Genomic DNA, 127,551 nt, shown 5'->3' with positions numbered 1-127,551 from the left:
TGGGTAGATGACCGTAGCTCATATGTTGCCAGGTTACTTTGGCAGTGTTGTGCCCATGCCCTCCCAAGTGGTGAGACAACCGTATGGCTGCTCCCCACTCTGTTTTCCCAGCAGAGGTGGCAGCGCTCAGTTATCACTGAGACTCAGTTTCTGAGCAGGTGGATTGGCCTTCCTGGCTCATCCTTCTCCATACTGGCACAGTTGCTGGGCGTGTTGCATCCGAGATGTTCCCAAGCTGCCTTCCTCTTCTCTTTGCAGACTCAAGATATATGCATATATTTAAATTTTTGATGTAAATGCGGAAATTCATTCAAATGAAAAGGGAACCTCAGCCTGGACAGGGGCTTTCCAGTATCCCTCAGTTACCAACTACGCATCAACCTTTCCCTTCCCCAAACTAAAAGAACAAATAACAAGAGGTCTCCAGGGAACTATGGCATTCCTAGCTGCCATAGGGATGTCTTGAAAGGGGAAGATGAGTCAGATCCACCCCCGCCAAAAATAAAAGGGAGGGCAGGGGGACACAATCCACAGGCATAGGATAGCAGTAGCATTTTGCCTCTATCTCAAAATCCTGTCCACATGCTGGCCCCTAGGTGCTCCCCCAGGCTGTAGGTGCTGCAGTGGTGCCTGCCTTCCTTTGAGAAGGTTCCGGAGACACAACCTTTGTCCCTGCCATGGGGATGGCAGCAAAGGAAAGGTGCTTCCTTTGGGCGAGGGGAGGCTTGTTTAGGAATGCTTTGGTGTTTTTAGTCTATCCTAGCTAATGCTTCTGGGGTTGCTGGGTTTAAAAGCATTCATGGTATTCATTTATGTTTTGAGAAATATCACTTTGGCTGTTCCTACCCTTTGACAACTATGTTGAGCTCCTTAATGAGGAAAGGAGCGGATAGTCACCTCAAAACTGTGGCCAGCTAGAGATCCATGCAAGCTGGGATAGACTAAGGACCTTGTCCTGGCATCTTCTCTTTTCTACTGCACAGGATCATCATCCCCGATGATCCTATTAATGGCACAAGTGACTGTGTGGTGGCGTTGGTTGTTCAGAACCCAGAGGATGAGGATGGGTGAAGCAAATGCACATCCTCACCTTGACAGCCACATTCCCCAGGTACTTGCTCTGGAGATCACGTGTGCCCTGATGAGATGAGTGTGCCCTGCTCCATGTTAGCTAACTGCGATAGGCCAGGTCTTCCTCCAAACTGCTCTTTCTGGCCTGGGATGCTAAAATATAACCCTAAAGGGGCTGTACTGAAAGAGTGGCATGGTCATCCTTTTGGTGCTGACGATGCATGAGCTGATGGTGCCTCTTTCTGTGAGTTTTCTGTGAGATGGGGCTGTTGGAAGGAGCACACATGCAGGGTCAGTGCTGCCTCTGCCATTACACGCTACCTCTACGTGTCTAAAGGAAAGCTGCCAGGTAGGGCAGGTGGCCCTGACCTCTGCTTGTGCTTATTCAGTACAAACCATGCTCAGAGCCCTCCTCGCCACCCCTGGACAGCCTGTGACTGCTGTCCCTGGTGCCAGCAGCAGTCTCCTTCCAAAGAAGGGAGAAGTGGTGGCTTCATCCTTCCTCAAGCAGCGCATCGCTTCCCAATGAGCTAAATGGGAAGCATGTGGGGAAAATACTGTGTGAGATACCCTGTCAAATCTTGTTGACATCCTTTAGAGGCAGTTTGCAGGAGCAAAAGTGGGGGGGGGGGGAATAGATTGAGATTTGCTTTCAGAGTCCTGCTCCATGAGTGCCAGTTGGAAAGGAGCCACACAGTCCCTGAGTGAGTTGGTCTCGGCCAGGCACCACAACGTGCTCTGTCCTCCTGGCCGTGCCATGCCTGGCATTATCTTCCTCCTTGCTCAAGCAATGCAGTGCTCCTAAGGAATCAAGCTCTTCTCATCTGCGCCATCCCTGAGCCCAGGAACAGAACCTACTGCTTCAAACCAACACCAGAGGAGGAAAAATATGGCTGAGGGGGTGAAAAAACTAAGGAGAGCTCATAGTGAGCCTTTAGTTTTCCATGTAGGATGGACAGGGGAGTAAAGGGTCTGGGGTCACAGTGGATAAGGGAGAACTGTGATGCCTTGGGGATCTGCACAGGGACTCTGCTTCTCCATGCTTTGGCTTGAAGAAAAGCAGGGACTGAGGAAGGGATGAGCTTCAGGGCAGGGGATGTGTGTGACCAGCAAAGACCCAAAGTTTCTGGTGGGATTGAGGGACAGGGTGAGAAAGGACAAGTCAAGCACAGAGGGGAGAAGCAATCCTCAGGTTAACACAGAGAGGCTATCCCTGATCTGCAGCTCCTTTTGGCAGGTCCTACAAGGCTGCAGAGAGGAGGAGTATGTTAGGAAAACACAAGCTTTTCCTTCTGTTTCCTTCAGCCGAAAGCTCATGCTCTGCCCTGAAACCAAGAGGCTTAACCATCCTCCTCTGCAAGGGAGCACTCAGCTGCACCCCTTTCTTTTTTCAATCTCCAGTTCCCAATTATGAACCTGTTTATAGATTATGGGATTTTTTTTATGGGATAACTTGTTTTCCCCTTCTGAGGAACAATCCAGAATGTGATGCAATTTCTGGCAGTATTTGACATCCTCCATCTTTCCAACCACAAAGGGTTGGAGGTGGAAGAGGCTGCAGCACTTTTTGCTCCTCTGGGATATCACAAGTGATGCAACTGCTGCCCCAGTTATTCACTTTCTCCAGCACATTTATTTCTGCTTGCATGCTGAGAGCGTGGCATTCTCTGCACATCCATTCTCTGTGGCTTTTGGAGCCATTGAATTTGTGATTCCTTGGAAGAGGAAGATTTCACTTCCCCCATGACCTCTGTGGGCTGTCCACTTACTGGACACAATTTACAGAGAATGCAGAAGTGGCTGGTGTTTGTTTCCCTTATCTTTCTAGGGATTATCTGTCTGTAGCTCTAAAGATGCCACATGTGAAAATGGAAATCCCCTCAGCCCCAGAAAACACAGTTGATTTCACTGGAATTTGGTAGAAATTCTCTGGAAAGCAGCAAATTGGGGAGGAGGTAGAGAGGATAAATTGTGGTGCCTCCATGTGTGGGCCAGCATTTGAGCTCCTGCGAGCAGCAGCATCACTGTGCTGAGGAAGAGCCTGTACACAGCCACCATGCTCAGTGCACAGCCTGCCCTGGTGCTCCTGCTGCTCTTCACCCTCTCCCCACACTGCACAGAAGGTGAGACCCTTTGCTTGCTGCCAGCAGGCTGCTCCTTCTGGTTCCTACTATGGGTTGGGGGAACAAGGACCCAGAAAACCCACAGAGGTTTGTGTTATCAAGGCCAGGCCAGAAACCTGACTGGGGAACGGGGATGGTGCTGCTGCCACGAGGAGCAACCCCACGGGTCTCCTGGTTGGCCCAGGGCTGAAGGTCCTTGGAAGGTCAGGCAGGAAGGAGAGAGCAGACTGCACCAGGGGGCCTCAGTGGAGCTGCCTCCAGGACGGGGGGCACCTGCTGTCTGCCTGTTGCGGTTGCTCCTCTGGCCCCCAAGGTGAGATGCCATGAGGCTCCTTAAAGCAGAGGTGGCAAAATTTGCAGTGTTTTGGACACAGTTTTGGAAAGGTCTTACAGATTGCTTTGTCCAACCAATGTTCACGGTCTCTCTTACTTCCGCAGCTACTCGCACACCTGTAGAATGCTGCTTTAATTACACACAACGTGTTCTCCGACTTGCTAACCTGAAGAATTTCTATGAGACCCCCAAGGAATGTTTCTATCCAGCAATTGTGTAAGTCCTGGTAACTTCTCTCCTACTATGCTGTTTCTGATCCCCTCTAATGACAGGGACATAGTTGCATCTGGGGGACCAGGACAGATCTGTGTGGCCTCCTCTGAAGCTGGCAGTTGGGGAGCTGTCCTCAACCCACAAGCAGGGGAGGATGTTGCTGCTCCCTTCTATAGAACACAGAGCTCTCCAGGGGATGGAGGCCTTGGACGAGGAGTTGAGCAACTCATGAAGGCACTAAATGCCCTGGGCAGCCAGCAGGGCCAAGGGGGAGGGAAAGGAAGTGCAGGCCACTCACGAGTGGGCCAGCTCACGAGTGGGATTGTAGCTGCTCTTCCTCACCAAGCTTTCCCCTTAATCTTGGCAGGTTTGAGACAAAGAATGGGAACCAGATCTGTGCAGACCCAAAGCAGTCCTGGGTGGCAAAAAGAGTTGCGCAACTTCAAAAGAAGATCCATCCTGCACCATCATCTATGCCAGAAAACCTACTTCAGGCTACCCCTCCTTCTGGCGGAAAGATTTAGACCCCATCTCCTGGAACAGGACTGTTGCAAGTGCGTGATGCTGACAGATGGCACTGGCCCACCAGAGACTTGCCCCACATCACTCAGCCAGCCCTCAGCTCGGAGGGTGCCTGTGTTGTGCCAGAACCCACCCATGAAGCAAGGAAATAAAGGTTTACTTCACACAGCACCAGAGTACCAATTTCTTTCTTTTCCCAGTGGCTGCTCTGCCACCCTCCAGCCAGGGGCACAGAGCCTGCTGTGCTGGATGCTGAGGGGCGGTGGGACAGGGGCTGTCCCCACAGCCCTCCAAAGCCCTTGCACGTCTTGCTGCACCTGGGGCCAGGCCATGCACAGGCAAGGAGAGCGGATGGGAAGCCGGAGTCTCCCTCAGCTCCTCCCAAGCAGCTGAGTGTATCAAGTTCTCCCTGGCTAATAGCCTCAGTGGGTCTCGGAGTGTTTTCAGGTAAGTCCTGTGCATTAACTGCAATTATTTGACTGCGATCAGGATTCATTAGCTACAGGAAACATGGGGTGGGTGTTTGTAAACGGTAAGAGGGAGGTCGGAGTTTGGCAGTTGAGGTTATGAGGGAGAGGGAATGCCTTCATGCCCCATGGTGCCTTCATGGCAGAGACAACACCGTCCAGGGCTGCAGCATGGCCATGACCCACCATGCAGCTGAGGGACCAGAGGGCTCACTAGTCCCACCAGAGCAGACCAAGACATCCCTGTGGTGTACCAAAGACAACCTCAGCTTGAACTAGTGTTTCAAACTCATCACTGTTCAGCAGCCTTGGCAGCAGGCTGCTTCCTTCATCCTTGTGCCCTCTTCTGACAGCACCATAGAGCTCACCCTAGTCGTAAAGGAACAGTTTGAACCGGCAGTGTAAGCCACCTCACAGGTCTGTCAAGGGGAAGACATGCAGGGTCACTAGCCAAGCAAGGGCTCTCCCATTTAATCCCCACTGTGGCGTCAAGTGAAGACAGCAGAGGACTGTCAGCACCCACGTAAACTGTCTGCAGTGCTTGTGGCTATGGCAGCTTCAGAGTTGCAAGTGGAGGTCTTCTTGTCATTGCCTAGCCATTTAATCAGAAAAACCCGGGAGCTTCCAATGAGCAAGTGACTCAGCTGGTGGCTGGGGAGCCCGGGTGTGTCCTCAGGGTCAGGAAGAACAACAGCGAGGGGCTGGTGGAAGCAGCAAGCAGGACAGGCCCAGGGATGCCATGTGCTCGCCTTTTCATTGGAGCCCACTGCCCTGCGGCAGCCCTGACTCTTGCTGTTTTGCTGCTGACTAGCTGGCATAAGAATCCTACCAGTCAGGGTCTACCCGATTGCACCCGCATGCCTTTCACATTGGTGCGGGAGACGGCAATAGCCTTCTACCAGGTCAGAGGCAAAGGAGAGCACGCAGACTTTGGCTGCAGCTCCACTGTCTTTCTTTCTGTATGAAACGCTGAAGCAACCATGAGATTTTATGACAACTGCCTCCTTGCCACAGACAGCACTGGAAAACTGCTGCAAGCTCTTCCTGCAGTGTCGATCACTTCACATGCTACACCTAGTTTTCTGGACCCCTATGAAAGGACAACTCGGGTGATCTTTGTGGACCTTCCTGGCAGCAGGAAGTTGAGGGTATTTTTCTGCTTCCATAGAGCTTTCTGTGGGGCTTCTTGGGCCACAGAGAAATGCTACTGCTTGAAGTTCTCTTCCCCCAGTGCAGGCGCACGCACAAGCACTCAGATACACTAAATGCTCCTGCAGACCCGCCGTGCGCTTCAGAAGGTGGAACCGAGCTGCTTGTGAGGACCAGATGGAGAGCAGTGATCTGCGACGGTGCAGCCGTGCATAGACCACCCCTGCCATGGACCCGCAGTGAAGAAGGCCTGCTAAACCGGGACATTATTTGCAAGAGCGCGTGAAGATTCCGCCCTCTTGAAACACCGGGCCGCTCAGCGGGCACCCCGCGCTGCCGCCCCTAAGATGGCGCCGAGGCTGCGCGGGGGTTGGGGGGTGGGAACAAAAACCGCCACCCCGGCGGCCGCCCCGTTTCCATGGCAGCGCCCCCGGTGCGGCCCTCTGGTTGGCCGGCGAGAGGAGGAGGGGCGGGGCCATCTTGGTGCGTGTTTCAGCCAATCGGAGCCCACCGTGCGAATCCCTTTTAAAGCGGCTGCCACTGCCGCTCCCAGGTCCTGCTCAGAGCCTCGGGCGGGAGGCGGCTGGTCGAGGTTGGGTCGTGGTGTCCTAAATCCGCGGCCCCCTTTGTTCCAAAACCTGCATTTCGGAGCGGCTTCGAGAGTCCCCACTTGTCATGTCCCTTCAGTGCTTTGGCCATTGCAGTTGCTCTTTGCGTCCTGCCTCAAGAGCATCCCAAAGGATGCATGCCTGGAGGAGGGCTTCATGCCTGCAGAGGTCTGCAGAGAGCTGGGAGAGCAACTAAGAAATCAGATAGGAATAGATGAAGTATTTATATGTTGCACGCACCATCTCACGAGATTTATTTTTTCTATTTGGTCGCAGTGAATTGGTACTGCTGAACTCTGGGTCATTGCACTCCTGAGTGAGTGTAGATGAGGAGCTTGGCCTCTTGCTAAGCAGAGTCTCACAGCCTCCTGCCAGCCAGCCAGGGAGCGCTTCAGGATGTGGCCAGGTTGCTACACGAGGTGAGCACTGGTGCGTCTCAGTTTCCCGCAGGTCTTCGTGCTGAGATCTCTGCAGTGTCTGAGCTGGGTCCCTGCTGTGTCAGGCTCTTTCTGTAGCGTGGATAGGATTGTAACATGCTCAAGGGCTGGTGGATTTCTCCTAGGGTGCAAAAGGTTTTGGAGAAGACCATGTCCTCCAAAACAAAGGCAAGGGCCACACATGCCCAAAGGCCCCCTGCCTTGGAGGTGTCCTCCAGCTCCTCAGCAGGCACCCTGTCCCCAGTGTGCTCAAAGCATTGCACCCTTGGCCTTGTCTAACAAAGGCCTCAGATTTTTGAGATGAGTCCAATACTTTTTGCATCGTGACCACTCTTTGCTTTGGCGCAGAGGAAAAAAGTTGGTCCAGCCCCCCAGGGAAGGGACAGGGAGTGAGGCCATCCCTGTGTAGCCTCAGGGCAGGCAGCACCTGCCCAGGCTGGAGAAGGGAAGGAGGGGAGTCACGGTGGGAATGTTGGGATCAGCATCACCCTTTGGCTGAGCCAGGGCCACCAGATCAGCCTGTCAGGCTCCTCCCTCCAGGCATCTTCTCTGGGGAGGAGAAATTTGGTGAAGAAGTCAGCTTTGCCCACAACAACCTCATCTACCATCAACAACACCTCCATTTGGTTTGACTGTGATAAAAATCCCTGCTCTGCCAGGATCAAGGGACCAGCTTGGGCAGACGCTGCACAGCATCCTGCATGGGCAGCATCCAGCGATGCTGAATTGTAGCTGTGCGATGGCACCAGGGCTCTTCTCAGCGACCAGTGACAAGACCCAACAACTGCTTTGAAATCAAGAGCTTATTTTATTGGACCGATGAACTTTGCTTTCCAGCGGCTCCAATCCGATCAGTGCATGCTACACCGAGCTCAGCCTGAGCTCCGTCTCACACATTAGTCGCTATTCATTTCTTGCCAGCAAGAAAACAAAGAGATAATAAATAGAAAGCTCATCTGCACAGGGAGGCCTGTGGGACTTCGTTCAAGTGGGTGCACGTGTGGGGCAGGCCTGTGCCTGGCCCCAGCCCGTGCCCACATCCAGTCCCGGGGAGGGTGGCGGGGAGGCCTGCGGATGCAGAGCTGTCCCCCGGACAGGGGATGGCCCTGGGGCCGCACATGCTGCTGTGCTGGGGGCAGGGCCCCCGTGCCAGGAGTGCTTAGGCAGGGGTAGGGCGGGGATATAGCAATCTCTGTAGAATTACATTAAAATAGACTATTTAAAAAAAATATTTCTAGTAGTTAAAAAATGCGTGGTTGCTCACCTTCCCCCCGCTATCCCCCAGCCAGCAGTGGACTGGTGGCCAGCTGGGCCTTTGGAGATGTCCAGGTAGCCCTTCACCCCTGGGCTCGCAGGGCAAGCCCACCCTGGTGTGGGGTAGGAAGGACATGGGGAGCACCGGCATTTGCCAGCTGCACAGACCTCATTTCTAGCTGGAGGAAATGGGTCTAGCTCCAGACCTCTAGCTGGAGGAAATGGGGCTCTTTGCTGGGCATTGGTGGCTGTCACAACAACACACAGAAGGTGACAGCTCCCCCGTGGCTGTGATGGGTGCCCTGGGGATGCTCTGTCCCCCTTAACTCCTGCTCAGTGCCCAGCTGCATGGAGCCGCTGGAGCTGCCCAAGGTGGGTGCTAGTGGGAGGTGGCACCGAGCTGGCAGGTTGGGGACTGCAGGAAGGGGTGGCAAAGCAGGTGGAGCAGGGCCACACGGGAGGGGTAGCATTGCCAGCCCCAGCCCCTCGGCCTCTGCTCAGGGGGCAAAGGAATGAAGCAGGGTGGAAACAACATGACGGCTCTCAGCCCTGTGCCCGCTGGCGCCCCCAGCAATGGGGCAGTTCCGTCACTGAGGGCCTCACCTGAGCCCGCCGCTAAATCACATGGCAGCAGTTGAACTGCCCCAGGGACAGGAGGCTCTCCTTGGAGCTGGGCCGGATTTTGAAGGCCAGGGCTTTCTCACACAGTGGGAACTGCAAGATCCTGTCTCTGAGGCTGGTGCTTTTGTTTTTGCCCGGGTCCAGCTTTATCACGTTCTCCGTGCCTGCCTCGGTGCCACCAACGCCACGGATGGAGCTCTCCGTCACCAGCTTGGCTTGGCTGCAAGGTCTGGTGGGCGCCTCAGGCCCTTGAGACTTGTCTGCAGGCCCCTGTGAGCCCAGGAGCGCAGTGGAGGTTGTCTCTGCCCCTTGGGCCTGAGGGACCCCAGCACCAGAGTTCTCACAGCTCTCAGGTGACAGCACAGCCCCCATTTCCTTGGGGGCCTCTGCCCGAGCAGCCCTGCGCTCAGCATCTTCCGTCTTCACGGTGGGCTCAGCTTTGCCTGCTGCTCCATCACCCCGCATCTCCAGGGAGAACCTGCCAGCCCTGAGCTCTCCATGTCCTTCCCTCATCCCACCCTTCCCCTCCCAGACAGCGCATCCGCGAGCACCTGTCACGGGCTGGCACGTGCCCCAGCCCCCTGCCTCGCGCCACGGAGCTGCTTCGGCCCCAGAGCCCAGTGCGTCCCCGTGGCACGACAGCCGGCAGGCCCTGGAGCGCAGAAAGTCTCGCATCTGCTCCTGGTTCAGCGAGCTACTTTTCCTTTCAGTCACGCTGGGCTTCCTTTCCTCCTCCTCGTCCTCCTCCTCTTCCTCACAGATCTGCTGCAGGGCTGGGGCGCTCTTGGTAATCGTTGTCTCGATGATGGGGGCCTTCAGCAGCACTCGAGTATGCTGCCTGCTGCCATGGCTGGTGTCTCCATCGTTGCCACAGAGGTGCAGGGAGGGTGGCTGGGGGCTGGGACCCGCAGAGAGTGGCACCTCTGCGAAAGCGGAGAGGTCACTGCTTGTGCCCATGGGGCTGAAGGTGTCCGACAGGTTGGTCCTGCGAGATGGGAGGAATGGAAGAGTCGGAGCCCAGCCTGCAGCACGGGCTATGGCCCGACTCAGGGGAACAGCAACGCCTGTAGTGTGGGCAGGGCTGTGGGGCCAGCAGGGACCCTGCGTGGGGGCATGGACACCTTAGTGTCCAATGGGGACCGTTTTCTCCACCCTGCACCTGCAGAACGTGTTCAGTCTGGGCTGGGGGCAATGTCCCACTGGCCTCCGGGAGTGCAGGGCCCCGTGCGAGTTTGGCAGGGGCACTGGCCATGGGGATCTGGAGCAGTGGAGCTCACCCGCTCTGGACCTGCTTGGCCAAGTTGTAGACGAGGCTCAGGCGGCCGCCCTGCTTCTCCCTCAGCATCCTCTCCGCCAGCAGGAAGTAGGTAGCCGTGATGTGGTTGTAGCGGTCGGCCTCGAGAGCCCTGGGGGACGTGGCAGGGAGGGGAGGGCAGGGAGAGACAAGCCCAGCAGCCCCGTCAGCGCCTGAGCACTGCGGCAGCCAAGAAGCGTGTGGAGGCGCCAGCCCCGCAGCCCAGGAGCTCTTCTAGAGGGAGTCCTGGCTCCATATCCCCTCTGCTCCCTCCCGCCTGCCACGCACAGGGCCACCCGCCGCCACTCACTCCTGGATGGTGTCCCGGTCCGCAATGTTCCCGCACGTCATGGCCTGGATGATGATGTCGTGCTCCTCCCGGGACACCCGCTTGTGCGACGTGAGGGGCAGCAGCGAGCGGCTCGCGGGGGACGGGTCCACCCCTTGCAGCCACGCGTGGCTCTCAATCTGCTCCAGGGAGGCACGTTGCTTGGGGTCCCGCTGCAGCATCCTCGAGATGAGGCTGCCAGGAGAAGGCAGGATGGGTCAAATGCGGAGTGTGTGCACAGGGACACCAGCCCCAAACCCACTGCAGCTGTGGTCCGAGGCCGGATACCACTCACTCCCCCAGAGCTGCCGCTGGAGCACAGCGTAGTGCCCCCCCAGCCTCCAAATATCCCCCCCTCTTCCTGGATGGGGCACCCCACCATGAGGGCAGTGAGTCAGGCAGCACCCCTGGGTGCTGGGGCCAGAAGGCCCAACACATGGGTGCCAGGGGTAGGGTGGCATGGGGTGGGAGAGGTGCGTACTCAGAGCACTGCGCTGACACGTGTGACGGGACAGTGTAGCGACAGTCCATGATCATGGTGAGCGTCTCACTGTCGTTGGCCTCCTGGAAGGGTGGGTGGCCGCACACCAGCATATAGAGGATGACGCCCAAGCTCCAGATGTCTGCAAGAGGAAGAAAAGGCTGCAGCTCAGCAAGCCCTTTGAGAAGATCAGTGCAGCCATTGCAGGAACTGCACTCGCAAGGGTGCCAGCCCACAGTGAAGACACAGCAGACACAGGACCACAGCTCCACCAAGGTAGGGGAAGGACCTCTCTTACACCCTAGTCTGAGCCAGCCTCAAGGCACTTCACAAAAGAGGCTGTGTTGTCCTCATCTCATGGGCAAGGACATGGAGACCAGACCTGAGGCACTGCCCCACACTCTATCCACCTCCTTCTCATTGACCCTGCAGTGACTCAGACCAACTCAGCTGTGGCCTTTACTGCTCTCAAACAGATCCATCACCAGCATCTTGGCATGCACTGATGATGCTCAGGGCTGTGACTGTGCCACAGGGACACCACAGGGATTGCACAGATGGGAACGTGGATTGGGTCACCCCCGAGCACTTCGGCCGTGCTCAGGGTCTTCATGCAAGAACACTCTTTGGAAAGGCTCCCGCTGGAGCTGGGCCTGGCAGCAGAATAGAGCGCACAGGCACTTCCCCTGGAGCTGCCACTGCTTGTGGCCAAGACGGTCACTCCAGGTCTGTTTCATAGAACCACACACAGGCGGCCAGCTCAGCTCCCCAGCAGAAGCGTTAAACGGCTTGGGTTGCTTCACACACAGCCACACAAGTGCCCCCACTTTTCTTTGATGTGCTATGAGACGTCCAAGTAGCTCTGCTTCATACCCGTTGCCCAGCTCCCCTAACAGCCCCACACCAGGAGGGCACAGCACAGCACAGCATCCCCATGATCACCAAAGAGGGTCCAAGGAATGTGGCGGGGAAGCTAAAGCCTCACAGATACTCGCTAAGGCATGAGGACCCATCGTTTTGCTAGTCAGCTTGCGAGACCTCAAACCACACGCTCGGCTCAACTTGGACCCAGGAGCTGGGATCTGAGGGGAAAGGACCCCTGGGGCAAGAAGCACCCTAGGAAGTCCAGAAAGCAAAGCAAAGGAGGCAGGACTTGTGCTCCAGGGTGGCTGAGCAGGCTTGCCAGCAGCCTAGTGCAAAAAGTCCTGGTCCCCTTGGGGTCTGCAACCCACGAGCGGCCCTTGGAGAGGAGCAGCCTCCACACTCCCTCCCCTGCTCACTATAAATAACTCAGCATGTGACAGGCGCTTCCTGCACTGGCAGCCGCTCTTGAGATCCCTTTGCTCACAAAGAGGCCCGTGAGCTTCAAGGAAACACTGCCAGGAAACAGCCCGGCACAGGGGGACACAGGGCAAGGAGCAACACCCAGGCCCAGCCAAAGAGGAAGAGAGCAGCAGGACAGGGCACAGCCCACGGGAGCCTCAGCAGGATGGTGGCCACAGGAAAAGTCCTTCCGGCTGTGACAATGGGAGGCCGGGGAGCAGCGGATGCTCTCACACCCTTCTCCCGCACAGGCTGGGCTTGCAAGGCAGCACGTCCGCCGTGCAGGGCCAGCCGGGCCCGCAGCCCTCGTGTGTCCCCGCAGCCACAGCCCCCTGCAAAGGCAGCGCTGCACCTGCAGCCTTTAGGTGCGCAGCTTTGGTCTGGCTCCGCGGGATAAACCCCGCTGCGTGGACATTGTCCCACATGCGACCAGCGCCCTGCAGCGCAGCTGCCACCCACCCTGCGGGGACAGGGGCTGAATCAGGACAGACAGCAGCTGCGGCGCCCAGCAGGAGCACTCAGCCGCACGTGCCTCCCTTGTGACCAGAATATATGAATGCAGGATATATCTATATATACGCGTCTGTGTGCATCTCACACAAAGCTCCCTCCTCTCTTCCCTCCCCATTAACAGTACTTCTCCCTGCTCTCTCTTCTCAGGGGAGCTTCCCTCCAGCACCACACAAGGGAGGAGGGACAGCAACTGCCTCTGCATGGGATGCGGTTCTGCACCCACACCCAAGATGTTTTGACATCACTTTGCAGTTTCATCTCCACCCAGGGCAGCTCCCAGGCTGGCTCTGTTCAGATATCAAAGGGACCCGCTTGGGAAGGCTGCCTGGAGGATGAGAGCCCATCCACTCTCCCCCCTCGCAGCCCTTTAATCCTCGCTGCTCCAATTTTGCACAGAGCTGTTTGGCTCATTTTCTTTTTAATGCCTTCTAGAAATCTCTTCGGACATGGTTATCTTTAATCCATTTTGTGCGGGGTACATTTGCCATGCCAGCTCTGCATGGCCAGCCTGGCCAGAGGCAGCCTTGCAACCGGGCACCTACATCCGACCTCCAAACCTGGCGAGACCAGGCAGTGACAGCCCAGGAATCCTGCCCCTTTCTCCGCCTGGCCTGCTCGCTTGGCCTGTCTTAACAGCCTCCTGCCTGCACAAATGTTTTGCTCTTGCTTCTTCTCCAGCCCAAGGCATCTTCCTGCTCATTCACAGTGCACTGGCCCTTATGGCCACCTCACAACCAGTGCTGAACTTCAGAAAAAAAAAAAAAAGAAAAGAAAAGAAAAGAAAAAGAAAAGAAAAGAAAAGAAAAGAAAAGAAAAGAAAAGAAAAGAAAAGAAAAGAAAAGAAAAGAAAAGAAAAGAAAAGAAAAGAAAAGAAAAGAAAAGAGAATCTTGAAGACAGACAGGCCCAGAGACTTTCATTAAGACTTTTAGCTTCTTAAGTAGCTGCACTGTATAAATTTGCATCTGCATCCGTTTTCCTCACTCTGTTTGCGTTTGCAGAGCGACGAGCTTATGCTTTTACCTTCTCTTTTAAGCCACAGCAGTTTCCAGCTAAGGAGTCTTCTTTCAGAAGGCCGAAACTGAACTTTTTCCTTAAGGACTCCCAATGTTTTGCCTTTTTTTTTTTTTTCCTCCCTTCTAAATCCTCATGCCCCAAATTCCACCAGAGCTGGCCCTGATCCTGTCAGGCCCAGCCTTGCCTCCCACGTCCCAGCTGTCGCAGCACGGCCTCAGGGCACCCTGTCGCTGCCTGCTCGGCTCCCCATGGCCCTGCAGCATGAGGTCTCCCCCCGGACGGGTCTCCTCAGGGCCTCCAGACCCCGCGGCCCCGCTCGTGTCGTGGCAGGAGAGCCGGGTGGGCTGGGAGAGGAGCTGCACCCCAGCCCGAGCACTGCACCGCAGAGGGAGAAGCCCAGCAGGCCCAGCCACGGAGGGGAAACGCTTCCTGAGTGGGGCTGGACTGCAGGGAACTTTCCAAGCTCCTCAGAGCAGCACCCCAAGCAGCTTCCATTTCACCTTCCATTTCACTACTACACCTCAAAACCAAACCGAACCAGCTTGGTTCAAAACCACCCGAATTGAGTGTTTTTTTTTCCATCAGCCATTTTCTGGAGCTACTTCTCCTGACTGACACCCCAGTAGAGCCCATTTGGAGGACGGCACAGCAGACTCATGGCCTTTTCCCTACCAAGAGCAGTTGCTCTGCTCTCTGAGAAGAGGATGGTCCAAGCAGGAAGATTTGCCCCGGGGAACTTCCTACTCCAGTGTCAAGGTCAAGGATGTGTAGCTTCAGGATCCCTGACACATGCTTCATCTCAGCAAGGTTAGTGGTGCCACCAGAACTGGATGTCTGGATACTCCTAGCTGCTGTTTGTCACCAGGCCATAGCAGCTGATGTAACCAAGAGGGAACCTGAGGCTGCAAGCGACGCGGACACCAGACTGGCCAAGCCAGACTCCCACAAAAGCAGAGGACGGCCACATGCAAGCAAGCAAGCGCATCCAGGTGTCCCGGCCCATCTGCCGGCACAGGAACAAACACACCGGTGAAGGGACATCTCCGGGGTGAACGCCCATGCTGCGCACAACCAGCCTTACCAACAGCTGGCGCGTCGTACTCGTCTCCAAGCAGGATCTCGGGTGCCGAGTATGCCAGAGAGCCACAGCTAGTGGTGAGCATCTTGCCAGGCTGGAACCGGTTGCTGAAGCCAAAGTCCGTGAGTTTGACCACCCCTTGCTCCTGGAAGAAGACCACGTTCTCAGGCTTGAGGTCCCGGTGCACCACGTGCAGCTTGTGGCAGTAGGAGATGGCATGGACGATCTGCGCGAAGTAGTGCTTGGCACGTCCCTCGGCCAGGCCGCCCTCGTGCCTCATGATGTGGTCAAACATGTCCCCGCCGTCGCCCAGCTCCAGGATGAGGTAGAGCTTGGAGTGGGTGTCGATGACCTCGTAGAGGCGCACCACGTTGGGGTGCTGCACCAGCTTCATGCAGCGCACCTCCTGCAGAAGCTGTCCCGCCGCCTCGCCTGCCAGCTTGCTCTTGTCGATCACCTTCACGGCCACGCGCTGGCCCGTGAAGACGTGGCGGGCCAGCTTCACCACGGCGAAGTGGCCCTTGCCCAGCGTGCGCTCCAGGTCGTACAGCCCGGCGATCTTGCCCTCGCTGCAGGCCTGGGCCCCAGCCATGGTGCCGCTGGCGTTGGGCACCAGGATGCTGCAAGACAGGAGGGCCACGGGGTGAGGAAGGGGCGTCATGGAGACCATACCATAAACACCAGCCTCCCAGCGCCCCGGGGCCCTGCATGCTGTGACCCCCCAGCACCAGAGACACAGGGCACTAGAGACTCCAGAGTCCTGGGGCATGAGGGCCACCTGCAATGCCACCACCCCAACACCCCTGAGCCCCCAGCACCCCATCACCACCACCCCAGATACCTTGGGGGGCAGCATTCAGCACCCTGGGCACCCAACCAGATACCCTGAGCACCCAACACTTGGGCACCCAGTACTCCAGATACCATGGATACCCCAGGCACCAGCACCCCAGCACCCTGGCCACCCTGCACCCGGGCATCCAACACCACAGCACCCTGGACCCGGGCACCCAACACCACAGCATCCTGCTCACCCAGCACCCTGGGCACCCTGCACCCAACACCACAGCATCCTGCTCACCCAGCACCCTGGGCACCCTGCACCCAACACCACAGCACCCTGCACCCGGGCACCCAACACCACAGCATCCTGCTCACCCGGCACCCTGGGCACCCAGCATCCTGCTCACCCGGCACCCAACACCACAGCATCCTGCTCACCCTGCTCCCTGGGCACCCAGCACCCGGGCACCCAGCACCACAGCATCCTGCTCACCCAGCACCCTGGACACCCTGCACCCAACACCGCAGCATCCTGCTCACCCTGCACCCCAGATACTCTGCTCACCCAGCACCCTGGGCACCCTGCACCCCCGATACCCCGAACACCCAAACCCTGGGCAGCAGCGCCCTGGGCGCCCCGCGCCCGGTGCCCGCCCGGGCAGCGCGCGCGCCCGCACTCACCGGCCCCGCGCAGCTCCGGGGCCGACGGCGCTGCGGCGCGCGCGCCCCGCCCGCCCGGTGACGTCAGAGGGGCTGCGGGCACGCGCCTTAAAGGGGCCGTAGCAGCACGGGCGGGGCCAGGCGAGGCGAGGGGTTGTGCAGCGCCCAGCGCCCGTGGCCTCGTGCCCCCTCGCCCCGGAGGGGGCTGCAGATGAAGCGATATGGGCAGGAGAACCCCGCTATGGACAAAGCAACGCGGAAAAGCGAGTGCGAAGCTGCTCGCAGGTCACCAGCGAGTGCCCCGTGCACAAGCGGGGCTGTCCCCAGCAGACGCGGTGGGGACACGGCAGTGGGGCAGCTCGGCCCTCCCAGCCGCCCCCAGGCTCAGGCCCTCTCGTGTTCCCACCAGCCTGCGGCTCCCGCAGCAACGGGGCGGCTGACGCCAACCCCAATCAGCGGAGCCACGGCCCGGCTCATTAGTCCTGTTTGGAGCTTGCGGGGCGGCGGGCGCAGAGCTTCTGGGAAGGCATTAGCGGCAGCGAGGCGGGAGGCCTGCGCTGAGAGCTTTTTAATCTGCGGCAGCAGCGGCCGCTTTGCGCGCGGGCGCATGGCCCGCAAGGGCCTCAATGAGGCGGCCGCCCACTCGCCGGGCGGCTTCCAGGAAGAGGCGACGTGCGGCCGGGCCGCTCGTTCCCCCAGCGCGTCCAGCCTCGTGCGGCCGAGGTGGAGGGGGTGGCCAGGGCTGCCCCCGCAACGGGACCTGGCTCTTCCTGGAAGCGAGCAGGTGGCCGGCTCGTTTAGCTCGTTAGTGGCCCGCACGGAGCGCACGCCGCTGCCGCAGCTTGGGGAGCTCATGGCGCGGCCGCCCCCGCCGGCTTGTGCCCATGGCACCGAGCGTGGCCTAATGAGCAGGGGCCGCTCCAGGGGCTGCCGTGAGCTGCCCGTGGGCTCCCGTGCAGCCCCTTCTCTTTGGGGCAGTGGGGAGCCAGGAAGCCCGAGCTGCCCCAGGTGGAATGGCCCTGTGTGTCGAGGAGCCTGGGCATGGGGACAAGGCGCTCGGCGCCTCCAACAGGAACTGGAGTGGGGATGGAGGGGGTAGTTTGCACAGGGGGACCCAGCTGGGTGCCAGCCATGAAGATCTCCCCATTCAGGTGCTGCCATGCCATAGAAGTTGGCCATGGGGGCCTGCAATGCACAGAGCCTCTTCCAGCAGCGACGTGGATCTGGAGGAGAATGGGGCACAGCAGATGGGGGTCCCAGCAGGTGGGATGGGACATCGGTGGCGCATGCTGACACTTGTCCCTGCGGCTGCGCTGCTCCTGAAGGGTTTTGGAGTGGCAATGAAGCGCCTGACAGCAGCAACAAGCTCAAGGTGCAGGATGTGGCTGCGAGAGCCAGGCATGCGGCTGAAGGTAACAGTGCAGCCCGTTCTCCTGCCTTTCCCACGGTGGAGTCGAGCCCTTGGTATGGACAGGAATCCCTCCGAGAACTGGGCTCTGAGAAGCTGTGGGCTTTCAAGGGAGTGGATGCGTGAGAGATGCAGGAGCACAGGGCTTCTGAAGACTGTAAACAGACTCTGAACTCCATCTGGATTCATGCCAGGAGCTACTCATATGTAATTTTGCCTTTGAAAGCCCTGCATCTTGGTAGAGGAGTCCGTAGCTTTGGTATTTCTTTAGCTGGGAACTGAGAGACTGCGGTCTAGATGTCATTGAGATATGGCTGGAAAGCGAAGGGCCGTGGAGGGAAGATGGGGCAGCTATGGAGCAGCAGGGAGCTGCAACGAGCTCAGAGGTTTCTGGGATGGTGGAATTGGGCTGGGTACAGCAGGAGGTCTGCCTGGCATCGCGCCTCCTCCCAGCCATGGGCACCATGAACGATCATGTGGGAGAATGAGGGAGGAAACCCGGTTTTAAAGATCCCCATAAAAACCCACTTGGGGAAAAGTCCCTGCCCTTGGAGGAGGAGAGAGCAGGGAATCTGACCCAGCTGCACCATCGCGGGGCCAGCATGGATGGAGGTGGCACCTTCCCCCAGGATCAGTGTCTGTGCAGCGTCTCACCAAGGACAGCTCTGTCTGGACCCTGCACGAGGAGCCCGGCACTGGCACCCCCAGAGCAAATGGAGGGTTTGGGGTGACAGAGGAGCCATGCAGGGTGCAGAGAGGCACCGCGCACGCGTCCCCGCTCCTGCTCATTGCCTCGCTGGCCGTCTCTCCGTGCAGACAAAGCCTGGTTTTCAGAGAAGCCCACCTACCTGGTAGTTAGCAGAGTCACGTGGCTGCAGCACTTAATTAATAGAAAACCAATATAAACTCCAGTCAACATGTTGGGAGGACGTCTGGGCAGAGACAGCGTTGCCGCCTTCCCAGGGAGCCCGGCGGAGCGGTAAGTCCTGGTTGCATCCGAAGAGCTCCGGGCTTTCCATGAGGGCAGCGGCCACTCGGGTGAGCAGGGCCGGGCGTTCAGGGCACCCGAAGGCAGAGAGGTCCCCTTGGGGCAGAGGAGTTTTCTCACTACAAAGGACTGGGTGGCTTGCGGGGACTGGGGAGGTAAGGAGTAGCTGGCATCGCTCTGGGGGCCGAGCAGCTTTTCAGCTATGCCCCAAAAAGGGCACTGGGCTCTGCCCCATGTGGTCCTCCTCCCAAATTAACTCTCTCCTGCCTTCTCTGCAGTATTTTAACTCCACGTTTTTCCTTTCGGAGGAGGGGTATGTGTTTGGATTAAATCTCCCAAGAAATCCCAATATTCTCTTTGAACTGTGTCTTTTCTCCTCTCTGATGTATCTTATCCCTACAAAGATTAGGGAGTTAGGAAGGATCTCACAGCCACAGACTTTCCACTTGCTTCCCCACTGCAAAGTACTTCTCACCATCTCATAGCAGCCTTAGCATCTACAGTGAAAATCAAAAGTCCCCAAAACAACGGAGCCCTGTGCCCAGCAGTGGAGCCACCACTGCAGAAGTCATCGGGAGCCGAAAATCTGAATGACTTGCCCATGACTTAGGAAGGGAAAGTAAGCCCTGCACTAAGACTGGGTGAAAGCACTGGGCTGATTCAGAGACTTGGGGAGCAGGCCAGGACTGACCCCCACGGTGATCCCCCTGTGCAGGTTGTCCCAGCACCATGCTGAACGTGCTGCTGCTGTGCTACGGGTTGCTGCAAGGAATCCAGGCCATCCTCACCTCGGACCTCGGCCGCAGCCACGTGCAGGAGATGAGCGCTGGGCTGGATGGGGCTGACAGAGCCCGCTACTCCAGCCTGCTGCGTAAAGTCAAGGAGGTGTCTGAGGAGCCGATGGGTGAGTCCTGGCCACCCACTTGCTGCAGTCCCCAGTCCCTGGGTTAACTGCAGCCTCTCCTATCCCTTCTGGTGAGATTCCCTCTATCCTTCCCTCCCAAGGACTCCAAGGCCTGCCTGGAGTCAGCACTTTTCCTCAAGTATCCCTGCACACATGGAGACTCCTCTGCCCTGCAACAGGTCCTTTCGTTCGTGAGCTGGGACCTGCAGAAAGCTCCATACAGTCCCCATCCCATCATGTTTCACAGGAAAGGGATGGAAGCCATTCTCTGTCCAGAAATATGACCAAATCACAACTTGGGCTGGCTTTTCCCCTCTAAGGTGCAGCACTATTAAGTTATACCTTTAACCATTCATTCTCTGTGCCCAAGCTCCCCTGGACCATGGAGAGCTGAGCCCGAGGAAGACACCCTCAGCCAGCAGCCTGCACGCGCTGCACACCTTGTCCAGCCTCTCTGTATTTAACAGGAGCTCTTCCCAGGCTTGAGTTTGATCAGATGGCCCTGGAAGTCCAGGAAGCTGATGGAAACCTTGAGCAGAAAGGTGGTGTGCTGGAACCACAGGTAATGCCCTATAAACTTTTTCTTAAAACCTCCAAAGATCAGGACTGCTCCATGCTGTGTCAGGCTTCTCTGCATCTGGGGCCAGGACTGGTTTGGAAAAACCACCAAACCTGATGGGTGCTTGAGAAGGGAGATTACATTTGTGGTCTGCTGAGGAGTATGTGAATGCTGAGGGTCTGGAAAGTTGGAAGGAAAGGGGCCTAGAAAGCCCATTCCTACCAGGAACGCTGCTGCAGGGACTAGGCAGAAGAGCTGCCTGGAAGGGAGGAAAGTTTAGAAGCCAGGGAAGTATTCTCCATCTAATTTCCTCTGAAACTATGAACTGAACCTTCTTCACCAGACATTTCAGTAATGACAGATGGGCATGAGATATATTCTTTCTAAATTTCTCCAGGCGAATCAGTCAAAATTGGAGAGGACTCTGAGGAGTATGAAATGAACATTTCCAGCCCAGGGGGATGGGAGTAGTGTATTCACTATTAATAACTGTCAAGTATTTGCAGGAAAACCTTGACCTCCTCCTTTAATTGGAGGGTCCAAATGACCCATTCCTACTATAAAACCAGACTGGAATTGTCCCTTTGGGTTCTGCCCAAGAGAGCAGATAGACACACCAAGTTCTCTCTCTCTTGCATCTGTGCACAAGGCAGATAACCCAGGCTCCTCTGCAGGGGACAGCTCTCAGCTGTGCCCGCAGCAGCCACCGACCTCTCCAGCTCTGTCACCTCCACAGCTTCAGGGACACTGCCGCGCTGAGCCCCAAGTGTGGGTTGAGGGTGTGAAGTCAGGTGTTCATGGGTCCTGGCAAACCTCATTTGTTTTGACATGGAGGTTCCTTGGACACATGAGGCTGTACGGACTGGACCTCGGTGCCCCCTTGGAGCTTTCTGTAGTTGGCCACACTAAGGAAGCAGGACTGAGGCAGAGCCAGGGCGGAATATCCTTCCATGCACAGTCATGGAATGAGCCAGCGGGCATCCCCGTGCTCTTCCAAGCAGCTCTTTATTGCCGGTCCTGCTTCCCACCATTAAATCCCTTTTCCCAACTCCTTTCCATGCCAGGCGCTCTCCACCGCGCTGCAAGCACCGGGCCGAGAGGAGCGCTCCCCGCGCCGCTGCGTCCGCCTCCTGGAGTCCTGCCTTGGCCACCAGGTCCCCTGCTGCGACCCCTGCGCCACCTGCTACTGCCGCTTCTTCAACGCCTTCTGCTACTGCCGGAAAATCAGCACCACCTTCCCGTGCGGCAAGAACTAGCGCCGGGCCCAGCGGATGCCACGCTCGTCGCTGCGCCGCGACGCCGCGGGGGCCTCTCGCTCCGCAGCTCTAATAAAGCAGCCGTTAGCAAAACCCATGGCCCCTTTGGACTGGTTGTACCTGCTGGGCTCGCATGGAGGGAGTGCCAGTTGCCAGTGGGATCCCAGGAGCAGGTGGGAATTCACGGAATGGTTGGGGTTGGAAGCGACCTCTAGGGATCACCTACTCCAACCCCGCTGCTCCAGCAGGGGCACCCAGAGCACGTGGCACAGGGCGGCATCCAGGCGGGTTTGGAAGATCTGTGGAGAAGGAGGCTCCACAGCTCTGTGGGCAGCCTGTGCCAGGGCTCCATCGCCCTAATCCGGACCCTTGTGTGGCCGTGGCCGCCGGCGCAGCACGGGCACCGCTCGCAGGGGCGCCCCGGGCGTTCACGGCGAGCGGGGCTCGGGCAGGGGCCTCCCGGCGCCCGCCAGGGGGCAGCGGCCGCCGCGGCAGCCCCGAGCCGGTCACGTGAGCGGCGGGGCGGTCACGTGAGGCGCCGCCGCCGAGCGGGGAGTCGGGCGCCGCCGCCGCCATGTCGAGCTTCCCGGAGCTGCACTTCAACGTGGACAACGGCTACCTGGAGGGGCTGGTGCGCGGCTTCAAGGCGGGCGTGCTGCGCCAGGGCGACTACGTGAACCTCGTGCAGTGCGAGAGCCTCGAGGGTGAGCGCGGCGGCCGCCGCCGGCCGGGCCCTGCGCACGGCGGGAGCCGCGCTCGGCCGGGCCCGGCCGCCTGCGGGGACGGAGAGCGGGAGGCAGCGGCGCTGGGGGCGGACTGGGCGGAAGGGCTGGTGCTCCGGAGCCGGGTGGGAGTGCGGGGGTTCCTGTGGGGGTCGGACACCCCCCGCGGCATCCCCAGGATTTGGCAGCTCCGCCGGGAGGTCTCGCGCGGTGCCAGCCCCGCAGTAACGGCAGGAGGTGCTTGGGGTCTGCAGGCTGAGCCCCGGTGTGAGCAATCCTGCTTTGGATGACCAAGGCACCTCGGGACGTAGCTGCTGTCCAGGGGGTCCTGCCAGTGGAGATACCCACCCCAGGGCTTGGTAAATTCAGCAGAGAGTGTTCTTCACCTGTAGTCTCGTGCTCTCTGGGATAATTCTGGCCTCTCATTACCTCCTGTGTGCCAAGCTCTGATAATTTTGTTCTGTGAGGCTTGTCAGTTAAAATCATAATTCCCTCCCCCCCCTTTTTTTCTTCAACCAGTAAAGTCAAGTTCAGGGAAGATTTCACCTCCCTTAACTGCTCTCTGGACCCTTAAGCCATCCCCTGTGTGCCAGCATCATCCCAGAACTGATCAAAATGGGTTTCTATTGAAATGGACTAGAAACTCACGCCTAGAGAGGTCAATGGGACGAAAATTACTGGGATTATTGCATATTAGGCACATAAAAATACCAGTTTAAACATCAGCTTTGTCTTGACGATTGTTACCAAGTGAATCAAATTCATACGGACTATTTAGAGGGATCCCGAATGCAAGTTATGTTTAGATACCGTGTCAGCTGTTAAATAACAGCTGTCGAAGCTGAATACTTATTTGAACTGTACCTGCAATTAGTTAGCTATGTAAAAGAAGATACAATATATCTTTGGGGCTTTTGATTATAGGTGAAAACTTATGCGCAGTTAGGCTGAATTCAGATGACTGCAGAACCTGTCATATTTCAATGCACTTTGCTGTCTTCCTCTATTTTGCTCTCTGTCCGTCTTTTCTTTCTTTCTGTATTTGAATTTAAAGTCAATTTCTTTCTTTTCTTTTTCTTCTTATTATTTCCGTGTTGTGGACAGAGCTTTTAGAGATAGTTGTTTACTATTTCTACAGGAAATGTAGGCATTTGTAATAGGAGTGAAATAATGTATTGAAGACCACTGTAGGAAATGGGAATTCCTGCTGCCACTCAGACTCTTCTATCCAAGTCCATTTAGGGGAACAGCCTCCTGGGACTTGCTGCAATTGCTACCTTAAAAATACCCTACCAGCATGTTTTTTCTTTAGGACAGAATCTTATTTTCAGCAGACTTCTCCACTGCTCTTTGCTTTGTTCTTAGCACGAAGTGCAGGATCTGAAGGAGGGTGGAGGGAGCATCTATGCTCTCAACATGCCTGGAACTGTCACTTCCTTATCATCATCTCCGGAGATTGCTTCCTCTTTGGAGTCATTCTGTTTTTACAGTTTCCCCTTTTTCACCTTTCTTTATCTTCCCAACCAAGTTGCACAAATTTAGTTCTCTCTGGGAGTGGTGGTTTGCTGTGCTGGGAAGGAGCTGATTTGGACTTCCCATAGATTGTCTTGCTGTTAACGGTTACACCCCTGCCGGCTCTGGTGGCTGCTGAGCTCCAAGTCAAGCTCCTTCCAGAACCTGAAGGTTGTTCCAAGTTCGTCCTTGTTGTGGATCCTTGTGAGCTTTGCCTTCTCCATCCCTGGGCAGGGAGCTCTCACAGAGGCTTTTCCTTCAAAGGAGCGTTGCTCTCGAGCCCTCGTGAAGAAGTGTGGTCAGATCATCTTCCTCTGTTTGTGCAGCTCCAGTTTTTCTATCTCGGGGCCTGTTTTCTGTGTTCAATAGACTTTAAACCCATGCTTTCCCTGCCAGGTGCTTGTCTGCACTAAATCTAGAGAGTGGCCAGCCAACTGACAGCCAGAAGGAGGAGTTGGGCACAAAACACTTCAGCTTGAGCTGGCAGCGTGATGCTGCCAGAGGGGTGGTTATGGCTTTTCACGTGGTGCTTGTCTGATCACAGGCGAGCTGATTCCCACTCCTGCTTCCTGTTTAATCAGTTTACTGCTGTCCCGGGGAGCCAACCAGCTCAGTGCGATTGGACAGGTTCCTAAGTTGCCTTGAAGAAAGGCTGGAGCTCGTGACCAGGAGTGAAGGGAGGACACAGGAGATGATTTGGCTTCATCTTTCTCTTGAAGCCCTGTGCAGGGCTGTTTGCTCCCTTCTCTCAGCTCTAAAAGACATCAGACTTTAGTTGCATCTGAGCCAGTTCCTGAGTGCTCTAGTGCTGGTGGCGCTTGGTAATTGCTGAGCCCTCTCTTTTGTGGTTAATTCTCCATTCCGACGCAAGGTGTCAGGGAAGGTTTCTTGGTTCCTTCTTCTGCCTCAGCTGGGTAAACCAGGTCTGTTTCTGGGTTGAATCTCTCCGAATAATCAGTTTTATGAGTTGCCCAGATTTTCCACAGTCCTAATGAGACAGAGCTCTCTCCAGCTCTTAAAAGCTTTTGCAACTTCCTGTAGGTTCATCATCAACTCCTATAGATTCAACAACTTTACAAGAATAAAAATTTAAGACAGTTGGATGCCGATGTATCTTTAAGAAGTGAGGTTGAATCGATTATTGGAATATGTAGGCTATAGGCAAGATTTATTGTTGGTTTTGCTATATGGGCACATAGAGGCCACGTTCAACTTGCTGTGCATGAGGACCCCAATGTCTGTCTTTGCAGAGCTGTCCAGTTAGTCAACCCCACTATGTGCTGGTATGTGATACTGTTCCTTCGCAGGTGAAAGACTGTGCTTCCATTTGCTGAACTTCAGGAGGTTCTTCACCCATTTCTCCAGCCTGTCAAGGTCCCTCCAAACAGCAGATGATCATCAGATGTATCATTCCTCCTTGTTTTGTACCATCTGCCAGCCTGCTGCAAATTCCATCATGTCATCTAGGTCATTAGTGAAGCCTTAATGAAGGATTGATGCCTGAGGGGGTCATCACTAATGACAGGGCTTCCGTGAGGACGTGGTGCTGGTGGCCACAACCTTAATGTTTATACAGCCTACACTTCTTCAGCTTGGCTGTGAGGATGTTATGGGAGACAGTGTCAATAAGTTTACTAAGATCAAGCTAAATACCATGTGCTGTTCTGCCCTCATCCACCAGTTTTCTCATCATGGAAGGCTATCAAGTCAGTTAAATATGACTTTTTTTTTTTCTTTGTCTTTATGCTGACTGTTCCCAATCACCTTCCTGTCCTTTAGATATTTGGAAAAAAGTATTCAGGTTCATTTCCCTATCACCTTTCCAGGGTTTGAGGTAGGGCTGACCAACCTGTAATTCCTCGGATCCTACTTCTTGTACTCCTTGAAAATAGGAGTGACATTTGCTCCTTCCAGTCCTCAGGAACCTCTCTTGATCTCCGTGACCTTTCAAACATGGTCGAGAGTGGCTTGGGTATCAGCCAGCTTCCCTCAGTGCTCGTGGGTGGACCCTGTCAGGCCCATGGGCTTGTAGGCATCCAGGTTATTGAAGAAAACCTTAACCTGATCTTCCTCCATCAAGGGTAAGTTGTCCTTTGCTCCAGACTTCCCCTCTGGTCTCTACCAGGAAAGACTGAGGTGAAGAAGACCTGAGTTTCTTGTGTCCTTTGTCACCAGGGCCCGTGCCATGTTTAGCAGTGGGCCTCCATTTTTTCCTGGCCTTCCTTTTGCTGTTTATGTCCTTGCAGAAGCCTTTTCTGTTGCTGCCCAGAAAGGGAGAAGTGCTTTTTGTCTGCTCAGCTAAAAGTGGATTGTTAAAGACTTGCTTAGATGGTTCCTTAGGGTAAAGACGTTAATTTCTGCACCCTCCTCCTCTTCCTTCTTCCTCCATATGGAAGAGAGATGATGAAATACATTGAAACATAGGCTGCCTGATACACAAAGCAAAGTTTTTTTTCAAGTGGACTATTGGCTTCTTGTGTGAAACAAAGAACAACAAGGACAGCAAGACCTGGCCGTGCCAAGTGAGAAGCCTTGGGAGAGGTAAGTTGAAAGGCTTAGGCTGAAAATATGGGCAAGCACTTGGGCCTGAGGAAATCTTGGATTTGAAACAGAGAAGGTGAAGAGCTATAGGAGACAATAATGATTAAGGGGAATGGCCACAGAAGTATCCAAATATGCTGTAGTCTGCAGGAAGGTGGCACATCCTTGATATATGTGGAGGTTTGTGCAAGCACAGAAGTGCCTGCTGAACAGACAAAGTAGTAATAAACCGAATAGTAGAAGCTGGAGTATTGTGAAGAGATATACAGGCAGTGTAGCTGGTAATGTAATCCCTTGCTCTCTTGCTTTGCTACCTTGGGCCTGGGAGATGGCTGACACAATAACCTATTTTAATTTTATGTAAGGAGTGATACCTCCTGAGCACCGGGGACGAGATGCTGGCATTGCAGCGCAGAGCCACATGAAGACATCAGTTCATCCCAAAGATGGGAAAGCTCATGCCATGCCTGTGCATGCAAAGGCGAAGTAGTGCCTGCTTGGAAGGTGCTCGAAGCTTTAACTTGATCTAAAACTCTGACATATAGTCAAGGGAAGATGCTAAAGAAGGAAAGTGCAGAAGTTTGAGCTTATGAGGCCATGGATGACTCTTAAGTGTCTTAAGAGATGATGAAGAGTGTTTTAAGATGCTTCTTAAATGTAATGCTCATGGGACAGGCTTTTGTGACTGAAAGTTGTCTGTAAGGCTGAGCAATGGTTTGATTTCTTTAATGACAAAGCAAACTTATACGAATGATTAAATTATTGCTGTGGACTTGTGAAGTTTCTCAGGGAAAGGAATGTGTTCTGCTCAGTGACATGTCCAGTTGTGGTAGTTACAGAGCAGTTTGAATTCAGCTTCAGTTGCATTTAAGCCAGTTGTAGAGCCAACTTCATAAAAACTGGAATGCTTGAAAGAGCTGAAAAAAAAGGTTACTGTAAGTGCAGCCTTGAGGTGTCTGACCTACTATTTGACCCCTCAGAGGAGGGGAAAAAAATGAATTAAAATATAGCTCTGAAAAGATGTGTTCTTGCAAGAGGCAATTTTCTGGGAGTTGTGACCTGTTCATAACTCCTTGTGTTTTATGGGGAGGAGAGGGAATAAAAGTATTGCTGTGATTCAAGAAGATCCCCTTTGCCAAATGCTGGCTCAGTCTCTTCAACTGTGTGACCCATTTGAAAAAAGCCCAAAAGGGCAAACGTATATCTCCAAGCAATTGCTGGCTGTGGCAGAAACGTTGGGGCCAGTACATTTTTGTGGGTCACCACCTGGAGAAGTCCCTCAGGAGCGGCTCGCATCAACCTCTCGCTTCCAACAGGCAGAGCAGACAGAGGAGAGGTGCTGCAGAAGACCTAGGAGCCAGTGTCTTGTCCACCTGCAATGGGCGAGGTGTCTGGCAACCACTGCTGAGGGTTGGCTCCCCTTTGGCTTGAACTTGTGGTAGGGACAGAGATCTTGAACTTCCTGGACAGCTCGAGGTTTGCTCCGCAGTGGGTCTGCTTGTTAGTCACAGCACTACTGGGGCAGTAAACCACAGGATTAGTCAGTCCTTAATGGAGAAGTTGGACGTGCAAATAGTTCTACTAACAACTCCTGAAGCTTTCTGGATGGAAAGAGGCTCTCCAGGTTTGGTGATTAGCCCAGTGGCTGGGGGAGGATAGACTTGCATAAAGCACTGATACTCTGTGGGGTGCATTGAGTCTGGGTTTATAAATCTTTTCTGATTTCTTGGAAAGTATATTCCGTTTTTTTGGATGCTAAGATATGTAGAGCAATCTAATTCCTGAAGTTTGTGGCTGGTTTTCCCTGTAAAATTTAATTCTGAGTATTATATGAGCACGTTCCTGAAACCAGTTACAACATGATGTTGTGCTGGCTCTTGTGCTGCAGAGAGGGGAGCTGACTCCCTTCCCGAGCGGGGCAAAAGACTGTGGTCAAGCAGGTCATGGGAATTGCTCAGAGCTGTGGAGGGAGAGGCCACAAGGCACAGCTTGCTGTTGGATAGCTCTCATCAGACTATATTTACTGCTTCTCTTGCCTCTTGAAGTGGTTGGTGCAGCAAATCCTACTTATTTGAGTAGCTTGGTTGCTGGCACCGGATCTCTAGCTTGATATGATTGGATAGCAGGGCAGCTTTTTGCAGTCTCAAAAATAAGAGCTGAGTTGTAGGCACTGATGACACCAAAAGGAACTGGAAGTTTCATCATGACAGGCTCTGAGATGAGGGGAGCAGGCCAGGAGGGACTTACAGGGAAGGTCACTAGACTTTCAAACAGGTCCTCAGTAAGGGAGAAAACTGGATCATTTTGGAATGTCAGATCTACTGGATCAGGTATCACATCCACTGGATTCCTCACTTATTTCCTGTCTCGTGGCATGTTGCCTTTTGCCAAGGTGAAGTTCTCAAAGGCAGAGTGAGGTTTTTGGGTTTGCCCAAAGGTGGCTGGGTTGAGCCAGCTCTGCTTTGGGCTTCCCAAAGCAAGTGTTGCTCCTGTGGCAGCTGCGCTGGGTTTGGTTCCTGCACCCAGTGCCTATGGGCTTCTTCCAGCAAGTGCTGCACTCATCTTTGCCAGCCCCAAAGTGCTCCCTGGGCCTGGCCTCTTCCCTTGCTCTTCTACCATATGCTTTGGGCAGCTAATTTTTGGTCCCTCAGAGGATGCTGCCTTTCTCTTGGTAATCCACTGCATCGAGATCCTGAGGACAGGACACCTTGAGAAGGTTGGCGCTTTCCCTTCTCATTCTTGTTTCCTCTTCAGTCCAAGAGAATATGGACTGGAAGCAGTGGCTAGATCCTGCGCTGATGATAACTGGAGTTAAGCACAAGACTTTGGACGCAGTTGCCCACGTGGAGTCTGCCCTGTGACCTGCTCTCAGAGCCACGTTCAAGGAGCTGGCTGGTGCAGTGCTGCGTGCCGTGGAGGTGTACATGCCATTCGGAAAGGCAGAGCTGTCAAATGACTTCTTTAAAATGCTTTGCTGCTCTCTCCTGTTGAGTTGAATTTGAAGAAATAAATGGAAAGCTTTGGGATTTTCCCTACTGAATAACTGACAAGATATAGAGTAGCTGCTGCTTCTGGGATCCTATGTAGTTGCAAAACAGACTTAGAGCAGGGTAGGTCTGTACAAAACTGTGCAATAATAGAGAACTGAAAGTGGAAGCGATGTGGCTGTAGCTACCTTAGTCCCCTGTTCCTTATGTTGCAGCCTTTATAGGCACATGACTCTCATTGGGACTCCTTCTCTAATATTCAGTGAGCAACTGTTGAGTTTTGCTTCATACCTTCTCTGGGGACGTCCTGAATTTTGGCATGCTGCAGTTTTGGGGCGATATATTTTGTCATGTGGCTCATGGTGAAAACTTTCACCCAAGTAGCACAGGTTGCATGATTCTATCTTGAAAGTGTGAGCGTAAGTTCATAGTATTTTGGTAGAATAAAGCTTAGTTGCCTTGCTAAGCAGTCTGGGGAGTAGAGATCTAGGCTAAATTCCTGCTTGGCTTCAGCCATGCTGCTTGGCTTTGGGCAAGAAGCTTTCCTTGCTGCATCCTGGATCCCCTGCTAAAAGTATGTACAGTGCAAACTCATCTGGGAACTCAGGACAGAGGATGCTGTCCAACCTGCACCTCTAGCTGGCTGTAGTGTCAAAATATCAAGGTTTTGGAGCCATGCTGATTCCTTGCTCTGACCTTAGTGGTGTTTATGTCCTTGCCATGATGGTAGAATGTGCACAGTTCAACAAGATGGAAAGATGGCCTCTCTGTTCTGCATCAGATAAATCATGGAGAAGCTTCTTGTTTGGGTTTTTTTGTGTGTTTTTTTGTTGTTGTTTGGTTTTTGTGGCCTTAAATCCCTAGCAGAACGTTTGCCTAAGTGGCCCTTTGAGGTGAAGCTGAAGGCAGATGAACACTGTGTACTACTGCAACCCGTAATGCTTTAGGAGTTAGGATTATATGACGCTTGGTTCTGAATTCAGTTTTTCCATAGAGACACTTAATGCTTTTGGCTGAAATAGAGTTTTTTATCCTGATATTGCTCAGCATGTTATGGTTGCTTGTTTGCCAGGATCACAGCTTGGTTGGGTGTCGTATCTACAGCAAGTGTAACAGGGGAAACAAAGACTGCTTGAAACTGGAGGAGGGAAAGGCTTCTGAGTATGTTCTTCCATCCTGGCCAGGAGCTGGGTTCAATCTTCCCTTTCACCATCTCTATCTCTCCATTTTCCCTTTAAGATGGGGCAGGGCTGGCGTTATGAAATATCTGATCTTTTCCTGCATTTTTTGGATTGTGACAAAACCAATTGCACCCATAACTGTGATGTAAAGCACGGTGTCTGCCTAGCTGACCTTTCAGAGAATGAATGCCTAGAGAAATGTAGAGCTCCAGCATCCTCAGGTGTGCTCAAGAAAAACAAACCTGTAGAACTGGCTTGTGCTTTCTTTTCTAGACTTGAAACTGCACCTGCAGAGCACAGACTATGGGAATTTCCTGGCCAATGAAGCCTCCCCCCTCACCGTGTCTGTCATAGATGACAAGCTGAAAGAGAAGATGGTGGTGGAGTTCCGTCACATGAGGAACCATGCGTACGAGCCACTAGCAAGTTTTCTGGACTTTATCACGTGAGTACCAGCTGCTCATAAGTGGCATTAGAAACCTACTGTTCTTGCAAACTTTTAGATGACCTATCTGTACTCAGCCCTGGAGCTACTTTTTCTTTAACTTGATGAATGAATGAAACTGTTCATGACCCTAGCTGAAGATCCCAAACTCTTCACAGTGTCACTGGACTATCAAAGGCTGCTGTTGGCAGGATATGTGAGCTCCAGTGCAGCGGTGATCCTGCCAGCCCACCTCACTGGTTGAGCCAGCGTTCTTCTAAACCCCACCATAAACTGGTTCATGGAGCCGAGCTAGCCAAAAAAATTGAACAACTACCCCTTTTCAGGGTTAGTCTTGGGCAGATTTCGTTTCCTTAGCAGATTTAGTGGGATGTAACGAATATTGCCACCACTAGAGCAAGACAAGGCGTAGAATGTGCAGGCAGTGAAGACAGGGCTGCGGCCACTGCAGCTTGTCTCTGTCAGTGTGTGAAAACGCACAGAGCTCTTGAACTTATCATGAAGAGGCACGTTCAACTCATGTAAGTCTTGAAATAGCACGGTGTTCTTGCAAGCATCTTCTCCCAGAGCTTTCATACAACCTGTACCTCCCTCTTCTGCTTCCCTCTCTTCAGTGCTCGCTTTAATCGGTAATGATAATGAAATGGATTTGCTGGCCTCGGAAGTATCAGTTGCACTCGTCTGCTTCTGAAATGTGGAAGCAAAACTGTATTCTTTTCCTCTGGATCCAGCCTGCTCCTGGAAGGTCGTCTTTGGCTTGCAAACTCCATAACCAGTGGCCTTCTCAAATCAGTAAGGATATATACTATGGAGAAAAGTAATCTTCGGGGTGTGTTTAATTCGATGTGATTTCAATTTGCATCTCAGGGAGGAAGGCTTCACTCTATTCTCAGGTAGCATAGTTCATACTACCTTCCTCTACAACATTTACTTATTTGATACAGTGAGTTTGGGCCCATGACAGGCACCCTTGCAACTGATATTTATTCTTGCACTTGTGGTCAACACTGTATGTGTTACCTTTCCAACCACCAGATGATTCTTGAATGATATGGGCTGTTGTGGAAAGGCTGTTCATGGCTCAAAAATTTAAAATTTGGCCTCTCCGTGACATCATCTGCGCATGCTAATATTGATTAAAAATCTGTCTCTACCACTATCCTGCCTGCTCTGTTTTCATGTATTTCTGAACACCACCTCTATCTCATTGCTTTAGTCTAGTGTCTCATACCTGTAATTTTTGAGGTCATTTTACTAAGGTTTTCCTATTTTTAAGACAGAGTTTTTTCCCCTCCCCCATACCTGTCACTAAAACCCATTGAATTTCCATATCTAGATTTAGTAGTTGACTTTCTGCAAGACCTCATCATGCTTCTCTTGCAGATGAATTTTCAACGAATAAAGTAGTTGTGTTAGTTGTTGGAAGCCCTCGAGAGCAATTTCTTCTACTCTCTCAAATGTAATTATTTTAAGTTAACTTTCCATACACTTCTTGGACTATCTTGTGTTCACTGTAGAGACAACAATAATGTTAGAGACTGTCCATACTGGGTAGTCTGACTGTCTCGATGCTTTTCACATATTGCCATTCAGGTTGTGAAAATGTCTAGTCTCTGTGGTCAATTGTTGCTATTAATGGTCTCTCCATTTAGCTTCTGTGCTACCTTTTTGAAGGCAATACCCTAGGCATGACCCATTAATATCTTGCAGACTAAAAACATTCTGGTTTTCCTTTTTAGTCTTTTGAAAACTAATGCATGAAAAAGATGAACTAGAAGCTCTTGCAATCTGCCTGCCCTTGATGACACACTGCATGTTTTGCTAGGAGGGTTGCAGATGTTAGTGAAAATCCAGTCACCTATTAGACCAGTCCAGGTGACCTTTACCAGTATTTTGGACAGCTTAAATTGTACAGAAAACCTTAATTGTCCATGCTTGGGTGAGGTGAGAGGCCAGTTCTCATCAGCTGTTTGAATGGCTTAACTTCAAAGCTTGCTTTGTGCTCAGCTTCATTTAGCTTTGTTATTGTTGGGTTTTTTTTGCTTGATTTTGAAGAAGCCTCCATTTAAAATAAATATCCACGATTCTCTGCTGATATCTTTGTCTCTTCTCCTGTGTAGTCTTTTCATTATATTGTTCCTGTTCAGTACAGGATATTTGTTCCTGGAGTTGTCTTCACTCTCATTTCTTTTTTTTTTTTTTTTCCCCCAAAGGACTTGTTTTGGTGCCATTGCCTGCAGTGCTTGGGCTAGAGGAAGGTAGTAGCTGCAGAAAAGCAGTGCTCCTAGATGAAGTTGGTAGCACAGTCCTCTCACAAAGCCTTTTGTGTGAGAAATCTGAGCGCTCAGTTGGATTTCATCATAATTTTGTTCAAGGTTGCTACTGTCAAGGAGACAGGCCCTCCTGTGTGTCCAGTTTCAGCTGATCCTAGATTTAGCTATGATGCACAGGTTTCCTAATGCTGCGGTGCACGTGCTCATGGTTTCTACATGGCCCATCTGATGCCTTTTGATAATTACTTGGGTTCTGGCTAACTTTTGACCTATCTGAGCAAGATACTTGTCTTGTAAAAGCAGGGCTAAACTGGTATTCGTGGTAAATCAGTGTACCTTGTTAAGCCTGGATTTGCAGCCAGGGTTTAATTTGCTTAAAACCTAGTTCTGCTGCCTGCTATCAGTTTCTGTTGATGACCATATAGTGGTTACTCCATTTGCTTTGCCCAAGTTAGGTGTCATCCTATAATCCCTGTCTTGGACAAACTGACAGATGGGACCTGTCTTGTCCCATCTGTCAGTTTGAAGTTACTCCTTGCTTTTTGTTAAGGGTTCCTGTGTAAAGGATCACTTCTCACTTGGCTATTTTTAAATGTGGGAGACTGCCCCAAGCTGCAGTGGTCATGGGGCAATATGGTGAAATCCAGGGAAGATGCATGATTCTTGTTTTTGAAGTATTGCTCAAGAGTGCAGCAAAGATCTGCTGTTGTTCATGCAGTTTTTATCTGCATTTGTTGATTCTGTGCTTAAATATTTAACTTCAAAGGATGACTTTTTACATTAGTCTCTATTACGGTTAAAGTATTTAATAGTCAAAATGCGTCTTTGACTCATGCTAAATAATAGGCAGTTGGAGAACAGACTGCTGGAAATCAGAAATTGCTGCCTCAGGTTGATAACAAAATCCTTTACTTCGTTTTTTCCAAAAATCCTCTCTCCTCACCCCTAGTGTTTAGGATGACTCGCTCTTTCAGGGAGATGAGCATCATCACTTTAATAATCCCGAACAGCAATTTTTTTATTATTATTATTTATTTTCTGGGCAGCAAAGCTGGATCACAACCGTGGTAGTCCTGCTACCAGTCATGTAGTATAGTCTTCTTCTGAACAGATCAAAGACTGTGTGGCTTGAGAGTCATGTGGTCTCCATCTGCTTTGCTCTTGCTGAGACTACTCTTTGGTTTCCTGGAAAGTGTGCTTGAAGTAGCTCGCTCTTCAGGGAACTGCAGGAAAACCCTCACCTCAGGACATCTCTAGCCTAACTTTCTGCTCAGAGCACAGCTAACTTTAAAGCTAGAAGTTGTTCAAAACCCACCTGTGCCACGTGCTCTAGGTGTCCTTGCTTAGGCAGAGGGGTTGGACTAGATGATTTCTAGAGGTCCCTTCCAACCTTAACCATTCCGTGAGTCTGTGAGTCTTCTGCACTTGCAGAAGTTTCATAGTGTGTTGTACTGCTGCCAGGACGAGGCTTCCCCTTCACGTCCCAAGTAACTAGCATGGTGAGCAGCTCATTTCAGAGGCTGGAAGCGTGAGCTTGTGCCAGTATCTTTCACTTGATGGTGCTGGACAATCTCACACAAGAGGCCTATTAAATGCTTGGAAAACACCTTGTTGAAAGTGGCCAAGCTGTGGATGGCTAGTACCATGAGGTGGATCAAGCATAAGTCAGGATCCATACTTCATTAATTGGACTCTGTAGAGCTTTAGAGATGATCCACATGTGATTTATGCTCTCTAGAGCTACCTTTTTTTTGTGGGGGTGCTCAGACTTCCACCTCAAGTCATGTTGCTGAGAAGATCTAGGGAAAGGTTTGATCTTGGGGCTGACTATTGGGCTCATGTTTTATTGCTCCACAGCCAGCTTGCCAAAAGCTGTGCAGCTGATCCCTGTGTGGAATTGTGCTATGTGGTTTCTCCTGCCTCTTCCAAGTGGTCCATGCACTAAGTGAGGACATGGGAAAGAGAAGCAGCAGTTCTGCTGTGACAGTGAGATGCCACCAAAGGCCTCCATCTCAGATTGTGCGAGGGGGAGAGGCCTAGGGGAGAGCCTTGGAGCGCAAATAGGGAGCATGTTCTTCATGGGCTCTTCACTGCTGTGCTTTGAGGACGCCAGAGATGTGCCACACAGCTGCCTGGGACTTGCCAGAAGGTGGCACTCCAGGCCTGTGTCTTCCTGTTCCTGGCACACACGGGGCCCTATACAGGACTGTGCAGGTGGGCAGGAATTAACCTGCCTGCAGAGCAGAGGGAAAAGAGCAGCATTTAAAAGGACACCAAAAAACAAACAAACAACAACAACAAAACAAAACCAGCAAAGTAGCTATGTGATGTCTTCAAAGTGAGGCCTTCATTCCACGAGGCCCTTGCTGTCATTGATGCCCATCTATCCTGTTGCACTTTCCCTCCTGGCACCATGTTCTTTCCCAGCTCCAGTCTTGTCCAGGATCTTTCTCCTCATAAGCATTGCTAGTAACAAAATATTTAGGATTTTGGCTGATTTCCCTTTGGTTTTCTCAGGTGGTGGCTGTGGTAGCCTCCTATATCACTGCAACGGGAAAGAGCTCAGCTTGAGGCGCTCCTGGAGGCGTCATAGGAGGAACCACAGCTCTATAAAACACCTGTGAGCTCCGTGTCAGGCCGTTTTGCTGCACAGATGGCTTTGGCGGATGCCTGCTCGTGCTTCCCCACGTTTTTATGCCGCTGCTAATAGCCCTGACTGATAGGCACATGTTGGCTGTCAACATCTCTGCTCCAACACAAATAACTGACTGTTTGGCTGAGGGAAAGCACAGACATGCTGTAGGGCAGCAGCAAACAGGTATTAAGTGTTCTTGAAACGGCAGAACCCACTTCCTGAACTCAACAAGCATGTATTGACTTATGGGATGGAAGTGGTTTTTAGGTTCTTCTCTATGATCTGCTGGCCTGCCCTTCTGTAAACGCTTTGTTCTTTGTCTTAGCCTGACACAATGCCACGGTCTGTCTCTTTTTCTTTACAGTGTCCCTGTCTATGCTTCAATGGGAATCTTTATTTGTAGTTCATAGGATCATGCCTGACTCCAGTCAGCTGTAGTCTGATCGGATTGTCTTCTTTCGGGAGTATTTTTCCAGGGGGAAGAAAACAAAATCTTTGTGACCTGGCTTCAGCACCAAACGTGGATTAATGGCAGCCTAACCCGATCCCTCAGGCAGTTGTTTGGCCCCATGAGCCATCGCAGCAGGCGGATGGGCAGAGATGCCTGGTCTTGGGTCCAGACTGGGTGGCTTGTTGCTAACTCTGCTCAAGCAGCTTTCAAGGAGTCTGCTGTCACAGTGAGGCCTGGGGTCGGCCTGGGTCAGTGGTGCAGCACGTCAAACCCACCTCTCAAGCCCCTGAGCAGAGGATAGTCTAGATTATTATTTGCCTTTGCCTCACTGGTCTGCTATATCTCTAGAACAGGGTTCTGGTTGCCCTGAGGATGAAGCTGGGAATTTGGCTTTTGGGGCTTTGTGCTTTTTGTGCCTTAGCTGGCACTGCCTTTTCCCTGACCTATTCCTGCTCTGCCTCTCCCTTGTGCTGCCTCGATCTGGTTTCTGCTGCATGGCTTTGAGTTCAAACCAAATCTTACAACAGCGGTTTTTCTATAACCGAATTATTTCAATTGCTGCTTGAGCTCAAGAGCAGTGCTCTTCTGTGGAGTAGGAAGTTGCCTGTCATCTATTTTAGATGTGCTGGAGTGTGCATCCTGGCATACTGCATGTGGTTATAGCATATAACTACATCCTTTTGAAGTGCTCTCTTACAGAAGAAATAACTCCAGCTTTATAGAGGTTTGCAGCTTATTTGGGCAAGTGCAGCAATCCAAAGAGTTTTTTCCCAGTGCCACTGTGGTTAAAATTGTGCTGTGTTATTTTCAATTAGCTGTTGAATCCTTGGCTGTTGGGGCGGGAGGGATCAGGGAGCAAAAATGACACAGGCGCTGGGGATCCTGCAGTAAACACTTTATGAGCCTTTTCTGGCAGAGATGCCTTTGGCAGGGAAAGGCAGGTTTTTGTCGAGCCGTTTCCCTGTTTGAAGGGAGCGTAAAGTTGAACTGATAAGCCAAGGTCTTAGAGGGATTATACAACACTCAAAATAAGAGCACAGGTAGCTTATGGTGTGAAAATGTTTGAGGGCTCATGTCCTCTGGGTGGTAGCGCTAGAGAGGCAGCTGCTCTCGTGCCTCCCTGAAGGATTCAGAACTCATTTGCTTGATCACTTGTTCTGGGTCCTTTCATGACCTGAAGGAAACTGATTTATCTGTCACTGTCTTGATGAAGAAGGGCATGCTCCTCTGTGAAAGGAGGTGGGTAATGCTCTGTTGCATTGAGGGGGATCCTCCTCTCCCAAGCCTCTCTAACCCAGCAAATATTTCCTTTGGCCAGCTGCCTCTAGCTGGAACAGCCTGACGGTGCTCACATTGACTGAGCCTCCTCTTCACTTGGAAGCTCTAAGTATGGTACTAGCAAGCCTGGTGAGTCACACTAATGATTAAAAGACCTAGAAAAATGTTATGAGTGATAGCAAAGATGCAAAAGTCCTTTCTCGCAATAGCAGTGTGTGGACTTAACTCTCTTTTCGGGCTGCTCTTAAAGCTGCATCTCCGCGTTGATTTGCAGCTTGCAGGGACAGTTTGTGGACTTTGCTCGCATCCTGTCTCGCCGTCTTCCTGGCATGGGCTGAACAGCAGGTCTGTAGGAGATAGGAAATAGGGAGGGAAGATGGATTTATGTTGGATTATGATGGCTGCAGCTTTTTTTACAAGGCCACCAACGTATGCTGCCCTAAGTTGGGTTAACGCCTGACGCAGTGCACCTGTCCCATAATAATAATATATTTTCTTCCCCTGAGTGAAGCTGTGCCCAAGGTCTTCTGGTGCTGGATATTAGCAGCTTCATTTTTCTTCTACCTCTCTTAGTCTCACTCATTGCTTTAGATTGGCAGTTTCAGCCCAGAGGAGGCCTGGTAGATCAAGACATTGCTTTTGGACATCTCTTGAGGATTTATGCTCCATGGATCCGTCTCTTCCAGAAATAGTCCACGTGCAAGTTTCAAGTCTAACAAATGCTTGTGAAGAAGTACTGCAGTGCTTAGAAGCCTAGCAAAAACCTGTATCCGCTTGGCATGTTTTAAGGCATGACGGTGCAGCCTTTCATCTTATGTCCTTTTTATACTCTTAATTGATTTTTGTATTATCTCCTTAATGCTAGTGATTTATAAGCAAGGAAGGTGACAAAGTAGTTTATGCAGATTGGGCTTTTGTGACTGGTTTGCATGAATATGACACAATCATAGAATCATAGAATGCTTAAGGTTGGGAGGGACCTCTAGAGGTCATCTAGTCCAACCCCCCTGCACACGCAGGGTCACCTAGAGCACGTGGCACAGGACTGCGTCCAAGCAGGTTTGTAGATCTCCAGAGAAGGAGACTCCACAACCTCTCTGGGCAGCCTGTTCCAGTGCTCTGTCACCCTCACTGTTAAGAAATTTTTCCTTAAGTTCCTGTGGAACTTTCGATGCTTCAGTTTCCGTCGTTTGCTCTAGTTCTGTCAGTGGTCACCACTGAAAAGAGGCCACCCCATCCTCCTCACTGCCTCCCTTGAGGTACTTCTAGACACTGCTCAGGTCCCCTCTCAGCCTTCTCTTCTCCAGGCTGAACAGGCCCAGCTCCCTCAGCCTCTCCTCATAGGGCAGATGTTCCAGGCCCCTCCTCATCCTCGTAGCCCTGCGCTGGACTCTCTCCAGCAGCTCCACATCCCTCTTGTACTATGAAGCCCAGAACTGGACACAATACTCCAGATGTGGGATCTACAGTTCTGGCAGATATTTAAAATGTAATTAGTGCTAAAGTGTGCTCAGCCTTGCTTACTAGCCTCTTATTTCTGAGACCGAGCCTTGGAGCAGCAAGTGTTAGGTGACTGGAGACTCTTGCATGAGGCTGTAGATGCCCAGATCCCTCCCGGGGGTTTAAAGAGACTTTTGTGTCGAGAATGCATCATCCTCTTCATAAAGCCTCAAAGTTAGAGTGCTTCATCTAGCATTTTTTTCCCCTCATTAGCTTTCAACACAGCTAATGCTAAGCTGAATGAGTGCTCATCTGTTTCTGGATCATGATCCCAAGAGACCTAGACTTGCTAAAAGATGATAAAAATCGCGCAGAGATGCAGCTAAATATAGCTGAGTGCCGAGAGCATTCTTGGCTGCTGGGATTTGAAAAGCTGCTGCAGCCTTGGGAGTACTGCAAAGCTGTAACTTACTCCTGCGAAATACTGTCACTGATTTTTAGCAGGGCACTCGCTTCCTGGCTCATTGCCCTTAGTTTGTGGTGGCAGCCGTAAAATTTCAGCTTTCTCCTTGTTGGATTCATGAAATCGCCACTCACGAGTGACTTTTATTGATGCAACTCTGGGAAAATACAGAGTAGAAAAATAGGAAGGGAGTTTGTGTGTTTTGGGCAGGGTGTCACGTGCGTTACTTCTGCTGCTCGCGATCCCTGGGCTGCCTGACTTTAAGCTGCAGACAGTGGGGGAGCTGCTCACGGCCAGGGGCTACTGCTCTGACTTGTTCTAGGCCAAGCTGAAAAACGGACTCCAGGATTTACTCAGTTACGTCCGGTTACTCGAAGAAGCCTCTGTGAGGGCTTCTGGGTATGAAACTTTGCTTTCCTTTTCAATCCAGGACAGTTGTGACATTATTTACTTTTAATCTCAAAACCACCCTCTAGATGGAAGTTCCTGTCTGCTGGCTCCATTGTTAGTATCAATCACTGCTCTTCTGTATTTCACAATCTGTGTTGCCTTCTCCAGTGGCGACTTAAATTAGGAGTTCAAAAAGGTTCAACAAATGACTTTGTAAGCTAACACCTTTGCTCCCTTTTGCAGGAACCCGTGGACCATAAGGGATGATCCTGCACACTAAGGCAAAACCCAGGAAAACCGTAGTATGAAAAGCTTCTAATCATTTATGAGACTCTCACCCATACCTTTACAATCCTCAGTCCCCAAGTATCTGATGTGGGTGAGCTGCAAGAGGGGAGCACTAAATGCTCAAGTGTCTCTAGTCTGTTCAGCTCCATCGTAACTTCAAGCTCTACAGTTTACACTGAGATTACAGCACTGCTCTGATCTTGCTGGCACCTTGCTTTTTTATCCCTAAATAACACGCGCTTCTGGAGTAACGTGATCAGCCGTTCAGTGCAGGCGCCTAGTGACCTTTGCTTTGCGAGCAGTAGCCTTGCCTTGAAGTCTCGTGCTGGTTTTGGAGAAGTCAGAGTTGCCTGAGCAAAACCTTGACCCATTCTAGGCGCTTCAGAGACACAGTTATGTAACAAGTGTTCACAGTGCACAGTGAGTAACACGCTATAACGGTGCCCTGACCATGCTGACACACAACACTGTGGATTTGGTATTTTGATAACTCTGATTTGGTTCATTCGCTCAAAATTGCAGGTCCCGTGGATCCTAGTCCCTAGTGCAAGGCAGGAAACCTGCCCGCAGTTGGGAGGCTCATGGGTTATAGCTCGAATGTCTCCTTTCAAACAGCAGGTCTGCAGCTCGGGGCACAAGGAGAAGCCAAAACCCCTGAAGCACAGCCCCGTTCTCCCCTCCTGCACCCTCTGCAGGTCTGCGCTTTCTGTTATCAGCCCCGCCAATCTCTGTGTTTCGCTGTTGACATGGAGGGCTGTCCTCATGACCCTTCCTAGAGCAGCTGTTTAACTACAGCTTGGCAGGGCTTTCAGAGGATTCCTGAGAAACGCAGGTCATGCAATGTTCTGTCATTAGTCATGCTTTGTGACCACTTGCAGTATTGTTTACAGTTTCTTCAGTATCCTGGAGCAGAAAGCAATAAAAAGCCGACCTATCTGCTGTAGGACAATGACTCTTTATGATTAGATTAGTAAGTGGGGGAAGGAGAAGCCCCGAGTGTCTTGGGGTGGCTGTGCAGGGCTCTGCCCAAGGGCTTGCGAGCCAAGTTGTAAAGCATCCACGTGATGAACTTTCATGTATTTTACGAGCTCCCCTTGTTTAAACAACAACAAAAAAACAATAGCCCAGTGAATACTGGGAGAGCAATCTTTTTTTTTTTTTTTCCTTGAATATTTTGTTCATCAGTGGCTGTGCCTAAATAATCCCCAAAGGAAGAAAACTAATTCTCCAGGTACCTGTGTCCTGCTTTTGTGCTTCCTCCTTGGTTCTAACATCCATGGACAGCTATCCCCAGGGTTGGTTTCTTGGGCCTGGTTTTCCTGTATCTTCTCCAAACATGCATAGAGAGGCCATTTGAGACCAAACCAAATCTGATAGTGAGAATGATCTTTCTAATCTACTGCTGCTGGAACGATCTACCTCTTCTTTTTGCCTTCGCTATGTTTTGTTCTAGCCTGATCTTGCTCTCATGTTCTGTGAAGGTTGTCCAAGGTAGGTTGTGTTGAACTGAATGCTACATGGGCTTGAGGTGTGCCAGAGAGTGGCCCACGTTTTCTTGGACTCCAGGAAACCAGAAGGCAACATCTGTCTCCTATGGAGGTAGAGTTGACTTCAGAGCTTCTGTTTCTTTGTGCCTGTCCAGAAAGTGCCTGCAAAGCCTGCTGTCATCTTTGACTGCATTGAGACAGGTTTTTGCTGTGAATAAAGTTTCTACACTTGATGCTTTCCTGTATTTATTAAGAAATTCTGCTCTAGTCTTGTTATTGATGCTTACAAGTATCAACTAAAATAGTGTGTCTGTGTATGTGAGTTTCTGGAAAGGAACACGCCTCACTTCAGCGGGTGAACGGAAGAACGAGGCAGGGTGTAACTATATACATGATACCGATTCTGGCTGAACACCCAGTCTTTTCATAATCTTCTACCTGTATCAGCAGTTAGCAGCTCAAATCAGGAGTGTATGGTCTGGCTCAAGAGTTTTGCTGTAACTTTCTAGGAAACCAAGTTGGGGGCTTGAGATCGGTTGCCACCTTTTAACTACAACCCTACTGCCGCAGGTCTGACTGTAGCTTATATGGAGCCTACGGGTGCTGCCGCCTCCTCCAAATTCCTGCTGTGTGATCCAGTGCTCCCAGTGAGCTACCCAGCTATCTTATGTGTTGGTCTCTTTGCCATGCCAAGTGTACTGCAGTAAGACCTCCAACCAGCTCCTCCTGTGAGAGTCTGGTCCCTTACTAGCTGCACGGAGAGCTGGCGAAGGATCAAATGCTTTGGGAGCTCAGACACATGGCAGGGTGTAAAGGTCTCCTCGAGAAGGAATCGAAACATGCTGAAAACTTTTGAGGCCGTGGAGAATCTAATGGGAGAAGGAGGATGACAAAGGTTGTTATATTAAATAAGTGACTGGATGCATCTGGGAAAACTGCTGCCATCCACATAAACCTCATCCTTTGGGCATGGGAGGAAGTGGCGACACAGCCAGGACCTCTGGTATGGTTTTAGTCCAGCAGTGTCAGTGAAGGCAGATGCATTCTTTTGGGGAGCTGGCAAAGAAAAGGAAGTATTGCTCTCTCTGAAAGTGAGGAGATGCTTTTCTAGTTGCCCTGGCACTGGAAGTCCAGTCTTGTAGTCATAATTGACTAATCTCTTGGTAAAAATTAACTAAGCCATAGCTGTCTCCTCCAGGAAAGGGAAGTGGTTGGTAAGATGCGTGTGTCTATTTTTCATTTCTTTTTCTTTCTTTCTTTCTTTCTTTTTTTAATTGGAATTAAATAGAGTTTGCATTTGAGCGAGTGAATGAGCCCAGTCATGCTGCAGCTCTCCTGCCATAAAGGCTTGCAGCACAGTCACAGGGGCAATGTCAGTGAGGAATATCCCTCTGTTTTGCACATGGTAGCTGCTTATCTTGCAGACATGAGTCTTAACTAGTCTCACTAGGTAAAGTACTCTTTCAAAAGTTGGTGCTGGCCTTGATAGAGGCCTTGGCGTTCGGTGCGTAACCTCTATGTTCCCTGAAGTCCTCTGAGGATGAGGAAACCAAAATGAGTTAAGGGGAATAAATGGAATAGGGAGAGTCATGCCCTGAACTCTGCCAGTGGAAGTCCTCTGGGATATCCTTGCTGGGAGCAGCAGTCTGAAAGCAGGAGCTTCCCAGATATAAAGCAGATCAGACGTGGTCTGCTGTCCCCAAACCTAACTATGACTTTCAAGCTGAGCTGGACTGGAAGTGCAAGAAAGAGATCAAAGTGCATCCAGCAAGCCAGGAGCTCGGCTTCTCTGAAGACCTCTGAACAGCTTCACGTATCATTTCAGTTCCTCTTGAGAGGATTGACTTGTAAAGGCTCTTTGCAGATTGACATCTCCTGGAACACCTTTGCAAAATCCATCCTAAGCTGGGACTAGGAGAGAGCTGTGCCAACAGACTGTGAAATGACCACGTTCCTTTCTTTGTAGACTAAATCTTAGAATTCTGAGTATGGTCTGCTCCTTCTTTGTGACCTCGCTCGGGCAAGACTCCTGTTGACGTATGGTCTTTCCTAAGAAGCTCTTGTCACTGAACAAAACTATGTGCATCTGAGGGCAGACGGCAGCACTCGGAAGTGATCTCCTTTGTGCTTGTCCTGGCACACCCTGCTGAGTGAATCTGAGGCTGCAGAAGCTTGTGTTTACCAAGAGCAGCTGCTTGCTGCGAAGGACTTGCCTTCACTTCTTATAAACAGGCCCTTCTTGCTGTCCTGGAGACCGCAACCATCTCCATGGTGAGAGCTGCACAAACAGTAGGAAGGATAATGACCCTGTGGATTAAAGGGGGAAAGGAGGTTTCCTGGTACCACGAAACTTGTCCTGATTGCCATCATTCAAGATTGAATGCTGCTAGAAATGTGGGTTACAAACACAGAAAGCTCTCCACAAAAATGATGGTGCCAGGAAGTGCCTTACCCACCTGGACCATGTGGAGGAATAAAAGGTAACACCCATTTGAGCAACTAAGGAGTGAATTTGGCCATGGGAGGCCCAGCCTGACCTCACTGGACTTTGATGCTCTGCCTAACGCCAGGCCTGATCCTGTCTGCTCTCCAATAGCTCTTGTCAAGGCATCTTCAAACCTTTTTCTCCATCTGCCAGCTAAATAATCCGCTAGGTCTGACTGTAGAGCGAGGGCGACTTGCAAAACCACAAACATCCTGCACTTTCAGCATCTCTCCCCTTCCCTATGCTAACGAGGGACACTTGCAGAAGTCTGTTCCTCTGCCAAAAATATCTCATCTTGCTTCATATTTTTCAGGTTCCCAGATCTGTCACTTGACTCGTGATTAAGCCCATGCCGAAGGTGTCTACTTGTTGGGGACACTGTTGCTCTCAGGTCCTCGTTTTTACGTGACACCAGGAAATCTTGCTGCATCTACATGGACAAGGCTACCAGCTGTCACATCCGCAGTCTTCAGGCAAATCTGTGGCTTGATTGCTCAAGCACCAAGGGCCATTTCCTGATTTCTTGCATTAATCTTCACTATCCACTTAGGTGTTGTTCTAATGCTGCATCTGCTCCAAACACCCTCTCCCATGGTAGGCTAATTAATACTGTAGATTTGTTCCTTTTGCTAAAGAAAAGCTAATAAGTCTCTTTAAAAATTAATTTAACATATTTGAATGCTGTAGATGTGCAGGTGAGGGGTTTTACAGGAGCTCAGTTGTATCCAGCAGTTCTGTTGACTGAAAACATGGTATGCACACATGACTTCCGTCAGCAGTTCAGTTCCTTACCTTGTCCTTTTCCTCTGCTCTGCTTTTTGCCTCTTGTCTTTCTCTCTGCAACGGGTGCTTCAGGCAGATTTGAAATCTCGTGAGAAGCCCTTTAGCCATCACTGCAGCGCAGAGGACTGTAAAAAACTGCTAATCCTATATCGTGTCAGCAGAGAACTTCGTAAGGAACTTTGTAATTTGGCCTAGTGCCAAAGCATATTGCTTTTTACTGGTAAAGATGTGAAAAAAGCTTGCATGTGATTGCATCAGGATGTGAGTAAAATTCATGTCAGCTGCCAAAGCTGCTAGCTCTTTGGAAGAGTACGGGGTTGCAGCCACGTGACCTTTTCTCCATAGGTAGACAAGGTAGACCAATGCTGTTCTGATCAACAAATCTCTGGTTCCCTCTTGTTGTGGTCCTACGAAGCACCCTTTTGCTCACCTAGCTTTTTTCTCTTTTTTTTTTGGTATTAACCCATCTGTGACAGGCTTTCTCTTGTACTTCTCCAGGTACAGCTATATGATCGACAACGTCATTCTGCTGATCACTGGGACTCTGCATCAGCGTTCAATTTCTGAGCTGGTGCCCAAGTGCCATCCTCTGGGGAGCTTTGAGCAGATGGAAGCCGTGAATATTGCACAGACGCCCGCGGAGCTGTACAATGCAATCCTGGTGGACACCCCTCTGGGTGAGCAGAGCCTTTCAAATTGTCTCTTAGCTGAGCGTGAAGCAGATGTCCATGTTCCTGCATGGTCTAACTAGATCCAAGCTGCACTGCTGGAGCGCTGTGGTGGCTGAGCTTGGAATCAGGCTTAGGGCTGTCCTGTGTCTATTCTTCTTGTCTGCAGGGACAGCTGTCTCTCTACAGGCTTCAACAAATGGCAAATCCAGTGCACTGGCAGTGGGCAATTCCCTGCTGGAGAATTTGGTCTGTGTGAACCAAGCCTTGACCCATCATGGCAGTGCAGGTATAGTTAGACCTGATACACAGGCCGATTTGCTGGCTCTTCTGGGAATCATGACTTGAAACTAATGCCGAAGAAGAAAGTCAGAGAGATCTTAGAGAATGAGATCTCTAAAAAAAGTCTCGTGGGACACATAGCATTTATGTTCCTAGTGAAGTGCTCTAAGGTCCTCCACTGGAATTAAGTTACTTCTAGCGTGTCCACTTGGGAACAATTTCTTGTAAGTAATATTTGTGGATAACTATGGAGCTCTGCATGTGCCCAGCCTTGTTTCGAGACTAATAAAACCAGCTCTAGACCAAGAAAAGCACTTAAAAACATAAACTCTAAAAGCTCTATGTATGCCAGAATCCCACACATAGGCAGATTGGTTTTGCAGAGGTGTAACTGAGTCACAAGCTGTTGGAGGATTGCGCTAATGAGTCCCCAACTAAGCCACTGTCTTAGGGCTACATATCTTTTCCAGGAGGCACGTGATGCTTTAAAATAATTATCTTACAAGCATCTGGTTAGGCAGATGTTTTCTTTAAGGATAAAAGGTGCGGTAAGTGGTTCTGGAGTAATACAGAAAACTTTTTGCAGTAGCAAGAGAGGTGGTCACAGGAGACCTTCTAGGTTAGCATCTTCAGGCAAAAATAACTAGGTGTGACTGAGTCAGTGATTAATCATTCTTTTGGAGTTACTAGAAAGAACAAAGCACTTTAAATCATCGTACTGTGACGGCGACAATTGTTTTTGGAACTGAAAGCACTCTTTGCACGTGGCCTCTCTAGCAGTGGGGCAAGTGAAATAGTTGGCGTGAAAAAATGACTCGCCAGGTAAAGCCCAACAAAGGTGAGGAAACAAGTCAGAAGAGATCTGGCTACCACTGAAGGTCTAAGTTGCATCTGCAGCAGGTCTCTGTGCATGAGCCATGAGTGAAGCTGTGATGAGGTTGCTAAATGGGGCAGCAGAGCAGGAGAGCCAAGACTTTGCATGCAACCCAAATGGAGCCCATTGTAGGGGTGATGTGTGCAAAGACCATCCTTATAAATAAGCTGGAACCTTTCTTCTTGGGGATTGAGACAGAACCAAGTATTTCCAAGACAGTATTAGCCCCTGGAGACCTTAAATCTTCAGGTTGGGTATGCAATGAAAACATTTGAGGTGATTTTGAAGAACTTGTCTGGTGCTGGTGAAGTTGAGGGTTTCTGCCATTTGCCTTCATGCCCTTGTACAAGAGCGAGCTTTGCCAACTTCTGTCCTGGCTAATCCGTGTTCGTCTTCCAGACCTTTGCCCTGGCCATGCCCTTGAGACCGTGTGCCATCTACCGTGGCATTCTTCAGCGTGGGTCTGTGGGGAGTAGCTGTGTTGCCTAAACAAGCAAGTGCGCCAGCTGACGTTGTTTAACTTGTGCTCCTTCCAGTGACCGCACACATAGAAACAGCAGCTCTGTCTCGTAGGAGCACTTGAGTAGCTACGTGGCTTGGTAGGAACGCCTAAGCCCAAATGGCCCTCCTAAGTTAGCTGAGCTAACTGCTAGCCTAAATTGGGATATTGGAGGGCCGGGAACTGAAATAGCTGTGTTCTCATTCCTCTGCTACTCTGAAGTAGCCACTGCTCAACTAACCAGCAAGTCTTACAGTGAAAGCCAGTGCTGGCACCTTCCATTTTTGCTCCTGCCTGCTGTAGTGAGCGTCTTGCTTTGGCTACGTGGCATTGGTCTCTGATGCTCCTGCAAAGAAACCCCCACGGGGCTGTTCAAGACTGGGGGTCCCCAGTGCAGCTGCCTTGGGGAGCTCGTGCACACCAGCGGTGTGAACCTGTGGGCTGCCTGTTTCTGTCAAGCAGAGCACGCGTCAACTGCCAGGTATGAGCATTCGTTTCCCACAGCTGGTGCGTACGTAAGTTGAGGAAGATCACATTTCTCTATATAGCAAATTCAGCAAAACTAGTTGCTGAGTGGGAGTAGAAAAGGTCAGAAAAGTTCTACGAACGGGTTTTACTGTGTTCTCACTAAGATGTGAATGGAAATAGCCTTGTATCTTGCTAGGTGTACGGATGCAATCAATTGGCCCACACCTTGCAGCAACCTCTTGATGAACTACTTACACAAAAGTACTGATGTTGCTGGTGCTCTGTTAGGACTGAAACCCATTTGTATTCCTTAGGTGGCAACAATTTCTCAAGGTCTTTCTCAAAGATAGTCTGGCAAAATGTGTAGGGATGAGGTTCCTACCAAAATAAAGTGGTAAATCCTGTCTGCTGCAGCTCCACCTTCAACTAGAGAAATGAAAAGCTTTGGAAGAAGTGGAGAGGCAGAGCTACCTGGGGGGAAATTCTCCTGGAATTCACAGGTGGAGCATCACAGGCTGTAGGAGCTGTGGTTTCTCCGTGTCTTCTTGATCCAACCGAGGTTGGAAGAGGAGGGAGAAGCACAGAGCCAGCTTCCTCAGCACTTTTTAGCTGCTGTCTTGCAGCTGGATGCTTGGGTGCCGCTACTGCGCTGTAGCAGGCAGCTCGGAAGCTGTGTTGTCACCTCCAGATGTCTGCATCTGGGAACGGTTTTGGCTTCTTCTACATAGGCTGTTCTGGCACTGCCGCTTGAGGATTTTTTTTTTTTTTTTGCTAAAAATGACTTGTTAACCAAGCTGTAGGACTAAGGGGTGAAGAAGGACTTCCAAGTGAGAGCCTGAAAATGACTGTGGCCTGGGGAAGCCATAGTGGAGCCTGAGGTTTGGAGTCATGGCAGTCTGGTGGCTGCTGAAGATACAGGCTGGGCTGAGGAGAAGCCAGCTCAGCACACAGGCTGCTTCTGCCCGGGGCTGCTGGCAGCTCTGGTACTGCTCCCACTGGAAGGTGATGGGCAAGGGCCTGGTTAGGGCAACACTAACTCTCTGTGGCTCTCTTTCAGCTGCCTTCTTCCAAGATTGCATATCTGAACAGGACCTTGATGAAATGAACATTGAGATCATTCGAAACACGCTGTATAAGGTAAATGAGCCTTTCTTGGGTGGAGCAGGGAAAGAGCTGTTAACTTCTCTGTTGGGCATTTATTCCTACTTGTCATAGGTCATCTCCCAGTGCTTCCAGGAGCCCCAGCTTAGGCTGACTTTTCTCAGGCCAAGGCAAGAGGATATTTTCCTCTTAGATTAAATGAAAAATAAATGTACTTTCTCTCTGTTTTCTGCCCTGGAATGGTGATGGTATAAATGTGACTAAGAACTAGTTGTGTCCACTGGAAAATAAAACTAGTGCCAGAGGTCTGCTCGCCCAGGGCTGCAGAGTGAGGGCATCAGAGCTAGCTTAGCGGTTTTACTGGGGGCTGTCACGAGTCTGCACGGGAGGCTTTGCCAAATGTCTTGGCTTTGAATAAACTTCCTCGGGCACTCGCCAGGAGGTTGTTCCTTAACCACACAGTTTAGACTTGGAGTTCTTGCACTCAAAGTGCTAAAGCAGTCAAGTTTAAGGTCAAACTGAAGGACTCTCACGAGCCTGATTCTCTGTCTTGGACTCTTTTGGAAAAGTCTCCAATAGTCTTCTCGAGCCGTTAGCATCAGTGGTTGGTCTCTACCAGATGCTCTTGGTAGAGAAATGTCAAGAGAGTTGCAGCTAGGCTAGAAGAGACCTGCAGGCTGAGGACAGTGTTGGCACAGGGGTGTGGAGGTCTTTCCTTGCCTGGAGTCTGTATGGAAGCAGTTTTCTCCTTGGCAGGCACTGTCTTGTTCCAGCTGGCAATGCAAAAGCCTGTGTTTATGTGCAGGCTGTGGCTATCGCTTCATCTTGACTCTCTGGACCGAGGGTGGGATGCAGATCGTATCTGCCACCCTTGTTTGGACTGGTTGCAGCCAGCCAGTGGTCGGTGTGTGGCCTTTGCTTCCAAAGGTAGCCGTGGTCCATTTGGAGAGGTGGAAAAGGAGCCAGGCTTGAGGGGAAGGCAGGGGGGGAAGAGCTACTGTACAACCTTTGCAGTTGTACCCAGCTGCACGTGGCCCCTGGCACATACTGATCTCTTGCTCCAAACGGAGTGGCAAGGCTGCCTGCATAACTACAGCCACCCTTGCAGGCTGCAGACCTCTATTGAGAGGGTGCAGCTGCTGAGCAAGCACTGGGTGGGTGCTGTATAGTTGTGTCCCTCATGCCTAGATATCCTTTCCCATGTCCTTTTTGAGGCAGATATTCCTCTACTGCACTCAGGATAGATTCCTGCCTTGGAGAATAGCTATCAAACTGTGGAGAAGGGAGGTAAGTGCTACCTCCCAGACCCTGGTGGTATTTTTTGGAAAAATGGGTCCACAGACCTCCCCTAGATCTGAATGTGAATAACAAATGAGACTAGCAGGAGGCATGGAGTGATCTTTTTCACTAGATTCATTAGATATCTGTTGTTGGCTGCTGTGGGAGACAAGGTGATGAACTGGAGGGACTCAGTGTGGTTGTTGTTACCGTCCATGAATTTCCCCAGTGGTGTTGATAGTTGGATCCTCTTTCAGTGCTGGAGATTTGAAATTGCCTGGTTTTGATTTTAAGCCGTTCAGGTTGCACGTGAACTCTGAGAAGGGCAAAGTTAATGACCTGAATCTCTTACCCAAGTTCCCTTTTCTGTGGATTTCAAGCAAAGTTCATTATCCATGTCCGCGTTCATTATCCATTACCCATGAAAGCTCTACAGACTGATGCTCTGTGCTTACCTGCACTGAAGCAGCAGTAAGGAGAAATTTTCCACCTCCTGGAGGTAATGCTCCTTTTATGCGTAGTGCTCACCTAGCAGAGGCCATTTGCACTGTGTAGTAGTAAATATTTACAAAACACAATAATCTGGGTGCTCCCCTGGCACAGAGGCTAGGAGTTTCCATGTGTTCCTGGTCCACTTTTAGTCCTGGAGTTGTTGTGGCAAGGCAGAGATTTGTGAAGTCTCAGTGTCCTTTTTTTTTTTTTTTTCTTCTCTTTTATGTGGTTCTGATAGCAAGTGTGGGTCTGGGGAGATGTATCACATGGTGGCTTCTTCTGAGAACATTTTTGCTGAGCAGCACTCCAGGCCTCATGCTCTGCAATCTTGTCTCCTTTTGGGAGTTACAGGTGTCTTCCCGGTGGAAGATGGTGTCTCCACGTAAGATCACATTTCCAGGTGGCAACGTAGCTGTGTCTAGCCCTTATATGTTTTATACAGTTCTCCAACTGGGGTAGAGAGCAAGCAGCTGCAGGGTAGAAAAGAGAATTACAGAGAAGAACTAGTTCGTTTTGCAGACATCTTTCCTAAACACTCAACTCAACTTAACCAAGCAGCACTTAGTGAGCTGAAGTCCTGTAGCTAAGCTTGTGTGGCTTGGCATGCCGCAGCAGGGTCAGGAAACCATGTAAGACTATGGTAAGTCTAGAGTTAGACCACTCAAAGGAGCAAAACAGGCATCCATTAGCTTTAACCATGGTATCTGGGGATCTTGCCTGCAATAGGCTTGCCCAGTCGCATGACCAGCCTGTCTCCATCTCTGGGGGAAACGCTGTCCCGGGTGTGTGATGTGTTTAAAAACTCTCTGTCAGCACTCCTGCTTGCCTGAGTGGCCTAGGGGCGGTAAGTGCAACAATATACAAGCGTTCCCCTGCCCTTTCTCTTCCAGGCGTACCTGGAGTCCTTCTACAAGTTCTGCAAGGCGCTGGGGGGTACCACGGCAGATGCTATGTGCCCAATCTTGGAGGTAGGTCTGGGATCCCTTGTACAGGCTGTGTTGCAGTGACGTTCATTGCTCTGGGCCAGTCTGTCAGTAGGAAGGATGCCCAAGATGTTCTTCAGTAGCCACATGCATTTTCCCAGTCTGTTCAAAAGGAGATCTTGTCTGCTCTGCCTGAGCATGACCTTGTGTGCCATGGTGGCCCAGGCCTGGTCCTGCTAGCTGCTTACAAGTCAGTTGCCTTTGCGTGCTCATCCTCTCACATGGATGAGGAGACATGGCAAGTCTCCATGGTAGGGCCAGCTGTGGGCATGCAGGGCTCAGGGGCAGCAGCCAAAGGAGACGTAATGTTTTTTGACCCAGACAGGGTGCTGCTCGGTGACCTGCCTTGTGCCTGAGGTGGGAACTTCTTCCCCTGGCTAGAGCCCAGGCATCAGCTACTGATCATTCTGGGGGCCTATGCAGGTAGCTTTCTTTGCTGAGCACAGGATAGCTGTATGCTTCCTAGATGATGAGCCTGACTTGCTCACACTGCCTTCTGATTTCTCTCTGCTCAGAGCAGTGTCAGTAACTGCCAGCTTCTGGCAGAGTCACTGCTTCTCAAGGTGAAATGCTCTTCTCTTGCAGTTCGAAGCTGATCGGAGGGCCTTCATTATCACCATTAACTCATTTGGTACTGAGCTCTCCAAGGAAGACCGAGCAAAGCTCTTCCCTCACTGTGGCAAGCTCTACCCCGAGGGCCTGGCTCAGCTGGCCAGAGCAGATGACTATGAACAAGTCAAAAATGTTGCCGACTACTACCCTGTGAGTATCTCAGGTTGAGGGCCAGGAGCACTGGTACAAGAAGCTGCTCCAAATTGGATATCCTAGGGACTTATGGGGGAATTTGTGGACTGACAAACAGGGTGAAGGGTGCCAATTGTCAACTGACAAATACTATTACCACTGTGCCATGTTTGGCCAAAATGGAGGTGGTCTTGCCTGGCCTCTGATTGCCTGGGGTGCTGTTGGCTTGCCAGTCACCACTGTATTGGCAATAGTGAGGACCCTGTCCTAGTCTCCCCATTCCAGGGTGGTGGCCCTGCACTCACCCCATGCCCATGAGATAGCAGTGTGGCCCAGGAATGCTGCCAGTACTGGAAGGTTTGGGGATTTGGGTACATCCTTCTTATGATGTCTTCCTGCAGGAGTACAAGCTGCTATTTGAAGGTGCTGGCAGCAACCCTGGAGACAAGACCCTTGAAGACAGGTTCTTTGAACATGAGGTGAGTGAACACCTGAAGCACTTCATGGCACACGTCTGCCTGTGCTGTCTGCAAGGCTCCAGAGCATGAGTGCTGTGGTTGCACAGAAGTCAACCACAAGGAAGGAAGAGCCCTCTGCTCCAGTGAGCCCTCCTGATGACTGTGACCCCAAGTCAGGTGCTCAAACCATGTTGTCTTCCCCAAGCAGTTTAGAGCAGTGCAAGAGGCAGATTTGGGCTGTTGATGGGTGTTTGCTCCGTAGAGAGCAAAAACAGAGAGTCATTACTTGGGAAAGGAGACAGAGGGAGGATCATCACAGCACAGCGGGGTATAAGTGCTTCTCCTTTGAACATCAGAGCCTGTCCTGTCTGAGCCATGTGCTGTAGGTTAGAGCTAGTGCAGAGAGTTAGCTGTGCCTGAGACCTCTAGGGAAGTCATGGAGCTTCCAAACTGCTCCACACTTGGGTTGTCTGTCTCCTGTAAGAGGAGAGTTTAGCAGAAGTACCCAAGTGATGTTTCTTCCTCCCGGCTTTTCCCAGGTGAAGTTGAACAAGCTTGCTTTCCTCAACCAGTTCCATTTTGGAGTCTTCTATGCCTTTGTGAAGCTGAAGGAGCAAGAGTGCCGCAACATTGTGTGGATTGCAGAGTGCATCGCTCAGCGGCACAGGACCAAGATAGACAACTACATTCCTATCTTCTAACCCTTCCTTGTTCTCCTATGACCCGCCTGCCCCTGGAGTCCAGAGTGACCCTTGTCCATCTTCTACATGCTCCCTGAGTTATCCCTTGCCCAGACTCCAGGGATGTCTCATCTGTAGAACTGGCTCCGATGGGAAACTGTACAGTTACTAGTTAAATTATTCACAAGCTGAAGCTGTTTGAGTTGTGTGTGCTGTGAGCGGTCCAGAGGGCCCAGTGGCTCAGGCTTGGCCCTGTGCGGCTGTGTGTCAGGAGGGTCCCCGTTGTGTAGCTAGTAGTACCTGTGTCTGCTGTACGCGCTTACGCTCGCAGAGCAAGCACCAGCCAGCGGCTGCTGCCTCCACGTGGTTCCCCCTGCAGAAGGACACCCTGGCTCTGCGATGCCCATGTGTCCTCTCTATCAGCACTCTGAGAACGCCTCCTGGTCAGTGTTGTCCCCGTGAGGCTTGGTTTGAGTGTGCATTATAGTATAGCCAGTGCTGCTGTGTAATCCCTGCAACCCCCCTAGCATCCCCTGGCTGGAACTGGGACAGCTCCTAAGGGAAGGCAAGAGGCAGAGCAGAGCAGTGAGCTCCTTCCCTCTCCATCTGCACTAGTGTGGAGCCCGGTAGGCCCTCAGAAGCAGCACTAGTTTTCCTCCTGGCCTGGAGCTTGGAGAAGATGCACAGCCTGTCTAAGCTCCTTCCCCCTCCATGTGCCCCTGGCTTGGAGCTAGCCTGGAGTCCCCAGTGTCCTGCATGACGCCCACGCAGGAAGTGGGGCTACTTCTGGCCCGTGGTGGTTGCTGCGTTATGATGGAGTGTCTGCACTGACTTAGGGACGGTGTCTAGGCTGGGGCAGTCTCCCCACCCGACCTGGGGCGTCCAGCTGCCACCTTCCCTTAGCAGCACGGGCAAGCCTGGCTGTTCTGCACATCAGCCCTTGGACTCTGGCTCCACTTGGTCACTGTGGTCAGTACAGAAGCGGTCTTGGCAGAGGGGTCTCCTGTCCTGCACAGGCCCTGCCCCTTCATGGCCTGTATTTAGGAGGTGGGAGCCAAGCCAGAGACACGGTGTGGCAGCCCAGCTCCCTGCCTGACAAGTGACATGGCTGGTTCCCACTTGTGCTCGAGGTTATTTGGTCCTGCTGGGAGATGCCCGGTGTCAGTGTGGCAGCGAAGAAGCTTTGCTGATGGGGAAACGTGTGTGCTCTGCACTGTGACGGGCAAGGGATGAGGGGTAAGAGCAGCCCTGTCCCAGCCCGTGCTGTGTTTGTTATCCTGGCCATCCTCCCATCCTTTTTGCACCAATAAATATCTGCTGCCTGCACTGTGCTCTCCCTGCTTACTTGACTCTTAGGTCTATTTGAGCAGGTGCCTGGTGCAGCCCCGGGGCTGGGGTTGGAGGCATCAGCTGGGGCTTGCTCGTGGTCACTCTGGCTCCACCACTTCTGGGTAATTCTGGGCATGCACTATGTCCTTCAGGCAGCCTTCAGCTACACTGGCAAGGGCATCATCTCCCTGGTTAGGTGTGGGTTGCAGCTACTGTTCTTATTACCCAGAGTATGTGGATGTTTGTAGAGGATCCCGGCATGACCCCTGCCTGTTCCTGCTCTTGCCAGGGCTAGACAAGGCAGAGCTGTTGTTGCCAGCACAGCTCAAGCAGCACGCAGTGCCCAGGACTAGGTCTGTGGGTGCCCTTGGATGCAGGTAGGTGCTTGAGAGGAGATGCAGCCCTTGCTGCCCCTGCTTGCCTAAGAGGCTGCATGAGAGCGAACCATACAGCTCCGGAGCTTGGGGCTGAGTGGCAGATTCCCACTAATATCCCCTTGACTAGATATCCATCTTCTGGTACTGCTTGTGGCATGTAGGATCCTGCTATTCCACGCGAGGCTGTTACTGCTCAGTGCAAAGCTCAGCTCACTGCATGGCCAGGGACCAGCTCTGTTCTCCTGCCTCTATGGCAGGGCCTCCCTGAGCGAGTACCCCGTCACTGTGCCACTAAAGGCAACTGCAAGACCACGTGGCATATTAAGAATAGATTTATTTTTAGAGTGATAATCACATAGTCCATTTGATGAAGAGCTCTGCAGCCCGGCCTGGCCCCCTGCTGTCCCAGGGAGCACGTGGAGTGTATAATGAGCTGCGCCGAGGCCAGCGCAGGGGCTGGCACGGCACCAGGCAGAGGGTCAGGGGCTTGACTCAGCCGAGGGACAACGGAGATGAGCGCCCGCAGCTCCAGCAGGGGCAAGGAAAATGTCACGTAGCTGCGAAACACCTGAGGTCCATCACAGCGCTCGTGCCAAAGCCCGAAGCATCGGGCAGGAGGGGCTCTGTTGCAGGATGCGCGATTCGGAAACACAAAAAATACAAAAACGACGCTTCTAGAAAATGCTGATTCTCACACATAGAAAATAGATCTGCCTGATTTTGGGAAGCAATTTGGTTTTGTATCTAGTGCTGATCAGTCCTGGGTGTGCCGGGGCTGTGTGCACGCTCGGGGACTAGCTACCGTGGTGCTAAGAGGAGAAGGTTCTTTCCTGCCCCGCAGTTGCACACAGGCCGCAGTCAGGCCTTCTTCATGTTGTTGTGGCGGTCTTGCCGCAGCGCTCGGGGCAGCTTGGGGTTGATGAAGAATCCTTTGAGGAACAAGTCTAGGACAAAGTAGGGCAGGTAGCGGTGTATAAAATACATGAGCCCGAGGCCCTGCCCCGGGTAGTAGCGCACAGCTGGGTTGGCAGCGAGGAGCCCATCCGTGATGCTGTCCACCACTGCACTGAGGTCCTCCACCGCCACCTTCATGAACTGGATGAACTGCCGGTTGATCTCCTCCACGTAGTCCTCGCCGTAGGCCTGCAGCAGCTCCTGGGGCAGGCTGGCCACCAGCTGCTCCTTGCGCAGGTTCCAGAACGCTGGATCACACGTTGTCCCTGCAGGGTCGGAGAGGCGCTGGTGAGCTCCGGCAGCCCTCGCTCCTGCCCTATGCCCACCAGCACTTGCCCAACAGTGCTTCTTGCCCTGTCCCAATGGGTCCTATGTCTGTCCTGCCTGGGTTTAGCCAGCTGCTGTGGTTGAGGAGCTCGTGGCAAGGCCTGATGGACCTTCTGCCCCACACACCACTCTGCGAGCGGGGCTGACCCTCTTACCTGTTCGGTAGTAGCCGGGCAGGATGAGGCTGACTTTGATGCCCCAGGGCTGCAGCTCGCTGCGGAAGGTATCCATGAGCAGGCTGAGTGCTGCCTTGGATGCACCGTAGGCCGCCAGGCAGGGAAAGGGCAGGTCCCCTTGGAGGAGAGAAAGTGCAAGAGAGTGGGGTGGCAAGCGGCTCTGAACACGGCCAGGCCGGCTGTGTCATCCCTGCCCTCAGCTCCTGGTAGCAGCCTGGTGGGATGCAGCAATGGCTGCCTCAAGATCCCCAGCTCGTGTGGGATGGGGAAGAGGCTGAAGCACTCAGAGCTGTGCCCTAGTGTGAGGGCCTCGTGCAAGGATGCTCAGCACGCATCCCTGCCATGTGTCCTGAGTGCTGTCTACCAAGCAGAGGGCTAGCGTGTCCATGTGGGGAACTTGGTGGGCACCCGAGACGGTGGTGATGGGTGACAGGGGTCTGGCCCCGCACCTACGTGGGCTTCATGCTGGGGCCAGAGCTACTCACCTGCAGGGCTGCTCACGGTGACGATGCGGCCGCCGGCAGAGCGGAGCAGGGGCAGCAGCACCTTGGTGAGCTCCAGGGAGCCAAAGAAGTTCACCTCCATGCAGGTGCGGAACTTGCCCAGTGGCGAGAGCTCAGCATCCGCGATGGTGTCGTTGAAGCCCGCATTGTTCACCAGGCCCCAGAGCCCTGTGGGGAGGGAAGGCTTAAAGCGACAACGCCAGCGGGAACCCAGGGCTCCCAGCTGCTGCCCCTGCCCGTGGTGGCACTTCCAGGGGGGCTATGAGGTACCTGGAGGAGGTTGTAGGCAAGGGGACCTGCAACCCGTGGAGCAGGGCTGGAGGCCGGGTCCAGCCATGCCAGATGTGGCCTCTCGGGGCCAGGCCGGGTCCCCGTGCTCCTACCTGTGCTGTTGGTATGAGCCTGGATGTGCTTCAGGACACGCTGGATGTCTTCTGGCTTGGTCAGGTCCATCTGCAGCAGTGTGAGCCTCTGTGAGCAGCTCTTCTGCAGCTCCTGGGCCCCGGCGCTTTGCAGGTCCAGCACGCTGGCAAACACCCGGAATCCCAGTGCATCCAAGTGCCGCGCGGTCGCCTGGCCAAAGCCAGAGTCACAGCCTGCGGGGGTCGAGAGGAGCCCTGCAATGGTCAGGGTGGCTGCCCTGGCCTCCATGGCTCCTAGTCCAAGAATCCCCCAGCCCTCGGGCTTTCTATCTACCTTCCTGGGGATTATGCCAAAGGGACCTCCCTGCCTTATCCCCCTGGAGAAGCCTGGCTGCCTCGGATCCCCTGAGCCCACCAGGGTGAGCCAAGCAGCCATGCCAGGCTCGCTGCCTTGGGCCTCCCGCTTGCGCAGGCCCTCCTCCTGTCTCCTGCCTCCCAGGAGGATGTGACCTTGGCCTAGGGTGTTCGCAGGTCACCTCACCACTGTTTTCTACCTCCCACCGCAGGAAGAAAACACATTATCTGCAGCCGCATCAGCCGGAGCCCGGCTCCGATGCGAGCTGCAGATAAGGCTGCGCAGGGCAGACTACGGCGCTGCAGGCGCAGCTGCGCCCCGGGCCCTGCTCTGCCGGGTGATTCGAGACGGGGCTCGTCGAGGCGCGGAGGCTTCGCGGGTTACCCCCGTCCCAGCCTGTGAGGCCTCTGCCAGCCAGCCCGTGGCATGGGTTCCATGGAGAGCTGCGGGCAGTGAATGTGAATGCGACAAGAGGTGCCCATGGTGCTGCCACCTGAAATACTGCATTCCCTGTCTCAAACAGCCCCCAATTTCTGGTGGAGCTCCTCCGGTGCAGGTATTTTGGGGGTTGATGTTACCCTGTCCCTAATCCCCGGCAAGAGGCTGGGAGCTCGCCCGGTGGTGGCAGAGCCACGCAGGTGGCCACGAGCTCGAGCTCACTGGAGCCGGGAGCCCAGCCCCGGGATCGTGGCCCCGGGCAAGAGAGGGAGGGCTGAGAACAAACAAAGGCGGCAAAGTACAGCGTGTTCCTGGGGCTGATGGCAGCGCTGATAGTGCTGAGGGGGGAGCCCGCGCCACCCGGCTTGCTTAACCATTAACCGGGGAGCTCTGCGGGCAACCCAGAAACAAGCAGCTCTGCAAGGCCCAATGCATCCTCTTGCCCAGCCCTGGCGGTGGCCCTGGCACTCGCCAGGGCTCTCTGAAACACCCTGTGTCCTGCAATGGGACCGCTCGAGGGGGTCTTCTCCAGCATTCCCCCGCCACCACCGGCAGTCATGGTGCACATACAGGCCTCCTGCATAGTAGGGCAAAAGCAATGACTTTAATTCTGCTTGATAACAGGGGGAGGGATCCAGCATCCAGAGCCGTGTCACCCACGGTGGGCAGCACCCAGTGCCAGGCCAGGCATGGCCACCTTGGGTCTGGGAGCACCCCAGAGCGGCTCTGGCTTCCCCCGGCATCCCTGCAGCGAGCCCTTCTGACCTGGCCGCCGGTGACCTAACGTGACAGAAACGCAGCACTGAGGGCACCTGGGGTGGCTTCAGAGGGAGGGGGGCCCGGAGGGCAGGTGCCAGCCTCGCTTCTCACTGGAGCGGGCTGTGGCTGGGAACAGGGCGCTGCCCGCTCCGGCGCTTCGGGAGCCAGATAAGCTGTGCTCTGCGCGCTGCCTGTGCCCCGGTCCTGGGCTCTCCTTCGCCTTATTGCTGCGTCATAAACCCATAAAGACCCTGGAGAGGCGCCAGGGTGATAACGTGCCCCGGAGATGGCCGCAGAGGTGCTTAGTTGGCAGGAAGCGGCTGTTAGCACAGGTGCCCACTGAAACCCCACGGGGCACCCTTGGATGCCACAGGCTGGACTCCCAGCTTTGAGCTGGGGCCCTTCTCCATCCTGGGAAACCCATGTTTGGAGACTCATCTCCCAGCAGGATCCAGCATGCGGCAAGCCAGAGGCCATGGATACAAGTGCCTGCTGCGGGCACCCACTGGGTGCATCTGATGGCCCCCATCATCCTTCCTCTCAGCATGGCCACGGCCACAACGGGTGAGATGGGGACACGAGCTGGGCAGTCGCTGGCCCAGCTTAACCTTGGCCAGAGCAGCTCTGCGGGTGCCTCAAGGGGATGCCCGTGCCATCTCCCAGCGGGACAATCCGCACACCCCACACTCACCGCCCCGGAGGAGCGGGAACACGCCGTGCTGCCAGCGCACGGAGAGATAAGGTGCTCTGCGCATTTCCCAACAGGGCAGCGGAGGAAAAAGTGGCAATAAAGATAAGGTTTAAAAATAAAAGTGCACTTGGCCGTTGCCCCTGGGGCACTGCACTCCACATCCTGCTCCTGCCACCTTTGCCATCTCAGTGGACCAGGAGCATCGCTGAGGGAGGGTGCAGCACTGGTCCTGAAAAGCTGGCGCCAGCTTCCTGAGGCAAAGGGGGTAGGAGGCAACTGTCACCTCATGGTGACACAGTCCCAACCCTCCAAACATGCGGGGGCTGGTGCAGGAGGACACATCTGGAGCCAGCTTGGGTTTTTGGCCATGCCCAGCATTTGGGGAGCTGAAGATGCTCTGCTGTATCCGGCCACTGGCTGGGCTAGACCTCCTCGGGATGGACTGCTGACCCACATGGAAAAGCAGCTAGAGGTGATTTTTGCTATGGAGGCTGGGGGCAGCCAGAGGGTTTGTTTCCGAAGTTTTAATTTATTCACTAAAAAGGAAAAAAAAAGAAAAATCCTCTCCTGGAGGCTGGCGGGAGGCCCAGGGCGGGCGCGCTGGCGGGACGAGGGCGGCGATGCGCCCGTGTTATTTAAGGTCTTTGCCGCTGTTTGGCAGAGGAGGTTCCCAGCTGATGCTGAGCTGGCAGCGCCGCACGGAGCCGGGAGGAGAGACACGGGAGAAGAACCACAGCGTGAGAAAAGGCAAAGGCAGCCCAGGCTGTGGGAGGAAAGGAAGTCGAGGGGCCCGTGGGACCAGCCCCAGGAGCTTCCCGAATGCCCGTTCCGCTGGCACCGGCACTGCTGCGCTGGCTGCGCGTTAGCGCACCCAGCGAGTGCCCAGCTGCTGCCAAGGGCCACCCTTCCGCCCTGTTCTTCACGGGATGCTTGGAAACAGATGGTTTTATCCGAAGCTGGAGCCTGCGCTTTTTTTTTTGTTTTTTTTTGTTGTTGTTTTTGGTTTTTTTGCCATTCTCAGCTGACTTTTTCTTTGGGGAGCACTGCGAAGGCAGACGGACAAAGTCTGCTTCTATCAAAGCTAGAAGAGGGTCCCCAAGTAGTGCAAAAGCCTTTGGGTGGCAGTGAGCACAGGTCCCCACGTGTACCAGGGACACCATGACGGGCTACACTGGCGAGGAAGGGCAGGAGGAAGGCTGCACCCATCCATCTGGCTTGCAGGGGCATCACAAGGAGCCTCTCCAGCAGTGTGTTAGGACATCGCCAAGAAGAGGGATGTGATGGGGAGCCGGGATTCAAAATCCAGAGCTCAACTGTGGGCTGCCCACAGAGACTCTGCTCCACAGCCCGCGCAGAGGTGGTGGGGACCTGCCAGCCTCACTGCAAACAGGCACAACCCTATGGATGGGTTCTCCATTCTCTGAGCTCCATGGCCAGGCTCTGCAGCAATTCCCAGGGGCTTTCCGGAAGGTTTGGCCCATGTCTTGGAGCATGTTTGGGCATGGGAGAAATTGAGCCTGTCGCAGACCAGTGGGAAGGGTGACTGAGCCCAGCTAGATCCGGGCACCCTTGGAGGACTCAGCTTTGTCCCACTGGTGACATGAGTTGTCAGGTCTCACCCTGGCAGGATGCAGAGTCATCCTAGGCTGAACTGTGTGCAGTGCTCAGGCATATCCCTCTGCTCCTCCCAACAGCGATCCTGGTTTGCACTCAAACCCACCTCGGAGCCAGGCACGACGCCAGGGAAAAGCAAGGAGCAGCCGCAACACTGGTCAACCCAGAGGAGCAAAAAACTCATCTTGGCGAAGAGGCAGCTGTGGTTGAGGAGCTGGCTCAGAGCCTGGCTGGTGTCTGGGACTCGGTCACTGCACACCCTAGGGACGCGCCCAGGCCCTGTCCCCCTGTGGCCACCACTGGTGCCACGGAAGCCATGGAGGGAGCAGCTCTCCAGCCTAGCACTGCCTCTCAGACAGTGGCTTTTAGGATGGAGGCTTTTATTGGAATTTGCACATTAGCACCAGGGAAAATGAAGCTTCCCTTGCCTTGAAAGTTGGTCGCGGGTGGCAGCTGGACCTCACGCTGTGTCTCATCCCAGCCGCATGTCCTTCTGGGCTTGTTTCACAGGGTGAGCCCAGGCGGCAGAGGCACCATAGTCATTTGGAGCAGCACCATCTTCCCTCCCCAGCTCTGCAGTGATCTGCTCCATTGAGCCAGGCACCCTCAAAACACCCTGCCCTAGATCTGCTGCGGCTGCGTGAGGCGGGGCAGCAAATCCCAATGTTGTGCCAAGACATCAGACCCAACAGCCTCTGCCAGGTTCCATCTATCACACACAGATTCTGGGGGGCTGCACACCTCACCAGCCTTACCAAGCTAGAGTAACCTTCCCAGGCAGTGTGCTCCCCAACACCCTGGGACCCTACAAGTCCACCCAACCCTTGCACCAGAGCCTGGTGAAGCTTTCTCATGTGCCAGTGGGCTTCCTGGAAGGTTTCCACTCACAGAAGACCTCCTTGCTCCATGGTGCCAACCACAGTAGGCCCACTTTTCTGCCCTTGCCAGCACCTCAAGCTTGTAGCAGACTTATCAGCACACATACTCAGAATAGGGATCTTCTCACTCAAACACTGTCCCAGCAGATGCAGGGGAGCTTTCCTGGGAGTTGAAGGATGCCTCATCCCGGGGAAACTCCTTTCAGATATGATGGTATCTGAGGAGGAAGCTGCAAGGGCTTGTTGAGCGCATGGAGCAGGTACAGAGCTGCTCAGCAGTAACATTTGATGGAGGGGGCCTGGCAGAGAGAACAGGGAATGCAACGGCATAGTGAGGGATGAAGGAATGAGGGATGCTCCGGATGAGAAAGCCCAAAGGCAAGACAGCCCCTTCAAACTGATAACAGGGAGGTAGCACTAGGTGAGATGTGAAGAGTGTGGCCAAGAGCCTGGCTGTGCATGCCACAGCTGGAGCTGCAGAGAAAGCTCTGCCTTGAAGGCTCACTGGCCTATGTCCACACTGAGACCTGCCAGGGCTGTCCAGGCCTGAGAAAGAGCTGTGATGTCTCCTGCACCCCTGCCGGAAGGAGAAGAGGAAGATGCACCTTTCTGAGCTGCTCCTGGCAATCCTGAATGGGCTGTGCAGCACTCCAAAGGTGTTGAGAAAGCATCAGAGATCAATGGCCTGGCTAATGCAGAGAGAGTCTGCAGCGTCAGGCGGGGGTACATGTGGCATTTGCAGCCTATGTTGACAGAGCAGCGAGGGGAATGGAGCAGAAAAGAGGTCTGAGATGGGAGCCCCAGACAGAGGTGAGGCGTCCTGGAAGGACGCGAGCAGCTGGGTCGAGCACACCTGGACATCCTCCATCCTCCTGGCTCCCACACCATCCTTTCTAGAGGAGACTCTGCTGATCCCCACTGCATATCCACTGTGGCCATGGAGAAGGCCACGTTCATGGGGAACATCACTACTCCACTCTCTATTTGTCCCACAGCCTCGATTTACCCTTGACATGGGAGAGGAGCCGCATGGAGCCAGGCGCACCCACCCCATGGAGGCAACGCAAGGGCCCCGAGAAGCCGCTCGGTGGCGGGCACAGGGCCACGCACCGGGCGCGACAGACGGGCCGCGCTGAGGACACCCTGCGGGCAGAGGGTCTCCCGCGGCGGGGCCCAGCCCGGCGAGGAGGAAGCCGTGAACAAAAGGCCGTGTGTCTGGGACAGGGCCCAGCAGCCAACACCTCCTGGATGCCATGCAAGCTTGGAAAGAGGCACGATAAACAGGTGATGTCAGACTGCAACGAGAGAGAACAAATTCTTGGCAAGGCCACGAAGAGGGAGGAGACCGGAGGAGCACCTGTGCCGACAGCAGCTGAACCGCCGCAGCCACCCACCAGCCCAGAGGCTTGGCCAGGTCAGCATCTCTGCAGGCCAGAGCTGGCAGTGCACCCTTGGCATGTGCGGCTCTGTGGCCAGGCACAGGGCATCTCAGCAGATGCTACCAGGCACCTCGTGGGAGACCAGGAGTGCCAGGAGCCCGCCGGGGCCATGGCGCGCCTGAGCTGCTGGCTGGTGGCCAGTGGCATCAGCTGCGGGAAGCAGGCAGAACTTAGCTCCTGGTTAAAGGCTGGTTCCCCTTGCAGCAGAAGAGAAGGAAGGAAAGTGATGGAGAGATGGGGCCTCCAGGCCAGGAAGCTGCCACAAAACAGAGACAGGGTGGCCTTCCACGTCCCAGGGGTTTCCCCTAAGCCCTGGATTGCAAACAGCTGCTGCCAGCTGAATTGGGGCATGCAGCGCTTGCCCTGTGCCAGGAGGGCAGCCTGGCCCTGCCAGCAAGACTGGGCACGAGCAGCTCCCAGCGGTTCTGGAGGCTCCCGTGAGCAACAGGAAATCACAGCCCGGTCCTTGGCTTGCTCAGTAGCATGCAGCATAGGCAGCCACAAGGACTTTCACCCATCTCTCCGCTTGGTATTCCCCTAACACCCAACACACTAGAGGATGGCACCAGCATGGCAGGAGCTGACCAGAGCTCCAGCCTGTCTCAGGGTGCCTGTCCTCAGCGCATGCTTTCAGAAAGCAAAAATCAAACTAAACTGGGTGAGAAGCCTTCAGAGGTGAACCAAATCATGAGGGGCTGAAAACAGGCAAGCACAAAATGACCAGGTGAGCATTCTTGCTGCTCCACAGCCCTTGCCTTGCAACCCTTCCTTGGGCAGGATCTTGGCCAGGACTGGTATCCTCCATCCCTAGGAACCCCCAGCTGCCACGAGCCAAGGATGTAGACCTCTGCATGGGTAGCTCATGGCCTGTGAGGTCAACAGCCAGATCCCCTTGCAGCCTGGGATGAAGTGCCACACATGCCCCCAAGACCTTTCCCCCCAGGAGAGCAGAGCAGGTCCCCATGGCACTCAGAGCCCCGTCGAGGCCAGGGCACAGGTCTCAGCCGTCCACATCTCTCCTGCAGCCCTTGAAATCGTCCAACATAGTTCCTTTTATTACACTTTCTTATTTTAAGAGAGAACCCTTTGAAATCGGACCCTGGTTCCAGTCTGCCCTCATCTCAGCCCCAAAGAGGTCAAGCAGCCTCTTCCAAATGATGTGTCTGCACGAAGCAGCCGTCGGTACAACCGGTCCTGCTAGAAACAGGCAGCTGTTTGTCAGCAGACTGCTCGCCCTCTTCCCCAGGGTTCACCGAGAGCTCGCGCAGCCTTTTCCAAGAGGCTGCGGGTACCTTCAATGAGGGCTGCGTGAACTTCCCCTCCTGGCCTAGGGATGCACCAGCCAGGCATCTCAGGGCATGTGCAACCCTGTGGCCAAAGCTTTCCTAAGTGCTGGAGGAAAGACACCTTGGGGCTCTTTGGTGTCCTAAACTCCTTGAGAAGGTGCCCATGTCCTCCTTGAGCAGGAGGGTCACAGGGCTGCAGCTGGGTTCCTCTGCAGGTCCCCACGCTGCCCCAAACCTGCAGCCATGGGCAGCAGCACAGAAGACACATGGCCCTGCTGGCAGGAGCAGCGGGCAGAGCCCACTGGGGCCAGATGGTTTGAATTATGGAGGATTAGCCAGGCCTTTATGAAGCATTATGTGCCGTAACCTCCAAATGGAGAGCGATGTTTCACTTAGCGCACCAAAGAGAAGGGGGAAATGTGATTTTCTGCCTTGGTAACCCAAAGCAGCAATGCCATCCTCCTGCATTGCACAGAAGATACAGAGAAGCCCTTGAGGGTTGTGCCTATTTGTGACCAGGACTGCTGAATTAAAGCCGATTTTTCAGAAGCAGATGCAGGCTCTGATGCACCAGAATTTATGGACCCAGCATCACAAGAACAAGCCTGAGGTCAATCACAGCAGTTTTTCTTGTCACCATCACTTAGAGCCACTGAGCCACCCAGATGCCTCTTCTGTCCCCAAAATCAACTGTACAGGCTGTTTCCATGGGTAAAACTCCACACTAGCCAGGTGCAAATAAGGGCTAACAAAGCAGCAAGACAAATACAAGGCCCAGTTACATTGCAAGTGGCTCTAGTATAACAGGGACAGAAGTGACCCCATCCACCTCCCCATGCAGGAAGACATGAGCAGTATTTCACAGCAAGAGAAAGATGCTGGAGGAGAGGATTCTCCACAAGAGCTTGAAGCAGTTTGCAGTTGATCTTAGTGCCCTGAACCATGCTTTGGGGACGGTGGTTTAACAGCTGGACCATCTCAGACTGAACTCAGCCTAATATTGTATCCATGGGATCATCAGATGCACTGGAGTTTTCTTCAGATGTAGGAATAGGAGCATCCCAGGAGATGCCTAAGGAGGACCTTAGCAAGGCAGCAAGCGGTCGCAGGCAATCAGTGAGGACAAGGGACTGGTGAGGCATAAACCACCAAGCCCGTTCCCATGAGCAAGTCCCCGAAACACACTAAGCCCAAGCCATCACACCAAACACTTCTGCAGAAGCCTGAGCGGGGTGAAGTGCTACGAGCCATTGCTGTGGCCAGGCCTCTGCGCACTACCGCTGCACCCAGGCTGGAGGGAGGTTCAAAAACAACTGCTGAACCCAGTGCCACGGAGGAAGTGACTGTCCTCCGAGCAAGACTTGCTGTGAGGTTTCGGGGTTTCGCAGAAAAAGCAGGCAGGGAATTTCTTAGAATCAGCAGCTCCCCACCTCCCCCTGCAAGAGGTGAGCATGAGCTGTCTTGGGCTGAAGGGGAGCAGGCAGCTTCCAAGAGGGGAAATCATCTCCTAGACACATACCACAGCTTAAGGATTTGAACTCCTTCCTCCAGGTTTCCCACACTCTGCTGTTGGCAGCAATGATGTACCAGGTAGGGACAAACTAGGTTTAGAAATCCAGAACAGCGTGGCTGTAAACCATCCATCTCACTTAGGACAGGATGTGAACTCCAAGCTCCGTCTGGGAGAAGATCACAGTGCAAATATAGCCTGGGAAATTGTACGATTTGTACCTTTCGTTGAAGCTAACTGAAAATTTATGTCCCCCCCAAAGAGGAAGCTGTAAAGAAAAACTTCAGAGATAACTGGGTGAAAAATCGCCTTAAAACAGAACATGACAAAGCAGGAGAGCAGAGCCTACAAGATAGCAGCAAGACTCGTCCTTTGGGAGGGACGCCCACCAGCCCAGGGACAGCCAGGCTGACAAGTGATGGAGATAGATAGCTGCAAGCTCGCCCCTAGCCCGGGAAGCACGCAGGGAAGATCAGAGCCTGTGCACGGGCAGGCACCAGCGAGCAGATCAAAGCCACCACTAACCTGGCTCGACATCCTGCAGGGTCTGTGTACACTTGAACTTTTTGAGGCTGTAAGTGTGTGAAGAGTGAGATGCTGAGAGTCAGGCTGGAAATTAAGACAGCTACAATTGCAAAGTAGAACTAATGGTGCTACCAGGGAATAAGGTGAAGGCTGGAGCAGTAGCTAAGATCTTGATGCTGCGCCTGCAGCAGTCATGGCTGGGCAAGGTGCCAGGCAGAGGCCACAGGTCCTGCTCAGAGACCATCCCTGGGCTGAAAACTGCCTCCCTCCCAGGGGTTTCCATCCACTTGCTTAGGATAAGCTAATGTTGGCATAAGTAGGCTCCAGTGTGCCCCCTGAAGTGCAAGGAAAGTCACCACAGGAAGGCTGCAAATGCCAGGTTAGAAGGTTTGTACCTGCTTGGGAGTCTAGGAACCCTAAAGGGGAGCAGCCACTGGACCACAGTGTCTTTGGAAAGAGTTGTGAAAAGTAGACGTGTTGTACGACATTCACATGAGACTAAAGTCTAACCACTAGCACAGAAGAGGGAACAGACACCACAGGTCTGCTCGAGAGTATTTCAAGTAGAAACTAAGAGTTTTTTCCCCATAGGGAAAAATCAGCAGCAGAACAGATGGAAGAAGGCTTGAAAAAGGAGATCAGGTATCCAAAACCTCCACAGAAGCCATGGAGGGCAGGCACCTCTCCCACTGGAGCCAAGGAACTCAGGTCACCAGTCTGTTTCTCTTCGATCTCCACAAGCTGCCTGAGCAGTACCCACTACCCGGTTCCACAGGATCATCATCACCAGAAGAAGATAAGCTAAAACACAGACTATGAAACTGAAAACTCTTCTTTAGGATTACAGCCTCATGGACAAGAGGTTCTGAGACAGCACTATTTGTGACAAAAAAAAAAAAAAAAAGAACCAAACAAGAGAGAGTCAATAAAGCTCATGATCAGCAACGCTCCAGGGAAGAAGTAAGGAGAAGTGTTGTGTTGCACATGAAGACACATACAGGCTGGGACAGAAGAGGAGAGATTGGAAGCTGCTATAAAAAAAATGGATATATCCCAGCAAACAGGGAAGTAAGAAACACTGAGGCATGCACTTAGCAAACCTCAAAAAAAAAAAAACCAGCCCCAACCTCCATCTCTAGCAACACCAAGCACAAGTCCAAAATGCCCATTCTTTTTCCACTTTGCAAGCTTCATGCCAGTATCTCAGATCCAAGATTCCAGGATGGACTTTGAGAGGTGCAAAGCAGGAGCACCCTTCAGCCTTTCTTCCCATAGGAGACACTGCTGAACTATCAACTGAGCAAGCCAGAAAAGCAGAGGCCACCCAGCCAGCCTCCAGCCAAACAGCTTTTGGACCAGCACTGACAGCGGGATACCTGTAGAAGGCAATTGGCTTGATCTACAGGCATGGTCAAAATACTCCCAGCCCAATGAAATGAGAGATAAGCCTGACTGTGCAAGCCTACCAATTCCATGCTGCCATCAGTAAGGCAGCTTGGCTTTTCTGGAGTTAGATCATTGCTTAAGAAGAGCTCAGCCCAACACAGGGCAATGCTACATAAGCCTGCATTAAAGATGCGCTGCTCTTTGGACTAGAGGACAGCAGCTGCCTACACATCTTCACTTCTGGGTACTCATCAATATCCCACCTTCTCATTTCTGCAGAGGATGGCCTCCACATCCCTGCATGATCCTACACCCTGATCAAGCCAACCTGGGTTTCTCACCACCTACATTCTCCTATGGCGTGCAACACTCATGCACTTTTCCTCCTAATTAGCTGTACTCACCACTTTTGGTTAAAGGCATTAGAAAAACAACACCAAGTCTGCGGGTCGGAGGGCTTCAAGAGTGCTTATTAATAGATCAGTGAGAAAGAGCTGTCTGCGGTGAGCAGGGTGAGATAGGTATTTTTGAAGAAACTTATCAAGGGGAAGAATCCAAAAACCTTGGAGGACTACTGGCAAAATGAAGCAAGAGCTTCACCCCCGCAAAAAGAGAAGCAGAGAAGGCTTTTTGCCCTGCTCTGAAAGACAGACAGCAGAATAACTAGATACTTCATCCACCTGGAGAGGTAAGGTTCTTCTTCATCTGCAAATGAGTGATTGTACAGCAGGACCTGAGTCTCACTGCTTGGTTTCAGTGTCCCTGCCCCCAACACACAGCTTGGAGGAATAGCTCTGCTGTTAATTTTTAATAGGTGCTGAAAGAATCACAGAAGCTCCAGAGAAGTCATTTCTTCCTGCATTCAGATAGAAGAACTTCAGTTCTTGAAGACTTGTTAGCTCCACAACTCTAGAAACAGCTACCAAAGGGAAGCATCCTATAGAAAACTACTACAACATGAAGCTTTAGAGTTATCAGAGTATTCACTTCACAGCTAAACTATTGCAACTATATACATGTATATATATTTTAAATCAGCACAGCTTCTGCATGTTCAGTTTGCATTATCAGAGCAGTTCAGACTATTTGCACTTTAAAGGAATTGGAGCTACCAAGGCAATCAAAACAAGCTGTTGGGACCAACGGCATAACCGAGCAGGAGTTCACAGGCAGGGTATTAGCCAGGGGCCATGGAGCAACCGATGCCTGGGACAATCCTCTTTAACCCAGTTATCTCCATGACAATGCCGAGGGCAACCAGAGGCTGAGAGGGGCTCAGGGTCTAATTGGACACATGTTCAATCAGTGCTCCAACACAGAGCCAGGACGCCGCCAGCCTGGTTGCTGCCTCAGCACCTATGCAGCTCCCATCTTGGAGAAGGTAGGCACCAGGTAGCACTCAGTCCCCCATGTTAACTCACCCACACTTGTGGGCAACCACAGGGTAGCACCATTCCAGGACATGGAAAGTTGCATGTGTTTGGGAGACCCATTCAAGCAGTCCTAGCTAATCATGCACGTGCATTACTGAACAGCACTGAGATCTTGGTTCCTCACATCTCTTGATCACCCAGCACAGATACCCGCAGCAGGAAAGGGAGCCTGAGATAGCATCAGAAGTTGGATCCTGCCAAGTCCAGATAGGAAGCAAGGCTGGTGTTTTAACAAGGAAAGCGATTTACCTTCACAGCAGAACAAGAGTCCTGATATCAGGACTGAATCACTCCCACAGCTCTGCTGCAGCCACCAGATGCTGCAACATCTGCCAAGTCCATGGGAAGTGTTTGCGCTCTGCGCTCCTGTTGCAAGAGCTCAGCTAACCTTGAAAGCCATCTTAAGCTCTGACCCATTTCAGGCCGTTAATGGAGCGTGCAACAAGAGAGTCTCACCAGGAAAGCCAGGTTTCCTTTGTAGGAGGAGGGAAAGAAAGGGTACAGACGAACAGCAGCTTTGGATCTGAATCGGTCTGACCTACTCACTGCTTTTGTTCTCCAAAATGGTTTGTTTGGGGACAGAGCAGCCTGTCTCCTGTCTCTGTAGCCCAGTCTTCCCCAAGGAGAATCAGGGAAGGCGCAAGGGACCCAAATTGCTACTCCTAACCAAGAGCCCTGTGGCTTTGCATAGCTTAGAGCTGCATTATCTCAAGTGCATCCTTTGCAAGTGGCAGAGTTTCAGTGCTTCAGCTTTCCATCCAAGCTGAAAGGAAGAGTGCAAAAGCTGATGCTCAGCTCCAGCAAAACACCGTAAGCATGCAAGGCCTGTGGGCTATTTTTCATTCAGCCCTTTCCATGAATCTCCCTTAAGTGAGGCAATAGCTCATGTCTGAAAAAAACCACAGGCAATAAAACACTGTAGAGCTATACATGACAGGAAGATTCACAACTGCTTCAGCTGCCTCCTCTTTTTGCACAGCTGAACCCCAGGGAGCTTCTGACAAGTCTCTTCTCCATCCACAGCAAAAGCCCAAAGTCCCAAAAGTGTTTGGTACTCCCACGGAATCACTGAGCTTGACAGGCATTCACTAAAGCCAGAAGAGACCAAGAGACCTTCAAGGTTGATGGCTAAAGTAACCCAGGTCGTAGAGGCCTCTTCATTTCTTGGAACCTAGTATACAGTGCTGGGGCCAAAGCAGACCTTGCAGAAAAGACCATCAGTCTGGAGCAGGAGATGCCAAGAAACAGACGTTCATCACCCTCTGCTCCAAGCTCGCTTGCAATTACTCATTTAAGAGGCATGAGCAGTGGCTTTGCACAGGCAAAAAGTTACAGAAGCTGGAGCACTTTTGGTGTAGATGTCCAAGAGAAAAGAGCTAAGGATACAACCAGTAACTGCTTTCCACTCCCATGGCACAGAACTACACAGAGGCAGCCTAAAGAAACTCAATAGCGCCCTCCTAGTCATGCAGTTGGATTTGGGAAGAGGTGGCCCAAGCACACACAAGTGCATCTCACATGCCATTGACCTTGGGTGCCCATCACCCGGCGAGCAGTCCCAGGGCCACAAGGCAGCTTGGGTCTTCTAGCACAGGGCTGGAGCTGGAGCAGCTAGACCCTTCTCGCCTTCTCATGCTGTCCCATTCCCCCCTGGAGCTCATCCCCTGCTCATCTACACCACACAGGAGAGTGCTCTTGGCCAGCCACCTCCTTCCCTCTGCATCCTCAGTGCAAATAGCAATCAATGACTCTTCCTCAGAAGATGGGATTAATACTCTCCTTGCGGCATATTCCGGAGCCACAATTCCAGTGAGGACATGCAAGAACCTGAGCCACAACCATGGACAAAGAAACCCACCAGCAGCACAGCACAGACCAGTAGCCACAGAGGCCACGGGATGGGCCCCAGGCTCGCAGCAGTGGTCACATCCCTACGCTCCAGCCCTAGGCAGAAGCAGCTGCAGGCCTGTCCCTACTCGCTGCTCCAGTCTGGTTCCAGCCCACGGCGTGACACCTGAAATGCAAACATACAGCAGAGAGGAAACTAGAAAGTTGTGGTGTTTCCCACCCAGAGCACAAGACTTTCTAGCCCTCAAACCTCCTGGAGGGTCTGTAGGCCACATCTCTCAACTGTCTATTGGGAGGCAAAGCAGTTTTCCCTTCAAAAGTTCTAAAAAGTTCCCTGACCATGGGTGCCTAGATCAGATCAAGGGCGCTGCAGGGAAAGCTCGGTCCAAGGTTTTCCTTTCCAGATGGCTGGAAGAGCTGTGGTGAAGTTTGGTCTCGGAGTTGCACCCACGCAGTCACATCCCGGTGCTCTGGGCAAGCGCTCTTAGACCTGCACAGCTCCTCGGCACGGGACTGAGCCAGCCGGCCAGCAGCAGTCAGAAGCAGCTCAGAGCTGGGACCCATGCTGTTTCACAGGCTGGCATTAATGGATGAGAAGGGATTAGGAAGAGGCTTTGCAGCACTTCTGGGTTAAGTACAGAGCACAGATTAGCTACCATCCCCCTGCAGGGTCTAGTGTAACCCCCAGCACGATCAGAGCCCATACACCCCCACCGATGTCCCCTCTGTTCCTGCCACAGGGCAACCATGGCCATTCCCAGGCTAATGGTGCAGAGACGAGTAACTGAACATGTTCAAGTTGAGAGCGGCCTGTGCTTTTCATACTGTCAGAGGCACCTGTTCGAGGCGCTGAATAAGAAAACTCTGACCCGCATCGCGAGCTGCGACTTGAACCTGTAAAACCACAAAGAATTTACTGCTAAAAAGCAAACAGCGGAGCTGCAGGGGTGTCATTTCCATGCACCAAGGCAAGAACACCTTGTCCCAGCCACTGACTCACTAATTATACAGGCAGTGGCATGGGCACAGGGCTAGTGCGACCTGGTCTGCCACACACCAGGTATGCCCGGGCATCAGTGAGACAGCGACACGTTCCCAGGTGTACGGCTGCCCTCCACACCTTCCACAGCGAGGAGTCCTCCCGAGCAGCCCTGCCCTGCTGCTACTTTGACCTTCACTGGGCTGAATCACCCATTCATTCCCCGATCCTCCATGCTTCCTCCTCTGGAGAGGCTCCACCGGAGGAGCAGCTCCACCTCCCACCAGGCCTTCAACCTGCACGTGAGCTTGGACTCTCTTGGAGGAGCTCTCCCCACTGTAAGATGATCTTTCCTAGAAAGCACCTGTTTCCCCTGCTCCACCTGCCAGCTCTCGCTTCAAGCATAGACTTGGAGCTCTCCAAAGCCGGTCCAGACCTTCCCACTGGGTGACAGGCAGTGCATCCTCAGGCTCCCGTAGAGCAGATCCACTTCTGCATCTGTGCAGAAGCTCCAGGGAGCTGGCAAATTGCCTCCTCAGCACAGCAGTGTGAATGGGAGCCCCGACCTGGGCACTTTGCGGCTCCTTTGGTGCCTGCTGCCACGGGTGCAGAGTACCTGCAGGCACTGAATTCAGACAGCCTTCCCACCCTGAAAAGGCACCTCCAGCATCACCACTGAGAGAAAGGAGAGGGTGATGAGCTTGTAGAGCCTGAAAAAATTCAGCCACAAGCCAAAAAAAGGAAGTGGCCTCACTTGCTCCCAGAGCATCCCTGCACAAGTGAGGCTCAGCCCTGGGGGAGCTGGTGCTTCCCATTGCCTCCAGGCCAGAGGAGGCTGTGAGCCTCCTCTGAACAAGCCCAGCACTGGAGGAGAGACCAGAGCACCTCCCAAGCTGGCCAGAGGGCTCCCAAACCAGAAGACCAGAGCTGCTGCACAGTAGCCACTCATCCCACCCAGCAGGCTGGCTTCCAGAGGAAGTCATTCACGCCGTTGCACTGAGATGGGCAGGCACAGCTCGAGGCAAAGAACTGCTCCTAGGGACCACGCAGCATCCCCGAGTCCTGCTTATTTGGGGACAGGGTGGACAGGTGTAGCTTGGCCCTTCCTCGCGGTCCCGAGCTACCGAGACCTCTCAGGCATCCATCCTCCGGCGGGCGCGGGAGGAGCGAGCGGGGGCTGCAGGGGGGGCGTGCGGGGCACTCACCTGTGACGAGGACGGCTCTGCCCGCCACCGGGAGCAGGCGGCGCGGCGGAGCCCGCCGCAGCAGCAGGCAGGCGGCGGCGGCGGCGAGCGCGAGCCCCAGGGGCAGCGGGAGGCAGGCGCGGCACAGGCTCTGCAGCGCGGCCAGCAGCGCCACGGGCAGCACGAGCGCCCGGCCCAGCACCACGTCGCGGCGCGCGGCGCGCAGCGCGAGGCTGCCGGCCAGCGCCGCCCACAGCGAGCCGTACGCCCAGCGCTCCATGAGGCGGCCCGGACCCGCGCCGGGACCCGGGACCCGCACCCCGACCCGCAACGCGCCGCGGGGCCGCCCCGCGTGCGGCCCGCGCCGCCGCGCCCCGCTTATAAACGCGCCGGCGGGAGGAGCGAGGCGGAGTCGCTGCCGCCGCGCTGCCAATGGGAGAAGTTTTCCCGGCTCCGGGGCACGGCCTGGACCGACCCTGCCTGGCCCGGCCCGGTTCCGCTTGGCCCGGTTCAGCCCGGATTGACTCGGCTTGGTTCAGCCCGGCTCGACTCGGCCCCGATCAACTCGGATAGGTTCAGTTCAGCACTGCTCAGCTTGGCTCAGCTCAGCTTGGTTCAGTTCAGTTCATCCTATCGCATCCTGGCTCAGTTCAGCTCAGCCCAGCCCAGCTCAGCTTGGTTCAGTATGGTTCAAGTTGGCTCAGTTTGTCTCAGTTCAGCTCAGCACAGTTTGACTCCACTCTGCGTGGCCCGTTCGTGGCTTGGCATGGCACAGTTCACCTCCGCTCTGCTCAGTTCAGCAGAGCTCAGCTTCGTTCAGCTCAGCACAGTCCAGCTCCACTCTGTTTGGCTTGACCTGGCTCGGCTTGGTTCAGATCAGCACAGTTCAGCTGGGCTCAGCCCAGCCCAGCACAATTCAACTGCATTTGACTCAGCCCGGCTCAGCTTGGCTCTGTCCATCACTTCACTGTTCATCCCAGCTTGGTTTAAATCACTGCCCTCACAGCACTGGGATGAGCCGCTATTGGGCTGGGGGGTCCCCACTGCACCCCCAGGCCAAGAGGGAGCCCCGTGCCAGCGCCGCGGCAGCAGGGGGTGGCAGTGGGGGTCAGTGCGTAGCTCCCTCTGGGATTCCAGGCCCTCGCTTGTTGCAGGCATCGTGTCCGGACAGCCCTGGCGTTACTGGGGTGTTGACCAGGGCTGAGCAGCCCTCTGGGTGCTCCGTCCCCACGTGCCTGCTGCCCTCTGTGAGAGAGGCAGGCTGCTCTGGAGAGTGCTTCATGTGCCCTATCTCCAATGCTTGTCTCGGGAGGGGAATGAATCACCTCCAGGAGCAGCAGGTTGCATCGCTCTCGATTCCCGCAGGAGCTGGGTTCGGCTGGATGTGCTAGAAGCAGAGGAGACAGTGGCCATCCTGTCTGCCTCTGCCCTGGGGATGCTCTGACAGCGCCGCAGGGCTGGGGGGCTCCAGGCTGAACGCAGGTAAGGCCATGGCACTGACGGGGCCCCATGTTTGCCCCGTGTGTGGTTGGTGCTAGTGGGAAGTCCCCAACCACTGTGGCTGGCGGCAAAGGGCAAAGTCCTCTCACTACTCCTTTTATTACACAGCCTAATTGCTCTGTCTGGGTTTGCCTTATTAAGGGTCATTTTGGGGTCCTTCATGCTCCATCGCATGGCCCCATGCACTGTCCCCCTCCATGGGCATTTAGCAAGAGGACGAGGACCCACACCGGCGTCAGGGGCCCACAGCCGCTCCTGATGGGCATCCCGGCCTTTGCCACTTGGGTTGTGGATGTTGCCAGGTCCCTCTGCCAGGTAGTGCTTCGGCACCAGGGAGAGCAGCCGGTGCCAGGAGCCCTGGCACTGCCTGAAATCTGGCACAGTGGGCGTGGAGGAGGCCGCAGTTGCCATCTCTCTTCTGAACGGCCCCACGACACAGGAAAAAATAACCCTGTTGTGCTGGAGGGGAGGAAAGAAAAAACACCAACCCACGTTTCAACAGGGGCAGTGGCTGCAGTGCAGAGTCAAACAGGCTGGGGTGGTTTTTCTGGGGTGTGGTGGTGGGACCCCGGCTCTTCCAGGCAGGGGAATTCAGGGAATGCTGGTAAGGTCGAGGAGGGATGTTTCGGACATCATGGCTGCGGGCTCTCCCATCCGTATCCTTCTTTAATGTGATGGAATGCTTGGAGCAGTAGGATAGGGATTGGTCCCTGGGCACATCTTCTCCCATTGGGATGTTGCATTATGGCCACGTGCGCTGGCGCGGGTGCTTCTGCCCTCGCTCACCCTGCAAGGGATAGCAGAACCTTTCAGCTGCCTGAACGGGATGCGGGTTGAGGGGTGCAGAGGATGCTGGGCTGGACCACAGAGGTGCATGGTCTGCGCTGAGCAGCTGTGGGCCCAGACCATGCAGTCCATTATGGTGAAATGGAGCAGACCTTGGTCCGGAGCATGGCAGCGCTTGGTTTTACCCTCACAGCTCTGATGAAGGATGTGGGTATCGCTTCTTCCCTACTCCTGGCATGCTCAGGTCTTGTTCGTTGCAGAGTGCTGGGGAAGAAGATGGACCTCAATGACTCCATCTGCCCCTGGTTGCTCTGCAGTAGCCAGCTTCACCTCAAAGGCCTCCTAGGCCAAGCAGAGCACTAGTGATACCCACTGTGACCAATGCAGCCCAGGGAAGGGGTGCACATTGTGGCCTGGCATCCTGAGGAGGAGATGAGAGCAAGTGTGGGGATGGCAGGGAGCCATGGGGCAGCCAGGAATGTTGTGGCGGGAGCTGGGGTGATGACTAGACGTGTGAGGCCAGGCATGTCTGATCCAGCTCCGGACAGCTGTTGTAGGCTGGCAGGAGGTGGTTTCCATGCCACGGAGCAGGAGGATGGGAGGGTTTGGTGGAGTATTCCGCAGGGGCAGCCCAGATGCCACCCAAACACGTCCCCAGTGAGGCTGCTTTCCTAGTGCTGCACACTCTCATTCTTGTCATGGGACAGCCCCAGCTTTAATTCTGGCAAAGAAGTTCCCATTCCAGCCAATGTGTCCATGCTCTGGAGAGACTGTGCAGGCCATGCCAGTCCTACTGTCCTTTTCAAAGGGTTTGGGGGCCTTGGAGGATTTTTACAACCCTTCAGCTGGCAGGTGGGGGCTCCAAGGTAGGCACAGTAGCAATATGGGGAAGATTCCCAGTTTCTCAGTAAAGAAACATCACCAAAGCTGAAAGAAGAATCTCACTGAAGAAAGGTCAAATTCTACTGGTCCAGCTAACTCTCAAGACAGTTTTTATAAGACTTTACATGGTGTCATTTGAGTTCTTAGAAAGCCCAGGTTGGGGGGAGAGCCTTTATGAAACATGGTCTCCCAAGAGAGCATCACTTGCTGTCAGCCTGTCCTTCCTTTCGAAAACACATTGCACATTGGGCAGGGGCTGTCCTTCTTGTGGGATGTCCAAAGATGAATTGTGAAAAGGGAAAATCCTTTGCACGCTCTAGCCAGGTCTCTCTTAAGAAACCAGGGGCTGGCACGTGGTCAGAGGAAGCTTGGTGGCTAGTTCTCTGAAGAGAGTGCCCTGCTATGTTCATCTTCCCATTGCTCAACACCAGAGGGTGCTTCCCAACTGCTCTGTGGTGTTGGGAAATACTACGGATAGCCCCATTACCTTTTGACCTACTTGGTGTCTTCCTTACCTAATTTGCTAATTAGAGTTGGCCTTCTTCACCCTGGAAGTGGGGCTGGGTTGATGGCAGCCACCTCCCACACCCTTCCTGGGGCTGAAAGACAACTGTCAGTGCAGAGCCCTATAGGGGTTCGCTGCTTTTCCGGGCTACCCTTGCCCTAGGCTGTTCCTATAGCTCAGTGGAGCCTCCCATGACTAACAGGTTTGGAGATAATTGTTCCCCTCCCTAATCTCATCTGCAGAAGATTCATTGCATTGTTTTCAAAGTGCCATGAGCCATTTCCAGGGTCTTGAGGCCCATGAGCAATGTGATTCATAGCCGATGTGCTCCCATAGGTACTTAATCTTTTCCAAAACAGCAAGCCCTTCTTCCAGAGCTATTATCTCCTCAGGAAACACCACCCAGGTGAGTCCCTAATGGGGAGCTTGTGTCTATTTGGCTTTGGTGGAGACCTGTGGCAGCCCTTTCATGTACCACTGGGTATGTTCTTCCCCCAGGAACAGTTGTCCTGGGACAAGGAGCAGTGGAGACCCCCTTGGCTGTCACCTGGTGTCCAGAGAGGGCAAGGGGGATGCTGGAAATGGGCCTTCTCCTTCTGCCCCCAGGCCTTTTCGGGCCTTGCTTCAAAGGGACATCTTTGGGTTGTGACTGAGGGCTGTTTTCAGCTTCCCTTACGTTTTGCTGCCAGAAAATGCAGTTGACTTTGTACTCAGTATCCTATGCACCCTGGTGTCTGTGTGAACAGCCCCCCACTGATCTCCTCCAGTTCTTAACAGGCTTCCTCAGAAGTGATCGCCTGGTTTCCTCAGGTCACTGGTACATATTTTTCTTAATTGAGAGCAAGACTAGTGAGACCAGACACTCCGAGCTCTTTCAAGACAACCACCAGGCAATCAGTCTTCAAACCATTTAAGGGGCAGCCTGTTGATTTGGGAGATTTAAGAGATAGTGCCAAGATCTGCCTTGGTTGGGGCAAGTACAAGGCTCTCTGCACAGCCCTTCATTCTGTATGGTCCCAGTGCTGGTGCTGGGCTATAGATGGTGGCACAGACACATCCCATCTGGCTTCAGTAAAAGAGGGACAACTTTTGGCATCTGTCAGCCTTTTGGTATCTCCTAGCCCAGTGCTGTGTCATTGAGATTAGCCTCCCAGGTCCACAGGAGGGTTTTTAGGCTGTACTGATTGCAGTCTAGTCTTGTCTTCCATCTATGGGAATGGGACACAAACCCCCATGCTTCTCCATCATCTCCTTCATCTGAGGGATCAGGGACACAAAAACCCTTCCTTTGGCTTCTCTGGTGGGGACTGGCTGATCTTTTCTGCTCCTGGATGCAGCGCATCCTGAGCAGTGCCCGTCCTGGGGCTCTCACAGGCTCTCCATCCAGCAAACTCCTTTGGGGAATAGAAGTGTAGCTTAGCATCCAGTTGAGCACTGACTCCACTGATTCCTCTAATGTTCAGAAAATTCACGGTCCTGGCTGGTTTTGTCTAGTTGTGAGGGATCTCCAGGTATTTATAAAACACCTTTCCACTTCCAGGCAGATTCATGGCTCCAGGAGAAGTCCCACCTTTATCCATTTCCTGCTCTGACACTTTTCTGACCAGGTGAAGAATCATATGCTACCATGTCCTTTTGTCCACTGAGCCCTGTCAGCCTGTTCACCAGATGGGCTCTCATGTGGTTTCCCAGAGCTGAGGTTGAGCTCCCCAAGGAAACTGTTTCCACATTCCTCTTCCTGTGGCTGGGAAGTCTCCATTGGCCTTCTGTATGTTCCCAGGTCTGCTAAGGCAGGCAGGAGTACCTGGGTCCTGCACTTCCATCTCACTGGGTGCTCTTGGAAGCCATGTCAGGCTCACTTTGCCACCCAGGACCTTTTTCAAACTTGACATCTCCCCTTCCTCTACATTCTTCTTGTTTTCTTTTTCCTTTGTAACTTTTTTTGTGGTCCTGGTGGCTGACTCAGCCTCTGGCCTCAAGTAATCCTTTGGAAGAGAGGAAGCTGGACACTTCCAGCTGAACTTCTCCTGCCCTAGGGCAGCCCCCCTGCCAAGCCCAGGGCTAAGACCTTTTCTTCATCCTATCATTTTACCACGTCCCTTTTCTTCTGTCTTTTTCACAGGGCCTCTGGCTAGCTATTAGCATGACAGGGGCAGGACAAATGTGGCTTCCCCTTGGCCAACAAGGCTGATCCAGGAGACATTGGCCAGGGAAGAGGGCAGTAGGTCAAAGCATAAGGTGACCTGGTTTCCGTTCTACGCCTCCATGCCCATGCTGCTGGGGAAGGCAACTACACAGCAGAGCATGTTGCCAGTCTAGGGTTGCTCAAGACTTCTGGGGACAGTAGGCAAAGGATGAGTCCTCCAGCTGAGAGAGCAGAAGGAATTTTAGGGAGGAAGATTATAATTAGGCATCTGGAAGTTGGCCGAGGCTTGCTGGGAGTTGCAAAAAAAAAATCTGTGGCATCTCCAGCCCATAAACAAAAATGAAGTTGCAGTATGCCTGGTAGGAATGGCCCTTCCTGTGTGTCCCAACACACCTGCAGAGTAATGGATCTTCAGTGCTTTTAAAAGTCTAGATTTTTTCCCCACACAAGATCGCAAGTCTCCCTGCCTGGGCTCAGGAAAAGCAGTGGAAATATTCCCATCACAGCAGTCTGTAATGGAATTCATGGTGAGAATACAGCAGGCCAAAGGGCCTTGGCCATCAGGAGGCCATCATGAAGGCCCTCGCTGAGTACATGATGAATAACTTGAGCAGGTAGATCTTAGAGAGCACTGGTTGAGCAAGGACCCTTGCGGTGGGCTTCCTCACTGACATGGGTAAGAAAGACTCTGAGGGCCATGGTTATATCCTGAGCTTGTGCTGGCCCATGCAGTGAAGGTGCAGACTGATAGGACACCAAACAGCTAAGAAAAGCCCTGTTCGATTAGGAGAAGGACTCATTCTTATCTGGGGCATGTAGTTGATTCCCCACTTCTCTCTCCCCAAGGTCCTAGGTTAGTCAAACCATGGCCTAAGACATGATGCAGAAGCAGGAGGGCAAAACACAGCACCTAGACTGGGCAGCCCACATTGGACTGGGGCTCCTCCTGCCTTTTAGCTCTCAACACTCAGCAGCTTTGTGGGGTCTGAGTAAAATGGAAACTTTACCATCTCTATTCTACCTCTGCCCACATCATCTTCCCATCCTGTGCTTCACATCCCAGCCATTTGTTTCAGCAGAGTGCCCTTTGTATTTTCATCTTGGGCAATGCCTAAAGACAAAAGGTTTGCAGGACAGAAGACCCACATGCCTACCCTGCATGCCTTCACCACAACAGACCTTGCCTTTCTGCCCAGGTAGGCTTTGGCACATGTGTCCTCCAGATGGATGATCTAAAGCTTCCTAGGACTTGCGTTTTGTTTGGTCCCCTGCCACAAGGTGTGTATCTGAGATGACTGCCCTGTGGACACAGAGAATGGAGCTAACGTGGCCAATCACTCCAACTGGGTGAATGAACACTTGGGACTGAGGATGTTGCTTTCAACTAAAATAAGAGCAAAAGAGTGATCATCAGGTTGTAGGACTTCTTGTTGAGAGTCTGGGTTGTTCATTTCCAGAGTATCGAAGGTGATAAAAGCAAAACGAAGCCTATCATGTGATTCCCTGAAGACCTGTGGGACACAAGGCATGAAGGCATGTGTCGCTCTGGGGTGTCATACGTGTGGATGCCATGCCCCCTCGTGGTAGCCAACCAGAAGGATGCATGGACCAGGAGATGCACCAGCCTGGCAAGGTGAACTTGGACTCCTCAGGCATGGAAAGCTTTGGGCAGATGTAGTGGGTCATCTCGGCAGCTCCAGGACACAGCTGGAGCCAGGGCCATGCAGAGATTCAGCCCAACCACAGGCAGAGATGGCATCAGGGAGAAGCTGTGTCTGCCTTGGGGTGACCAGCACTAGCCTCATTCAGCCTGCAAGCTGGGAGCAGCCTCCTCCAGAGCAATCCTGGGAGGACAGTCACCTAGAGCATCCCAACGGCAGCTTCGCTTGTGGAGCCTGGGGCCACACATGCCTTGGGTCCCGATCAAGCATCATGCAGGCCTGTAATGACCCACGAACCTGCCTACATTCATGAAAGAGCTTTCTGCATTGCAACATCGTCCTCTCTCCTTCTCATGGTGGGCCAGGATGAGACTTCTGCTTTTTTTTTTTTTTTTTTTTTTTTTTTTTTTGACATGATTCACTCGCATTGTGGCCAAGCCAAGTTCTTCAGGCGCCTTTCAAGGGCAGTGTGTGCCTGGGGCCAGACTGGGAATCCTGGAAATGTTACCAAGGCTGTAAAGCCAAAAACAATCAGGAAAGAAAATAAACATGGTTTGGCGGAGGCCTTCACTGAGGACACAACCTCCCCGGGTGACATGCGCTGCATGGTGGTGAATCCTTTCTCAGGTGGCCTGTGAAGCACCAAGCCCACTGCAGAAGAGCAGAATGGTGCTCACCTCTGGGTAAAGAGGCTTCCTAGAAGGGAGTGTTTGGCTAATTGTGGGCTCATTCATGCTCCATGTCCAGGTGAGCCAACCACATCCAGTGCTCTGCCTCCAAGCATCCCATGACTTCTGTTTCTCTTGCCTACCTGTGCACAGAGGGATGCTCTGGAGCCCCAAGAACATCTGTCCTTGGGGTTTGGTGCCACTTTCCTGTCAGAGCTGTACACTGAGGCCAGGAGTGAGCTGTGCTGGATCCCTCAGTATCCCTTGGTTCAGCACAGGACACACACAGCTCTGGACTTGGTAATTGCTGTCCCGAAAGCATCTGGGGAAACCTCGTAGGCAGCTCAGGTGGAGGCTGGGGCAGATGGGCACTACCCAGCTCCTCCTAGGACCCATCTGAGTCTAAATTCTAAAGAGCACTTTCCGGGAGGGAGAAGCCCCCTCGCAGAGGTTAATCAAGAGGAAGAAGCTGCCCAGCCAGATGGAGTTTTTCTTCATTCTTTAAAACCCTCCCGAGACTTGCTGTGCTGGATTCATTGCTGGAGGCAACACGAGGGCAGCAGTTAGGTGGAGCCGCCGTGATGGATGATGTGCCGCAATTCCCAAAGGCCTAGGCCATGAAGGATAGTGTTTAAAGCCCAGCAACAGCTGTGTCTGCACCCTGGGCCATGCTTTCTGCCCTGGGCAGAAAGGTTTCCAGACTCTTGCTACTGTTGGAAGCAGCGGCAGCTCCCACCAGAGCAGAAGGGCTTGTCTTCTAGGTAGCTCAGAAATGGTACCAAATTGGGCTTGCAGAATCCACGGGAAGCACTGCCACATGCTGAGCACCAATTCCTGACATCCAGTGTGGCTTCCAGTCCATGCTATGGATGATGTGAACTGTGTTGGGTCAAGAAATGTCCTGCCTGGACATCTCACAGGCCACAAAAAGACTGCGTTCCTGGAAAAGTCACCTTGTGAACTAGCCACTATCTGCTAAGCACACATAAATGGAGACTTTTTTTGTGGAGGCTTACTGCTTACCCACCTATTTGCAAGGGGCTTGTGTCTGCCAGGCTCTGCATTACCTGCTCTAGGAGGGGGAAAGTCCAGCCTCAACCTGTGCCATGTAATGTCAGCTCTGCTTGGCTCCTTCTTTGGCTAAAAAAGGAAAAAAGGGAAAAAAAAAAAAAAAAAGAGAGAGAGAGAGGGTTTTGCAAAGGAGTTGCTGGATTTGGGGAAGTGAGCTTGCTGAGATGGGGGGGATGTTGCCACTGCTGTCCTTGGGTTTATCACAGTGCAGCCTTGCTCCCGATCCGACTAGCCTGCTCCTGCCCTTGGGACTGCAGCCTTGAGACGGCCCCGGTGCCGGCGCTCGCGGCAGCCTTCAGTCTCGCCCGGCAGGGTAGCCCCCGCCTAAGGACCGGGGCATGTGCTGTCCCTGCGTGGCAGCGGGCAGCTTGGGCCCAGCCCCCTGACCACGGCAGGACAGAGGGGCTGTGCAGTGGCAGCCGGGAGGATGCTGCTTTAGTACATGGAAAAGTACTGGTGTGGGGGGGCCCAGCGCCGGGCTCTCCGAGGAACAGGGAGCTGCAGGACACAGAGAAGCTTGGAGAGAAGAGCAAGGCAGTCTTCAACCCAGACCCCTGCTGTCCCTTCACACTTGAAGAGCACCGGGGACCTTCTGCAGGGTGGCCAGGGTTCTGGGCAGCACTGAGTGCCCCTGGCAGCCACAGAGCCATGTGGGCAGCTTGGCTGATATGTGGCCACACGGTCGTAGGAGAGAAGGGCCCACTTCCCTGCGCCTTCCTCATCCTTATGGTTTATAACCCAGGATGTAGCCCCTGAAAGCACTGAACGGAAGCTGCTCTTTCCAGGCTGGCGTGGGCAGTGGGACCTGGCACAGCAGTTGCTGCCCGCCCGCCACCTCTGCCTCGAGGTGCTGGAAGCAGATGTGGTGTTGGCTGCACTCCCACCACAACTGCAGCCTCTCCAGTTTTCCAAGGCAGCGTGCTCTCCAGGCGGGAGGCAGATCAACAAGGGGTTCCTGCCAGGCCAGCTCCAGCAGACACCCGTGCGGACACCATTTCCAGGCCTGGACACAAAGAGGAGAAGCAGGCGCTGCCAGTCTGTCTCGGTGGAGGCTGTCATGCCTTCCCCATGGCTCCTGCAGTGCACTACAGCTTAGGACCAGCCCCTTGTCCACGGACACGTGGCCAGCACCATATACATCCACGGGCAACGCATATCCCCTGCCACCCTTGGGGGATGCTGGAGGGAGCACTGACCCTTCTCCCCTGCTTCTGTCCTTGTCCCTGGCTGCATCTGCAGCCTCCAGAGTCCCCTGGTCTCCAGGTTCACACGGGGCCCAGCCCACGTGCCAGGGCAAAAACCCACACGAGACAGCAGTAGTGTCAGATCACTTTATTGCCACAGCGGCCTTGGGCCAGACCCATCTCCTCCAGAGGGTCTGGGTCCAGCCCCTTGCCCCCTCTAATACTGTTCAGAAAGCAAATCCTGAGCCTCAACACGAACACACCCGGTCTCTGAGCTCGTGGCCGCAGTCACGTCATGAAGCACACGTCATCCTCCATCGTCTACACTGGATGCGGGCTCTAGATGCTCTGGGGCAGCTCCTGGGACATTACTCCCACTCTGCCCTCCAATATTCCTGGAGCTCAGGGCCACAGAGGAAGAGCAAGGTCGAGCCAAGGGTGTAGAATGTGTTGGCCCCAGGAAGCACATCGGTGGTGGCATCAGGTGCAGCAGTGCTAGCCCAGCACTCTGTGGGGCTTGGCAAACAGCCGTGCCCTGCCCCTTGGGATGCCAAAGCAGCCCTGGCAGCTGAGAAGGGGAGCAGTGGGAGCCCCAGCGCTGGTGGCAGGCTCTGCTCCCCTGGCTGCCTCAAACGTCCATGCCAGGTGCCTGCCCCAGACCCAGGGCCTGCATCAAATCGTCACTGAGCCCGCTCTTCAGGGTCCTCCTCACTGTGGGAAAAGAAGAACTTTAGACCACGCCAGCAGACCCAGTTCACACCTCCCACAGCAGGAAAAGACCACAGGAACATGGGATAGAGTATGGGGGCAGGGAAAAGGACACAGAGGCAGGACAGAGTTTGGGGACATGGAAATGAAGACAGGACAGAATGCAAGGATTGGGACATTGAGATGGGACAGAGCATGGAGAGAGGGAGAAAGATGGGCTAGGGTATGGCATCTGCCACCATGTTGACTTACAGGACTTCCTATTGCCGCGGGACCTCTTGCGCTCCCTGTTGGCACAGGGACGAGGGTTGGGGTTGTGCGTGACTGACTTTACCAAGCGGTCCATAATTTCATCCGAGGCATCATCTGGGGAGCTGGGAACATCCTCCTGGGCTGGGGAGCCCTGGGTTGGGGTGGTTTGCCCTGTCCCTAGGTGAAGGGCATGGGGACACCAACATCAGCCATGTCCAGACAGCTGGACACCCCTTGAGCCTCGTTCTCTGAGCAGCTCCCACTTCATTACTCTGTCGCCCTCGTTCCCAACCCCAGCTTGCTCCTACCCCGGCTGGCTCGACTGCGGCGTGCAGGTGCATCCGTAGGAGAGATCAGCATGCTCTTCATGCTCTCATGGCCTGCTTCAGCCTGCTCCCGCTGCTCAGGGCTGGTGGACACCACTGCAGGTGGTGAGGCGGTCTCTGTGTTGTTGGCAACACCGGAGAATTTCTCCATCTGCAGCAGGATGAGAGACCGGTATGAGGGACGTAGATGGCCGATACCTGCCTCCTTCCAGGGCAACATGGTGAACACCAAGTGGCCTCATACCTCAGTGATAAGTCGGCCCCGTGTCTTGTTGCGCTCACGGTGTGCAGCTCGTTTCTTCTGCTGCTGCAGGACGCGCTCCCGGCAGGTGCGGTACTCCAGGGCAAACTCCCTCAGGAGCTTGCAGATGAGAGTCACCTTCACGTCGCGTGCAGCACTCACCGGGTATCCCAGGTACAGCAGGAAAGAGTGAAACCTGCCGTGATGTGGGGCTGCTGGTCACAACAGGGACATCACCATCCCTGGCACTGACAGACCCATGGGTCCACCAGAATTGTCCCTCACCTAGAGGGACCCCTGGACTGCACAAGGTATTCACTGGGGGAGAGCAGGGCAAGGCACCTACTGCTCCCTCCTGCATCCCCAGGACCTAGGTCTCCCTCTTCCATCCCCAGGACACTGCTGAGTGACTGACTGACCTGTTGAGGACGCGCCTGTGCACGACTTTCAGGACAACAATGCGCTGGGTGCTGTCCTTGAGGAAGTCAGTCAGCTTGCTCTTCAGCACTGTCTTGGTCTCATGCTTGGCGATCACCTTGAGGTTGTCCCAGGATGCCCGGCACCTTCGTTCCAGCTGCACCAGGCTGTTCGCCAGCTCATCAAAGTCGATCTGGGAGATCAGCACACCAGCTGTCAGCCACCCTGTGCTGACGCAGGAAGCCCAGCCAGCTGCGCAGCGCAGGATCCACATCCTCACCCTGCCAAGTCATAGTAACGACAGAGCAGGGAGAAGGTGGCACCGGGGTGAGGGCTGTAGACTCACCTTGGCTGAGCGTGTGATTGAGGCAATCTCCGAGTAGAGGTCCGTGGTTTCTGGGAACTTCTCTACCACCATTTGGCAGAGATGGTAGAGCAGGGACTGCCGGTGCACCGTGTCCTTCACCTCTGAGACCTTCTCCAGATAGCCCAGCTCAAAGCCTCTGCTCTGAAACCCCAATGGACTCAGCAGGGCCCTTGAGTGTTCCTCCCACAGATGGCATGGAACAACTGGGCTCCTGCCAGCACCCGTGCCACCCCTGTGTGAGATGCCCTCCCAGACATATCTTGGTCCCTCTTGAGCACTATGATCAGTCCTCATCCTACAGTACTCAGACAGGACAGACCTTGCATCTCCTTATGAGCTGCGGTTGCTCAAGCAGGCCCATACCCAGCTCCTCACCTGGGAGCCATTTAGGAAATTGCCTGTGGCCAGCAGTGTGGCCAGGATGCATTTGAAGGTGTGATTTTTGGCCAGCTGCTCCATGCCCATTTTCAGGTCAAACAAGGGTTCTGCAATCTCCTGGAGGAGAAAAGAGTGTGAAGTGAGACCTGTCTCCCATTCCTTCAGCATTTGCCCCTGCCCATGAGAACAGCCACCTCCCACAGGGAAACCACCCAGACCCACCTTCTCTTGGGGATCTGCAGCCTGTCCTCGGTCAGGACATTGCCACCCATGCACAGATGTGATGCCCTCAGCTTATCCCAAGAACCCTCCCAGGAGGGCAGAGAGGAGATGAGGCCCTGCTCCATACCTGCTCCAGACTCTCATAGTCCAACTTGAAAGCCCAGAGCTGGAGTCTTGCTGTGAGATCACTGATGGAAGAGAGGGCAAGTAGGAACTGCTCTGCGGACCCCAGGGGCGCATCAGGGTTAGCCAGCTGGGCCTCCTGGATCTTCTGCTTCTCCTCCTCAGTTGGGACCATGGTCAGGATTTTCTAGGGCAGGCAAAGAAAGATGTGTCAGACTCCTAAGATATCACATGTCACCAAAGAGAATGGCAAACCATTCATCTGCACGGTACCACATTGGCAGCACAGGCATCATAGCATGCACCCCTCCTTGTCAGTGGGGGCAACTCACACGACAACCCATGTGATGACGCTGGAAGGGGAGAAATCCTGCCACGCTCACCTCAATCCCTTCCTTATTGACTGCAAACTCATCAAAATTAAGCACAGCTGTTTTTATGATATGCACAGGTGGCAGCACCGTGAGGCCAATGTTGATGGCGTTGCTCCTCTTGGGATCCAACACCACCACCACCTTCTTCCCATCAACTGCTTTCTGCAAAGAGAAGAGGATATAGGCTGAGAGCCAGGTGAAGGGTTCACCCTCATGAAAATGTCATGGGCAAGTGAGACAGGTTAGGGACCTGGTGGCAAGCCAAGATCTGCCCACCACCTGCCTCTGGACTGAGGGCAGCATCTCTGGGATTGACTAGTAGTGACAGTGCACACATAGAAGCCAGGTCCCCAGGCCTCACAGGACCTAACACCACCTTCCCCCAATGTCCATAAATCCATCCACGTCTGCCTGTAAAGTTGCTGGTACCTTGGAAGCTGGCACTTCCTTTGCCCGGGACTCAAAAAGATGCTCCAGTCTGTCAGCATTGACCTCAACTCTCTGCAGAGATGACCACAGTGTCCCCTGGCCAAACCTGCCTGGCCCCACAGTGCCATCCAGCTGCTTTAGCTCCTTCCAGAAGAGCTTCACTGTCCTCTTCTTTTTGGCCTGGGAAGGGCCATCCGTCACCAAGGATCCCAGAGGCCCCAGTGGCGGTGGAGGGCAGTTGGTGATTGTGGGAGGTGGAGGTGGAGGTGGTGGGTAGCCAGGGCCTGCAGGAGGTGGAGGTGGAGGTGGAGGTGGTGGGCAGCCAGGGATCATAGGAGGTGGAGGTGGGGGTGGAGGGCAGCCAGGGTTGGTGGGAGGTGGAGGGGGAGCCATGAGGGCTCCAGCACTCGCTGCCTCAATGCCATGAGGGAGGAAGGAGCCATTAGTCATGGACCCTGTGTCCAGGACATCAAAGTCTTCCTCATCCCCCAGGTCAGTGCACAGGGCAGGCCTCCAGGCGCTCCCAAGTGGGCTCCGAGTCCTTTTTAATGGGTGTCATCAGGGTGTTCTCCATTTCTTTTGTGTGCGTCTCCACATCAATGTTTGACATGGAACGTGCCAACTGGGCATGGGCATTGGCAACTGGCCCATCTGGAGCCCTGTTGTGAAGCCGTGTGCTCTCCTGTTCCTGGTGGCCATATCCCTCGACACAGCCTCCTTCAGCCTCCGTCTCTGTCTCGTCCTGGTGTTGGGGGGACACTGGCCCTGCAGGGAAGACCTGCTCCCGTCCTGGCTCTGAGGAGCTTTTAGCGTATAGCATATCCAGCATAAACTTGGTGTCGGAGGAGATGGCACTGCAGGAGTCAGTGGTATCCTTCTGGCCCACCCAGGACCCTGCAGAAAGATGGGAAAAGGGGTGAGACAAATGGTCTGGAGAAGGAAGGTGCTGCTGGGCAAAACATAGAGTTGGGGTTGGTTCCCTGGTGGGACTGGGCTCAGACCCTGGTACATAGAGTGGCACAGGTGAGAGATGTCCTCCCAGCACAACAGCTCACTCACCATGAGTGAGTTGGGGCCAAGAGGGGACTTTAAGACCGGCCCCAGTGATGCTGATGGGCCAGAGAGAACTAGTACATTCACATCAACCCCAGACCTACACATACTTTTGCCATGTGGTTCCGTGCTACGCTCAGCAGCGCTCCTGTTCCCATCCCAAGCAAGAGCAACAGGATGCTCCTGCGTAGCATCACTGAGGATATCGAGTCTTCCTTTGGCCATGGAAGAGATCTTCTCCTTCTGGGCTGCAGCCAAGTTCTCCAGAAAGCGAGCTCTAAAAAAAAAAGCCCAACAGAGGCAGATGTTGGCCAAGACCAAACCAGGGACAGGATGGGGAACACGGGACAAGCCACACCATTCCGCATTGCAAGAAACCCTCACACTTCCACAGCAAGGCCCAGCCTGGAACACACGGTTGGGCCAAACTATGGGATGACACAGAAACTCCTTGCACACACACACGCACAAACCCAGCTGCAGAGCGGTGGCACAGCACCGCACCCTCGGTGGTAGGACACACTGCAGAGGCACAGCTCTCCCTATCTACATCTGTACGGCACCAACATACTGGATGTCCTGCAGTCCCAAGCCAATGTTTCCCCCTTGGGCAGCTGGGCATGATGCACATTTTATGCACACAGCACTGCTGAAGGTCTGGGTGCCAGCAGGGCTGGACTGACACCGTGGCACAGAGCCCAGCAAAACCCAGGGTCCTCTTCTCACTCATGCAGCACCCAGCTTTCTGCTTGAATGGCCCGCACATGGTTGGTTCTCTGTGGGCCATTGCACCATGCACAAACTAGCTGGACTCTTATCATGGGGACAAAAAATCCTGCATGGTTCATCTGCATGACGCCTCTGCATCTCCTCCTATCTTCTCCAAGCCCTTCGGATAGCAAGGCACCACAGTGGCAAGGATGCAGCATCCTGCTCAGCATCCCTGCAGCTCACACTGGCATCCCCGGTGCTGCCACCAACCAGGGCTCAGGGCCTGGGGGAAGCTGCAGCAGGCGGCAGGTAGCACGGCCCCCAGTTTGCACAAACCGAGTGCTGCAGATACCCCTTGGCCCCAAGAACCTTGAGGAGCTGGACTTCACTGCAGCCCTCATTCAAAATCAGGTCCAAAAAGGAGGATCCTGGGGATGCATCCATGGCCCAGCAGGGCTCAAACTTGTTGGGCGACCCTCCTGCATCTCATTCTTTGCCCACCCAGCACCTGAACAGCTGCAGGGTCTGGTCAGGCTCCAGCTTGAGGAAGCACATGCCTAGAGACACACGCATGCCTCTACTTACTCAAACTTCCTCAGAATGGGCTTGTCCCCATGCAAGGATGGGGCATCCTCCCGCCTGAGGGAAAACAGGGGTTAGGCCCCCCTGTCAGCAGCCCCACCGCGGCTCGTGCCTTCTGCACACCCCTACCCGGCAGTGCCACAGGGCTGAGCCAGCGCTGAGCAGCGGAGCATCTCCCAGGAGCAGCATCCTCACGCCTGCCAACCCCACAGCCCAAACCTGCCCTCACCCCACACCACGCCAGCACACATCAAGTTTCACTGTCCCCGCTGTCCCCACTACCTGTGGACACCTGCCAGGTCTTGTGGACAGTACCACAAGGCAGGGGAGCCCCAGGAGAACAACCTCCTGTCTGGACATCAAGTGGCATTCCATGATGGCGCGGTGGGGACCCGTCCCCCTGTGCTAGGGCAGCTCAGCCTGCTGCCAGGGGCCTCCTGTAGATGATGGTAACCATCTGCCAGGGACAGAGTGGGGTCTGCCTGCCCTGCCAAGGGCAGCAGCCCTGCCAAGGAGAGGGGGCTGCAGATGGGAGCCCTCCATGCAAACTTCTCATGGGGCAAAGGAGGGTGGCGGGTGTAGGAAGCAGCATGGGGCAGGTCCCAGCTCGCACTGGCCCAGGAGCAGCATGCCAGGAGGGATCACCCACGCACACAGAGCCCAGGCACTTACCACACAGGGGCTGTTTGGTGCAGCCTGCAAAAGGAAAGACAAGAAAGAGTGGGCAGAGGAGAGGATCAGCACGACCAGAGAGGAGGAATAAGAGGGAAAGAGCTAGAGCAGGAGCAAGAGCTGAAGAAGAGCCATGACCTACCTCCCCAACCCCAACCTCCCAAGTTGTAGCATATTTTGGCCATACAGAGTGAGAAACAGAGCCAGTGCTGCAAAGCAGAGGGCCTTGCAGAGGAGGGCAGGCAGCAATGGTCCCAGCAGGCTCTACCACCAGCTTCTCCCCTTAGACCGCTGTTCTTGGGCAACCTGCTGAGCCAAACTGGTGGCAGGGGCTGAAGGATGTTGTGTTGGGGGAAGCAGGACCCTCTCGGCTCTCTTGAAGAGCAGACGGCCCCTTATGTCACACCTCTTTCCAGCCATGGAGCCTACTCAGACCCCACTGCCTCCCCATCCCTTGGCACTGGCCCTGCCCAACCCTCTTAGGAGCCCCACGCACAACCCAGCAGGGACAACATCGGGTGGACTCCTCCTCCCTCCGCATGCCCTGGGATCAAGGCTCCGCTGTGGGCTACATCCTCTCCCGGCTGCTTACTTGTAAATACTTCTCTCGCCCAGGCCCAGGGGCTGCTCCTTCTCGGCTGGGGGCGAGGACAGTGCCAGGCACATGCTGGCCGTGCTGTTGTAGACGCTCTTGGAGGGCCTAGAAGATGAGGTGATACTGAAAGACAGCCAGTCCTTGTGGCAAGGGATTCCCCACCACCATCAGGGATGGTGGACATTGAGACAGCTCCTCATGTCTCATCTGAGCACCCTTGGGTCACCAGGAAACAAGGAGAAGCCAAGAGCCCAAAGAAGAGCAGGCCTGCAGGCAGCCAGTGGCCAACGGTGTCCAAACTAGTGGCACTCCTTAGCTTTCCTGCACTCCTGCACCCCATCATGTCCCAATGCACCCCGTTCATTGGCCAGCAGCCCTAGGACTAGCTTGTTGCCTGCTCCCACACATGCGTTCCCAAAGCCACACTCACCCTGATGGGCTTTTCGGCACATCTGTCCCCAGAGGAGCCTGGCTGTCCTCAGCAGGGGGCTTTTTCACATCACTGGGGGACTCCAGCAGCTGCTGGGTCTCATGGTTGGCGCTCGGGGAGCTGGTGCCAGAGCCGGGGTCTGCTCCACTGCCCTGGGAACGCCACCCGCGCCGCCCTTCGTCTGTCTTCCTCCGCTCCTTGCGTCCACCTGGCTGCGGCTCCTCGATGCCGTCTTCCAGCTTGAGGGCACTCTGTGAGGTGGACACAGGGCTGAGGCAGGAGCCACACACCCCACACGTAGCCCTCCTGGGCATCTCCCACCCAACACCCACCCATGATCTCTGTGTCCTAAAGAAGAGTTGGGTAGAGCTGGCAGCACAGAGCGAGCTGGGCAGAGCCTCAGCTTGCGCCAGGCTGCTGCCAAGCCCTGGGCACTGATGGTAAATAAGATGCCTAAGGGACACCCAACACCTTGGGCACCCAGGTACCGTGGAAGATGTCACAGGAGGAAGTGCCGCTCACTTCGTAGAGCAGAAACTGCTGCTTCAAATCGAGGTCGGTGCCCTTGCTGCTCAGGTACTGCTGCACCATGCTCTCCATGCCTTGCTGCTCGAGGCAGTCCGTCACGTCGTAGAAGGAGTCCTGATCTGGGAGGGCAGCCAGCGTCTGAGCAGGATCAGAGGGAACCAGCTGGGACTGCGCTCACGGTACTGAGCCCCACAGAGGGCCTGGGGATGACACGGGGGGAAGCGGGTCTTTTGGGAAGAGGGTGAAGTCCTGACCTTGTTGATGAGCGTCATGGCGAACACCAGCAGCTCTGTGTCGGCCCCATTGCGTTGCTGTAGGATTGCCATCAGGTTTGACCACGGACATGTGCCTGTGAGGGAGAGCGGCATGCACGTCCCAGATGTGGTGGCACCAACCCCCTTGCACCACCAGGAACCCAGCTGGGATGCAGCAGGCTGCATCCTCCCCCAAGTGCCTGCACCCATGACCACAGGTCTCTGCTCCCACCCTGGCCCAGCCACTGGACTCCTGGCAGACTGGACCACATGCCACATGTAGGTTGGCCGATGCACCATGGCATGACCCATGCTTGTCCACGGAGGCTCTGTGCCTTTGCACGAGCCAGCTGTGCTCTTGCACGAGCTACTGGGTCACATCCATCACAGCTGGCACATACTGGCATAGAGGCACCCTTGCCATCACCACCCCCAGCTTGGCATGGCTCTCTGCAGGGTGAGCAGCCCTGAGCAGGGACTTTGTTGGCAATTTGGGCTCTTGCACCCACCTCTTGCCTGATCCACAGCGTTCACAGCATGGATAAGGAGCTGGGCGTTGGGCTCCGTGTACTCCACGAACACCAGTAGCAGCTTCAGTGCCATCTTCACCACCAGGCGATACTGGGAGGAGGAAAGACAGCTGGAGGAACTGCCAGAGCCCCCTTGCCCAACCGTGAGCCCAACCGTGAGCCCAGCAACATGTGTGCATGGCTGGCACAGTTGATGCATGATGCTGTGCCCAGGATCTGCTGTTGATGGCTCTGCAGGCAAGTCACAGCCTTGGAGGGCTCCAGCCCTGCAGTCACTCTCCTGAGAGCAAACGGGCACCAAGAAGGCACTTGGAGATGGAGGTTGTCTTATAGGGCAGGAGCACAGTGCTATGGGGAAGAGGCACTTCAGAGATTTCAGGTGATGCCCTCGGGGCAGGTGAGAGCAGGGCCCAGCAAGGACATGAAGGTGATGAGCTGCTAAACCCCATGTGAAGGCAGAGGTGGGTAAATCCCACAAAGGCTGGTGTGATGGGGCAGCCAGAGGCAGGGAGGCTGGGAAGGGATGGCAAAAAGCGGGTAGAGCAGCAAGCAAAGCGAGTCCTCCTGGGGAGCAGGCACTTACTGGGCTTCCAGACAGAGTGTAGAGCCACTGGATGGTCTCAATGTGGTTGATGACGCCCTGCATCCCATCCACAAAGAGCATGATCTGGCTCAGTGCTGCAAGGTGAAGAACAGGTAGGGCCAAGCCATACACAGGGTAGCCCAAACAGACTCACTTACTACCTTAAGTGCCAGTCTGCCTGCCTTGGCATTTGAGATGCTAGGGCAAGATGTCCGGCCCACCACCAGCCCCGGGGCACTGCTGGGCCAAATACTCACCCCGGAGGATGTAGTTCTGGTAGTTCTGGTCAGCCTCCGCTCCCACTTTGATCAGGCACGTCAGCCCATCCATGTTGACAAACTCTGGCACAAGGTCCTTGTCCTCCTGAGGAATAAAGCACACACATCCTCATGGGGCTCCCATCCCACTCCCCTGAAATGCATGGAGGTTACAGGGTCCCCCAGGTCCAGCTGGAGCTTACTAGGCACGTGTGCATCCCAGCTGAGCATCCTGCTCCAGAAAACAAAAGTTGAACTTCGGAAAAGAGGACAGTGAAAGAGAGGAGTCCCTATTCACAACTCCAAGGGCCCAGTTTGGCCTCAATCCTGGGAGACAGGACATGCCACCAGCCCCAGGGCAGCGCCCCCATGGAGGAGCTGGTTAAGCCACCCCTGGCTGCACAGCTTGGTCCTGCCCAGGATAATTGTCCAGATCCTGTCATCCTTGGGAAGACCGTACCTGAAAGAGCTGCTTGAGGGAGAAGAGGGATCGCCGCAGCTCCGGCCCCTGGGAGTTGTACAGCTTCTCTGGAGGGGAACGAGAGAGATGGTGTCACCTGATGGGTCCTGGGGACCTGTAGGAGCTCATCATGGGGCTGGTCACCACAGCAGGGCTCTGAAAGCTTCCTGAAACTGGAGGTGGCTCCTTGAAGAAGGTGCTTTTGGAGCACCAGCTATTCCATGGCTGGACACGCAGACCCCCACCATGCTTCCCACCTCCCTGCAGCCTCTGGAGGGCCTCCAAAACGCAGGCACCAGCTCCTCCAGCATCCTTGGATTCCATGGCCCTGCTAGGTCCTCATGCATTTAGCTATACCCAGCACTGCAAGGGGATTGTCCCATTGCCCCACTGCTCCTCCACAGCCACCAGGCCCGGAGGTGGGAGATACGGTAAACTGGCAGACAGGAAGCAGCTGCAGTTCCACAATGACCTTATCCCAGCCCTCACAGCCCTCCTATTTTCTTCTTTTTTTCTGCCAGCAATGACACAAATATCCCCTCTAGTTTCCTGTGCGGAACCGAAACAGGAACAAGATGCAGAACTGTTTTTAACTGCCCCTCACCGCCCAGGCAGCCCTGATCTGTTCTAGACAGCGCCGCGGCCCAGCCCCAAAGCAGGGATGCCTCGGGAGGTGCCCTGGGGATGGCATGAGCTGTTGAGAATTACAGTGCCAGACACCCAGGCTCTGCTGCTCAGAGCCAAGCAGCAAGGCAGCAGGGGGCACCCACGGGTGCACACTATGAGGAGCAGCACCGGGAGGGCTGAGCTTCATCCTCTGGGTGATGACGTCCTCACTCCTCCCCATCTCAATGTTTCTTGAGTCTGCGGAGCCCCATTTGACGTTTGGAAAGAGCAAGAACTTCAGGAGATGCCCTACTAGGGCAATGGGCAACTCTGCAGCATCATCTTTGGCTTTGTTCCATGGCCAGAAGGTTCCTGGGCTCTGATGGCTGCCCCAGCCATAGAAACACATCCAGAGAAAGCAGATGAACACATTGAACACATAGTGTTGGCAAAAAATAAACAAATAAAAGCTGTGTGGACAGCAGGAGGGATAACTGGACTAAGTCAACTGGATCAAAGAAGAGCGGGCAGAACCCCTGATTTGTTGACTAACTAGTGAAAGCCCATGGCACAGAGCTGTCAGCACAGTCACGCTTCACTGGCGATCCTGGGTCACCAAAACTAGTATCATGGAAAAGCAGAGGGAGTTCAGGAACCATAAAAAAAGACGCTATATGCACCAGAGCAGCTGCAGGCTGCAAAACGGGGTAGCATCAGGTGGAAACAGCAACACAAGTTATGCCCTGGGAAAGGGGAGAGCAGAGGATGGACGCAGAGAGCCCCTGCAATTGGGAAGAGAACCCCCAAATGTGGATGGAGCTCCCAAACCACATGCAGGGATCCCCAAGGAGCTCTGCATCATCCCTGTAGTGCTCAGCTGCGCCCGCTCCCCACAGGCATGCAGATGCCTAGGGCTGGGAGTAGAGCCAAGGCAGGTTGCCACTCTTATTGGGAGCATTTACCAGCCCTCTCCTCCACCCCAGGGCTGAGTAACTGTCTTGGAGACACCTGCAAAGACGTGGCAGGTGACTCAGCACACGATGATAGTAAAGGTGCCACTCTGCCCATGGAAGCTCAGGTGATGGGACAGCTCCTGAAAGGTCCTGCCTGCTGCCTGGTCTGCAGTGGCTCTCACACATGTTAGCCCCAAGGCAGCGAGGAGTCTCGGACATCAGCTGCTTGGGGACAGCAGGAGAGCCACCAACCTCCAGGCAGTGGAGGCCAGACCAAGAGGGCAGCGTGCACACAGCAGGCGTCCAGCGTTGCCTCTCGCTGCCCGTGGCCAGAGAGGGCCGGGGCTGAGGTCCCACGCACTCGCCCCGTGGTCTGGTGCAGCTCAGTGTTTTCTTTGGCCAGACTGGAAACCTCTGCCCAGTGCTGGGTGCTGAATCAGCCCGATGAGCCTCATCAGCGCTGCTGGCTCGGTGCGCGCAGGCCACGGCCTCTGCCTCTCCCAGCACTCAGCAGCAGCCAGAGCACAGATCTGTTTTTCTTTCATAGCTGCGGTGCTGGTTTCCTCCTGATTTCCTGCTCTGAAGGCCGAATCTGGCTCATCTCCTCGGCAGCATCCTGAGTTATTTGGGTCAGGATAGGAGCTTTAACAAGCCAAAAAATAAGCTGTTCAGGGAGGTTTCAAGACATGCTGGCGAGGGCTCTGTAAAACATGTGGTCCCGGCACCCACCGCCTCCACTGCATTGGAGGAGATGGAAAGCAGAGCAGCCTAGAGCTCATCCGGAGCCTGGGAACCACTTGCAAGGAGCAACCACCGTGACCTCGGCCTTCCTGCAAGGGTAGGAAAGGGGAGCACGCACTGGGGACAGCGGGGCAAAGCCCAGCAAGGAATCCCAGCTCTCAGGCATGCAAGATGTTGCAAAGCTGAGACGGAAAGAGGACCCAGCAGGCACAAACCCACATGCCTGCCCCACAGAGCTTGTCCGCTGCCCTGGCCCCACTTGGCATCACCAACGGTGAGGAGCAAAGGGTGGATTGGCAGCTCATGGGCAAGGGAGGGATCTTCTCCTTGACCGTGTCCATGGTCACTGGTCAGACAGGCTGCAGACTGCTGTGACCAGATGAGGCTTGTTCGGCGACACTCCAATCAAAGGCTCTTTTCTTTCTTTCCCATGCTACAGCCAGAAAGACTCGAGACTTCCAAGTATTTTGCTGGTTTTCCAAACAGGATGCCTGAAGCAGCAGCAAGGCTTTTTGCTGCACACCAGCTACTTGTTTGTGTTCTCTAAAGCTAAATTTAGAGCTTGCCTGAATGACCCAGAAGACTTGTAGTGTGGGAGCCTTTGGCTCCCAGCCTAAGAAATGCAAGTTCTGATCTCCGGGGGTGGAGGAGATTAACCCATGGGTTTCCCATCAAGGTGGGGGGCAATTTGGGTGGTCGTGCAGCAGGGCTCATGGCGCACCCCTGGACTCACCAATGATGACATGGACTCGGACAGAGAGCTGCGTGCGCAGGATCAGAGTCGGTCGTCTTCCCTTTCTGGGATGAGAGAACATGCGGTGTGAAGGTCCAGAGCCCCCATCTCCCCACCACGGCCTTGCTGAGCTCCTCTCCCCAGCACCAAGGGTCAGAGGCTCGCATGCTGTGGCAGGAACCCACAGGACCTCCATGCCCACCCTCAGCCATCACCAGAGGGTCCACCGGCCCTGCAGCCCCACATCACTCACTTGACCTCCTCGTAGAAACCCTCCAGGTCATCCTTCTGCTCCAGCAAGGACAGGTCAAGGTCCAGGTAGTGTCCGGATGGTGAAACCTGCAGGGTGCAGTCTTCCAGCTGGAGAAACAGACAGCTCATGTGAGGAGAAAGCATCCCCATGTGCTGCTGGTGAGGACAGCGGTGTACACATCCTTCCCCACAGCCCATCTCTGACTCCTGAAGGAAGCGAGTTACCCCATCAAGCCTCCTGCCTGCACTTCTGCTGCCCCAGCACTTCCAAGAGCCCTTGGGTGCAGGGCTGGGCCTGCTTGAGACTCTCTCCCCACCCTGCTCTGCACTGCCCTGAGTGTCAGGTTCAAGTGTCCCAAGGTCACAAGCCCCATCCTGCTTGGACAGGATACAGCTGATCCAGCCCAGGAACTGATGCTGGAGGCTGACACATCTGATCCATCGAGCTCCAGTTTACCTCCTCGCAAGGGTGGTTACTTTATGGGGCAGATGAATCACCTCTGACCGTACAGACAGTCTCTGGTGACCATCTAGGTGTCCAGGCCACCATGCACAGTACCCACAAAGTGACCAAGCCACCAGATAGTCAAGTTCATCACATCCCAAGACCCTCAGAGACCCCACAGCAGAGTATCTCCCACGTGGGTGTCCCAGCACGCAGAGCTCTGCAGGCCCTGGGCAGGCCCGTGCCAGGCAGGCGGCTGCGGGACAGCGCGTGCGGGGCCTGGCGCAGGAACGGGTGACTCACCAGGCCTGACTCAGCCTCCAGCTCATCAGGCTGCTATGCGGCACCGGCACAGTCCCGCAAGAGAGGGAGAAGCACAGGCTGAGGCCAGGCTAGCGTAAGGCGAGGGTACCCTCCCAGAGAGCCCGCGCACAGCACCCACTAGGACCCTAGCCCAGGCACAGCATTCCCAGCTGCCCTGGACAGTGGGCACAGCGCCTGCAAAGTGCCCCCAACACTTAAACCATCACAACACAAGACCCACAGCGCCTGCTTGGATGAGACCTGTTGCCCTTGACATTGACTCTCCCTCCAGTCTTCTCCATGGACCCTCATGGACCCTCCTATAACATGGACCCATCACCTCTCTAGGTTCAAGGGAGCTGGCAGGGCTCCTGAGCAAGCTCTGGTTAACAACAACCCTGCAGAAGAGATCTGGCCTCACGATGCTCACGAGCTTGCATTGCCCACGACCTCCTGGCATGCTAGGAAGGAGGACAGAGAAGCTTGCCCTATGGGCCTGAAGGAAACCAGAGGGACAGCAACCTCTGCCTGACTTTGCCAGCAGCCCTGCTGCTGCAGTGCACATTGTCCTGTTCCTAAGACACATGCAGGACTCTCTTGAGCAAACAGCACTTGCTGCACACAGGGAGGAGAAGGAGGCCTGCTCAGTCCTCCAATAATACATCCCTTTTCAGGCCCTAATTACAGAAACCTCCATGACTGAGGTGCTCAGATGCAGATGACCACAGCTCCTCCATCATCAACAGCTGCCCTGCCACTCCTTGGGGTTAGGGAAAGCCAAGGATCCCCTCAGCAAAGGCCAGCGCCGACCGACTCCGAATACACCTCCCGCACCTTGCTCTGTTTGTTTGCCATTAAAACCCTGGTTTCTTGGGTTACGAGATTGCACAAGACTCTCACTGCAGGAGGAGCATAACTTCAGCTGGCACTTCAGTCTTCAGAGCCCACAGAACCACCGCTGCCCTGCAGCCCGTTGTGGGAGACCAAAGAAGGGCACCCCGCACCAGCCCTGATGCAAGAGGCTTTGGATGTGAGCAGGGGCTGGGTTATCTAGTGTTCGCTGGCTTGAAGACCTGCACAAGGGTTGTGCTCCCCTGGGGTACCTTTCTGCACCTCTCCAAGGTCAGGGAGCATGTGAGGGCTGCAGCTTGCGCCAGCTACAGTCAAACACAGCAAGTAGCAGCCCCCACACAGCTCTGATAGAGAAATATCAGCTCTGTGGGGCTGCCAAATCCCAGGCAAGGGAGAGTTAATGTTTACCACTCCTCCAGGGACCCAGTTACATGTCCCAGCTGGCTGGGGAGGCCAAGCCCCTGGAATGCAGCTGTGAGTTTCCCATGTGAGCTTGGCAGCAGTGGAGCTTCCCGCAAGGAATGATCCAAAAGTGGAGCCCTGGGTTCGGATGCACCCCCAGACTGAGAGCATCTGCTGGCACCGGCCCCGATGGGGATGGACATGAGCTGTTCCAGGCTTTGGCTGCCTGAGGAGCCCTCCTGGGGCAGCGCTTCCTACTTTGGAGAGCACTGACCACCCTAAGAGCCTGCAAGGGGGTTACTCCCGGGCCCTTGGACAAGGTTTTAAGATGCACCAAAGGGTCTGCAACACAGCCATGCAAGACCTGGGCCTCAGCCTGTGGTCACACCGCTGCGGACAGCGTGTTCGGGCCATAGGAACTGATAGCACCTCTCCAACCTGAAGTATGAGGAAGGTGGAAACGCTCAGGTCTCCCTGATCGGGCCAGCACGTGCAAAGCCAAGCAGCTGAAGTCACTCTGAAGAAGACACACAAAGAAGACACATGCAACCAGCAAGTGATTTCTCAGGGAACACCTGCTTCCTCCAGTGCACTACTGACCCCCGCAAACTGTGGGCACACAAAATGGAGATGTCTCCACCAAAGCCTGTCTAGAGGCCTCTGCAGCCAAGGCAGACCAACAGACACATCTAAAACAAGTTGAACTTTCCCCTGCTGACTGGCACCTCAACAGCTTGCTCAAACAAGGCCCTCTGCAGAATGAGGAGAGCCACATGCTCCCCCAGGTGCTTCTTTCCCCATCTTCCCAGGAAGTGCTGCCCAGCATCAAGGGTTGCTGTGCTCAGAAAGCAGAATCACCACCACTTCCTGGAGAGTTGAGCGCCTCAGCCACAGGCTGGAGAAGCATCAGAGGTCCCAGGCGAGAGCCCACAAGGGTTTCTTGGCTTCTCTTGGCTCTTTTGGAACGCCAAACCAAGTTGTTCCACTAGAAAATGCTTCCTGTGTCATGCTGGTTTCTATATGCATCAGCCATATATCACAGGGGTTCATTTCAAAACCAGCTTGGAGCAGCTCATAAGCTGACCATAAGCTTGAGACAACTGATGAGGAAGAACCAGACCTTTTGGTTTGGGAACAAGAGAAAACCCTCCGGATGTAGGAGCCTTGTGCTGCTTGGAGATATCATCTGTGCTGGTTTCTTACCCACTGTGAGCAGGGACTCTCCAAACTTCAGTCCTTTCCAACACCCTTGTGGTTCTATGAGTCAAGTTGTACCTCATCACATGTCCCAGATTGCCTATGGCTACAAAGCATTTTGATCACTTTTTTTCTTTTTTCTTTCATCTCACCAGAAACAGTGATGCATTTCCTTGCAAAAGTCATGGTTTAGAATAAGCGACTGTCACTGCCCGGGTAAGTCAGACTCATTCATATTTTCCCCGGTTAATTTAAGGGCCCTGGGGCTCAGCTAAATGATTGCAGCTCTCTGGACTGGAGAAGGCCCCGAGCGGCAGAAGACACCGTGCCAGTCGTCCTGTGCCCTGGGGAGAAGACAGGGCAGTGATGCGAAATGCCAGGCGCAGAGGACTCGTCAGGACTTGTTTCCCCTGTGCCTCCAGGGCAACGAATTTGTGTTTGGCTCCTTGCCCTCTTTCAGCAGGCTACGCAGTTTAGAGCTCTAAATGCCGCCAGTCACCACTGCCCCTGCTGCTTCTTCCACTCTCGCTTCCAACAGCCTGTCCCCACATCTCACAACGCTCCACACTTCCGGGGAGCCCCGGCTGGCCCCAGCACTGTCCCGATAGCAGAGAAGGCTCCTAGGCAAGGCAGGAAAGCGACTGGCCACATCTAGGGACACCATGGCCACATCTCCATCGTCTTCCTGCTGAGGCTCTATCGCAGCAAGGCATGAGGTACACCAGGGTGAGAAGACGCTCCGAGGACATACAGTAAACGTCCTTTTTTTATATCTGATGGGAAAGGAAGCACTTCTGCCCCTTTATAATACTTTCTCTTCCTTTGGCAACAACAATTTCCCAACATCGTGGAGCCCTGTAACGCTCTGGACAGCTCTCTGGCTCCCTCAACCCTTGGAGCACAGTCCGAGGCCAACACTTGATGTGGAGATGCCTCCTCAGCCAGGCCCAATGCACATGGAAATCCCCCACACTGCTATTCTAGGAAGAATCTGTGGTGAGCCCAATGGCTCCGAGCCCTCCGTGCCTTGCTTTCCTTGAGGGGAAGCGCGACTTCTTGCACTGAAGAACTCAAGGCAGCGACTCTAGGCACCAGACCTCAGACCACAAGGCACCAGAGACTCAAAAACACCCGAGCATTCCAAGCATCTTCCTGTCCTTCCAAAACACACCTGGATTCACAATTTATGTGACCATGAAGCCTGTTCATGATGAATTTTATATGGTCTAAAATATGATCAGATGCCAGAGCCCTATGGAGATACTTGTAGCCTCCATCTCTCCTATAGCATCAGACATACACCTTTAGGACACTCACTTCTTATATTCAATATACTGCTTTATATACAAGTAAAAATCACCCCGATAAAGCACTGTTTGGTCTCGGCTACGTGTCCTGAGGCAGAAGGACTGAAAGGCTCCAAAACCAAGACAGCAGCACCTGGCCTCTGCAGTTACAGGATGGCATGGGAGGGTCGTGGGGTTTCCAGCTGAGCCGCAGGAGTGGCATGTATTTTTTCAATGAAGAATGGGCAGGATGATGCCTCCTGTGAGGATGTTTATTGCTGGGCCACTCAGTTATGGCCTCCTGCCCTTTCCTGCCTGACAGATGGGAGCAAGTGCTGCTGTGATGGGTGGCATGAGCCTCTGGGCAGAGATCTTGCAATGCACCTCACGACGGCAACGAGCTTCGTGACAGTGGACCAGGGAGAAGAAAAAACTGCTGTGCTGCAAGAGTCATCTCTAAATATTTAACAAGACACAGCAGGAATCATTTAAAAGTAGTTAAATGAGGAGGGACACAGCTAATTCCCTGGCTCTGCTGCTTGCAAGACATAGAAAAGCTACCGGGAATGCCGTGCTGACTCAATGACTCCCCAGCCATCTGACAGGACGTACATCATCTATCCGACAGGACGTACATCATCCTGCCGGCCGCTCTGAAAGCGGATTCTCCAGGAGGGCTGCAAGCAGCCACTTCTCCACTGTTATTTTTGCACAGGGACATTGCTGTTTCCGAGCCCTCCTGCTCATCGTTGCTCTCCACCACTGTGCGCAGGAGATGCTGCCTCCTCCTCCTCCTCCGGCCGCTCACGTCCAACCTGGACCCCTCGGGAAGCTCTGAGCCTTCCGTGTCTTGCTTTCCTCGAGGGGAAGCGCGACCTCTCGCACCAAAGCGGCCGAGCCGTCTGCTCTTCCCCGGGTTTCCGGGGGGGAAGGAAGGCTCCGGCCAGCTCCGGGTTGCAATTGTTTGGAAAAATCCCTAGATGCAGAGCTCAGATAGCAGGGCCAGCACAGAGTGCAGCAGCCTTTGCAGAGCAAGGCAAAACTGGGTGGCCTAACTGGGGTTAGAGAGCACTTGAAGCAAATCGAGGATATGCCACCCAAATGCACTACAGAAATGCAAGAAACCTCGAAAATAAATAAACGAGTGATTATTGGCCCGAACTAGAACAATATGGCTGGCCGCTATAGAAAATAAAATGGGAAGATATTTCAGGCACGAACACACTTTCCAGAAGGCATGAAAAAGCCATCAGCTGCTGGTCCCGGTCAGGAAGACAAAGTCCTTAGGGTGTCGCTAAAGGGAATGGGAGGTGTTGGCCAGAAGGATGCACTGCGATGACCTTGTGAGTAGCTCCTTGCAATGATGCATCTCTGTTCCAGAGCACGTGCCAGCTTGTGGCCTCACTCCTTTGGGGAACAACTGGTCTGAAGGTAAGGAATGTTGCTGCAGGACCTCAGTCATGACCAGATGGTTGGTTATCCTGACCTTTTCCTGCCTGTCATCAACACTCCCCCTGGAAGCCACCAGGCAGTGGGGCAGTGGCTCTCCAGAGTCAGTGTGCCCGGCTCGGAACAGGTCTAGCCTTGGCTGGGGCCACCTGCATTTTCAAAACAAGTGCTAAAAAGGAAAGGAAAATCGGTCTGTTGGTTTGCTAATTTTAGCACCTCGAGTCACGGCGCTCCAAATATTACCTGGCACAACGGGCACATCCAGAGGGATAAATCCTTTGGGAGTCTGCGCCAGGGCAAGGATGCCTGCGCAGTCTCCAGAGTGACGGCTCCTAATTTGGACCAAAGGCACAGCTCAGGCAACCTTGCTCCATGGGACACAGATCCTAATGCCCATGGTGAGAGGCTTGTCAGAGGGACATCAGCTCCTGCAAGCCCTAGTCCTGGTTCCCTTGGTCTCACATCAGGATATGTCACAGCTGTCCCACTGCACAGTCCTCCTTGGATCCATGGGATAAGAACTCTGTTTATAAGCCCAGAGCAGGGTCCCAGCAACCTTTCCATGACTTTGCTAAGGAAAACTCTGTGCTCTGTGGAAAACTTGGGTAGAAGCACCTGGCATTGGCCGTATGCAGGGAGCAGAGCCTCAGTCCTAAGGGAGCCCTTTAGCCTCGCATCCAACACATCTCTGCCAGACACAACAGCTCTCATGCCTTGGGGGACCTCTCCGATTCAGCTTCTGATGTCACCCACGGTGGCTCTGGCCTTTGAGAACAGCGATCCCGTTACAGATGGCTCCTGCCCAGGGTGGAGGACGCACGCTTGAAATTCGAGTTGGCTCCGTCCATCGTGTCTCAGGCTTTTTGTGCCCAAACAACCTCCATGGAGTCACTGGCTAAAAATCTCATGACTGCGACAACACGAGACGCTGCTGCTTTGCTCCAAGAAAAACGAAGGGCCGGATTCAAGGGAGTACATTTGGGGCCGTCAAAGGTCTCTCGCAGCAAGTCCCTTCTCTCCTGGCAAAGAGAGCTGGTGTACAGAGCCCATTTCCCCCTTCTGCTATCCCACTTCCCAGCCACGGCTCCAAGAAAGGAATCTTTCTCCTCCTCCTCTGCCTGGCTGGGCATTTGCTCTTCCCCTCCCTTTGCCTTCACTCCTACAGCCCGACGAGCTGCAAAACAGAAATGTTTGGCTGTCACCAGAGCAGGGGCCAGCACAGGGATGGCAGCCACATCCCCAGCAGGGCACCAGCGCCGCTCCGCTTCAGCCTCCACCCTTCCTGCTGGCTGCTCTTTCCTGCAGCAGAGATGCAGCTGCACGTGGGGGACGCTCGGAGACACCATCTCCTTGTCCCTCCGCAGCAGGTCCCTGCTGACCCAGTGGCCACACAGCACTGAGACGGGTCCCCAAGGCCACTGCTGTCCCCACGACAGGCAGGCCAAGCAGATGAGCCTCAGCGATGGTCACATTCTCCCAGAAGCCGGTGTGGAAAGGGTGGCTGTGGCAACACAGAGCCTCCTGGTTCAGCCGCAGGGACAAAGCTATTGCCTCCGCTTCCCCAGGCACGCGGACGCTGCCGATGGACCTCCCATGGAAGAGCAACTGGTCTAACCAAGGTCATCCACTTTGCTGCGGGGACTCACGCATCCCTGCGGCTCTGTCCGCGTTTGTGGGCATCTCCCCGGACAGCGGCCACGTCCCCATCCTCAGGGTCCTGCCACAGTGTGAGCGTGGGCAAGTCCTGTCCCAATGCACTCTCCAAACTCTCCTTCCTTGTGGGCAGTGGGTCTGAGACATCCCCTGCTCGTTGGCAGCTGAAAACCCACAGGTCACAACTGTCCACTCAAGTCGTTGCTCCCTTCGTGTCACAGCGCCTGCAGAGCAGCCCTCAAGCAGAGCCAGTTCCTCATGGGGAAAGCAGGAGTTCCCTGACGTGACTTGACACCCAGGACGGACCCGGGCCAGAGCCTGGCCGCAGCACTGCAGATGTAACCCACTGTGTGAAGCACCTGTTTTCCTGGCAGCACAGGGGCACAAGGGATGTTTTGGGGATGGCTCAGCTCCGGGGGCAGCTCCTCTCAGTTCCTTGCAGTCCCTCCACCAAACCAGCAGAACGTGCCACTGCCTTGGGGACAGACTGAACCTGCTTCACTCGGCTACCACCAGGTTATATTTTAGGGTGGTGACGAAGCTGAAGTCCCCACCGGATGGGGCACCCGCGCGGTTGCATTGCCTGCTCCCAGCTCCGGGCCATGGTGTCACGGCTAAGCCCCGGGGCAGGGGCACCCGACCACACAGGGGACCTCAGGCCCCCAGTCCCTGCCATCGCAGGCCACCCGAGCCACCTCCGTCCGACGGCGCCATTCTGCTGGGTCCCCCGCTGCACCCCGGTACCGCAGACCCTCACGGGGAGCCGCCGCGCCCGGCCCGCCACCCCCCCTGCCTGTCGCAGCGGTGCCACCCTCACCTCCTCCCCGTCTCCCCCCGGACAGGCCCGAGGCCGCGGTGACGGTGCCCGCGCCCCGTCCCCCCTGGGCCCCGCGGCGCGGGCGCTCTCACCGGCAGCGGCGCGGCGAGCAGGCGGTGCAGCGCGGGCAGCTGCGCGCCCAGCGCCTCCGCCTCCGCCACGGCGAACACGGGCGCCCGCCGCGGCTCCGGAAGCTGCTGCAGCCGAAGGGATCCGCATCCTCCAGGTACTGCACCCGGCAGGGCACGGCCGCCTCGCCCATGGCGCCGCCGCCACTGCCAGGCCCGGCCGCGCGGCGCCTCCAGCGCCGGGGCGGCCCCGACGGGGCGGGCGGAGCGGCCGCGGCGGGGCGGGCGGGGCGGCCCCGGGGCGGAGCGGCCGCACCGGGCCGCGGGCGCCCCCCGCGGGCCCCGCCGCCGGGTCCCCGCCGCCGGGTCCGCTCCGCTCCGCACGCGGGTTCCGCGCTGCCCGGGAGGAGGCGCAGGCTGCGCCGGGGAGGCGCCGGGCTGCCCCCCGCTTTGTCCGGAGGCTCCCGAGACTTGGCGGGGTGCTCTGGGTCCTGCTGGGATGCTCTGGGCCTGCCCGGGGGCTCCAGGTCTGTCAGAATGCTCCAAGTCTCCTGCTGGATGCTCTGGGCTCGCTGGGTGTTCTAGGAGATATTCCAGCTCTGCCAGGAGGCTCCAGGGTTATCATCACAGTTCTGAGCATGACAGGAGGCTCTGGGTCCTGCTGGGATGCTCCAGATCTGCCAGGAGACTCTCAAGACTGGGCAGGGTGCCCTGGGTCCTGCTGGCATGCTGTGGTTCTGCCAAGAGGCTTCAGGTCTGCCAGGGTGCTAGAGGTCTGGGATGCTCTGGGCCTGTCGGGATGCTCTACAGCCTGTGAGCATACTCCAGGTCTGCCAGGAAGCTCTGTGGTTATCATCATAGTCCTGAGTGTGCCAAGAGGCTTCCAAGACTTGGCAGGGTGCTCTGGGTCCTGCTGGGATGTTGTTGGTCTGCCAGAAGGCTCCCAAGACTTGGCAGGGTGCTTTGAGTCCTGCTGCGATGCTGCTGGGTCTGCCAAGATACTACAGATCTCCTGGGATGCTCTGGGCTTGCAGGGATACTCTAGAGCCTGTGGGAGATATTCCAGGTCTGTCGGAGCGGCTCCAGGGTTATCATCATAGTGGTAAGCATGTCAGGAGGCTCTGGGTCCTGCTGGGATGCTACAGGTCTGCCAAGATGCTTCAAGTTTCCTGGGATGCTCTGGGCTTGCCAGGATGTTCTAGGGCCCGTGGAGATACTCCAGGAGGTTTCAGGCTTGCCATCATAGTCCTGTGTTTGACAGGAAGCTCTGGGACCTGGTAGAGTGCTATAAAAATGATAGGTGCTTTTAAGGCAGTTGTTCTTGAGCCCTGACTGATCCATATTGAGCAATTGCACAAAAGGGCTCGGTGACGGGAGGAACCTGACAGCATTGCCACTCCATGAGCTGAGGACCCTGTCCCCCTCTTCAGAGCAGGTCAAGGACACATCTGAGAAAGGTGGATGCTGCTTGGAGAAGCTTGGATGGCCAAGCAGGTTAAGCAGATGCATGGATCTGTGACCTCCAGCAGCAGAAGCAGCAGCACCTGAAGGAGCACGGATGCACCAGGCCGTGGTCCTAGAAGTGTGTTCACACCAAGAAAGGGACAAGAGCCATAAAGGAAGGTCTGATTCCTCTTATCCTAGGTGCAAAGACTCTCTGGGTGCAAGCATGTGGGAAAATGCAGGTGGTCGATGTGATACTTCCTTCTCCAGCCTTGCCTTGGCCCTGGGTGACACCTCGGCTCTGCCCATGCCCTGCAGTGCCTTTGCCCTGGGCTGGTGCAGCGGTTTCCAGCACGTTTGTGCCTCCCACCTACAGAGCTCTGCAGCAAGCATCTATTTCTAAGCTCTCTTTCAGTTTTCCTGGAAAGAGAAGTGCTGGCAGGAGGGGGGCAGCAGCAGACTGCTCTCTGCAGCACATTCCTTCAGCTGGAGATATGGTTTGCTGCACATTGGTGCTGGGTCAGAGAGAAGGAACAGGCAACACAGCGAAGGTGCCCAAGGAGGAGTCCTGGAGCTGCTTCCTTCCCAGTCTGGGAGGATTCCTTCCCATATCTCCAGGGCTTCACATCCAAAAGGAGCCCATAGCAGAGAAAGCAGCAGCCTTGTGGCTTGGTCCAGCAGAGGGGCTGGCTGGCTGGGGAGATCTGGGCAGATGCAAAGAGGGGAGATAGGGAAGATGCAGGAGGGATGTCGGTGGGTGCAGGAGGACAGGGACAGTGTACAGGGACCAGGGCAAAGCTGGGCCAACTGGGGCTGTGGCCCCAGGGTGATGTAGGGAGACCAGGGTGAAATAAGAGCCCTATGGGCACAAGGCCCGGGGCAATACAGGAGCCCAGGGGAATGTGGGGCTGGGACACAGACCAGGGCAATACAGGAGCCCGGGGGTTGCAGAGGCTGGGCCCGGGGCAATACAGGGGCCCAGGGGACTGCAGGGGCAGGGACTGGGGCAGTACAGGAGCCTGGGGGATGCAGAGCAGGGCCCAAGGCAATACAGGAGCCCGGCAGTTGCAGGGCAGGGCCCAGGACAATACAGGAGCCCAGGAGGTTGCAGGGGCAGGGACTGGGGCAGTACAGGAGCCCGGCTGTTGCAGGGGCAGGCAAAGGGCTATACAGGAGCCCGAGGGTTGCAGAGGCAAGACTTGGAGCAATACAGGTGCTCAGGGGATACAGGGCAGGGACTGGGGCAATACAGGAGCCCAGGGGGTTGCAGGAGCAGGCGCAGGGCAATACAGGAGCCCGGGGAGATACAGGGCACGGCCTGGGGCAATACAGGAGCCCCGCGGTTGCAGGGGAGGGCGCAGGGCAATACAGGAGCCCGGGGAGATGCAGGGCACGGCCTGGGGCAATGCAGGAGCCCGGCAGTTGCAGGGGCAGGCGCAGGGCAATACAGGAGCCCAGGAGGTTTCAGGGCAGGGACCAGGGCAATACAGGAGCCCAGGGAGATGCAGGGCACGGCTTGGGGCAATACAGGAGCCCAGCGGTTGCAGAGGCAGGGCCTGGGCAATACAGTAGCCCGGCCGTTGCAGGGGCAGGTGCAGGGCAATACAGGAGCCCAGGGGATGCAGGGGCAGGTGCAGGGCAGTACAGGAGCCCGGCGGTTGCAGGGGAGGGCGCAGGGCTCGGGGCCGGTCCGGAGGCGGTGGCGGCGGGCGGGGCCCGGGGCGGGGCGGCGCTGGCGGGGGCCGGGGGCGGCGGCGCGTGCACGTGACGGCCGCGCGGGGCCGCGCGGGGCTGCGCGGAGCGGAGCGCGGGGCGATGCAGCCGCCGGCCGCCCCCGCGGCCTCCGCCGGCCCCGCTGCGCCCGCGGGCTCCGAGCTGCTGCGCTGGCAGTGGCGCGAGGTGCAGGTGCCCTGTCTGGTGGCCGCCTGGATCCTCGTGGCCAGCCTGGCCAAGATCGGTGAGTGCCGCCGCGCGCCGGGCTGCAGGGAGGACCCGCATCCCGCCTTTGGGGACGGGGGAGCGGGGTGGCGGAGCAGGCGACACCCGCGGGGGAGGAGGCCTGGAGAGCTATGGTGGTAGCACCTGACCCTGTCCCGCCCGGATGGCCAGGGCAAGGGGTGTCACTGAATGTCACCGCGCAGAGCCAGGGCTCTGGGAGCCTGCCTGGCATCCAGCCCTTCCTGGCTGCGCTGCTCCAGAGAGGACCGCAGCAGCCTGGCACAAACCTGCACCATGTCCCCCTCTGCTTTCTGCCACACGGTGACAGCTGAGCTTGGTTCCAGTGCGTGGCAGGGCTCTCTGGGGGCGGCCTTGAGTGTGCTGCCTGAGGACAACTTGGTTCCTTTCCCCATGAGGTCTGGTGCAGAGGAGGGACCATCCAGGAGAAGAGCAGCTAAGCAGAGATGCCCAGCAAGGAGTCCCTCAGCAGGGCTGGAGGCCATTTATTCCAGCTCACCACTGCTGGCCAGGGAAAGACATGGTGGTGCCGAGATCTTGTCCTGGCAGCTTGAGTCCAGGTCCAAGTATGGGTTTCAGCTCCTGTGGAGCACTCCGGGCCCACATCACCTCTTGTGCTGGCCACCCAGCAGTGGGGTAAGAGCAGCCAGCCAGGTGCAGCTCCTACCTCCCCTCTCTGCTGCAAGAAACCACCATAGAAAAGTGTCCCCCAGAAGCTGGGGCAGAAGATATGCTTTGGACTGCTGGTGGGGTATTGCTGCAGCCCCAGGCTGTGGGACTGGCTTTGCTCGTGTCCCTGCTCCCCGTGGTGGAGGCCATCTGTGTGTGTTGAGCGAGAAGAGCAGGTGCAGAGAGATGCTGTGTGGCTGTGTCCTGCAGCGGGCTGGCCAGTGGCTGCACTCGGGTGCAGGAGACCAGGGCTCCCTGGGACTTTGAAGGGGATGCCCCTGTGTGGGTGCAGAGTGAGCTCCCCAAGGACATGACCTGGTTCCCTGGGGTGGCCCTGCCTGCTGTGGCCTAGGAGATAAAACAGTGACCTTGAATGAGGTTTCTTCTCTTGGGTCTAGGCTTTACGTTCTCTTCCTCCTCGATTTCCTGATGAGGAAGAGCTAAAATATTGCCACAAATGAATCAAGGTGCATTATGAGCTTGAAACTAAACTGTTTTGTCTGCAGATGTGCCACATCCGGCCACCATATGCATCTGTCCTACCGGCACAGGATCAGGCAAATAGTTGCTTTCTCTGCTTGTTTTTGTCCTCTTTCAAACATCTCAGTGGAGTCCCTCCTTGCTCTGTTTTCCCTCTTTCCCACAATGTTGTGGTCAAACCTGAGGACTTCCTTGGGTTTGGCTCATTGCCAAACCTCCAGACCTTTCACGGTCTTCCAACCTTGAAGCCAACTGGTGGCTTCTCTCTTCCCAGTGGGAAGTGTGGAACTGTGTGGAGGTTGGTGGCAGAGGCACAATCCGGGTGGCCTGAAGTTCCTGGCTGTCTAGCCCAGAGTGTTCGTCGGGTCAGATATGAACATTGAGAACAAGGAGTGACATCTGGATCTCAAGATGGGAAAGTGCAGGGCTGCAGGCAGTGCTGAGGGAGCAGCATCCTAGAAAGCCAGTGCCTGGAGATGCTATGGAAAGTGGAGCGCATGCAGCCTCCAAGCATGCAGGGGAGGCTCATCAGGGACTCACGGAGACGGGGGAGGAGGATCTCTCAAAGCAGCGAAGGGCCAACGCTGGCTGCATAGCCCTGGATCCTGGGCGTAGGCTGGTGCGGAGGAGCCGCTGCGCTGAGCTGCCAGCTCACACAACCCTGTGACTGCAGGGGAGGAAGTGGCCTGGGGCCTGTGCAACGGGGAAATGACACTGTAGGCTCTGTTCTCGGAGGCGATCACGCTGCTGGGGTGCCAAGAGCGAATGCTCCGGGTGGGAACAACTGCTTTGGTTGTTGCTTTCCTGCACATGGAGGCATCATCCGGGCTTTGCCGCCTCTTCTGAACTGGTCAGAGATGTTTTAAGGAGATACAGGAAGGAGCAAAATGAGGGACTGGTGATGCAGGACTGCCCAGATGTCTCTGCATGGGGCTGGTGCTTCCTGCTGCCTGGTGGGCCCTCAAGGCAGGGATACCCAGTGGCTGGGTGCAGGGTGCCCTGCATCTCTCTGGGCCATCCTCTGGGATTTGGGGGTGTTGCATGGGGAGAACCAAGCCTGCCTCATGGCCCTGCACTTGCTTCTCATCCCTTTCTGCCCGTGCACTGCTGGGCAGCGGTTTGCCAGCAGGCAGACCTATTCCCACCCAGTAGCATCCCCCCAGAGTCTTTGCACCCCCAAAGTCCTTGCAGCATGTGGTACCCTGACCCTGTTGTTTCCTTCCTGGCTGCTATTATCTTGTTGTGTGGTTTCCACCAGCATCTTGCTCAACTAAGAGATGGTGCAGCCTGGTCCAAAGTTCTCCTGACTGCAAATCCTGTATTATCAACGTCTGAGTGGGGATAATGGCTCTGAACTTAATTCACATGTGGCTAAGTTACCGTTGCTGTGGGAACGTTAATACCAAAATTCTTGGCTGCTGTATGTAAAATTAGAGCTTTTGCCACCCCTCCCTACTTGCTGCTCCTGCGGTACAGAGCTCATGTTCAGTGATTTACTTGTGAGGGTGGCAGTGGGATCAGCCCCATGCAGGGTAAGGGAAACCAGAATCCTCTGTTCCCTGAGGCAGGTGCAGAGATCCCTGGACTGGGTTTTTCCCTAGAAACCTGGTTGGTTGCAGGGGCCTTGCTCCAGAAATGTTGCTGTCCTGCTTCCCCCACCGGTGCTGCAGCTGATGTGGCAGGTTTCCTACCCATGGTGCTGGGTTGGGTTTCAGTCTCCCCTGTCCCCAGCCCTGCTCTAGGCCACACAATGAAGTGAAGCCAAAGAGATGTTCAGATGGTGCAGATGGGGCCACACAGGCTGGGACACCAGTGACTCCAGGCACGGGAACAGAGCAGGGACCTGCCTGTTCCCTTACTGCTCCATACCAGGGCTGCAGGGACGTAAACCATCTGGGATGCCCTCGTGGTTGGACCAAGAGGCTATGGGTGCAGACTCCATTTCTCTCCTCACTGCTCTGCCCTTCTTTGCCTCGATTTATGGCCCTGGATAAAGAGGGCTGTGAGACAAAGGAATGTCCCCCTAGCAGCTCTGCGTGTTCCCCCAAGTCCCTCTGTGCAGCCAGGGGGTTTCTGCCATGCAGGTGCAGCATGGGGAGCCAGCGAGGAACAGCGAGCGGGGATCTTGGCAATGCTCCCTGAACCTGTATAAAGGAGCTGGATGTGTCGCTGTTCTCCTGAAAACTTCAGATTTGTTCGCGTGGGTGGGAGCTGGTTTCGCAGCCTGCTCAGTCACTGAGCGAGCTGGGGTCGCCCACTGGCACTGCCTTCTCCGGGCTCGTGTGGGGCAAGCGGGGCTTTGCTGCTGCTTCGGCAGCGGCGAGCAGGAATCTGTGTGCCCATGGAGTTCCCACTTTGGGGATGCTGGGATTTATCCCAGAATGGATAAAGCAGGATTGGGACAGGTTCAGGAGAGGACAGCATGGGCAGCAGAGATACGGCAACCTACTGAGGAAGCATTGCCTATTGCCGAGCTTCTCTTTAGAGCCATGGGAGATGGGATGCTGGGCTAGGCAGACCTAGGGTCTGTCCATGTGGTTCCCCAAGGAGTGAAGAAGCCAAGTATCCTTGGGTCTCTATGCATGAACACAGCATGGCTTTCCTTCCAAATGGAGACGGGGGCGGGGGGTGAGTTGGCACAAGCAATGGATACATCTAATCCAGCTAAATGTCTTTAGGAAGTGAGTTTTGGGTGGGCAGTAGGCATGGGCTTGCAGCCAAGTGGCAACTCGGCAGCTGCTCCGATGTCCCTTGTACCTGCTGGGTACCCAGAGACAAAGTCCTTGCTGGGTGCTCAAGGCCAAAGTACCCAGAGATGGCTCTGGAAACATCTGCAGGAACCCACACCCCAGGAGAAGGACTCTTTCCCGTAACCCTGGTGCTCTCGGGTGGACATCTTGTTTTAACATTAGATCCCAGCATCCTGGGACAAGCTGTCCTCCTAGCATCTGATGGATAAGTTATGCTACAGAGTGGGGTGGATGACACAAGTGACAGCAGGAATGACTGCAAGAATGCAGCAGGGAGGGCAAAACATGCTGTGATCCTCCCCAGGGCAGCAAAAATACAGCACCCCATGCTGGGAAGGAGAACTATACAGGGAAGGCAAGTCGTCTGTGTGGCTTTTCAAGGAAGCTGCTACGATTCAAGTTTAAATGGGATAACCTGGCCTTGGGGATCAGGCTGCCTGGGGGAGCAGGATCTGACAGGCTGGCACAGGGTTCCATCGGCTTGTGCTTGATGTGCAGGCTCATCACTGCAGAGCTGACAGATAAATACAGGGGGCATAAGCTGCTTGGTTTACAAAAGTAAATATATCCTAGTTTGCATTTGTTTGCAACCTTGCATTGCATAAACAAATGACCCAAAGTGTCTATAAATCTGCAGTTTAAGGCTCCTCCTTTCTCTGCACGCCAGCAGGTTAGCTGAGGAAGGCTGTGCTCCAGGAGGACACTCGCTGGCTTGCTCGTGCTGCAGTGTTTTGCATGCTGCTCCATCTGCTCGCTCAGGCAGCTGCAGACAAGGTCACCTCGCTGCCAGGGCTGAGCCTCCCCCTATGCGAGTGGGGCAAAGTGTCTCTTTGACCGGGATGCCCTCACCTGAACAGCAGCCAGCATGGCTTGTGATGCCAGCAACACGCTCCCTGGCTGGCAGTTTTTCCTTTAGGTATCGATGCCAGGGGACAAAAATGAGAAATATCCTTGTCTTGGCTTATTAGACAGTGACCATGGAGGAGAGGGAGGCTCTGAGGGTGGGAATTGAAACTGTGCCCTAAGAGTGTCCTGTGACCAGCTAGATGGAAGGTCTTCCATGCACATGAGACTACAAAATGACCTTAAATGCTCCACTGTCCCCTGCCCTGGGCAGTCCGTTTTGCGGAGCCTGTGAATTCGGGATGTTCTGTTCACACACCCCTTGGACTGTTGCTTTGACGTTCTTCTTTCCTTCTAGTTTTCCATTTGTCGAGGAAGGTGACGTCCGTGGTCCCGGAGAGCTGCCTCCTCATCCTGCTGGGGCTGGGCCTTGGGGGCATCGTGTTGGCCGTGGCAAAGAAAGCCGAGTACCAGCTGGAGCCCAACATGTTCTTCCTCTTCCTCCTGCCTCCCATAGTCCTCGACTCTGGCTACTTCATGCCCAGCCGGCTCTTCTTTGACAACATCGGCGCCATCCTCACCTATGCGGTGGTGGGCACGCTCTGGAACTCCTTCGCCACCGGCATGGCGCTCTGGGGACTGCATCGGGCCGGGCTCATGGGTGGGTGCGCAGGGCCTGGGCTTGCATCCAGGTTGGGCTACAGGCTTCCTGGCTTGGGTTGCACTGTGGGCTGGGTCCCCAAGAGATGGGGTAGAGGGTGCAAGGTGCCCCCATGCTGCCTCCCAGGGGGTACTGCCGCAGCAGGCTGATGCTGGCATCCCAGGAACAACTCCATGGTAGTGAGTGTCCACCAGGGCGTCAAGCGGGTGGCATGAATGGGCTCTGCTTGGCACTGGGCTGACTCACAGTTTTGCTATTTTTGTCACTGACCTTGGCTAGCTCTGATGCCTTGCCTCTCCTTGCTTGAGCCACTGGTCCTGGCTAGACTGGGTTGTGTTTCAAGTTCTCTTCAGTCCAGAGCGACTGCCTCGTGCCTGGCCCTGAGATAAGGTTGTCCAGCTTTGCCCAGCTCTCTTTGGTGTCTACCAGCTGGCAGTGAAACGATGATGCACTTAGATGCTGAGGGCAACATCCCAGTCCTGTTCCCCCATGTTGCAGTGAAGGCTCTTCCTGGCCTTGAGGCCCCAGTGGGGTGGAACCACTCTCTGGCTCAGCCCACTATGCTCTGAGCCGGGACGCTGGGGCCAGGCTACCAGGGGCAGGTAGTGGACAATCTTGCTTCAGTGGCCAGGCTGCTTCCCCTGGTGAAAACGGCCCTGGGGTTGGTGGTCCACTGGAGTTTGGTCCTTCTGTCCTGGCAGATCCGGGTGTCAAAGCCGAGCTGATGGATTTCCTGCTATTTGGAAGCCTTATCTCGGCTGTGGACCCTGTGGCAGTGCTGGCTGTCTTTGAAGAGGTGCATGTGAACGAGACCCTCTTCATCATTGTGTTTGGCGAGTCCCTCCTGAACGATGCTGTCACGGTGGTGAGTTGGAGCTAGGGGAACCCTAAGATGGAACCTGACATGGGTTGTGGTTGCTGGAATCCCTCGGAATAGGCAGAGGAGGCAGATGACATCCCCTAACATGAACAGACCCATGTCCTGCTCTCAGAGCCCCTCCGCTCTCCTGGCTCCAAGTGGAGGGGACGAGCGTGCACTTTGCCTACCGAAATGAGCTGTCCCCAGGAAGACGTGGGGCTGGCGATGCTTCTTCTGCAGGGATTGTCCTGCCTGCCACTGCTGCCTCGCTGGAGGCAGGGCCATACCCTGCCTTCTCCAAGGGATTTGTGTTGCCTGCAGGTGCTGTACAAAGTCTTCAACTCCTTTGTGGAGCTGGGCCCAGCGCACATCCATGCCATGGACTATGTGAAGGGGGTAGGTGAGTATGTGTCCCATCAGTCCCTCCATTTCTTCCCCTGGCACACAAGTGTGGCAGAGGGCATAGTCACCATCATGCAGTGGGATGGGTGCTGAATACCTGGAGCTCTTAGATACTCCATCCTGTTATGTGAATTGAGGACTCACCATCCATCAGGCCACTGGATAGTGAGTGCTCCAGCACCCAGGCAGGAACGTGGGGTTCAGCTGGCCAAGCATGCTGAGGCTGTGGGGCACAGGAGCTGGGCTAACCTGCTCGTAGTGAGCCCCAAGGGTGAAAACGAGCCTTCTCCCCACAGTCTCCTTCTTCCTTGTGAGCCTGGGGGGCACGGCCGTGGGGCTGCTTTTTGCCTTCCTCCTGGCCCTGATCACGCGGTTCACCAAGCGTGTGCGCATCATTGAGCCTCTCTTCGTCTTCCTCCTGGCCTACGTTGCATACCTTGCTGCTGAGATGGTTTCCCTGTCCTCCATCCTGGCGTGAGTACTGGGGTGGCCCTCCAGGGAACGGAGGAAAGTGGGGCACTGTGCTGAGCAGTGAGGAGCTGCAAGCCAACTGGCGCATCCTCCTGCAGTAGGATCACACCAGCTCCTTCTGCTCTTCTGCAGGGTCACTTTCTGTGGGATCTGCTGCAAGAAGTACGTGGAAGCCAACATCTCCCAGAAATCCCGTACCACCGTCAAGTACACCATGAAGACCCTGGCAAGTAGCTCAGAGACCATCATTTTCATGTTCCTGGGCATCTCGGCTGTGGATACCTCCAAGTGGGCATGGGATACAGCGCTGGTGCTAGGCACCCTGCTCTTCATCCTGCTCTTCAGAGCCGTGGGTCAGTCTGCCCGGCTGTGCTTTGGGCTGGTAGTGCCAGCCCTTTCCATGCCAAGAGCAGTATCCTCCAAGAGGACTGGGGCAGGAGGCCAGTCAGGGCTCCTGGCCTGGGCTTTGCCCAGTCTCCAGGAGCAGGCAGGGCTCTAACAGCATCCAAGGCTCTCTTTCCCCTTCTTCCCTAGGCGTTGTGCTCCAGACCTGCGTGCTCAACCGCTTTCGCCTCATTCCCCTGGACAGGATTGATCAGGTGGTCATGTCATATGGCGGCCTCCGTGGAGCTGTTGCCTTCGCCCTGGTCATCCTGCTGGATGGGGCGAAGGTTAAAGCCAAGGACTACTTTGTGGCAACAACCATCGTGGTGGTGTTCTTCACTGTCATTGTGCAGGTCAGGATGGGCTCTGTGCCCCTCTGCTGGTCATCAAGCGCTGATGCTAGTGCTCCCCTCTTACGCAGAGCCAGCTCGTGACGCAAAGTACTGGGCATCCTGTATGCTTGGGAAATGCCCCTCTCTCCCACAACTCAATCATCCCTGAGCTAGGCTCAGCAGGACCAGGAGGACTCAGATCTGGGCCCCAGCCTGCCTCTCTCCAAACCTCTTGCCCTTGCCTCCTCTCTGTACCAATCCTGCAGGTGCCTCTGCTAGTGTTGGCTGGGTGAGGGGCCCATGTAGATCCCCAGAGGGTTGGGGTAGAAGAAATGGAAGTCTAGATATCTCACCTTTCACTCTCCCGTTCTTTCCCTTGTCTTTTGCTACCATTGCAGGGCCTCACCATCAAGCCCCTGGTGACATGGCTGAAGGTGAAGCGCAGTGACCACCACAAGCCCACGTTGAACGAGGAGCTGCATGAGCACGTAGGTGCTGGTGCCAGGGCTGTCCCGGCTCCCCACATTGCTGGGGCTGAGCGATTCGGGGCCTGAGCACCACTGGGCATGCTCGACTCTGGTATGCAGGGTGCATCTCCACCATGCTCACCCTCTTCTTCCCCTTCAAGGCCTTTGATCACATCCTGGCAGCAGTGGAGGACATTGTGGGGCACCATGGCTACCATTACTGGCGGGACAAGTGAGTGTCTCACCTGGGATCCTCTCTAGGCCCACAGGTGGACAGGGGCCCTGCTGGCCACAGGGACATCCTGTATCCCTGCTGGAGGACACTCGGACAGGTGGGAAGGCCATCTATCCCTCTGTCCATCCATCTGGAAGCGCACAGTCTGGTGATGGCCTTGCTTTCATGGAGCAGACCAAGGCTGCAGAGGTGTCCCAGAGAGACACTGGGTGGGTGTGAGGGGAACAGCCTGTCTGTGGTTCAGGTTGGTGTTGCTTGCCGGTACCGCAGCTGCTCTGGTACCACAGGGTGGTGTCTGTGGTGTCTGGTGGTAGCTGCCCCAGGGCATACCACGTTTCCCAAGGATAGCCCTGTACTGGGGAATGAAGCCTGACGAGGGACCAGCCCAGTTAAAACCTTGGGATTGTTTTTTTCTGCTGCACCATTACGGGAAAAGCATGCAAAAAGACTTTTTCCTGGATGGGGAATGCTCCAGCTGGGAAACAATTCTGGCCCAGGTCCAATCCCCATCATTAGTTCTGCCTGTGGCTCCTTCAGGCCTGTCATGTTTCTGTCTTCCCCTTGGTCAAGGAGGAAGGGTCAGCATGTCCCCATCCATCAGCATTGTCCCCCCAGCAGTGGTCTGCCCCTGGGAACAGTCAGACTATCCACACCCAAGCTGCTTTTATCCAGCTTTGAGCTCTTGTAACCTTGCACAGGCAGAAGGCATCTGACCTTTCAGACCTACTTGCCCCTTCATGGTAGCTGAACCACCCTTGTCTTTGTCTTGTGCCAGATGGGAGCAGTTTGACAAGAAGTACCTCAGCCAGCTCCTGATGAGAAAATCTGCCTACAGGCTCCGGGATGAAATCTGGGATGTTTACTACAAGCTGAACATCCGTGACGCTATTAGCTTTGTGGACCAGGTAGCGGTGAATGGGCATGCTGCAGAAGCTGGGCCACTGGGATGGAATGGGACGGCCTTGGCGGAGCCACCACAGCTGGAGGAGCCAGCTGGGTCCTGCCTAGGCCCTGGCCTGGAGCAGCAATCCCGCCTGTGCATGGCAGCACACGTCCTTTATGGCTGAGGCGTTGGAGAGCTTCCCACTGGCGCATACCACCTTGGTGAGAAGTCCAACCTGGCCTTGTTTGCAACATGGCCACGATGACAGGGATAGAGGGTGCAGATCCCATGATGGGCCTGGGGAATGGCTATTCAGGCAGCTCTTCTGAGCACAAGAACTTGGCCTGGCCACTGGAACATCTCCACAGTGTTCCTCAGGAAACGTGTGGCAGCTCCTGCTGGGTGTCATATGCCAGCCCAGAGTGCTCCGCCTTGCCGGCTTGAGGGCACCAGAGAAGGCTGGTGACTCGTGTGGCCCAGCTGGCTCCCCCAACACCTGCCCTGCTCTTTTGGACCCTGTAGGGTGGCCATGTGCTCTCCGCTGCCAAGCTGGCATTGCCCTCCATGCCCAGCCGCACGTCCATGTCAGAGTCGTCTGTCACAAACCTCCTGTGAGTATGAGCACCCTGAGACCCCAGCCGCCATGCAGACTAGTTTTTGCTGGTCCAGGTTGGTCCCTGCTGCCTGGCATGTTCCCTGGGCTGGCCCACACCATTAGGATGGGGTGGCCACCAGCTGTGGGGTCTGCCCGGGGCAACAGTGGGTGCTGCAGCTCCATCTCACCCTCTAGGAGGGAGAGTGGCAGCGGTGCATGCCTGGACCTGCAGGTGATTGACACAGTGAGGAGCCGCCGAGACAAGGAGGACGCCGTGATGCACCACGTGCTGCGAGGGAGCCTTTACAAGCCCCGCAGGAGGGTGAGCATCTCTTGGGATGCCACAGACGGATAACTCCAAGTGCAACAGCACCCTATGTGGGAGCAGGGATGGAGACTGCTCCACGGGGCTGGCTGCTCACCCTGTGTCTCTTTGCCTCTCCCTTGGCCAGTACAAGGCCAGCTACAGCCGTCACTTCATCTCTCCAGATAAACAAGAGCGGCAAGACAAAGAAGTCTTCCGTCAGAACATGAAAAGGCGGCTGGAAACCTTCAAGTCCACAAAGCACAACGTCTGCTCTTCCAAGAGCAAAGCCAGGCTAAAGGAGAAGGGCAGGAAAAAGGCAAGTTCTCCCTGGTTTCTCATTCTTTCACTATCTTAGCTATCTAGCCTCCCCCAGGTTGTGGGCAGTGAGGTCCTTTCATGGGTAGACGAAGCGCTACAAGGCACTGGCATCTCCAAAACCACGTGGGTGCCGTGGGGTACTTGTTCCCTGAGTAAAGGGGTTATGAGTCCTGGACAACCTGCCACAGCAGCTAAAAGTGTGTTTGCAAAGTGCACTCCACGTATAGTGGCCTGAATGCTATTGCAGGTCTTGGGGGAGAGGCCCAGAGTGTGATACTGCTTCTTGAGTGTCTGCCACATCTGAAGGCTTCTGAAGCTGTTGCAGCTGGGCTGTTTATTACTGAGCCATGAAGGGGCAAACTGTTGGCATGCTGGGAAGTCTCCTTGGAGGCTACTGTGGCCTGCGGGGCTGTCTGGGGATGGGCTTGCATGGGACAGGGTCCAGACACTGCCTTTTCCTTCACAGAAGGGCATCTCTGTGACCAGCGATTCACCCAACGAGAAGACACAAAGAAATGTCTCTTGGCAGGAGGCGGGTAAGACCAGAAGGCTGGCAAGATGACTCTCCAGGAGCTAGTCTGCACATCCTGGCAAGGGAATCTTGCTGGGCCAGTTGGGATGGGATGGGATATGCTCACTGCCTCACTGCTAGCTTGGTGGTAGGACAGCACCCCAAGCTGGGTTGGCAGCAAGTTCTTCTCTCATGAGTGCTGGCTCCCTTGAGGGTCAGCTTGCAGGGTGTCCCGTTCTTCAACCATCCCCTCCGACATCTGGCTGCAGCTCCTGTCTTGGTGATGGTCAGCTCGGATGAGGAGGAGAGTAACAGCTCAGAGACGGAGCGAGAGGACGACGAGGGGATCGTGTTCATTGCACGAGCCACCGACGAGGTCCTGCAGGGAAAGAAGACTCCTGGTAGGGATCAGCATTCCCACAGTGGGCAGGGGAGCAGCCACCATGTAGTTTGTCTTTCTCCCAGCTGGGGAGTCAAGCTGCCCTCGGTCTGGGCAAACCAAAGTCAGGAGAATAGGGGAGAGTCGCTCTCCTCCATAGCCCTGAGGGCACTGCAGAGCCTCCATGGGCTTCCTGGCTGCATCCTGAGTCATCTGAAGTACCATTGGTACTTCAGGCCAAGCAGTGTTTGCGGGGCCCAGGGAGAGAGCAATATCCCTCTCACTGTCCTTCTTTCTGCATTCTCAGGCAGCCTGGATGTCTGTCCCAGCCCTTGCATCATCCCTCCATCACCCACCCTGGCAGAGAAAGAGCTGCCATGGAAAGGAGACCAGGCTGATCTGGCTGTTTATGTCTCCTTGGAAACCACCAAAATCGTGCCGGTGGATATGCAGAAAGCGTGGAACCAAAGCATCTCCTCCCTGGAAAGCATCGCCTCTCCACCAGGCATTGAGACGGGACCCCAGCACAAGAGATTTACTTGCCCAGTGCTGGAAGAGCAACCCCCATCTGCCAGCCAGGTGATGGCAGAGCAGAGCTCCTGCTTTCAATTCCCCAGCCACGTCTCGAAGAGCAGCAGGTCACACAGTGACAGCAGTCCGGATGGCACCGAGCAGCAGGAGCTGCAGCCTTTGATGGCTGCAGAGGAGCCGAGCAGGATAGTGTCCTCTGCAGAACCCAGGTGGCTCATCCAGTTCAACAGAGCGAGCCACCTTTGAGGCGGGCTGCAGATGGTGAGGGCATTAGGATGCTGCAGAGAGGCTGCAACCTGCTGATTGCTCTGCTGTCTTGCTGTGTAAAGCTTGTGTATGTCTCCGGAAACTCCCAGAGAGCCAGGAGATCTTGGTACTCCTGCTGGAGCTGTGCTCCACGCTGGCCTTGGCCTGCACACCTACCAGAGTATGTGGATGAGCTTCGTGCAGCAATAGCGGGTACCATCCACCCAAGGAGGTGCAGATGCAAAACTCTTTCTCTGGTCCTTACAATCCTTGAAGCCCTGGGAGGCCAGAGCTGTCCCTCTTCCAGAGCCCAGATCCCAGCTGGAATTGATTCTGCCATGGCTGCGCCACCCCGAGGAGTGAGGGGTCCTGGCTGACAGGCTGTGATTGCTCACAGGTATTAGTGCACAAGCTGATTTTCCAGCCTGTCCATGCATAGGAGACCTCCGAGGCAGAGGGCAGGGAGTGGAGGCCAGTGCATGAGAGACAGCCCATCCCCATAGAGTGACCAAGCCATTGGCTTCAGTGCCGCCATAGTGCTGGTTTCCCTACAGCAAACGTAGACTTTGGCCATGAGGCAAGAGATTGTCTCTTTTTCATGGCAGCTCTGTGTTCCCCGTGTTATGGATGTACCACGGAGGCAATGCCTTGACCTTCTCAGGACTGGGAGCTGCGCTCCTGGGGATCGGCTCCACCAGGAGCCACACTCCTGAACACATACGCACAGGGAGTCTCTTAGCACCCAAATGCTGTGCCCACCTCACTTCTTTGGTCTGGATGTGCTCCCGATATCTGCTATTGTTCAGCTCGATGGCTTTGATGGGAGGCAGCTGCCCTGCATGGTATCCTGAAAATCCATCCTGCCTGCATCCCAGTTCCTCCAGCTACCTGGAGCCCATCAACCAGGAGGGCCACTTGTGGTGTGAAGAGGGGAGCAAGCAGGACAAGCAGCAGATACGAATGTACATTGGGAGTGGGTGCGAGAGGGAAGAGCTGAGAGCATCCTTGAGGTGGACATGGTCCTAGGAGCGAATCATTCCTGGTCTGACCCCAAGGAGCAAGAACTGCACCCCAAGAACTGCTGGGCACATGAAGGCTCAAGCACAGCAGTGTTCATCCTGCCTGTACCCCAGTTCCTCCAGTTCCACGAGCCCATCAGCCAGGAGGGCTGACTGCGACGACGAGGGGATCATGCAGCAGGTACGAATGTACATTGGGAGCAGGGAAATCCAGAGAGCTGAGTATGTCCTTACGGTGGAAATGGTCCATGTAGGTTCCCCAACCCTCTGATGTTGGCTCAGGCCATGGGGGCTCCTGTGCCCAGCTGCCGTGCTTGAGCTTCCCTGTGCCAGCCTGGGCCAACATGAGAGCATCAGGGCTATTAATGCCAAATTTTAAGCCCATGGGGCTGCTCCCAGTGGAGCAGGTAAATAAGTGCTTGCTCCAGTGTATTTAGGGGGCCTAAGACAGCAGCTATTGTGGGGACAACACAACGTTTAGATGTGATCAGTCGGCAAATCTACTGGAGCCCAGCATGGGGCAAGCGAACTGGTGGTACCCTCTGGTACTCTCAGCAAGACTCAGCAAAGGCCATTCTGCTCTGTACCTGTCCCACCAGCTTGAGTGCAAGGTTTTTGGAAGGTTTTTATATAGTTTTGCATTTATTGTATGCCTTATTCTGGTTTTGATTTCTGATATTGGGCCATATTAAATCCCTCGCTGGATCAGTGTTTTCTGTAGCCATGGGCACCACAAATGACTCGAGGCTTATCTTATTTGCAAGAATATTGTTTTAATGTGAAAATATATGCAGACTATTTTGTAATGTTCAATAAATCGGAGTTGGAGCAGGTGTCACCGTCTGGCCTCACTACTACCTAGGAACATTTGACATCTTTCTTCTGGTTTGGTTCTTGCTCACCACATCCTCATGGCTCTCTGCTCTTCTCCCTAGGACACAAAGCCCCTCACAGATTTTATGTGCCTAATTAGCTTTCCTAGTTCAATCATGTTGGCAGAAAATGCAAAATTCTTTCCAAATAAAAGCTTATTTGCAGCCTTGCTGCAACAGCCAACCCATCGTTAGGTCATATCTCACTGCAGCATCCACCAATGCCACCAACCCAACCCCAAGAAAACCTTTTCCAGCTCAGACCAAGTTGTTGGGCAGTTGCATCTGTCTATGCTGAGAGAGAGGCTGGTAACTTCCCCTGCTCTGTTAGACACACTGCTCCTAAGAGAGCACCAGATGTGGTTTACCTAATTCACAGGATCAACGTTTTGCTCATATTCAACTTGACATCTTCAGTTCCCGCTCTGAGGATCTTTGTGCTGCTCCCAGCTGAGCCCATTGCACCTTCTGAGTTTTCCCACCATCACGGTGATGCTGGCCAAGGCGAGCCTCGTGAACTGGACCTTCATGCTGATGCCTTGTCACAGGAGTGGCCCCGACTACAGCAGGTGGCGCCTGTGAGTGCCACTGGTCACAGTCATCTGGGGTGTCCCCAGCCTACAGGTACCACCCTGCAGAGCCCAGGGGACAGAGTCGTGAGAAAATGAGATGACACTGCATAAGCTCCCAGCTCTGATAGAGCATTGGGAAAATTAGTCATCAAAAAGTAAAACAAGGGAGTTGAAGGGAATAATGAAACCTGATTAAAGATAATTCAGCTTCCCATTGGTTTAAGCTGCTCCTTTCAGGGGAACAACGGGAAGAGCTATAAAAGGTTAATGCTGACCTATATGGGGTGGACTCTGCTTTGGCCAGCTGGATCTCCATACAGTGGAAAGGAGATACCTGCACAGTGATTCCTCCATGACGTGGAGGGATCAGAATCCATAAGACAGCAACTCGGTTGCAAATCCAAAGCACACATGGACTTGTATTTTAATTAGTGCCTGGTTATAGCGAAGTGAGTGGAAAGATGGCAGTGTAGGAGGGAGCAACGAGTACTTATAACTGGCAGCTGTGCTGAACATGGAATCCTTGTTCCTTTATGGACCCCCTTAAGTTACTGAACACCCAAAATAAACTTGGAGGCAGCACCATTCTTGGTGCCACATCACACTCCTTAACCCTGGTGATGCACAAGAGCACCTGTGAAGGTCAGGTTGCTCTGCTGGAAGGAGTCAGTTCATGACACTGAGGTCTTCAGAGGAGGTAAAACAGATGTCTTGACTTTGGGAATCACTGGGCCTGGCTGCTGGTGGTGCCTCACGCTGTTATTTGAGCCTAGCAGCTAATGTATTTAAGCTGTGTGGCTGGCTTAGGGAGCAGCCTGCAGAGCAGATTTCCCTGCAGAGATTTTGAATGTGCTGGTTCAGATGCAGCTCCTGGCTGCCCAGGTTCCTCTCAGGCTGGGACACCACTTCAGGCTGTCTGTGGCACCATCCAGCAACAGGTATGTTGGGGCACCCTCCTCTCACTCTCAATCCAAGCCATGTTGTGGCTGCTTGGCTGCCTTCTGTGGATGGCAGGTCCTGCTATACCCTCCCAAAAGCTTTTGTATTTACTCTTCTGACTCCAGTCTATTGCCCTTTACCAGGACAGCTGGCAGGCAGGGTCCTGACTGCAAAGGACTGCCCTGATCCTTCCAGCACAGCACAGATCTGCTTCTCCCAGCCTAAAAATACTTCCGTGCTTCAGTGGAAAAACACCAGAACCAGGCCAAACCACGAGAACGTGTGCCCAAACCTCTACTTCTCTGAGAAGGAGTAAGCCTTAACCAAAGGAGTTGCTTGTCAGACTGCAACCCAGAATGTACAACCCTCTGACTGCTATTAGAAGCCATCCCATCCCAGAGCTGCCTGAGCACTGCAGACCTGTTATTTTGCACAGAGTCCTCCCTCCTTGTTCTGCCATTAGGTCTGCACATTTTTTCCATAGTGATTTATTTTCTCCAGGGCTCAGCTCCTCGAGTTTCTCCACAGTACTTGCATCGTGAAGTTAGCAGAGTGGCTACATAAGGGCACCTTGGTAGCAGGGGTATCAGCTGGAGCTTTGCTCCTATAGAGAGCCAAGCTGTGGGCAAGGCTTGGGTTGCTGCCAGCCATCTCAGAATGTCACAAGTCTGCTAAGAAGCAGCATTGTGCAGTCATCTTAAAATGATGGCTTGTCATTGCACAATAAATGTTGGAATATTGAAAAAATGTTAGGCTGGAAGGGACTCAGGCTCTATGCAGGGCTGGCTGCAAAGCTCAAACAGGTGACTCAGAGCCTCGTTCAGCTGGGTCTGGGAAGTCTTCAAGCGCAGAGATGCCACCATCTTCCCCATCCCACCCAGGACCACACCGCTCTCACATTGAACAATTTTCTCCAAATGTCACATTAGAAATTTCCCTGTTTCTGCTTGTTCTTCTTGCCTGTTCTCCTTGTAGGGATATCCCTGAAAAAAGCTGGGCTCTGGATTCTCTATACTCCATCCTTAAAGTAGTGGCATAGCTCCCCTCTGCCTTTTTTTCTTAGAGCTGAACAAAGCCATCTCTCCGTGCTATATCCATCCCTTTTGTACTAAGGAGCCCAAAACTGTATCAGTGTCTAGATGTGCCTCAGAGGTCCTAAGTCAAGGAGATCATTTCTTTAAGGGCACCAGCCTCACTTTTGACATTGTGCAAAGGTGTTACTCACACACAGGAACTCTGCATGTTTTTTCTTCTGCTCTGTTTCTGGAACACTTTTGACACACTCGTGGAACATTTTCAGGTTGGCCTGTATAAGCACAGGCGGTGGGAAGCCAGAGAATGAGAGTCAAGCTTCTCACCTCCCACCCAGCCTAGCTGTTATGGCAAGAATGAAGCGCGGCAGAAGTGACAACCTTGCTTATGTTTTCATGTGAGAGCAGCAGGAAGGCAAATTCAGGAGAATTCAGATGTGTTCTGTCTGATTATATGTGGGCACACGCATTTTGAGGCACATCACACTGGGTTTTTTCTGGCTCCTTTCTGCTCCTGTCTATCTATCCAAGCATCTTGCTCACTTGGTTTGGTGTCAGTGAGTTCTTCTGCATCTTTCCAAGTCTCCTGGAAGTAATTTCCCCAGAGCATTCGGGACAGGGGATAGACTGGCTGATCTGCAAGGGGTATGAATCCTGGCACAGTCTGCAGAGCACAGCTCCCTTCTACCTGTTTAGGAGCTGACCCTTCAGTCCCCTCTGAAGGACTGGTGGATCCTGGAGTGACTCCCTGCAGTGACAGCAAAAGATCAGGAGCTCCATGGAGATCTTTGTAGCTGGGGAATCAGCTGTACGGTAGGACTTTATACTGTTTGCAGGGATCCTGGCCATGCAAGGTTCACATGCTGCCTCCATCTGCCCACTGCACTGCTGTCTCCTGAAGTAACCTGCTCTTCAGTGGCAGGTCTCAGCGTGACCCAGCTTACCCCTGCTTTGCCTGGCAGGCCAGGCCAGGAAGGTGAAAGTGTGTGAAGAAGATATCCTTCCATAAGGAGCCTGTCCCAATCCCTTTGAGCTTCTGTACCCATTTTTCCTTTACCCTTCCCTACAGGACTGGCCCTTCTAGGGGGAGCCCACAACTAGTTCACCCACCAAT

General features: G+C 54.3%; 7 protein-coding genes across 10 annotated transcripts; 4 read left to right on the top strand and 3 right to left on the bottom strand.

The window, feature by feature from the left end:
* Positions 1–3,094: 3,094 nt before the first annotated feature.
* LOC104564365 (C-C motif chemokine 4-like) lies at positions 3,095–4,265 on the top strand. Its single transcript, XM_010211001.2, has 3 exons — positions 3,095–3,194; positions 3,633–3,744; positions 4,109–4,265. The coding sequence occupies exons 1-3, from the start codon at positions 3,128–3,130 to the stop codon at positions 4,263–4,265; spliced, it is 336 nt and encodes a 111-aa protein (XP_010209303.2). The 5' UTR covers positions 3,095–3,127.
* A 4,236-nt stretch (positions 4,266–8,501) lies between these two features.
* On the bottom strand, positions 8,502–15,449 carry LOC104564364 (serine/threonine-protein kinase SIK1-like). The gene is made up of 5 exons (XM_010211000.2): positions 14,835–15,449; positions 10,903–11,044; positions 10,404–10,616; positions 10,077–10,205; positions 8,502–9,784 (listed from the first exon to the last, which is right to left on the bottom strand). The coding sequence occupies exons 1-5, from the start codon at positions 15,421–15,423 to the stop codon at positions 8,794–8,796; spliced, it is 2,064 nt and encodes a 687-aa protein (XP_010209302.2). The 5' UTR covers positions 15,424–15,449; the 3' UTR covers positions 8,502–8,793.
* A 3,935-nt stretch (positions 15,450–19,384) lies between these two features.
* Positions 19,385–21,446, top strand: AGRP (agouti related neuropeptide). Its single transcript, XM_010210994.2, has 3 exons — positions 19,385–19,574; positions 20,042–20,136; positions 21,198–21,446. The coding sequence occupies exons 1-3, from the start codon at positions 19,400–19,402 to the stop codon at positions 21,387–21,389; spliced, it is 462 nt and encodes a 153-aa protein (XP_010209296.2). The 5' UTR covers positions 19,385–19,399; the 3' UTR covers positions 21,390–21,446.
* Positions 21,447–21,930: 484 nt separating this feature from the next.
* ATP6V0D1 (ATPase H+ transporting V0 subunit d1) lies at positions 21,931–53,470 on the top strand. The gene is made up of 8 exons (XM_088529045.1): positions 21,931–22,093; positions 30,606–30,777; positions 45,249–45,427; positions 48,599–48,678; positions 51,303–51,380; positions 51,981–52,157; positions 52,541–52,618; positions 53,137–53,470. The coding sequence occupies exons 1-8, from the start codon at positions 21,964–21,966 to the stop codon at positions 53,296–53,298; spliced, it is 1,056 nt and encodes a 351-aa protein (XP_088385171.1). The 5' UTR covers positions 21,931–21,963; the 3' UTR covers positions 53,299–53,470.
* Positions 53,471–55,668: 2,198 nt separating this feature from the next.
* On the bottom strand, positions 55,669–73,911 carry HSD11B2 (hydroxysteroid 11-beta dehydrogenase 2). The gene is made up of 5 exons (XM_010210998.2): positions 73,652–73,911; positions 57,327–57,539; positions 56,926–57,111; positions 56,420–56,557; positions 55,669–56,203 (listed from the first exon to the last, which is right to left on the bottom strand). The coding sequence occupies exons 1-5, from the start codon at positions 73,908–73,910 to the stop codon at positions 55,842–55,844; spliced, it is 1,158 nt and encodes a 385-aa protein (XP_010209300.2). The 5' UTR covers position 73,911; the 3' UTR covers positions 55,669–55,841.
* A 10,256-nt stretch (positions 73,912–84,167) lies between these two features.
* On the bottom strand, positions 84,168–106,488 carry FHOD1 (formin homology 2 domain containing 1). The gene is given in 24 exon segments (XM_088529044.1): positions 84,168–84,744; positions 84,994–85,170; positions 85,302–85,470; positions 85,564–85,756; positions 85,980–86,170; positions 86,324–86,485; positions 86,720–86,839; positions 87,072–87,254; positions 87,451–87,603; positions 87,871–88,369; positions 88,371–88,764; positions 89,034–89,200; positions 91,481–91,588; positions 91,914–92,164; positions 92,436–92,579; positions 92,696–92,790; positions 93,205–93,316; positions 93,809–93,903; positions 94,066–94,171; positions 94,526–94,593; positions 97,559–97,623; positions 97,812–97,918; positions 106,307–106,407; positions 106,410–106,488. Coding segments are annotated over 24 exon segments (3,810 nt in total). The 5' UTR covers positions 106,477–106,488; the 3' UTR covers positions 84,168–84,661.
* A 3,052-nt stretch (positions 106,489–109,540) lies between these two features.
* SLC9A5 (solute carrier family 9 member A5) lies at positions 109,541–122,360 on the top strand. 4 transcript variants are annotated; one of them, XM_010210993.2, is made up of 16 exons: positions 109,541–109,682; positions 114,782–115,084; positions 115,786–115,949; positions 116,265–116,343; positions 116,642–116,819; positions 116,949–117,169; positions 117,351–117,553; positions 117,931–118,020; positions 118,161–118,231; positions 119,010–119,139; positions 119,640–119,728; positions 119,908–120,034; positions 120,165–120,335; positions 120,804–120,873; positions 121,118–121,249; positions 121,535–122,360. In XM_010210993.2, exons 1-16 carry the CDS (start codon positions 109,541–109,543, stop codon positions 122,002–122,004), a joined length of 2,640 nt encoding a protein of 879 aa, XP_010209295.2. In that variant the 3' UTR covers positions 122,005–122,360. The 4 variants fall into 4 exon arrangements, with proteins under 4 accessions (XP_010209295.2, XP_088385169.1, XP_088385167.1 ...); XM_088529043.1 differs by having other exon boundaries at positions 116,246–116,339; positions 121,535–122,165; XM_088529041.1 differs by having other exon boundaries at positions 121,140–121,249; positions 121,535–121,942.
* The last annotated feature ends 5,191 nt before the right edge of the window (positions 122,361–127,551 follow it).

Source organism: Tinamus guttatus, unplaced genomic scaffold, assembly GCF_059628265.1.
Source record: "Tinamus guttatus ecotype Peru unplaced genomic scaffold, ASM5962826v1 Tinamus_guttatus_pri_ptg000323l, whole genome shotgun sequence".
Taxonomy (NCBI): Eukaryota; Metazoa; Chordata; class Aves; order Tinamiformes; family Tinamidae; genus Tinamus; species Tinamus guttatus.
This window is presented reverse-complemented; position numbering and strand designations above follow the sequence as displayed.

Bases quoted from the DNA above. Each gene is read 5' to 3' on its own strand.
- AGRP (XM_010210994.2), top strand. From the start codon at position 19,400: ATGCTGAACGTGCTGCTGCTGTGCTACGGGTTGCTGCAAGGAATCCAG. The intron at 19,575-20,041 runs GTGAGTCCTGGC...TGTATTTAACAG, and splicing joins GGTGTCTGAGGAGCCGATGG to GAGCTCTTCCCAGGCTTGAG. The intron at 20,137-21,197 runs GTAATGCCCTAT...TTTCCATGCCAG, and splicing joins GTGGTGTGCTGGAACCACAG to GCGCTCTCCACCGCGCTGCA.
- ATP6V0D1 (XM_088529045.1), top strand. From the start codon at position 21,964: ATGTCGAGCTTCCCGGAGCTGCACTTCAACGTGGACAACGGCTACCTG. The intron at 48,679-51,302 runs GTAAATGAGCCT...TTTCTCTTCCAG, and splicing joins TTCGAAACACGCTGTATAAG to GCGTACCTGGAGTCCTTCTA. The intron at 52,158-52,540 runs GTGAGTATCTCA...GTCTTCCTGCAG, and splicing joins ATGTTGCCGACTACTACCCT to GAGTACAAGCTGCTATTTGA.
- LOC104564364 (XM_010211000.2), bottom strand. From the start codon at position 15,423: ATGGCTGGGGCCCAGGCCTGCAGCGAGGGCAAGATCGCCGGGCTGTAC. The intron at 11,045-14,834 runs GTAAGGCTGGTT...TTCCTCTTGCAG, and splicing joins GTACGACGCGCCAGCTGTTG to ACATCTGGAGCTTGGGCGTC. The intron at 10,206-10,403 runs GTGAGTGGCGGC...CACGTCCCCCAG, and splicing joins GACCGGGACACCATCCAGGA to GGCTCTCGAGGCCGACCGCT.
- HSD11B2 (XM_010210998.2), bottom strand. From the start codon at position 73,910: ATGGAGCGCTGGGCGTACGGCTCGCTGTGGGCGGCGCTGGCCGGCAGC. The intron at 57,540-73,651 runs GTGAGTGCCCCG...CGACCCCCGCAG, and splicing joins CAGAGCCGTCCTCGTCACAG to GCTGTGACTCTGGCTTTGGC. The intron at 56,204-56,419 runs GTAAGAGGGTCA...CCGACCCTGCAG, and splicing joins GCCCGGCTACTACCGAACAG to GGACAACGTGTGATCCAGCG.
- LOC104564365 (XM_010211001.2), top strand. From the start codon at position 3,128: ATGCTCAGTGCACAGCCTGCCCTGGTGCTCCTGCTGCTCTTCACCCTC. The intron at 3,195-3,632 runs GTGAGACCCTTT...TTACTTCCGCAG, and splicing joins CTCCCCACACTGCACAGAAG to CTACTCGCACACCTGTAGAA. The intron at 3,745-4,108 runs GTAAGTCCTGGT...TAATCTTGGCAG, and splicing joins TGTTTCTATCCAGCAATTGT to GTTTGAGACAAAGAATGGGA.
- SLC9A5 (XM_088529043.1), top strand. From the start codon at position 109,541: ATGCAGCCGCCGGCCGCCCCCGCGGCCTCCGCCGGCCCCGCTGCGCCC. The intron at 115,950-116,245 runs GTGAGTTGGAGC...GCCTTCTCCAAG, and splicing joins TGAACGATGCTGTCACGGTG to GGATTTGTGTTGCCTGCAGG. The intron at 118,232-119,009 runs GTGAGTGTCTCA...GTCTTGTGCCAG, and splicing joins TACCATTACTGGCGGGACAA to ATGGGAGCAGTTTGACAAGA.